The sequence below is a fragment of the Sceloporus occidentalis genome, unplaced genomic scaffold, assembly GCF_023333645.1.
Source record: "Sceloporus occidentalis isolate IW3139 unplaced genomic scaffold, rSceOcc1.0.p SCAF_7, whole genome shotgun sequence".
Lineage (NCBI taxonomy): Eukaryota > Metazoa > Chordata > Lepidosauria > Squamata > Phrynosomatidae > Sceloporus > Sceloporus occidentalis.
Genome location: NW_028316987.1, coordinates 62,289,704 through 62,411,599, shown reverse-complemented (window position 1 = coordinate 62,411,599; position 121,896 = coordinate 62,289,704). Strand labels below are relative to the sequence as shown.

General features: G+C 39.0%; 1 protein-coding gene across 1 annotated transcript; it reads right to left on the bottom strand.

The window, feature by feature from the left end:
- Window positions 1-3,907: 3,907 nt before the first annotated feature.
- Window positions 3,908-87,935, bottom strand: MEOX2 (mesenchyme homeobox 2). The gene is made up of 3 exons (XM_089531368.1): window positions 87,314-87,935; window positions 29,721-29,893; window positions 3,908-5,126 (listed from the first exon to the last, which is right to left on the bottom strand). The coding sequence occupies exons 1-3, from the start codon at window positions 87,933-87,935 to the stop codon at window positions 4,902-4,904; spliced, it is 1,020 nt and encodes a 339-aa protein (XP_089387494.1). The 3' UTR covers window positions 3,908-4,901.
- Window positions 87,936-121,896: the final 33,961 nt, after the last annotated feature.

The following is a 121,896-nucleotide window of genomic DNA, read 5'->3' as shown; positions in this document are numbered from 1 at the left end:
AGAAAAGCCTTGAAATCACTATGAATTGCAAACATATTGAAGTTTTATTGCAGTAACAGTAAAAGTAACGTTGCAGTAACGTTATAGAAATAACATTGTAATGTATAAACAGTCCTCTAAAAATGTAAAAAATCACTGATCAACATTGTGATGTACAATATGCACTGTATAAACAGTTCAGTCCTCTGAAAATGTAAAGAAATCACTGAGCAGCGATGTTGGATAATCCAGAATGTTGGATAATCGAAGGTTGGATAATTGAGACTCTACTGTATAACTAAATAGCTGGTGTAGAATACTGGCTATTATTTCCTGGTCTGGTCTCAGTTTTGCTTTCATTGGGGCAATAAGTGAGAAAAGCAGATACAGTGTCTGCATCCTGTTGTTTAGTCCCACCTAGAGCAGACTCACTAAATCATTTGTTGAATGGAGAATCAACATGTAGGGTAACTCAGTTGATTCAATGGCTCCACTCTGGTTGAAATTAACTATATAGGTAGATGAATGGTAAACAATAAATTGACAATTAAATTATCATAGTTTTTAAATAAATAAATAGCAGCTATGGGTTCTATTCAGATAGAGACATTGAGGTGGGGTGGAAGAACATGTGAACCACTGCTGTGATCCTGGCAGTTGCTATTTGTACCAGGAGAGATATGCATCCAGTAGAAGCTGGTAGTTCTGAGGTAAGTGGGGTGAATCCACTCCAAGTTTCACTATGAACTTTAAAGGAATTATGATGGTGCTGAAACTATTTATGAAGCACTATTATGTAAAGTTCAGATGGAAACCCAGAATGGATTCACCATCACTTTGATACTGAAGCTCTAAGCTAAGAAATGACTTTCAGCTGTATTTCTTACTATGCGGTACACTATTGTTTCACAGGAGAGATGGAGAACATGTGCTTTTCTAGATGCTGATGCTAATTCTGCAGTGTGGCACAGGCTGAGTCTGTCTTATTACAGTGGCTTTGCTTCCAGTACTGGTTTGGTGTCTCCAGTAGCATACTATGGAGTGAAAAAAAGTACATTCTATGAGCTTTAATGGAGATACAGTCCCAAAAAGAGATTTCTCCACCTGTAAAACAAACTGTATGCCTATTTAAATCCTCTATTTTACATCCTCAAGACATCCAGTTGTTTTTGTTGTTGTGTTATGCTTCCAAGTCATTTCCAGTTTGTGGTGTCCTGAAGGCAACTCTATCATAATATTTTATTGTCATGATTTGTTCAATTTGCACTTGTTCCCCTCTGAGACTGAGAGAGTAAGCCTTGTAGATTTATAAGTTCACCCAGTAGATTTCTATGGCTGGGGAGGATTTGAACTCTAGTCTCCCAGAGTCCTATTCCAATACTCAAACTGTTAGGCCACACTGGCTTTCATCTAGTTGATTTATTCTATTTTATTTTAAAATGGAAACATACTTTTGGGGCACACAGTTAAATATTCTCCTTTTGGCATCCCTAAGAACAGTTTGTCTCAGTTACCCTCTGTATACCATGTTGTTGTTCTGTGTCTTCAAATCATTTCTGACTTATGGCAACCCAAAGGCAAACCTATCATGGGATTATTTTGGCAAGACTTTTTTGGAAGGGGTTTGCTACTGCCATCCTCTGAAGCTGAGAGAGTGCAACTTGCCCAAGGTCACTCAGTGGGTTTCCATGGCCGAGCAAGGATTTGAACCCTGATTTCCAGGGTCATAGTCCAATGCTAAAAGCAGTATGGCACACTGTATACTACAGACAGTGAATATTTCATTTTTGACAGTAATATTTATAATAGACTTAAAGCTAAGTATATCCTTCTGTGTTTTACTGATTGATCTTAACAAATATATTACAGCTGACACAGCCAAGTTTCTTGTCTTAGCTCTGTAAGCCTTTGCAGAGGCTTACTGGGTTCAAAGTGGAATGTGTGAAAGTAAATTTGAGGTTTAAAAAGTATTATCTAAAGCAACATTATGGCTCATTTTTTAAATAAGATAAATTATTTTGTTAGACTTATTACTGGATGTCAAATAATTTGACTGTGGGTGCATCTACACTGTAGAAATAATGCAGTTTGACAGTGTTTTAAGTGCTTTAGCTCCAGCCTATGGAATTCTGTGATTTTCAGTTTTACCGGGTCTTTAGCCTTCTCTACCAAAGATTACAAAACTATAAATCTTAGGATTCTGTAAGATGGAGCTTCATCATTTAAAGTAGAGTCAAATTACATTATTATTTCTACGGTGTAGATGCACCTTGTTTGAACAATACCTTCAGTTCCTAAAAATAGTTAAGTCTATGTCAGTCTTGCTTATTGTTGTTGTGTGTCTTGCTTATTGTTGTTGTTTCCAACTTGTGGAGACCCTAAAGCAACTCTATTATGGGATTTTCTTGGCAAGATTTTTTCAGAGGGGGTTCACCTTTGTCTTCCTCTGAAGCTGAGAGAATGTGACTTGCTGAAAGCTTGGTCTCCAGAGTCACTGATGTTTATCACACTATACTCTTAACGAGCTATGATTCCAGTGTGACTCCTCTAGCTGCCTCCTGCTGCATTCTGGGATTGGAAGTTTTAAGGAGGGGTATTGAGAATTCTCAGGCACAATACCCCTCCTTAAAACTGCCAATCCCAGAATGCAGCAGGAGGCAGCTAGACGAGTCACACTGGAATCATAGCTCGTTAAGAGTATAGTGTGATAAACCTCACTGTCACTACATCACACTGTCTCTTTCTTATTTTCAATCATAAATCCATTTTATACAGCTTCTAAAACAGTCTATACATTTTAATACCTTGTAAATTCCCACTTAATGCCATATTGGCATATAGTTTCCCTAAATATACATATTGTGTAGGCAATTTTCCCAAAAAATATCATTTTCTATGTAAATTTTCCTCCTTTTTTTACAGAATTCTTGAGCCTTAACATTTTCACACATTTTGTGTAAAAATGTGGACCAAGCATCTCTACATGGTGTAAAGGTAGAACATACATTTTATATAAGTATCCCTTATCTAGAATTCTGGAATCCAAAATACTCCAACATTCAAAATTGTCCATGTGGGAGGCTGAGATAATGACAGTTTTGCATTGTGATGGTTCAGTGTACACTAACTTTGTTTCATGCATAAAATTATTAAAACTTTTGTCTATAAAAGTACCTTCAGGCTACCTGTATAAGGTATGTAAGAAACATGAATGAATTTAGTGTTTAGACTTGGATCCCATCTCCAATATATCTCTTAAGTATATGCAAATATTTTTTAAAAATCAAAAATACTGCTGGTCCCAGCCATTGTGGCTAAGGGAGATTTAGCCTGTGCAATGTTTACAGTGTGATATTACCAAAGTTAATAAATGATAATAAATGATGGGGTTGTTTATTAAAATGTCTTTGTCTTGTATGGGTTGGATTGTTTTTCTATCTTAAATATCACTGAGTTGCAATGTACAATTACCTAGCCATTTTCTCTCCATTTCCACCAGTATGGTGCAACAAAAATATCCATTTAATATTTGCTTGCAATCTGGGGAAATGGTTTAGTGTGGTTCTTGTTGTTCTTGGCTGAAGATTTCTTTAGCTGTGGAATGCTTTTTCCTGCTAGAGGAAAGAATTTCCCCAATGTACCAGAGTAGAAGCCTCATCCAGCATGGAAAGCTCAATTTGTAATATCTAAATCAAAGACGGGTTCAGTTTTAGAACAAGTTACAGTTCTAATATTTTGAGTCGCCTATGAAAACTACAAAGGAGAACAAGGATTATTTCAAAAGGATCATTTATTAAACATTTCCTTTACAAAGTACAATCACCGTTTTGTGTAACTTTTGGTTTTATTATCTCACTGTATGTACACAAAAGCTTGGAAAAACATGGAGAAATGCCTTGACCTTTGCATGATGTATACAGAGCTATCTTTAATAAATTTAACCACTAACAGAGGCAATAAACATAGCCTTATATTTTAAAAATGTGGCATTAATTCCTGAATATTAAATTAATTTGTTGAAAGCAGAAACATCTTCCAAATGATAACACAAACTGCTACCCACAGCCCAGTGGCTTCAAGAGCATGGATACTCTAAAGTAAATGGATTGTGACTAGCAGCTACAGTCATATGCATCTAGGTCTTGTTAATAAATTCTAAATATGAATGGACGGTTGGCTTTTTATTTTCCTGACAGGTATGATCCTATTTTTTAAAAAGTTGTTATAAGGTAAGAAAAATTGAGGAGCAAGTTTTAATAATTTCCTATTAGCAGCAGTTGATAGTAAATGCAACATAAGATTTGTTTTGTCTGTGGTATAAGGTTTTTCCCTAGCAGACTCTCTTTGGATCATTGATACTCTGAACACCATGGTCTGCTTTATCATATATCTCTGGGACACAAAACAAAATTAGAGAGACAAAAAAATGCCATTTATTCTCATGAGTGAGTATTGCCGTTAGCTAATATGAATGCATTGCTAAAAACGAGTGAAAAGTAAAAAGGCTGTAAAGTAGATATATACAGAGTTAAAATACATTTCATATCCACGACACAGTGTTTCTGTTGGCACTGTGCTATTTCCCCTTTCAGTATATTAAATTTGTTGAGAGCGTCTTTCAGTGCAAGCTAAAGCAAAAAATACCTGCCTGTTGTCATTGAAATGACAGAGAACTCTGGAATGTTCAAAACGAAGCTTGTCTTCTGCTCCTGCTCACAAGGCACATTTAAGGTGTGACACTTACAGAATTTGTGTTTTTCAAAAAAAGAATCTGAGAGTAGCAGAACCGATAAAGTCCAAGAATATAGATATATATGTTTAATTGCCTGATAGTCACTTGCATATGTCAACAATGTCCGTGTAAGGCTTGCTGCATTAGCATGTCTTTCCTGAGAACAGAGTTGTGATTCCATCGTATTTTATCATAAGTGTGCATGCTCAGAGCTGTGGTCACTGTCGTGGCTGTCGTCATTTGCTAATGAGTCCCCCGTGTGCTGAAGGCCAGCTGCGCCAATTCCGGAAAGCTCCGAGGGGAGCAATGTGCCCTTTTTCACATTCACCAGTTCCTTTTCTCTGGCAGCAGCTCCTTGCTGCCCTCCTTTTACCCGCTTCCATTTCATCCGTCTGTTCTGGAACCAAACTTTTACCTTTGAATCAAAACAAAACAGAGTCACTGGAAGTGCGTGGAACATCGATAAGCAGTCACACCACTCCTAATAAATCCCACAGGAGTGCCCTCACTCATAGAGGAAAAAAATAAAGGCTGGTGTTCATTTCTCCCATGTTGTTGTTGTTGTTGTTGTTGTTGTGTGCCTTCAAGTCATTTCTGACTTAGAGTGACCCAAAGGTGACCCTCTCATGAGGTTTTCTTGACAAGATTTGTTCAAAGGAGGCTTGCTATTGCGTTCCCCTGTGGCTGAGAGCATGTGACATGTGAGTTTCATGGCTGAGCTGAGAATTGAACCCTGGTCTCCAGAGATGTAGCTGAACACTCAACAACTACTCTGGCTCTCATTACCACTCCCCCATTTTAAACTCATTTAAATATATGCCATTTTATTAATATCATGGCACATGGTTTGCCAGCACAATTGACAGAAAGAAAAGAAGTTACAGCCAGATTGGTGGTAAAATGTAGTCCTGCGCAGACCCATCTAATATTAGTTGGCCTTTGACCTCTGTCTTACTAGAGGGTGATGGTGAGCAATTTAATTTATTGCAATAATGACAATAATGTCATAATCTCAGAAATTGTGGGGAATTGGAATGGCTATATGCTATTGCCACAACCATGTCCAGGGCCAGCTGTCCGGGGCTATTGTATGCTGATGCTAACTCTGACCATTGAGGTGTGTTAGAAGTACAGAGATGCAGATGGCATAACACATACACCCCAACCTCTGATGAGACTTTAACCTCCCTAAATTTGCAATCATGTCTTTTAAAAAAAAAAAAAAGCTAATCTCTAATTTTATTACTTGTAAAGTTATAACCAACTGCTAAAGGTTGCAATTACTGTAGTATCGCCGTTGTTTGGTCTGACCAATACCTGCAATCCAATTGGTGAGAAACAAGAAAGGGTACAAATAACTAACTAGAGAAACTATTCGGAAAATTTATGTGTTTTTTTAAATTCTGACATTGGAAAATAAAGAAAAGATGTTATTATGAACTAGGTTAAATAAAGGGAAGTGCCAATGTAAAATTGAGAAAATGAGTGTATACTAAAAGAATGTATAAGAAACAATGGAATGGGTTTTATATGTCAACTCCAACAATACCTATATAGACAGAGGAGGCAAACAAATCGTCTGTGTCAGATTCTCCCAGACTATGGCAATATGTATGCTTTAAAAAAAGTTAACCTTAAAAGGGCATCTACTAATCTCTCTTTTAATATAAAAAAGCACCTACTAATATACACATATTTTATGCAAATCTCTGCCCTCATTCTTGTGATATGTTTCCTTTTATCCATTTATTACATTATTTATCCTCTGTCTTTCCCTGCAAACCAGGACTTGTGTGTTTGTTTCCTCTTTTGAGAAAGGGGAGATGTATAAATAGCCAACCTAGGTCAAGGCAAAAGAAATAATTTGCTGAGGCCCAGCATTCCAGGAGCCATTTTCAATTTGCACATAATATTTCAGATGTGAAACACTGAGAATAAATTTGCAACCTACATGTCCCACCTCTTCCATATTTCTGAGGTTCTCTTGCCCAGAAGCATAGCTGTGTCATAGGAAGACTGAATTTAAAAGAAACCAATCTGAAGAAAGCTTTATGTGAATTTTTGTGGGTTTCTTCTTGTACCTTTATAACTTCTACGTGGTCAGCAGACATTCCTTTCTCGTAACAGCCCTATATATTAGCAAGTACTTATAAAATGTATGTGACTCATTTTTAGCACTGAATGAAAAAAAAAATCTAACAGGCTATATAGGGTCTTCTGCCAGTGTTAAACAATGTACCATTATTAATATTAGTTTTACCAGCATTCAACATGTGACATATTGGCTCACCACTGCTATAAAATATTGGACCATTTCAGCACTATTTTTCTATAATGCATATTATGCTTATTGCAGACTTAGAACATTCAAAATGTGGCATTCTGAAATGAAAGCTGGATAAAGCCATCAACATCATGGAAAACTGGGGAAAGGAGAAGTTTCAGAACTATAAAAACAGACACCAAAGAATTTCCACAACAGATCCATTGTAATATATTATTAGTATAATAAGTATTGAAGTATTAGAAGCAAAATGTTTCTGCATCATCAATATTCATATGCCTTTACACAGCAAAAAAAAAAAAAAAAAAAAAGGGGGGGGGTTGGAAATAAACTGTGATAGATTTCTTTTTATCTTATTTTTCAAAGTCTATTCTTGTTCTGAAAAATAGTGGAAAGTTCAGAATGATACCTTGTTTTGTTTTTATGTTGCTATTGTTCCAAAACTAAATTTGAGTATCTAGAAATAGTGTTAAGGTGATTCTGCATTAGTTATAACTTCCAAACCTTACCCAGCACATCCTTTCTTTGAGACAATTCATCAGAGCCAAAACGCAAGCTAGTAAAATAAACTTAATACAAGGAGGAAAGTATTTATTGCGAGCTGCTCTGATGTTAGGAAATACTGTTATGCCATCTGTCAAAAGCTTTCACAAAAACAATGTCAAAGGGCTCATAATGTTTGTACTCTACATGCAGTTCTTTGTGGTAAATTATATGTGTCACTTTTCACAATGAATTTCCCCTAGTAAAATCATGGCATGTTGCTAATGCCAAATACTATATTAAGCTATAATGCTTGGGAAGATTATTCTGATACAAATCCATTGAGTTCAGCAATGAGTTCAGCTATGGATTGGTCTATTTCTCTATAAAATATTATCATATTTTTTTTCAAATAAGGATTATCTTAGACCATACATATGCATAAAAATAATATATGCCGTTTATATCTTAGATATTTATCAGAAGTAATGATGGGAGAGTATAGAGCAATGTAACATTGGAAACATTACTGAGGGAAGATGGAGTAGAGAACTTCTGAGAGTGCCCATAAGAACCTTCTAAATATCTTTGACCAAAATACGACTGCACACACCGGTACACAATGGTTCAAACTATGTGCTACACAAATGATATACAAATGACACGATTAAAGACGTTAATTGAGGACATTTTGTCAAACGTTGCTTGGGGGAATGTGTGCATGAATGTACATTTTATCTTCAAGAAATGGCAAAACAAGTAATGATTAAAACATTCATGTATGATACCTCACATAGATGTTTATCACACTATACTCTTAACGAGCCATGATTCCAGTGTGACTCCTCTAGCTGCCTCCTGCTGCATTCTGGGATTGGAAGTTTTAAGGCGGGGTATTCAGAATTCTCAGGCAGAGAACTTCTGTGCCTGAGAATTCCAAATACCCCTCCTTAAAACTTCCAATCCCAGAATGCAGCAGGAGGCAGCTAGAGGAGTCACACTGGAATCATGGCTCGTTAAGAGTATAGTGTGATAAACCTCACCGTAATAATATCATACTGGCAATATTTTTTTTGGGGGGGGGGGGGAGTTATTACTTTATTCAAGCATGTATTGGGAAAAACAGTGAACAACAGCAGAGAATGACAGCACACTTATCCAAAATGAACACAGAAGAACCAAATATGAAGGGTCAGCTATTGTCATAGCTGCATTCAGACGTCCCACCTGTTACTGTTCTGGTAGTGTTCATTGAATCTAATAGAGACTATAATGTGTTTTTAACTGAACCTGCATGACTTTGTAGCCAGCAAGAGGAGAAAGGAATGCCAAGTGTACCTGGTTCCTTTTGTTACACAAAGGGTGCATCTACACTGTAGAAATAATGCAATTTGATGCCATCTGACAGAATCCTGGGAATTGTTTTTCTGTGAGGTACCAGCACTCTTTGGCAGGGAAGGTGAAATACCTTGTTAAACTACAAATCCTAGGATTGCATAGGAAGGAGCAACAGTGTCAAATTGCATTATTTCTACAGTGTCGAGGCACCCAAAATGAGGACCAAAGTCAGTATATTTGGGCTTCTTGGTGACCACTTTGGTGCATCCAGTGATGACGTATTTGTCCACCTGGGGGGATCCGCACAGCTGTCAAGTACTAGAAGGTTTCTGTTGAAAGTGTGGCCTTGAGCATCTGAAAAGCAGCTCACAAGAAGGGCTAGTCAACCTCATTATGACCCACCAGCCAGGACCTTTCCCAAGTACCTTGACTGGGAATTTGTTCATGCCAGGAAAAAATAGGGGTTTGCCTGATGTTTACCTAAGAGTAGAAATATTCAAATTAAAATTGATCAAAAGGAATGACCTCAAGGCCTGCCCTGTTTGCTTTGCTAGCTGTTTTTCATGCTACAGATTGTTTCAACATAATTACAATACTTATCTTTAAGCCCATCTCTTGCCTTCATTTCACAGTTTGGCAATGTACCTCTTTCAAATGGCAATAGATACATAAACAGTGATATATTTATTTTATCCTGACAAAATCCTTAGGCAAATCACAATTAATTTTTTATTTAATGACATACCTCACTATCATCATTATATTCCCTTGTTCTGTCAAGAATTGCAAAAAACAACAAATCAGAACAAAGAATAACAGTAAGGCTATCCAATGTTTTCATGCAAGAAGAAGTACAAGGGGTCAGTTATTATGTCAAAATATGGTGGTAGTGAACAGCTCTATAGAGTTTGTGAACAATGTCTAATAAATCTAAGGGGGAAACGGGTCCTATACACAAGGACCATAAAACCTTAATACTCCTGAGTAGAAAGAAATCTAGGAGTGGCACAGACCAGCAAAGTTTAAGTTTGATGCACAGAAACTTATATGCACAATAATTAGAATCAACCTATATTTGATGTGGGGATGCTTGACTCCATGCATACAAATAGAATAGCCTGATGCCTATTTAACTCCAGGTAATTCAGGTCTGTGGATAGTAGCCAAGTAGTGAACCCATTTATGAAGGCTCATTTATGATGGCTCTTTTATGAAGGAGGCACATGTATTCAGTTTAGGAAGTTAAAAAAATGACAAGGTAAGAAGGAACACATATATATTTGTGATTTTTTTCCTTTGGTAGGTGCCTGAATAGAGCAGTAAGGTTTTCATACATATACGTGTGTATATGTATGTGTGTGAGACAGAAAGAAAGAGAGAGAGAGAAATGTATTCACAGGATAAGGGAAGAAAAGAAATTTAGGACAGCAAGCTAGTAAAAGCAAGGTAAAAATAAAGCAAAGAATAAAAATTAATCTAAACATGTAAAATACTCACTTTTACTACAGCATAGCCTGGTACTACAATGCCTGAGCTGATCTGTATTTGCTGGCAAGTGCAGGGTGGCTAAAGATAGGATAGCTGAATTCACTTTTATGAGGGAAAAAAAGTAGTAACACAAAAAAACCTCTAAGGACATAAGGATATGGAAATGGATAGCAGTCTAGACAACCCTTTAGGAAAGACACTTTATGGCAATATCCTACTGAAGGAAAAAAAAATTGGGCTGATCAAGTCTAATAATGCTCTTGTTTTCTTTCTGCCTATAAGAGTACAAGCGTGTTTGAGTAATTGTATTTTTATTTTAGATTGCAGAGGAATGGCAAGGAGAATGGAAAAATAGATAAAACTGCTTGAAACATAATAGGCCCAAATTGCAAAGGTCATATGTAAAGAGAGGTGTAAATTGGCAAGTGCCTGTGAGTCTAAGGAAGTGAGTAAGCCTAAGGGAGTCTAAGTCAATCTAGGGGAATCTAGGTTGGCTAGCACATACATGCAAGGCCTGGAAGAAAGCATAAGTTAAACCATCTGAGCCTCCCTCTAAATTTAGACGCCTCCTGGCAAAATTAAGAACTGGTTTGTGTAAGACGAGACATCCTCTTTCTCTGAAAGTGCTTGTCTTCATTTTTATTTCTATGAGACTTAGGCTGTGAAAAAGAAATGTTAGTTACTCATGGATGTGACTTTCAGTAGGACAAAGCTAAAGGGCACTGGTGGAAAGAGCTTCACTGGTCTGTTTCATTCATTTGATTAATTATGAAATGCCTACAATGTAGTAAGAGTAAGGGAAAAGCCATAGCTCAACAGCTGAGGACACAAGTTTCATGTGTACAATAGCAAGGTTCAACCTCTAAATCGTAGGCAATTGGGCCTAGAGAGTTTCTGCTGATAAGCACACATAACACTGTTCTAGATAGACATACTCTCCAGCCTGGTGTAGTGGTATGAGCATTGGACTATGACTGGAGATCAGGTTCGATTCCACAGCTAAGCACAAAAACCAACTGGGTGACCTTAGGCAGGTCACACTCTAACAGCCTCAAATGACGGAAATGGCAAAACCCCTCTGAAGAAACCTACCAGCAACACCCTACAATAGGTTTGCCTTAGGGTTGCCATGTGAAAAATGACTTGAAGGTACACAACAACAACAGTCCCAGTTAATCCCCTGTTATCCCACTTTTTCTAACAGCTCTTAAGATGTCCTCAGTTTCTTTCTCCTTCTCCCACTTCTTCCTCTTTCTTTAACCTTCTTCAATTGGTGCACATTGAATTCAATATGTGGAAGTAGTTTGCACTCAGTTCAGTTAGCAGTGGTACTGGATAGAGAGGGCAGAATACAGCTCTTCTCAGTAAGTTCAAGGAAAAGTAAACTGCTCCAGCCTCCCCTAGCTTGTGCGTTTTTCTATACTAATAACTTTTAGCTTCTTGACCACACCCTGATGTTGCTTGGCCACATATGTCCCAGTTTTCATCTGTGAAATGTTGGAGAGTATGAATGGACTAGTGGTCTGATTCAACAAATTCTTGTGTATTTTCCAGGAGCAGAATAATAAGTACAGGCTACTAAAAGGGAGAAATTTATACCAAGTTTTTTTATCTACATTGTCTGAAATACAAATATGCAGAATTCATCACTGAAAAATCTCAATTGTGTTTCTTCAACAGGAAGAAATAATATATGAAGACTATAAGAATATATGAAGTAAAGACCATCTTACAACACACCATGGGTGGACAACTTTTCTACCTCTACCTCATTTGGGGGTGGTTTAAGGACTTCAATGCCAGCAATGGAGAGGACAAACAGTGTATGTGGCTGTGAGTGCCTCCTTTCACTTCAGCTCACAAAGATATATACCCACAAATAAAGAGAGAAAACTGCTTCCTACTGACTATACATATACACATATCTCCATTTTTTGTCTCTTATGCAGTCACATGGAGAGAGAAGAGGGAAAGAAGCATATCATGTACACAAAGACTCTTTCACTTCCCTGCCCCCAACAGCAGGAAGAATCTTCATAAGGATCTTAGATGACCTTCTCTTCCTGGGAAAAGAAAACTTTTCTCTTCCTCTGATCCTCTCTTCGTCTAAGGGGCTGTACATATGACTGGGGAAAGAGGCCGCCCCTCTTTGCTGCATATCATTCCCGGAGCAGCCAAACCAGGTGGGAAGAATACGCAGCCAGGAAGAAGCTGCCTAGAGCAGCGTCATAAGGGCTGCGATGCATCCCTATGATGCCACTTCCTGTGCATGACGTGCAGACGCTGTGCATCGTGTACATCATCATGGTGGCCTTCGTATGGATGGGAGGCTGGCGTGATGGCAGCAGCGGCACATCCTAGGGTTCCAAAGCGTGCGGTTGCTGCACACTCTGTAACCCTAGAATTGGCGGCGCCACACTGCTTCCTGCCCATGTATACTGGACCCTAAGAGAGGAAGAAAGCACCTGAAGAAAGGTCTAGAAACCATGCCTTACAAGGAGTGACTTAGGGAGCTGCATCTATTTAGCCTGGAGAAGAAAGGGGTAGGGGGTAAGGGTGACATGATAGCCATGTTTAAATATTTGAAGCGATGTCATATTGAGAATGGAGAAAGCTTATTTTCTGCTGCTCCAGAGACTAGGAGAAGAAGTAATGGAATCAAGCTACAGGAAAAGAGATTTCATATTAGGAAGAACTTCCTGACAATAAGAGCTATACAACAGTGGAACAAACTGCCTTGGAGAGTGGTGGAGTATTCTTCTTTGGAGGTTTTTAAACAGAGGCTGGATGGTCATCTGTTGGGAGTGCTTTAACTGTATCTTCCTGTATGGCACTTTTGTCCATCTTTACGTAACTGAAGAACTGCACTGTAAAATTAACAAACATGAACATTTCAAAAATAAGAGAATTTTAATTTGTAGAGTGATTGAAAAGTGCAAAGTAGGAAGTTCAACTCAAAGCATGAACTGTTTTGAAAATTTTCAAGGGCGGATAAACAATGGAGTACATTGAGACAATGAGAGAAATCCAGTTGTCAGTGTCAACTACAATAGATTCATTGATTTACCAAGTTCCATTGATTCATTGGATCTAATCTGGTTAGGACTAATGATCCAAATGGAAAATTCTGGTTCCACCCCAGCCCCATGTTGCTGAACATTAAGTCCCAGCATTCCTCATCAATGACTATTTACTACTGTCAGGAATTGCAGTCCAACAACATGGAAATCCAGATAATTCCCATCCCTTTTCTAAACCATCTCTGTTCTAAATATGTCTAAATGCATATTTCTAGAAGAACCTACAGCAAAGGAAACTATTGTTAAGTGTCTTCAGAACGGCTCTGACATATGGTGATTTTTCTTGACAAGATTTGTTCAGTGGCAGTTTGCCATTGCCTTCCTCTAAGGCTGAGACTCATGGTCACCAGGGACCTAGCCAAGGGGGGATTTCTTGGGGTCCGGACCCCCCCTTTCGTTAGATAAAATGAATGGTGTGTGCTGCAGCACCGCTGCACCCAAGCCCCATTATAATAGTGGCACTTAGTCTGGACCCCCCCTTCCCAAAATCCTGGCTACGTCCCTGCGGTCACCCAGTGGGTTTCCATGACAGAGCAGGAATTCGAATGCTAGTCTCCAGAGTATAGCCCAAAACTCAAAACACTAAATCACACTGGCTTCTAAAACAATCCATACAAATACAAATTGCTTCTACCAGTTTCATGACAGAATGTATTGTGTAATCATGTGTATGTGTGTATCTTTCAAGTTAAGCACCATCCATGTTATTGCTTAATATAAATCAAAATGAATCCAAAATATGAATTTTAAAATGTTGTCTGCTTAAGCCAGTCTTTCTTTTGAAACTCTCTCCTTTTGTAACTTTCTTGGATGCTTTATTTTTCTGTTATGTAGATAGCTTGGATTTTTGCTTCATTCCTTGCACCTCTCACTTCAAACAATCTGGTTACCAGTCACTTCCACACAAAAAGGAATGCTTCAAGCCTTCATGGCCCTTTGGATGTTGTTGGACTGCAACTCCCATCATCCCTAACTTGCATAGTCAATGGTTGAGAATGCTGGCAGCTGCAATTCATCATCTGGAGCCTATTTTGCTCACCACAATCTTAGAGAAAAGAAGTACCCAGAGAATCTGATTTAGTCACCATAACTTCCTAGAGGGTGGAAATTGCTTCCCTAGCTTAGGCGCATTACAGACGGGCACTGCCATTTTGTACGGACTCAGTCCGTACTAGGGTTGAGGGGCGTCCGGAAGGGACGCCCCTTCTCAATCCTAATACGCCCCTTTCTAACCCTAATACGCCCCTTCGGCACGTGTATAACGCGCCTTAGTGTCCTTTTTTTAAAAAAAAAGTCATACTTCATAGGCTGTCATTTAGTTTTCTCTCATTATTCTGAGCCATTTATATTATCCTATATAGTATAAACTCATCTGTCCATATAATTAAAAGAAGCATAAGGCTAATGCAATAAAAAGCAAATTCAATACAGAGTGAAAAAAACTATATTTTCTTTTGCATTTTAAATGTGTCACTTTTAAAGTCCTAGTTAACAGGTTTTAAAATACAAGTTTTATTATCAGGTTTAAGCTACTTATTTAAAATCCAGCCTCCTATGTATTTCATTTAATACCATTAGACTGTCAAATTCTTGCCTCTAAATTTATAATTAAGAGCAACCTATCATACTCTGAAATAGAAATAGTATTGAGCTCCTTTTATCACATGTGCTAAATATAACAACCTTGTGAAGGATGTTTCATGTGCTATTTCCTCCAGAGATCCAATTCAGGGAGATGAAATCTGAACTTCCTTTGGATTTCGTGACGAGTCAATAATGGAACTGATACATGATCCTGCTACATTTTAGAAATAGGAAGGAGGTGTGAATTCTGAAAACCAATTCTCTTAAATTCCTGTTAATGCTACACTTAACAGAGTTCCTGTATATCCCAAACAGTTAAGCAGTTTGCATAAAAGACAGAATACATACTGAGAAGAAAAGTAAGTGTTAGAATCTGAAAAAGAAATGGTAGTATTTTAAAAAAGGCTCTTTGTTAAAGTCTTTGAGGCCTAAGCTTATTATTTTTTAAACTGTACATGTATATGTTTTTAACTGTTTTAGTCTTTACTGCTGCTTTAACCTGCAATTTATTTAATATAGTTTTATCCTATTTAAATATGGTTTTATCCTATTTAAATTCCTATTTAAATTATAGGTATACCTCAATAAATAAAGTAGATATGTTCCGGGCATCACTTCTTTAACAGAAATGTTGGTACCAGGGGCAGAAATAACATGGAAAGAATAGAGATTGTTCCTGCACCAAAATAATAATAATAATAATAATAATAATAGAGCAGGTCAACATGTTTCAAGAAATTTTTATTCAAAACTAACAATATGCCTGTGTGAAATGAAACAACCAAACCAAGAAAGCTTTGTAAAAGTAGAAACATTTTCAACCTTTTAGAGACTACTTGAAAGCTTCTTTCAAATTGCATCCAGAGACAAATTTTCTTTCACTAGCCTTCATCTTTCTTATGATTTCCATTTTGGTGGTCAAACGTCTAGATCTGTGCTCTTTTCCCTTATTTTTTAACCTACTGGAGTAAGTTGGTAAGGCAGGTTTATCTGTACTCCCCCCTTTGCATTTCATGCTTGCTCAACAAAAAAATTTCTGAAGGGAATTTTTTTATTTTGCTTATTGCAGGTAGGCACACACACAAGTCTAGTAGGATTGGTTAGAGTAGAATACGATTTTTCCCACATCAAGCTTCACTACATGGTTTACTGCAGACGCACTGCTGCACCTTAATGCTGAAAATCTGTTTCTCCAGTCATCCTTTAGCATGCTCCCAATGCTGATGCTGCTAAAAAACCTTCCAGCTAGACAGTGTATGAGGAAAAGGGGGGGCTGGGCAGGTATAAAATGGCCCTGAAGGGTCAGCTTCAAGCTGCTCCAGAGAAAGCTGGATCGGGGTCAAGGCAACCACATGCCGCGGCCCCAATGCCGCTCCTTTTTGAGCTGGCAAAAAGCTGGCTTTTCCACCGCCACCATGGCTTTGCAACACTCCTGCGTTGTGCAGTGTATAAACTCCATGCTGCTGGAGCTCCACAAAGCTGCCTGTCACGTGGTCAGACGAGCGGCTTCACGGCGGCTTGGAGACAGTGTCAGAATGTGTGTCATCTAAATGACATGTCCTCAAGCCACCAGGAAGCCACTGCAAAGAGACCATCTGTTTCATCCCTTTGTCAAAAGGCGATTGTCAAAGGCTTTATTCACAGGTATGTCTGTATTCTATCTTTTTAATCTATAATTGTTTGAAGATGCTTATAATGTTTGACTTGTAAGCCACTCTGAAAACTCACAATCATAGATGGGATATAAATATCTTAATGCATGCATACATGTATACATATTTAAACAAACTATACTAAATTTTCTTTCAAAATGTTGTATGTCAAGTAAGTTCAGCAATGTGTAATTATACAGAATTAAAAATATTTATAGGAGTTGCTGGGTTGGAATGGTGGTGCTAGGTTGTCCTTTGTAAATTCTGTGCTGCAGGGATGACATTAGACACAATAATCACCAGTCAGAGGGGACCTTGGACCAGCAAAAAAGTGCCCCCTTGATAAAGGGAGACTCAAGGATTAACTAAACTGATCAAATATCTCTGATCTTGGCATCTTAGCCACCATGGGATCATGGCGAGTGGACACAGAAGCCTGAGTCAGTAGCCTTTCCCCACTGGGTCATTAGCCTGCTCAAAGAACTGCTATTAATCGAAGAAGATAGCAATTTCAATGTAAGAGGACTGGAGAATAAAATTGTTCATAAGGAGGAGTTATCTAACTTATTAAGAGGAAAAAATCCTTTCCTTTTTCTTCTCTTTGGGGAAGTTTTAATGAAGGATTGGGAATCTGTAATGGTTTTTCTATCTGTTTTGCAAGAACAGAAAGTTAAAATATAAATGGGGATCTGAAAGACAAAATATTAATTGTGGGTTTTGAAAATTAGTAGGAATAACTAAAATGTAGAAGTATTTGTTGTTATGTGAGGACAATAAGATTGTATATCATTTATAACCATTGGTAAGGAAGTTGGAAACAAATGTTTTATTTTTTTCTTCTTTCTCCTTTTTTTTTGCATTATTTCCTATTTTTTCTCCACCCCACCCCACCCCACCTCAATTTTTGTCTATACTGTGTTAATGTAGTTAAAAATCTTCAATTATAGACATCAGGCCCTTAGAATCTGCTGTGGTTCGGTTCCAGGACCCAACATGGATACCAAAACCCATAGATGCTCAAGTCCCAATATATGCAATGACATTGTAAAATGGTGTATCTTATATAAAATGACAAAATCGAGGTTTGATTTTTGGAACTTTATTTTTATATTTTCAAGCCATGAATAGTTGACACTACAGATGCCAAATCCCTGGATAGGGAGGATTGACTGCATTAATAATATAAAATATCAAAAACTTTATTTTAACATAAGTGTCACATGAATAAAGTTAGACTGACACTTCATTTATATTTCCAGACCAGACCACCTGTGCTGAATCTGCAACTGTCACATTGCAAGCTGCACAGGGCCTGTGCTGATGGCCCCACATTCAAATAGGCCTACATGATGAAAATGGGCTGAACAGTTGTGTCAAAGCAGACATTTAGTACTCTATGCTCATGATAGATGTCATTGAGATAATTTACTAAGGTTCCGCATTCTGGACTGACAAAGATTTAATAAATATCTCAACATCCAACAAGAGAATAGATTATAGATGCTTTGTGTCTAGATGATGGTGCTACCATGGATTAGAAAAGCTGCTGTCTGAAAGTGTTTCAAATCTAACACTTCATTTGGAAGTGTTATTGAATTCTTGGCAATCACTCTATTGCGTGGACCAGATGATTGGCTGTTTCACTATCTTGTAGGTATGCTATGTTAAATGATCCTTTCCCACAAAGTAGAAGAAATAATTTAATCCAGTTTCTCACCACTGCCAGATGTCTTTGAAAACTATGCAATGTTCGTAGAGGTCCTGCAGGGAGCATAAAATATGCTGTATCAGAAGGGGCTTCCCCAGCCCACCTTTGTGTGACATCAAGAGGAAAACCATCAAGGATCAGGGAGGCTTTTGGCATGTCCTCCCACTGATAATTCAGTTTCTGAGGATGAAGTGGACCCACCTGTAAGCACATACCCCCCTCCCAGAGAGTTCAGCTTCTGAGGGTGAAGCAGACTTACCACACCTGTGCTCTTCTCCCACAAACTCTGACAGCCACTTGAGGGCTCTGAAGGAGGAGGAGGTTGAAGAGATAATTCCAACATTGGTGAAGGCTGCAGTGTCTGGAACAGACTCAAGTGAGAGGCTATGTGCATGAGGCAGGGAAGTGCCCTCCTGAAATATGGTCTGCAAGTGGTGCGGGGTTGATTGATTTATAAGGCATGGGCTTTTCCCCTTTTGGTTCCTGGAAACAAACTGGATTTCTTTCTGAGGCCTGCTTCATCGTGACTCTGACTCTGTGTTTTATGACCCAGTACTGTTTCATGACCTTCTTATCTGTTACCCTGGACTGTGCAAATGATGTATAGCTCATGACCCTGGACTGTTTGATTTTGGGTCCTGCTTGCTCCTTTGACTTCTGAACTCCTGGCTCCCTGCACACTAGTGCAATGTGAGAATAGGACATCTATAGCCTTACCACCTGTGTTCTGATAGCTGGTTCATGACTATGGGCCTGTACACGCAGGCCAAAATAAAGCTGCTTCGGGTCACTTTAGAGGTATACTGTTTAAATGATGCATGTGTCCTAAGAGGCCAGAGGCCATGCCAAAGCCACGTTCCAGTCCTAAGGACTAGAGCACAGCTTTGGTGCAGCTTCTGGCCTTTTAAAACGTGTGTGTCATTTAATAAATAAATACAAAATTTACAAAATTTAAACAGCATACTTCCAAAGTGACCCAAAGCAGCTTTATTTGGGCCTGTCTGTACGAGTGCTATGTCATCATGGTATACACACTATCCAGAATGATGATCCTCCTCACTGCATTGCTCCCTGCCCTCCTGGCTTGGAAAAACAGGAAATTAGTGAGTTAGGGGTGGACCAGTCCTTGGCTCTAGTCACAGATGTGGGGGAGGTGACAGAGGGGCATGGGGATCATTCTCATTTCGGTTTTTGGACAACTGAACAGTCCCTTTCTTGTCCCCTCCCCTCGAATCTTCACATATGCTTTCCATACCAATTCTGTTATGTGTTATGGTCAGCATTGCTGCCCCATATTTGTCTTATCATTCTCTATACCTTGCTTTCTCCCTTACACAATCCCAAATAGCAGTATGCTATGATAAGCCAGTTATGAGAGTTCATAAAGGTCACAATCTGGCATGCTCTAACAAACTCTTCTAAAATTAGTTGGATGATGGTGTACTGAGATCAATGTGTGACAAATCATTCAGACCATCACTTCATTACCACAGCTGCAGAAGGAAGGAAGGAAGGAAGGAAAGAAAGAAGGAAGGGGCAGGCAGGTAGTACCAAAGCACTGGTCTTTCTCTCCAAGAAAGAGCCAAAGTTCTTTACATAGACAAGGATTATCAATTGAATGGTTGTCTTGTCTTAATATATATTAGACAGTCAGAGAAGTTTAGCTAAATTAGGCCAAGGAAAAGTGGCATAAATCATATTGTTAGACTTGACTACAGTAGACCCATTGATTCAATAAGATTTACTTACACATTTACTCACCCTTCAAACCTTCACCCTAAAACAATTTACTGAATAAATAAATGGGATGCCAGCTGATGAGTCCCACTTGGCTCTCAAAGCACTCCATAATCTCTAAAGCTCTCTCTCTCTTTGAAAAAGTGTTGTTTTCATCTCAAACCTTCACCTAAGTGACCTCCCACACCCCCAGAAATCCGATCTACCAAAGCACCTCTATTTAATTGCATATCACCCAAAATTACAACTGAAAGCAATATTACATTGTTTTTTGTGGGTTTTTTGGGCTATGTGGCCATGTTCTAGAAAATTTTCTTCCTGACGTTTCACCAGCAACTGTGGCTGGCATCTTCAGAGAATGCTTTGCCTGGAAAAAACATTCTCTGAAGATGCCAGCCACAGATGCTGGCAAAACGTCAGGAAGAAAATTTTCTAGAACATGGCCACATAGCCCGAAAAACCCAAAAAAAACATGGATGCCGACCTTGAAAGCCTTCGACTTCACAATATTACATTGTCATTTGGGCTGATATGCAGCTAAATACTGAAGTACTTGCTTATCAGATTTGCAGATGACATCAAGTTAGGAGGAGTAGTTAATACCCCAGAGGAGAGGATCAAAATTCAAAATGACCATAATACATTAGAAAGCTGGGCCACAATTAACAGCATGCATTCCAACAGGGAGAAATGTAAGGTACTGCACTTAGGCAGAAAAAATGAAATGCATAGATATGGGGGACACCTGGCTTAACAAGACTACATGTGAAAGGGATCTAGGAGTCCAAGTAGACCACAAGTTGAATATGAGTCAACAGTGTGATGCAGTAGCTAAAAAGTCCAATGCGGTTTTAGGCTGCATTAATAGAAGTATAGGGTCTAGAGGGAAGTAATAGTGCCACTCTATTCTGTTTTGGTCAGGCCTAACCTGGAATACTGTGTCCACTTCTGGGCACCACAATTCAAAAAGGATGTTGAGAAGCTGGAGCATGTTCAGGGGAGGGCAACTAAAATGGTGAAAGGGTCCCAAAATTAGGAGAAACTTCCTGACAGTAAGAGCTATTCATCAGTGGAACACATTCTCTCAGAGTATGGTGGAGTCTCCTTCTTTGGAGGTTTTAAAACAGAGGCTGGATAGCCACCTGTCAAGGGTGCTTTGATTGTGTGTTCCTGCATGGCAGGGGTTTGGATTGGATGGCCCTTGTGATCTGAACTCTATGATTCAAAGGCCCTTTCCAGAAGGGCCTTTTAGTACGAACTATGTATGTACTAGCGTTGCCCGGGGGCGTCTCTTTCAGACGCCCCGACCCTAGAACGTACACAGTATGTCCAAAATGGCAGCGCCCATTCTACATGGGTACCACCATTAGGACATCACGACCGCACCACCTCCAAATGGGGCGGTGCGGACGTGATGTCTTGGTGCTGCAGAAGGACGCCTCTGGCGCCCTTTCTGCGGTGCAGGAAGGAGCTCCAAAACGGAGCTCCTTCCTGGGTTTGTGGCACTGGCGCAGCCTTTACACTCTTTACAAAAGAGAAAGGGGCCGAGCGGCCCCTTTCTCCTTTCCTCGCCACTGTTGGGGTGTCCTTGGGGGCTTGAATCCCCAAGGACACCCCTTTCCAGGCTGCAGGAAGCGGCCTTTTGCTGCTTCCCGCGGCCTGGAAAAGCGGCGGATTGGGGCCTCAGGGCTGTCACTGTGGCAGCTGAGGCCCCAATCTGTCGGGGAAAGGGGCGGGTACAGGCCGCCCCAAAGGGGCGGTCTGTAACGCGCCAAAGATACTTTTGGGGCAGAATGGGTGAACGCAGCCTGTGGGGGATCTCAGGGGGTGGGGGAGGAACTGTCTCCTGCTCTCCATGCAGTTGTCCATCCCTTGTCTAAATCCAAGTACAGTCGCCCCTCTTAACTCGCGGATCTCAGATCCATGACCTTGATTATGCATGGAGGGGGTGACCTATATTTATTCTAATGGGGTGCGTGCCTGGCGAATGCACCCGGGCTGCACACATGGGGGCATGCCCTATTCAAGACTATGTGAGGGGGGGGGTCAGGAATGGATCCCCCACACAAATGGAGGGCCAACTGTATTTCTATGTACATGCTTCTTTTAAAACCAACAACAGCACACAATTAACACAGAAGCAGTTGTTGGTTAAACTTACACAGTTCTCAGCCCAACACTGCAATACTGTGTCTACTTAGAAATGTTGCACTACTCAATTTGGCTTGCTCCCAAATAAGTGTGAGTAGGTTTGTAACTTACATGCCATAGAGTAGTTTTATATTCTTGCAATAGTTCTTTACATGAGCAGCATTTTTCAAACAGATATATATGGTTGTGTGAGGGGAGCTTTTACAGCATCAGCAACTATTTCTAAATCAGCAATTATAGACTGATCTGCTAGGCACATCTATTCACTGGCATAAAAACACAGTTTGCTTTCCCTTAGTAGACAACTTGGTTTTAGTATTTAGCTCTCTCAGACTGATGATTAAGCTGTTGCTTAAATAGGTTGAGGAAAAAATGACCTCAGGTTGTACATCTCCTTGAGACCAGACACCAAGGAAAAATCTCTAGCCATGTATGTTTGATTCTGAGGAGGGTGTCAGACTATTCAAGGAGAAAATATGGTACGCTAGGAACAGAGGTGGGATTTCAGAGTGAGAAGGGCAACAGTAGAAAGGTAATTCCCTGATCAAAGTTCTTTCCTGTCAGGGTCAAACTTTGGGCTCACTTCAATGCAGGTGGCACCCCTTAAAATGTGTAAATTTGCACAAGACATCTGTCAATGGAGAATTCACCTCAGTGCTTTAAGATCAAGTCTGACATGTTTAAAAAAAAACAAGAAAAGAAACTATGGCTGTTCTCTTTTCCTCAGAATAATGACTTTCCTTTAAATTGAGAAAAATAACATGTTTGCGTGTGTGAATACACAGCTTAAACTGTATTTGACAGTCTCTCCTGCAAGTAGTTCCAACAGACATTTCCACTGGGACTGGATCTCACATTCCACGGCCAGAACTGCAGGAAACGGACACCATTTCAGAAACCAAATAAAACATAAAAAACATACCCCATATTTTTTGCAATCTTTCCTTCAAATATGGTGGTTTCCTGAGCCTCCCAGCAACACATTATAAAAACTTCCTGTACTGAAGAAGCAGGTGGAGTATCTGCTCATTTACTAATAGATATTCTTATAGTCTGAAAGTCACACAGAGCATCATATTAGGAAAAACAGATTAAGAAAAACACTGTATCACTAACAGTGCTATTAGTTTCTGAATGCTTTCATTATCCTAAGTGAGAAACCCCTCTTTGAAACTCTGAAAATGTGCACATTACCTGACAGAAAGCTGAACAAGCTGAACTGTTTAGCAGTGGGAAGTGTTAATTCTATTTTTCCTTACACAATTAAGATATTTTCATTTAAAAAGATATTCTCATTGACTCCCATGAGACAGTCGTCCTTTATATCATATCAGAGCCAGACTAAGTGCACTACATAAGACTTGTGAACAAGATCTTCAGCATTTTACATCCTTTTTAATACATATATTTCACACCAAACAACTCAAGATGGATGCACTGTTATTCAGAAATTGATCAGTGTACTTGTTGGGTATAGCAACCCTCGTATACTGAGACTCTCTAGGATTTTACATGTTTGTTGTAACTTCCTGTTTTTAGAACATACCCTCTCGCTTCCTGCAGCACACCTTCTTAAGTCTGCAGACTACATTTTGTTTAGTAGTCTCCATTTTTTGTCTTCAAGATTCTGTTTGTCTCCATGTTGTTAGAATGTTTGTTTAAGACTAAGTAGCTTATCACACAAGAAATAAGCCAGTTTACCTCTTCTGCATTCAATTCAGGATCTGGGACCCCCAGATATTATTAGACCCAAATCACCGCTGATGTAGCTGTGATGCCACCACTTGGATCCATTCCAGGTTGATGCCTTGTTCAGCCAGCACTTTTTTGAAGTGTCATAGTCTATGACAGAATGACATTAAATTGTTCTGTCCTGGCAAAAACTTCAGTCTGCTCTTCCTAGAATAGGAATGGCCAGATTTTAAGGCTTCTGGGTCTACTTTGTTTGCTTATTTGTTCTACTGATGTTGTTTTGTTCAGCTCTGAAGTCCACAAACCATAGTTTGGTGTAAAATAGTGGATTAAAAAGAATATACTGTACATTGCTAAGAATTAAGAACAGAATGCCTCTGAACACACACTTAGCCCAGCCATTTGTTATCACATCTAGAACCAAGCTCACAAAAATATTATTTTTAGTTTTCCTTCAGCATTATTTCTCTAAAACCTAATTGAGAGGGGTATACTTTCCATAGTGGTTATTATAAAGTGGGAGTAAATAATTCTCACTGAATGCCAGTGAGATGTAATGGTATCAATGTTGGACTAAGACTCCAGAGAGACCAAGGTTTAAATCCCAGCTCAGCCATATAAATCCACTGGGTGGCTTTGGACAGTCACACTTTTTTCAGCCTCAGAAGATGTCAATGACAAACTCACTCTGAAAAAACTTGCCAAGAAAACCCCATGATACTTCACCATCAGGTAGCTATAAAGTTGGAAATAACTTGAAAGCATACAACAATAACAGCAACAACAACTCTTACTGATGTTCTGCAAATACTCCCAAGAGCTAAGAGTAGATCTCCACCTATTTTCTGCCCATCCTTATCCCAGAATATCCCAATAAAATAGAGCATGAGAAAACTGCCTTCTACTGAACTGAGGGACAGAGGAAGGTTGATAGAGACCAGTTCATCATTAGCCATATTTGCTTGCAGAAGTCCTCTAGAATTTCAAACAAGTGTTTTCAAGGCCTATCTGATGATGCTGGGTATTGAAGCTGAGATTTTTGCATGCAGAACATGGGTGTAGCTAGTGGTGGCGGCAGCAGCAAGGGTATTGCAGACAGTGAGACATTGGGGACTTGTTCCCACTGTGAAATAGAGTGAATTGCCGATTGGTGTAAATGACCGTCATTCCCACTTGAAACTGGTTCCTGCTGCAATGTGATCGAATCCTGTTGTGATGAAGCTGGAAGCCACGTAAAATGGGTCCACACTAGGTGCGGGTGCACTGTACTTTAAAAAAAAACTATTGTCCCCCCTTCATCTTCCTGTCTCTTTCCCCAGCTTCTCCTTCCATTTCCCGGTTTCTTCCTTATATCCCCTGCTGGCTCCTTCTCCCTCTGTTCCCCAGCTTTTTCCTTCTCCCACCATCCCCCGGCTTCCTCCTCACCCAGAGCTGATTTGAAGTGGCACAACTAGTGGGGATAACAACCATGCCCCCCCAAAAGCGATTACACTGGGATAAGAAAAGATCTGCTTTATAGTGGGAACAAAGGACCTTTTGAAATCGATTTCCAACAAGGAGGGAGGGTAAATCGGGAACTGGTTTAAACTGCAAGTGGGAATGAGCCAGATCATTTACACCTGTAACTCTTCTCTTTGCTGTGTTCATTCCCATGGTGACTTTGCCTACCCCTTTTATTTCTCAGTGATAGCATGAAATCTACAATTCTTGTATTGCTAGAGTTTGGAGACTTAAATAAAATTTCATTCACTCATTGGGGGACAAAATTCTTATTTGGGGTCAGTGCTCCCCATCCCACAGATCACAGCAGCAGCTCATAGCCTGAGTGCTCAGAATGACTCCCCCACCCCTGCTCAGCTCAGAAGCTGCCTCTGGGTAAGTGATCTGAGAAGAAAATATGAGAGAAAGAACATATAATAGGGAAAAATAAATATACTACAGCTTAAAGTAATTTGACATAACATTTACCCCTTTTTTCAAAAAAGAAAAAAAGAAAGGAAAATGAAGGAAGACAAGACCAGACTTCCTGGTCTTTCCTTGAGAAAGATATTTCCTTGAGAAATAGCTTTGGGTCAGCAGTTTTGGAGGGTGGTTTTCCCCCCTTCCTTGAGATCTCCTATGTTTCTGACATACATCTCATCACTCAAACTCCCTATACAGCATATTGAATCAAAGCTTTTGAAGATCTGCCTTTGGGACACAGAAAACACCCCATCTTAGTGTGATTTCATCCCCCCTCCCTTTTTTAAAAACATATCTGAAACAATAGTAATGTTCTGCAGTCGATGCCAAATCACTCCAGAATGTTATTGCAATGATAACAACAGAGATGCTCCTTTTTCATGCCAGAAATAAAGCAACTTTGAGCAAGGTTTATTTTAGGCCATACTGAGGATATTAAGAGGAGCCAGTGTGGTGTGGTGGTTTGAGCATTAGACTACAACCCTGGAGACAAGCGTTCAAATCCCAATTGGTCATGGAAACCCACTGGGTGACTTTGGGCAAGTTACACACTCTCAGCCTCAGAAGACTCATTGATAAGTTTGACTTAGGGTATTCTTAAGTGGAAAATGACTTGAAGGCACACAACAACAACAGCAACAACCACTGAATTAAACCCTTTCTACTTTTTCTCCTTCTTCCATAGAGGCAGCTGAAAATTGTTTCCCATAGAAGGTAGTTTTTGTTCCCAAGTACATAAAGTGTAATATTGATCATTTTGGAAGTACAACAATGCTCAACATTTAAAGAACAAAAGATGCCTTACAAAGAGCAGCAGTAGAATTCAAAGACAACCATGTTAGTCTAGAAAATCAGTGTGCAAAGGGATCTTCCAGCATCTTTGACACTATGTGAAAACTTGTAGCATGAGCTTTCGTAAATTCAAATCTACTTCTTCAGATGCATGAAATGGAGGGTCCAGGGACAGACTTATATAACCATACTGTGTGAGAGAATAGCAATACAAATGCATAACCTGTATGTAAGGAGATGAGATAACAAGTTCAGTTTTCACTACAGAGGCTGAGTAATAAAGACAGGAGGAAGCATGTTGCCTAAAGACAAGGTGAGTAGATAACCATATGAATAGTGGTGATAGTGTGGGAATGTAGTGTGGGAATCAAAGAGGAGATGTGATGAACTGGGCAAGTGAGCCTTCATGAGCAGCAGTGACAGAGTTAAGTAGTTTTCAGTGTTAGCTCAGCATCTTTAGAGATCTTTCCTATCTTGAATGGAGTTCTTACAATGATTGGTTTGTTTCTTTAGCCACTGTTCTCATTACTGCTTTATAAAAATGGCTAGCCACTGCACATATGCACACATCATCTGACACATTTAAACTTTAATGGTGTTTTAATGTGAGAATTCTTTAATTACACTTTAACTTGTTTACTACCAGGATTTTAGTTTATCTTATTTCTAGTCTTTGTAAACTGTCTTGGTCCAATGCCAGGAGAATGATGGCATATAAAATAATCAATCTGGGAGCTGAAGTGCAACAAAATTTGGATGGTCAGAAGTTATACCAGCATTATGGGCTATTTCCTGGAAAGCTGTTTGATGTATCCACATTTTCAAAAAAGTACAAGAGCCTTACTCAGAAGTAAACATAATACAGTTGGCCCTTCTTAGACACGGATTTTTTATACACGGATTCAAGCATACACAGTTTGAAAATGTTCAAAAAAAAGTATAAATTTCAAATATCAAACCTTGATTTTCCATTTTTATAAGGGACATCATTTTGCTATGTCATTATATTTAATGTGACTTGAGCATCTACAGATTTTGTTATCCACAGGGGATCTTGGAACCAAACTCCAGCAGATAACAAGGGTCCACTGTAAGACTTGATGGGTCTTAGGTAAATGTGTATAAGAATGTAAGCTTAACATGTATAGACTGGCTTTTTGAGGCTGGGGTGGGAGCAGAATATCCTTATATCAATGAGAAAAAAGATAATTGGCAGGAGTGCTGAAACATTTATAGCAATATAGAATAGTTTAAGAATGACCTACTAGTATAACAGATTTACAGACCAAAGCTACATTTAATGCAGAATTAAGATGACCTAAACTCATCAGATTTAGGGAGGTTTACATCCATTTAAGTCAAATGGGGTTTTGAATTTCAAGAATATAAAGGACAGTAAAAGGGGAACAGAAAATCCAATGGCGAGGAATGCTGGGTGTTGTAATCCAACATGTGGAAAGCTATTCTCCACATATCCCTGTTCTCCTCACTTGCAGCAGATCTCCAGGCTTTCAAATAGAAGTCTTCTTCTTCCCTATCTGGAGATAATAGGAATGGCATCCCTCTCTGCCGAGCAGGATAATCTCTCTTTTCTTTTCCTTTTGCTCATTTGGATATCTCTGTCTCAGGGCCAAAACAGATCGGCCCAAATGTGTGGCTTGACATTGCCCCTGAAAGAGCTGGGTGGGCACCGTGGCAACTGCAACTGCTGCTCCATTTTGCAGTGGCTTTTCTGCCAGAGTTTTTCTGCCAGGGCTTGGCGGTGCATGGCATCTAAATTCCCAGCAGCATGGGGGCATGCACTGTCTGAACACTATGTCCCCACACCACCATGGAGCCTCCATATTGTGCCAGTCTGTACCAGCCCTTAGTTACACTATGGACCAGAGTCCTGGAGTGAAGTCTTGCTAGCATATAAAGTGGGCCCTTGGTATCGACTGGGGTTTGTTTCCAGAACCCCCTGTGGATAATAAAATCTGTGGATGCTCAATTCCCATTAAGCGCAATGACATAGTAAAATGGTGTCCCATATATGAAATGGCAAAATGAATGTTTGCATTTTGGGATATATACATTTTCAAAATATTTTCAAACTGTGGATGCTTGAATGAGTGCATAAAAAAAATCTGTGGACACATAGGGCTGCCTGTACCCATCTAAACAGATCTGATTCTCCTGATCTTGAGTTCCCATCCCTATGCCCACTGATCCATCTTGCCTTCAACAGAAAATACCTGCTATTTCTTTTCTCTTTTTGGATTTGAGCCTACCCTTTGATGTGATTTTTGTTAGGTGTACAACTGTACACATTTATCTTACATTCTCCCACCCCTCTCCATGACTCTATCACTTCATCACCCCTCATTTTCCTCTTGGATGCTGAAGCCATGGTTCAAAGCCATGGTTCCCTGCTGCTTTATCTTCCAAGACAAGACTTCAAAATTTATCTTGCAATTTCCAAGACGATTTCTAATGGAACCTCCATGAAAAAGTAGAGTTCAGATACATATGGAGGTATATCTTGAAGAAGCATGCTAACACTCCATCCAGTTGCTGCTGGCCAACATTATCTTCAGTTCTGTTCATATTTTGTTTGAAATGTTAAAATTAATACAGTGCCAGTATGGAGGGACAGTAGTTATAGTACACAGGACTAGGAAAAGTGACAAAATACTTACAAATATAAACACACAGAGAAAAAGAGGGTGGGAGGGAGGTGTAATATACAAAAAATAGAACACAAAGAAAGCTTAGTCTTATGGCTTTTAAAAAAGAAGGGAGGTTAGGATGACTCAAGGTATATATTTTGTGTATTCTGGCATAGATGCTGCTGAGCTGATCAATTTTCCATGGCTGTTACAATGTGCTGACTGATTTTATAAGTATCTATTTCAAAGATAACATTGATGGTATCCAGTAAGTATACACATCATATAAATGTCATGTTAGAATTTGGTTTTATTCCACACATTATCATGTCTAGCAGTAAATGAGATAGATCTGGCATTAAAGTAATAGCTTGCACTTAGAAACACATTAATTTATTCTCCATTCATACCTGTCGTTCAGTGAGATCCAGGTTTACTGCTATTTCGTATCTCCGCAGCCTGGTGAGGTAGTTGTGGTGGGCAAACTCTGCTTCTAACTCTCTTATTTGTTCTTTGGTGAAAGCTGTTCTTTCCTTCCTTGGTTTACTGTTGACTTCAGATTTATAATTTCCCTCTTGAGAATCTGAAATAAATATGCAATCAAGTCAGGAGTCATTATAAGCTTGTGATTTACTGTGAAGGAAACATTACAAATTGAGATATTGTTACAGATGAAAATATCGACGAAATAATCTGGAGTCATTCAGGCAGGAAACCTTATACAGAAGTTGTTCTGTCGAAACTATGGCTACTAACTATAAACTATTGAAGTCAATGGTGAAATGTCAGTTGATTTAATGAACTGGAAATTTGTTCCATGTTTTAATAAATATTAAAGAACTGGATATTAAAGGACCTCCTATTCCATATAGTATATCTGTGTTTATATAGTCATTCAACACATGCTCAGTATTTTGAACCTCAGTGTGGCCACCTTCTGACCCTCAAATGGTAAGAAAAGAACCTAGATTTTGCCAACAAAATTACTGGGGTTCTCAAAGGGGAAATTGTAGTAGCCATGAATTGTTGATAGACTTAGTCATGCTTAGAATGAACCAGCCAGACTTAGAATAGCCATAAATTGCCTGTCCCATTGATTTCAAAGAATCTTTGAAGAAGTATGTAAGTATAAAGTAAATATTGGTTATAATGCAACATGTTTGGTGATTAATGTAGGCTGCCTGAGCTGGTAACTCCAGACCAGCTCAGATTCACAGACCTATACCTGAGAAACATACCTGAGAACCATGTACACAGTTACCATTACAATAACTACCATAAAGCTATTATTTGTTGTTGTTTTATTTGAATGGAAGTTTTTTTTTCATGTTTTGCTATACAGTATAACCGGTTGTTATTAGTGCTGTGCTCTTTTATGTAAGGATTATGTGAATTCCAATTTTGAAGAAAGGGCACAGTATGAATAACAATAATAATTTTGTGGGGTATGCTTGTGAGGACTTTTTTATGCTCATGACACCCCTGATATTATGATGATGATGATGATGATGATGATGATGATGATGATGATGATGATGATGTATTGATTTACACACAGTGCTGCTGTGTAGGGATGGGATGATTCCCAATTGGTCAAACTGGAGGCCCTCCAAAATACATTTTTCAAGAAATTGCTCTTGCTTTCACCTGGCCCGCCTGCAGCTTTGGTTCGGGCTGAGGCCGGCCTCCCTTCCATAAGAGCATGTATTCATTTTACTTTATTTAACTACTGGAGATCTGTAATAGATTCTCCGGTTAAGGTTTTTCCTAAATTGTGTTTCCAACATTTACCAAGCTGCAAAGTCTGGAGTTTAAGATACCATAGGTTGCTTGAATCATATCCTGCTCTAACTGAAAATCCTTCTACCTGGAATTCAAGAGAGAAGCTTCATGAATACATTTTTAACCATGATGTGTATCTGGAAAGACTGGCTATTAACAATTTGAAATTTTCCAAATGGTTTAGATTATATAAATTGGACGATCAGATGGCTGTTTACTTAGGGAAGCTTACATTCCCAAAGCTTAGGCAGGCTTTTACAGCTCTTCGTTTTCAAACAATGCCTTCAGCCATGATCAACAGCAGATATTCACACACACCTAAGGATTCCCGTTTATGTATTTGTGGAGCTCCAGAAATCAAGGATTTGCCTCATCATCTGCTTTTTTGCACACTATATACTGATCCAAGAACTAAATTTATGGGATCTATTCTGTCCAATTTACAAACTAATACCACTTCTGAAAAGATTTTTATCTCCTGTCTGATATTGATTGTAAGGTAACATAAGGTTTCACTGTTTGCCTCAGCAGCAATCAAAAATTGGTCAAGGGTAATAGTGGACATTGCAGTTGATTGTCAAGGGGATGATCTTATCTAAACTTTGAAGTTGTCTTTAGTGTTGTTTTATTTAATTGTCTGGAATTTTATCATGTTTTATCATGTTTAATGTGTAAAATTTGGATGTTAGTTATTTGATGGAGCATTTTATAATTCTGAATTTTTGTCATTGGTTTTATATTTTAATCATGCAAATGGCCTTTGGCTTAAGCATTAATAAAAATTGAACTGAATTGAATTATTATTATGTATTCATTTAAAGAGGGCTATATGATTAAAATGATTGTGGATTGTAGCTCACTTTAGATTAAAATTATTTTTGATTTCTGTGTTATGTCAGCAGAGACCCTCTCTTCTCTACTCTGAAACACCTTTTCCAGTGATCCAATGATATCAGAACAAGTCATATCTAAGAGTGATTTTCCCTCATCAAAACCTAAAAGCCAGTTCACAGTTTCCTGATATTTAATTGGGCCCTCTTTCTGTCTGAATGCTGACTATTTCCCCCTACATTATGATTTCCCTTCATAGATGTGACCTCCATGTAAGAAAAAAGCCTGTACCCTATGATATGTGACAAACATACATACATACATACTATATTGTTGCATGTATGGAAGTAATATCAGTGTAGGAAAATCGTTATGTGCAAAGTGGTCCTAAATCAAACATGACTGCTATATCAGATTACCCTCTCCACCCAAATTTTATGGCCATTTGTTTCTAATCTTGGCATGCTGCATGCTGTAAATCCAAAATTAGCTGGTGTTCAGCATGAGAATCACTAGTCAACTCTTGGCTTCATCAACCATCTTAAAAATGTCACAGATAAATTCACACTTCAGCTGCTGGTTTAAATAGAAACCTGCCTCAACTTCCAGGAGACAAGCCCATAAGCAGTCTCTTTAAGCAGTCTCCTTTAGCTTTCGCTGAAGGATGAGTCATTGGAATGCCTGAGGTTACCTTCCTGACCACAGAAATCAATAATGACAGCAAGATATCTTCTTTCTTTCTTTCTTTCTTTCTTTCTTTTTAAAAGTATATAATGAGAATGATTTGGATCCAAGTTAGCCAGATGTCTCTGGGAGAACCGATTTTGTTGTTTTTTCCTTCTCTTTCTTTTAATCTTAACACTAACCATTAAAACCTTCCAGTCACTGTTGCTACTGGTGCTGAAGTTATTGGAAATGTCATGGGTTTCATCTACTTGTGTCATCACTTACATTTTAAAAATAAAGGAATATGTTAGAGCAACCAGTATAAAAATGAACTCTAGAAACACAAGATAAAGTGCTTAAGGTGAAAACCAACAAAAATAAAATGAGAGAGAGAGAGAGAGAGAGAGAGAGAGAGAGAGATTAACATCCAAAAGAAAAGTAATCTCTACCCAATGGCATATAGGAATAGAAAGCTCGCCATACTTCTAGGAAATGCTTGGCCATGGACTTTGGCAGGCCCTCAAGGCAAAACAGTTTCAGATAGTGTCACGCATCCCCCTAAAACTGCTGTCAATATGCCTTAGATGTATAAGTTTGCTTTGGGTAGCTGCAAGATCCTCTGTGGCATCCTGTGTGAAATGAGGAAGGAAGGGCTGGACAGCTCCACCCTACTTGCCTCTGTAAGAGCCAGTGCAAATCTGTGCCTACATGCTATGAGGTGGCAGATAGATTTTAGCAGGTAGCATTGCAGAACTGGGGGAAGAATGAAAAGGGGTATTACAGCCCCACCTCTTTCTTCAAATGTTTCTTCTGGGATCTTCAAATGCATTGGCTTATAATTCTAACCAGCCAGTGTAGCCAAGGATTAGGAGGAGGAAATGAGAACTGTAATCCAACAACATATGGAAGACCATAATTTTCCTGCCTTGATTTCTGTTTCACATGGTCAGAGGTGAAGTTGGCTAGGGGATTCTGGGAACTGTAGCACCCAAAATAACTTTTCCAATTTCTGCAATCACCACAATGCCATCCATGTCCCAGCCGCATAAAAGATCCTTAGGACCTTCAGTCTAAGGAACTTGCCTCAGTTCTCAGTTACTGTGAGACTGACACCCATTTTATCTGCTTGCCACACATCTAGCCTGCCTCCCTTAACTGCATCCATCCTATCAGCCCTGATACCTCTTAACAAAAATGTTAACCCCTTCCACATAACTGCTTGTTCAAAAGGTGAAGACCAATGAAAAGGGACCAGTAATAACTTCAGAAATCTTAAGCCTCATCCTTATCAGTGATAAGGAAGCTGCCATTGGACTATTTCTCCTTCAGGAAACTTGACTGATAGGAGGAAATGCATCCCCCCCATTAGGAGCTTAACTATTAAACTGAACGCATAGCAGGTTGCATTCTGTCAGCTTGCAAAGATCCCAAAAGAATCATGAACAGCAGGGCAAGACTCACTATATAGACATTCTTGTCATTAGTGGAGAATAACTATGTGAACATTGTGCTATAAAAGCTTTTTAGCAGCAGTACCCCTGTCAGCAGCAGTAGGTTTCATTGGCAGACTGGATCATGGGTAAAGTCTGGACTACAGTTTTATTGCATATCACTGAATATACGTGTGTCTTCAGGCATTTGCTCTTGGCAAAGACCTCTAGGCTGAACCATGCTGGGACTGTTCACCAGGCTACCCTCATCAGCACAACATTTGTTGACTTTTTGCTGTCTCACTTGTCTAATGTGGCTAGGCTGGGACACAAAGACATCTTTCTTACTAAGATGAAACACCTTTACATAAATTATTGATAGCCACTGAATATAGTGGTGGAATGAATCCAAACCTGCTTCAATTTCAGCATTATATTGGCATCTACTTGACATCTCTTTAAGCTAGAGAGAAACACACAGAGTGAGATATAGAGTATTATGGAAGTGCTAATACAAATAAACCAGTTTGTTCAAATTATCTTTAGTTAACCCCTAGAGGCTAGTATCCTGTTGGTTAGTCACAACTTCCATAAACCCACCTGACCAATGTTGAATGGGAAGTCAACACATAGATAAATCCCATTGATTCAATGGATCTACTTTAGTCAGGACTAACAACAGGATTTAAGATTTTTTTTTTCCATTGCTCACTTGTCTCAGAAGCGTATATGGGAAAAGGAAAGCATGCATGATACCGAGAAATGCTATTCTTTTTAAACGAGTAAGATACAGCATAGTTTTGTGATACAGAGGATCATTATACAGATTAGGAAAGTATGCATGAGAGATAACTTGTAAAAGGTTAACTAGTAAGCTCATGACTGGAACTGGGGCATATCTGCTGATCACACTATCAAGAATATTGCTTTGTCTGAAACATATTGCATTCACTGGATGGTCAGTTCATTAAAACACCACACATCACATATTTTAATCTATGACCTTACTGAAGTAAGTCATTCTTACAAATGTTTGGAGCTTTTAAAGTAATTAAAATATTATACTGTATTTACTTTAATTTAATTTGAAAATTTCTGCCTATTTTAGCACATTATAAAATTCAAGATGGCAAGAGAAGAAGGGTGTATATATAAGGCTAATACAAGCAAAATATATTCTAAAATTGGAAAGGCACATAGAAATGTTAGACACTAACCACAAAGTCTTGGTAACAAGACTTATGTAACAGTTATAAAACTTTTAGTAACTGTGTTTCCACAAATATCTGGCTTTTACTCAAGTTTCCGTTCCAAAGTTAATAACCTTTTCTATTGCTATGCTCAGAATTCCACAGACCTATAGTACTTGCAGTTGTCAGACTGACACTTACTTAAGAGAACACAAGAATAGAATGAATCCCAAAGCATAATATATTTTCTTCTCCACCCTCAGTCATTGAGAGGTTGCTATATCTTAAATGAGTCTTCCTTTGCTGCCCTTTATGGTACTCTGTTTCCATATGGCAACTTGAGACCAACATTCTCTAATAACTTCAGTTCCCTTCCCTCCAAGGTACCTATAATGAGAAGCCTTTAAAGTGGTGTCCGCATGGAGGAAAGGAAATGTTCAAACACTGACTTGTTCAGATGACACATGAGGCAAAAACTGCTGGAACATGGGCCAAATCCATGGTCCAGGGTGATTCTCAGGAATAAAAAGAGACCTTTTTGCTCTGGATCAGGGTCGAAACATCAGAGAGTCCTCTGGGTGTGTGGACTGTATACCAGTGCAGGGATGGGGAAGGAGCATTGGTAGGCAGAAGAGCTGCTGACCGCTTCCCTCCTGGAACTTCTAACTTCCCAGAGCACTTTCATTTTCAGGTTTGCATGGTTCCTCCAGCACCATTCCTTTCTGCAGACATGCAGGTTGATCACATAAGCACATTTTAGCATATTACCATCAGTACAGCACACCAATGCAAATTGATTCCACAAGTGTATGTTTGCACAACAATGTGTATGGATAGTGCTGCCAGTATCAGCCCACTGTGGCTACAATTGTGTGGACACCTTGTATCTGGAAGCCCAGATCGTGAACCAGGATTTCCCGTCAGTATGGACATGTTCTAGTTTAGTTCTTTTTTTATGAGGCCCAGCAGAAATGGAGGAAATGTTGTCCCATGTAAAAGCAACCTTCATGTCATCAAGACAGGTAAAAGACACCCATTCCAAATGAGAGCAATGTTTCACAGATTCTGGTGAGATCACATAGTCATATTTGATAGGCCACATCATAGAATCACAGAGCTGGAAGAGACTCAAGGGCCATCAAGTCCAACCTCCTCCCTTTCAGGAACATACAATCAAAATTTCCACAACAGATGGCCATCCAGGCTCTGTTTATAAATCACCAAAGAAGGAGCCTCTAGCACACTGTGAGGGAGTATGTTCCACTGTCAGACATCTTACTGTCCAGAAGTTCTTCCTAATGTTTTCTTTCTAAATAAATAATATTTACATTTTATTGTATATGATTAAAAACTAACCAAACAATGAGAAAAACTAACCTATGTTGAGGTGGAATCTCTTTTCCTGTAGTTTGCATCAACTGCTCCATGTTCTAATTTCTGGAGAAGCAGAAAACATGCTTGTTCCACCTTCAGTATGACTTCAAGCTATTATACCACCTCTTAGCCTTTTCTTCTTCAGGCTAAACATACCCAGATCCTCAAGTCGCTCCTCACGGGGAGCATGGCTACCAGACCCTCAACATTTTGGTTGCCCTCCTCTGGACACATTCCAGCTTGTCAGTATCTTTTGTGGTAGCCAGAACTGGACACATTATTCACTGGCAGGTGTGAATAATGAGGGAGTACGCAAATCATGGGTATAAATAAAGCACAAAAACAATAGAAAAGTAAACACAATTCTACTCTGGTCCTTCTTTACGAAGGTCAAATGCTTGACTGCAAATATTCAGTTCAACCCTACTTCATTCTTCATTCCTCAATGTAGCATTAGATATTAAAGTTGTTTTGGAGAATTTCACCATACTGTTATAGTTTCTACAAATGCTGTACTAGTGTTTTGTTTTTTTTTAAGTTCTTAGGTTTACACATTTTAGAAGCTAGAAGGGTACGTCATTCATTCATTCATTCATTCATTCATCCATTCAGTTTATACCCTGACTTTCTCCTGGCATGGAACCTAAAGTGGCTGGAATGCAGATGCTCAACCATCTAAAAGCTATTAGCACAGTCTGGATTATGGGATGGATACAATTAACCTGGGGCCCTTTCACACTAGACAATTATAGTGCTGTAGTTCCCCTTTAATTGCCATGGTTCCAACCAATACAATCCTGCGATTTGCAGTTTAGGGAAATGTATTTAGAATTTCCTGCCAGATCTAGTGTCTCTCCAAACTGCAAACCTCAGGATTCCACAGAATACAGCTACGTATGGCAACTAAAGTGAAATCATAGTGTCATAGTTATGTAGTGTGTTCCCTGTGACCAATCCAGCTGAACAGATCATGTGAGCAGCCTAAACTGACATTGGTAAAACAGCCAGGATCAAAGAAAATCACAATATGTCTCACATTCTTGACAGAGATAATGATTATGACAATATAATTTCACTTGGATTAATACATTTTGGTACCTAAGCACAAAGAATACTTTGAAGTTACAAGCTATGGAAAATATGTGGATTTAACAAATGCAAGACATTAAAGATTTAGATGTCTCCCTCTGTTCCCCTGCCTGTTGTTGTGCACAATTCTTTCCTTATTTGTTTTTTTTTTAAATTAAAAATGATATTTGGAATTGTTTTGAGATTTGTTGCCTATAAAAGTTGATTGATTTGATTTTCAAAGCATTAAATCCGTTGGAATTTTCTCATCCCTTTCCCCAAAGTTTCTAAAAGCCAGAACTGGGAGATTCCATCCCTTTTTGACCTTTGGATCTATATCCAGCATCACCTGAATTGTTTTCTCTTTGGTGGAAAATGGGTGGAAAAGCTGGAAGAGATTTCTGGCAGGTTTCATGTCAGCTTCCCATCTGTTTTGCAGCTGTTGTAACTGAGGCAAAGCCCTTCAGTATTCCTCCACTGCCTGTATCTTATGCCAAATGGTAGGTGTAGCTGTACAAGAAAAAAGCCTGAAAGGGCCCTATAACACACTCCCTTTCTCCACATAATACTTTAAGTATTAACATATGGTATATAACACCTGAGGTTAAAGGCAAGCATTATGTATAGCATGCATTGTTCTCCATCCTCACTCCAACTCATATATGTTTTCATAAAATGTAGGTGAGTGATCAGGTGATGGTTACTTTGATAGCCTTTGTTCTATAAAAACGTTTGTTCCTAATGATTAAAATAACCCAAGCAGACAACAAATATTGGGGAACATGCCAGCTTGCTTCCAAGTATTATTTCCTCTTTAGAAGGTAAAATGCTCAGAGGGAATCTTTAATGTAACTAGTATATGGAGAGAAAAGATTGTAATTCTTTACAGCAGGGTATAAAGCTCCTTTTAGTAAGGGACATAAAGTTTCTCAATTCCTAGAGAAATATTCAACATTTTTACAGATGACATATTGAGGACCAGAGAAGCAGTTTCCTAGATTTATATCTTGTTTTTCATCTGGAATAAGGCAAAATGCTCACAACAGCCCTATGAAGTAGGTCAAGATGAGAGAGAAGGACTAGGCCAAGGTCACTCAATGAGTGTCATGGTTTACTGAGAACTTGAAGTTGGATTTTGTAAGATCCAGTCCAATGCTCAAACTACTGCTGTCATATACAGCCGACCCTCCGTTTCCACAGATTCCATAATTCATGGCTTGAAAATATTCTAAAAATATAAAGAAACCTTGATTTTGCCATTTTTAAAAAATAAGGGATACCATTTTACTATCCATTGTACTTAATGGGACTTGAACGTCCACAGATTTTGGTATCCACAGGGGGTCTGGGAACCAAATCACAGCAAATACCAAGGGCCCACTGTATAGTAAGGTTCTGGATATTGTGTTTCATGAAATAAGATAACTTGCAAAACCAAACTAATGGACCATTTAGTCCAATATTTAGTATACAATTATGGCTAACAATCAGATGCTTCAAGGCAAGACATCTGCTGTCACCTATTCCCAGATGTTAGTGACATGAACATGTCATAGCAAATGAGCTTTACTATTAAACAGAGAGATAAGTCCTTCAAAAGACTGACTGACTGTGAAATCACAATTTTATATTCTTCAGGAAATGGATGTAGCCTACTTCCTCCCTAGAAGCAACTTCTAGGTCCTATAAGACTGTACTCCTGTAGAAGGTGGGGTGGACAAAAGCGAGGAAGTGCTTGCTGATCAGTAATGTTGAATTTTGTTTTTTACTTTTAGTTGCTTCTGTTGTTATTTCATGTTTGTTTCATTTTGTTTATGTAGTTTTCACTAAGAAGGCCACTCAACCCCACACTGAATTTGTGATTTCTGGATGACTTAAGTTCAGCATAACTTGGATTCCGAGGGAACTATGCTACCACTTGGAAGTATAAAAAGAACTGGGCATTATTAAGCTGTATTTCTGGCAAACAATACTCTATCTATCTATCTATCTATCTATCTATCTATCTATCTATCTATCTATCTCCTTCTGCATAATTTTGGCATTCTCTGCATTTTCTTTCAGCAATAAGTTCTAACAACTAGTCATTCAAGATGCAAAAAAGTATTTTCTTTAATCTCAGTGTTAGCCTACACATTCCACCTTATGAAGTGAACAAGAGTAAGATCTGTTCAACAGTAAGAACTGTTTGACAATGGAACACACTCTTTTGGAGTGTGGTGCAGTCTCCTTCTTTAGAGGAGGCCATCTGTCAGGGATGCTTAGATTCTGTGTTCCTGCATGGCAGGGGGTTGGACAAGATGATCCTTGAGGTCTCTTTCAATTCTATGATTCTAACTGGGAATGAGTAAATGTTTTCCCACTATCAACCAAAATTCTACAGTTTGCTAATGGTTGTAAAAGAAAATATGTTTTACTGTGAGCCATGAAACAATTAGATAAACACTTTTAATTTATCTTTTTTTGATGCTATATTAATGCAGTTATCCACATCATATCTGATCTTAACCTTTTCAAAAAGTCACACCTAAGTGTTAATACAGGGTTTACTTAGAATGCAGGATGGCATATATTCATATATATTCTTGATTCTGGTATACACTCACTCTCTCTCACACACAAAACTGCTCTTTTATTATAAAAACAATTCACTGAGGTAGTGCCTCCTGGATTTTTGTCTTACAGTATTTTGGAACAGTGTGACTGCTATAGTATTCAACAAATAGCTGGTAAAGGGCAAAACAACAATTAGCCCAACAGGTTTGGATTGGGGGCTGTGTTGTGGTGGGATGGAACAACTGAGAATGGGAAACTGTGGTGGTGGAGCTAAGCTACTTAGCTTTACCCCTTCCTGCCATTTCCATACCCTGGTTTACCTCCCTCAGATTTTCTCCCCATATAATTCCAAAACATAGTAAGTTGAGCAATAAACCACTTGGGGAAAATTATGGAGGGAGCAATTAATAGGTTAGAAAAGTGTAAGGGCTAAGGTCTCTATTTCCCCCTCATGCAGTGTTTTTTTTTTTAATAAACAACTTAAATAGGACTATCAGGCTATCGCCATTGCACAGGCTTGCTTGTAATGTATACTTTGGCTCTTTGCCACTATTGAATCAGCTTCTCTTCCATTTCCTATGAAGCTATGCCACACAAGAGATATTGCAATACTTTGGGGTTGGTAGCAGACCATAGGAAGCAAGGAAAACTTCCTATGACTAGGTCAAGGAGCTGCCAAGAAACATTGGTTGGCTTTCCCTGATTTCCAAGAAATATGTTGAGTTGGATTGGAGCATACCCTACTTCTACTGAAGCAACATACTGCTGTTCCATAAATCTCAGATGGTGTCTATATAACAATGAAGAATCTTAGATTTGTCACTGCCAATGAAATTAGTACAATCCTATGCATCCACAAGTGGGTAATAGACAGTACTTTTGGAAATTGTCCTTTTAAGAGGTGCAAGAGTGGTAAACCAACCAGCCTTCCTTCTGTCTGTCATAGTTTATGCTATGTTTGGTCATAGTGGATAGGAATTCTGAAACTATTCTAAATGAGAATTGTGTCATTTTATGCTTATGAGTTACTAGCTAAATGGCTACACCCCACAGAGTTTTATTGCTAAAAGGAAAGTACTTTTGAAGTGGAGGAACAACCTCAAAAATCCATGTAATATACATGAGCATGGGTTGAAAATATTCAGAAATTGTTCTGGACTTTATTTATTTCCACACATATACATCTAATCTTTATTTATTTTCATAAGTATGGCCCTGTTTTTATTAACATTTATTTTGTTAGGCTGTTATGGTGAGTGTCTCTTCCCCTCCTTCAATATGAGAGTGTAAGTTAACTCAGGTTTTGATAGCTTTCAGATTTCCATTTCCCCCTATTTCCCAAAATGCACAGGCTCCCATCTGACCAAAAATAATAAATAGCTTGCACATAAGCCAAGAAATGTAGGCTTTGCATTTTCCATACTTAGCAATAAAACTGAAACACTCACCAAGTTTAAGACAGGTTGAGTTTCTTTAGAGCTTCTTTATTACTTTGCTTCCACCCCCTTCTGAATGCTAGCTCTTGAAACAGCAGTACATGAAGGACAATGGCAGCTTGTATCAACAGTTCTGATATACTGAAACAGCAGCAGCAGTGTGATATAACAAAAGGATGGGAGTGAACATCATATAGGCCAGCTCCTCTCCTCAGAAGCTGAAATGCTCAGGAAGGAAAGCATAGGAGCTACACTGCAAAGAGTTGGGTACCAAAGGACAGATGGTTCTCTGGGTACCTGGAATGGTTCCCAGAACCACAAACAGTCACAATTTGGGTTGGCGTCTTTCTGTAAAGAATATAGAATTCTCCCCATCAACATTTGCTTAGCACCAGCACATAATAACTTTGCATAAGTTGTAAAAAGATATGCGAGTTCAAACAGATGAGTTCAAGTGAATTTTCCATTTACAATTCATTTGTCTTATTCAAAACTCATTCCTTTAAACTGGAGGCCTGCAACAACCTGTACATGTCACACAAAAAATGTTACCAAAAGGGATAAAAAGAGAGATCAAATGAATTGACAAATAGATAAATTGCCCAAACTGTCAAAACAGATTTAGTAACGTATCCAAGTAAGGGCTGAAACAGACTGCAGAAATAATCCAGTTTGAAACCACTTTAACTGCCCTGGCTCAGTGCTAGGGAATTTTGGGAAATGTTGTTTGTTGTGGCACCAGAGCTCTCTACCAGAGAAGGCTAAATGTCTTACAAAACTACAGTTCCCATAATTCCCTAGAACTGAACCAGGACAGTTAAAGCAGTTTCAAGGTGAATTATTTCTGCAGTCTGTTTCAACCCAAAGTCATCACCAGTCCAATGGAATGCCTGTCCACATCATCTAGCCAGGACTGTCATATCAGAATGGCAGAGTTTGCAAGCATTTGCCCATGCTTCATTTGGTCTGCACTAGATCCTTCTTTGACTTTTTACTATTTGCTGGGTAGAGGATGCTTCCACTTAAATGTAATCCACTGCTCAATTCCATTGTTATGCCACAGTTGTTTCTGCTTGATACCCATCTGTCTACATGGTCAGCCCTCTACTATGCCACTTCACCGTTCTGCTAAATTTTGCTGCCAGTTAGATTGCATCTATCTGCTTTTTCAAAATTGTGTATAAAATAAGTAAATTTTACTTTTTAACTGGATTTGAGTGAGATTGTCTTTCTGTAGGCTAGGCTGGCACTGTAAGCATAATTTTACTAGGAAGGAAATTACAAGCAGGAGGAGAGCATCTCTGTTCTTCACTAAAAATGTTTAGTATATATGTCTTTTAAAATGTCTGCATATGTAAGATAACCCAGGTATTGATATGCACATTTAATACATGCAAATCTCCAAATATTGGATTATTTGCCAACTGCAGCAAATGTGGAAGGAGAATTTAACTCTATCCTTTCCTGATGAAACCTATGGAAGAAGCTTATTAGTTTAGATCTGTTGAAATCAGTGGTACCCAAGTGGAGCTAGCTTTGTATCACTGGTCATTTTTCTCACTGGTTGAGACTGCATGAAATTTTTTAGGAAGAAATTATCACATACCTGTTGCAATCCTAATAATAATCAGTTCTCCCCAACAATTGATGCTGTTTGCATTACAAAAACAAACAAACAGACAAACAAAAGCCATGTACATTAAATTAGAGGTGGAAAGAATGTCTGAAAATGTTCTACAATTAATAGGAAAATATGTTTCTTGACTATGAGGAAACACTGATGAGGATAATCCTGGACCAACAAGAATATTTGCAGTTTGGAACATATTCTATGCAAGTTTGCATAGGGTATTTTTGCAAAGGACAGCATTTTCTGCTCAGGAAACAATGTTTTATGCACAGAAAATAATGTTTATGTTCAGAAATTTATTTTCTGTCTGTAAAATGCTGTTTCTTGTGCATAAAATGTTTTCTGTGCAAAAACACCACATGCAAATTTGGAACAGAATTAGTCACAATCTGGATAAAGTTTGAAAACTCTACAATTCTTCTTAGTTGTTGCTTCTTTTAAGAATGGGATTAGCAAAGAATTACATCCCTACATTAATTGTAAGCAAGCATTTAGTGATATGTCTACTTTGGCCCTAAATTTCAAAAATTTCAAGCATCAGAATACTATCAGTCTTCTGTTGAAAAACAACTATAAACATAGCAGTTAAAAAAAGCAAATGAACTAGGTTTGATTTTGTCAAAAGAAATATAATTCACAGAAAACAAGTGTAATTCATATTCATATTGAATATGCACGAAAGGTTTTAATAAAGAAAATCAAAGGAGTAACAAAGCAAAATAATGTTCTCCCCCAAGAGGGTTAACATATTTCCATAAAGTGGCCCTAAAAACAGAAAAGAGCATAAAAGGAGGATCATGTACGGAAATGAAGAGATGTTCTGCACGACAGAAGAGATGCATGGAGAAAGCTCCTTATTATGAGCAATTTTTTTAAAAAATACACTACAGGAGAACATTGTACCAGCGGACAATTATCTGACACTTCCACATTGTTATTTTTCCCACCCTTCTTGTAAGCAGTTGGCTTGATATCTATCTTTAAAGTGATATATTACCAGCATACAGAGTTATCTAACTTGATCTACAATCCTAGACACACCTTCTTGACACCGATTCTCAGTGGGGAATTTACTTCCATGTAAATATGCGTGGGATTGCCCTGCACATCCTGTATTCACAAATTATTTCCCACTTCATGGTCCTGGCACAAGATATTATTAACATTATTAACTAACGTATTAACGTTAGTCTTTTTCCCCCTGACCTCAGCTGTTGAATTCAAGGCTCAAACAAACACTTGCAAAGGAATCTGAAAATCGGAAAAGAATGCGTAGAATTAATTTATCATGTAGGCATCAGACCATGTCTGATCTTGAAAGATGAAGTAGGATCAGCCCTAGCTGGTACTTGGATGGGAGACCACCAATGAATACTAGGTGCTTTAGGCTGTATTTCAGGTTAATGAACTAGCAAAACTAGAAAACCCTATGAAATTCTTGGGGTCACCATAAGTCGACAGACAACTTGAAGATGCACACACACACACACACACACACATGTATATGTCACATATGTGTTCTATCCACACATTTTATGCTTCTTACTACCCCTCTGAAAGCATTAAAACCTAAAAGGGCCAGCTGTGCTCATAAATGTAGGTTAGTAAATACCCAGACGTTATCTTTCCCGCGCTTTTTTTTCCAGAATCCACAGGGTTGCCAGTGCATCTGCATTCTACTATTTCATTCACAGTTTACTTTTACAGCATTGTCTTGAAGTGTAACACTTAACCATAAAAGAAAAGGAACAGTGGAAAGTACTTTCCCACATGCAATTAAATGAAATTACCTGTCTTTTAGGAGAAGCCTGAATAAAAAGGGTTGTAAAATATTAATAGTTTAAACATCTGAAGAAGTTTTTATTGTCCACATTCATGTCAAAATGTAACACATTTCTTTCCCCCACCAAAGGCAGGTATCTGTAAGTATACTGCAGATAAAATCTAATCAACAGAATGAGAATCTAAGAACGCAATCCCTGCAACGTCTACTACGTGTTACTGAATCCCATGGAGATTTCTCTCAGGTAAGTCAGTACAGTGTTATAGCCATAAAATCTTTCCTTTAAAACTGATACTTCAAATTGATAGTTGCCACCTCTTTGGTGTATACTGGAAAATTTTAAACTTGTCCCTAGATTTAATGTGTAGGATCAAGACAGCCCGTTTTCCATGCTGAACCACAACATGGCATTCCCCCACCAAAACTACAAATACTTATCTTGATACAAAAGCCTGTAAAAAAAACCCCACATGACACATGTTCTAAATTTAAAAATAGAGAAATCAAGATCAGAACTGCCTTTGGGTTGAGGACATACTCAGTGGAGCCCAAGCTCATTGTACCATACAGTATAGTGTGATACTTCCTCCGTCTTCTTATTTGTACACAATTATGTTGCTATGTTCCCAATTTTCATAGGCATTATCCTAAGGAATCCTGGAATTTGCAGTTTAGGAAGGGATATTTAGAATACTCTGCCAGAGGGCGAAAAAAACACAGGATTCCCTAGAACACTGCCATGATACCATGGCGGGTAACAGACCGCCTGTTTGGGGCGGTCTGCACCCGCCCCTTTCCCCGGTGTATCGGGGCCTCAGTGGCTAGACCAGCAGCCGTTGAGGCCCTGATCAGCCGCTTTCCGGGCTGCGGGGAAGCGGCAAAAGGCCGCTTCCCTGCAGCCTGGAAAGGAGTGTTCTTGGGGCTTCAAGCCCCAAGGACACCCCGCGGCGGCGGGGAAGAGGAGAAAAGGGCTGCTTGGCCCCTTTCTCCTTTGCGCCACTGGGCGCAGCTGTGTGAAGGCTGTGCCCAGCGGCACAAACCAGGAAGGAGCTCCGAAACAGAGCTCCTTCCTGCTCCGCGCTAAGGGCACACTAAGCACCCTGGCACGGAGTGACAACGTCACGTCCGCGCCGCCCCGTATAGAGGCGGCGCGGTTGTGATGTCGTCATGGTGGCGGCCGTGTGGAACAGCTGCTGCCATTTTGTGCGCACAGAGCGCACACTAGGGTTAGGGGATGCAGACGAATTGCCCCTTCCTAACCCTAGTACGCGCTCCGTGCGTACTATATGGCCCATCTGTAACGGGCCTTAGAATGAAATCATAGTAGTAAAACTGAACTGTGAAAGTGTCTCTGGGTATACAATGTCCCCCACCCTGTTTTCTTCTCATACTTTCTTGGCAAGGAAAGAAATGGTAATTTGCAGTCTTTGGCTATGATAAATATCAAATATTAGACATTTAAAATATTAATGACTGATCAGCCTGAAACAAAACAATACTTTGACTGGAAAAAATATTATGTTAAGAACCTCATTTCTATTTATTTCCAGTGGTTTCTACAGCACTATTTCATCCAATGTTTATTTTTACATGATATAAAATGATCTACTACACCAGCATCCCTCATCTTCTGTTTTCTCAGTATGATAACTGAATAATTAATAGTACAGAATAGTGTTAAAATCCTTCTTCAGTAAGGAAAAACAAACCAAAATCCTCAAATTCCACAAATTCCACATTCCAATTCAACAAACCAAACAGATCAGAATTTAGGAAACCATATTTTAATGCATTTATGTTCTGTTAACAGTGAAATGTGTGCACATATGTAAATCACACTGAGTTTAGTGGGCTTACTCCCTGACAAGTGGATATAGGATTATTTTGTAATTAACAATCAATATAAAGGCCCATAACCATAACAAAAAACCAAATAAATAAAGAAAAATTGACTGGATTTAATCAAGCTATCCTTCCAGTTAAGTATTATAATTCATGCTTATATGTAAGCAAGAGCAACTTAAGACAATGGAACTTAATTCCAAGTAGACTTTTTTCATTTTAAGCAAGTAATTAAACTGAATCCTGACTTTCTACCTGACTTTGTACCAAAAGTCTGAGAATATGTGGTCTTCCAGCCAAGTTCTGAGTAATACCAGACTTGCTTAGTTTCAAAAACAAAGCAACCTTGGGTTCTTTTGTACCACTTTCAGGAGCCATTCTCACAAATATAGTTTAAGAAAACAAACTCAAAAGGAGGAGGAAGGGGTCAACTGTATTTCTTAGCACAGTATCTGTCCAGTATTTTATATTAGTGCATTATCTTGCATCTGATCAGGTATTTTTAATCCCTAAAATATTGCACCACAATCAGTCTGCTAGTCTTTAGAATGTCAAAAGGTTCTTTGTTGTTTTTCCAATATCTGCCTAAATTTCAACTGCACTGTTTCCTGTTTGGCTAATTGAGAATTCTGTAGCTTTAATCTGAGGACTATGTAGGTCTGGCATACCTTCAGGACACAACTACTCCTGCTCTTGACTGACTGCTTTCTCTTTCAGGCCAGATTGGGCCTTTTATGTGGCAAATAGCTCATCTGAATCACTCATCACAGGCATCAATCATGACTTGGCACAGAACCAACCTACCCACATTAGGGTCATTTGGCCTATATTTTTCTCTTTTTAAACTTACTCCAGCTTTTGATTAGGTATTAAAATATGTCAACAAATTAACAGTTGAGTGAATTTTTAAAAGGGCATTTCAGGATGACTGATCCTGTAAATAAGTCATCAAGGCTGCTGACCATCTTATGATATTTGCCAAAGGTTTGCTCCAGACATCACAGCTGCACATGCCTAAAGCCTAAAGCTGTATGGGATGTTCAGAAGAAGCACAGTCCTAACAAGAAAATTATTTGTCCCAGAGGTTAGACATGTTGCATCATGGACACTTGGAACTCCCAGCCAGCATAGTCACTGGGATTTTAGGAGTTTAGTTTTAAAAAGTTACTTTTCCTAGCTTTGCCCTGGTTAATCTTCAGTTGTATTGAAGACTTTGGGTTTTATAATCCAAGACTATACTTTGTGTCTGCACTGCACATTTATTTATGTACTACATTTAAATTGATTGTGAATGATCAGGAGCAATACTATCAGGCACTGGCTAGTAGAGGTGGTTTCTTCTGAATATTAATTTGTAATTTAGTATTTTCCTTGGATGCTGGATGGAGTTGTCGATAGAATCATAGAGTTGGAAGACACCACAAGGGCCATCCAGTCCAACTCCCTGCCATGCAGGAATACACAATCAAAGGACTCCTGACCTTGCCATCCAGCCTCTATTTAAAAACTGCCAAAGAATGAGAGTCCACCACTCTCCAAGGCAGTGTGTTCTACTGTGGAGCAGCTGTCACTGACAGGAAGGTCTTCCCCAAATTTAGGTGGAATCTCTATTCTTGTAATTTGAAACAACTGCTCCTTGTTCTAGTCTCTGGAGCAGCAGAAAATAAGCTTGCTGCATTCTCAATACAACATCCCTTCAGTGAAGGAGTCCTAAGTGTAGAGATTTCAATTTCCAAATATTTGATAAATGTCTCCCAGTTACTTAATTGAAAATGGAGTTGGAGTGTTATGCAGTGAGAGATGCAATATGCCCTAGATTTCTTCTGATAACTGAACTACTCATTTCTTACAGGCCACGGAATGGGCCAGATTAGAAAATTTCAATGGATTAAGTAACAAAAATAGTTTGATTTGGATCTTTATCCCCCAGTTGCTGGCTCCTCTGATCCAAGGATTATTTAGCCCAGAGGAGACCATATATGCCCATCAGAGACTCATTATTCTACCATAACACTGGAAACCTTTCACTCATTATTACCACATGGCCTGACTTATGCTCAGGTCTTCAGCACTTTGCTCTTACAGAGCCACTACACAACTGTGCTGCATTCATTTCATACAGCTTCACTCCAAATGACCATTCTGGCAAATGTGCTACTCATTTTCTAAGCCAAGCCATTCTCAGATCCAAATAACACTCACTGCATTATTTTCTGGATGAACTCATGCCACTGCTCTCCCAAATCCTCTCTTTGGAGTTTATCAGACAAGGGAAATTGGAAGTATAATCCAATGGCAATCCGAACACAATCTTGGGGTTTCACGTTATTGTGTGATAGACTACCACACACAATTTCAGGCAATGGCAAGCTATTTTTGGGCAATGGGAAGTCAGTTCAAACACAATTCGAATTCACATAAATTCGCTGAACTAGTGAATTCATGTGAATGCATTCTGGCCCCACTTTCTTTTCATTTGAAATTAAGAGAAATTCCTCCCATGTGATAAACTCCTTTCTGTTGCATCTCCATATATAAAATACATATAAACACCAATTTGGTAAATTGGCTTGTTTACAATGCAGTCATGACTGTTTCCCCTGAAATCTATGTAAAGTAAAGTGCTGGGATGCCAATGCATGAAGAAGACTATTATTATTATTATTATTATTATTATTATTATTATTATTATTAAGCTTTATTTATATAGTTATGGAATGAAAGAACAACTTATCATACACATCTCCATACACACTTGCCAGCATGTTCATGAATTACAAGAATTTTCTTTCTGTAGAAACATGCAGGTGGGATGTTTATTTCATCTTTCTTTCATGATGAAACTAGAACTCATCTAAAGGTTGGAAAGTTTATTCTTTGACTACAACTCACCGTGGAATCTGAGAGCTGTAGTACAAAAAATGAACTTCTTCAGGCTCTGTCCCAGCTTGCTTAGCTTCAGCAAGCTTGCTATATAATATTCATTCATCCCATGCCATCATGTCCATATACTGAACTTTTGCATTTTTGTATTTTACAGAATCGATCAAAGCAAGTCTTGGGCTAGTTTCGTCATAAAAAGGTGGGATATAAATATACTATATAAATAGCTACCTGATTATTTCTATCCAGTTTCTAATAACATCTGTTAGACTACTGTGTTAGTGAGGTCTATTGACTTGGACTAGTCAGATGGTAACATTTTTTAAAAACAAATTCAATATTGCCTCTTCTGTGTATATCATGGATCAAAATATTGGTTTTAATATTTTTAACGCTTCTTGGAACTTTAATCTCCGAAGAAATGGCTGATCCCAGGAGATCTTGGTTCAGAAGGCTCTTCTTTGAGCACACACACAACCCAAAGGCTTAACAGCAGTTTATAATGCTGCATGTGGACAAATTCTGAACAGTGAAAGGAAATTGTAAACTATGGAGCTGCTTCCCCTGTCATTATCCCTAGGCCTGGAATAATCTATTTCCAGAAGAACTGCAAGAGCTATTTTAATTGGCATTTAGTAATTAATCATCCTTCAGATAAAAAGATAAGGGATACCATTTCTTTCTTTCCTTTTACTTTCCCCCTCCATATCAATACATTTTACTCTGAGCAAGAAATAAGATGCAAGTTCAGGGGGGGAAACTGTTTTCCCCCCCCCCTGAAAAATAAATAAACTGATGCAAGTATTTGCCTCCAGCTCTAATACTACTGAACTCTAAATAAAACCTGGATGCATCTAGTGTTAGATGAGCCAGAATCAATACTGCCCCTATTAAACTATGCACACTGAAATGGACATGCAGCTTTATAATCAAGCAAAAGTATATTTTATCTTCTTTGATCCAGTTTTAGAAGTTCAAAGAATGCCATTCTGCAGTCTGCACAAATAGGCAAAGCTCACGGTGACTTTCCTTTCCTTTCTTTCTATTTTACACACCCTGTTCCCACTAAATGTTGCTTGTGGTTTTGTTTGGATTCTAATTCTGCTTCCATAAGGCTGATACTTACTGAGTGATTGTTCTAGGTTGTTTTCCGTTGTTACATAGTTTTGTACATGATTTATAGGTCTCTAGGGCAATGAAAATATGCAACCACTCTTTCTGCAGATGTAAACAAGATATGAGTAAACAGATAAATGTTCTGGTATTCCACCATTTATGAACAAAAGTGAGCCAAACTGACTTTCATAATCTATTTTTAACAAGTATATTACTTTTTCCCCATGCAACCTCTCATTTGTGGATGAAAAATAAATATAGATTCATTCAAAGGTATTCAAAAAGTAATGGAAAGGGAGAAAAGATCTTGAAAGGGGAGCAACTAGTAATAGCAATCTATATGTAGAAACCACCATTTTGTATCTATAGTATTAAATGTGGTGTTCTGACTCTGAAAGAAAACAACAACAACACTAAGTCCCAGCAGGAATACCCTATGTGAATGGAGGAACATGCTAGATAAATCTAAGTGTAACTATTCTTAGAGATACTTGGCTGCCAGCTTTGATAACCAATTATTCTCAGAACCTTCTGACCTGTTCTCTTTCCCTATGCATTAGTTAAAATAAACATTCATTTCTTTTAAGACATTTGTCACATTTGCAAAATAATCCAGGAATTCTGTTTGAATAAAACATAGTATGAATGAGCTGTACACTGGCACATGCAGCTTATTCACTCTCATTTTGCTCATCCTTTCATGTGACCATGCAAGCAAACTAGGCTAGAGAACACTTTGCATTATATCTAAACCCAGAATGATGGTGACCTTTGCTCAAAGAAGCCATATTTCACAATCAGCAACATATCCTGGTTTAAATCTAGCTTACATTCCTGGTTTGTATGCATCTAATTATCTATAATCCCTGGTTCAAGTCTAATACAGACCCTCTAGGTTTGTTTACCACTTGCACAAAGAGGGGAATGAAATGAAAAGTGGGAGTGAAGGGGTTGCGTGCACCAGCAAATCTCATTGTGGGTTTTTTTAAAGCCTGAACATCTGGGCTATTACTAGGTATGAACCTAACCACCGATACCAGGTCTATCCCCAGTTTTTAGTAGAACAAACATATCGCAATTGAAAGGGCATTGGGGTTTGCTGAAAACTGTGCTACTTCATGCTTCATTCATCTCTTTATTATGCAGTCCTTTGCAAATCTCCCATTTCTGCTGCTGTCTATCCATCTGGTCTGTGGTATTCCTTTCTTTCTACTGCCTTTCAACTTTCCTAGCATTATTGTCTTTTCTAATGGGCTATGCCTTCTCATGATGTGGACAAAGTATGACAGCCTCAATTTGATCATCTTGGCCTCCAGGGAGTGATCAGACCTGATCTGTTCAAGGACCCATTTGCTTGTCTTTTTGGCTGTCCATGGTATCCTCAGCACTTTTCTCCATCACCACATCTCAAATGAGTTAATTTTCTTCTTATCTGCTTTCTTCACTCACCAGCTCTCACATCCATCCATGGTGATGTGAAATAAAATGGCTTAGATGATTTTAACTTTAGTGTTTAGTTGAATATATTTGTACTTTAGGATCTTATCTAGTTCTTTCACAGCTGCCCCATGCATTTCTAGTCTTCTGATTTCTTCTGGTTCTGCAGAATGGCATTTTGCTGTGCTATTATATATAATGAGACTTGAGTGTCTATGGATTTTGGTATTGAGAGAATCTCCAACTTCTGCAGTTGCCCCCTTTCTACTTCTAGATGACTCTATCATCTCTCCCCTCTGTCCTAAAATTATTTTATTACTGAGGCTGGGCAGGGCCTGCTCTGCTTCACTCCCCAGTCATGGCAGCTGCACTTGCTACTGCTGTTGCTGCAAAAAGGGAGAGTCATGAAGGGTGATCCACTCCCTCCAACGTTGCTCTCTCACAGTCAGAAAATGGATGATACTTTGAATGAAGTGACAAGAAAATAACTTTGTAGAGATACTTTCTGTAACTTTGTGGGCTATGCTACAGTTTGAGTCACAAGGAGTAGCACGCTATAAGAGCAAAAGGCATGCTCAGAAGGTCTGAGTTTATTTTCAAATTCATGGTGAACAAAAGGAAGGACTGGAGCCTAGCAAATGGAGGAATCTCCAGATATAGTCAAAACATTGACAAAAAATTCATACTGCAGGATTTGTAACATGATCTTCCCATCCCCTGTGAAACCAAATCCCAGTGGATACAACCACTCACTGTAAGTGTATGAGGAATTTGATGACATGAGAACATCTAGTCAACCATTGAGAACATCTAGTCAACCATGAGGACAAATGAAGATGGAAGCAGAAATAGACTTTTCTCTGGTGTGGACAAGAGATATGCGACAGAAAGCATAGCCTAATGATGATATGATTGCAAGTTCCCAAACATTTACTGTTTTCATTGTCTTCTTCAGCACACTCTCTCTTCGTTGTTAGCTTTTGGTGGGGGTTCCCTGATTCTGAATTATTGCTAAGTGAAAGAGCAATCTGGAATAGTGTACTCACAGTTTTGCATGTGTTCAGTTTTTCTACATGAAGCAATGAGGGCCTGCTGATTTGAGGGCGGGGTGCTGAAGGAAGGAACAACTAAGAACCCTTTCAGCAGCTTATACTGCTGATAAGTAGGCCAACATTTTATCTCTCTGAAACTTGAATGTAGGCCAAACTACTTGGATTGCCTACTCCCTGAATTTCCATTGAGCATGAGAATTCTCTCTCTCTCTCTCTCTCTCTCTCTCTCTGCCTGCGTGTATGAGAGAGAGAGAGAGAGAGAGAGAGAGAGAGAGAGAGAGAGAGAGAGAGAGAGAGAGAATTCTCATTCACAATGGAAATCCAGGGAGCAATGAAAGTAAATTGAATGTAATACTTTCCGGTTTGAGAGAGATAAAATGTTTGCTTACTTATTTCAACAATCAGTTTTGTTTAAGCAGTTTATGCACCTAGAAGTAATCCCATGCACACTTAGCTAGAGGAAAGCTCCACAAAACCAGTAGATCTTCCTTTTTTATTATACATGGTAAAATGCACAGGATTATGACAGTCACAAGGCCTAGTATCAGAAGTGACATTCTAGTGTCTTCTCTTTAAACTGTGTAAGACATATAGTGGAATCTAAGAAAACTTGGGGGAAAAACTTGGTTTCCGCTTATTCATATTTGTTGAATAATTTCAATATTAAACACCGCAGTTAAATTTTACTTACATTTTAGTAAAAGACAAGGAGGTTGTAAGTATTTGTGTGTGTGTGTGTGTGTGTGTATAGAGAGATTATATTACTTTCTAGAGCTTATTAATATAACAATAACATATGGGCTAATGATCATCATTGTAGTCATTTTATTGTTTAGCATTATATACTATTTTCATATTTCTAGATGACACTTCTGCCTATAGGCCTTTAAACCACCAGGAGAATACTGAATGGTACAAACTCATTCACTTTAGCACACATGCATGCATGCACATGGATACACACATGCACACTTGCCTCTAGGACTCATCACAGGTGAAACTATTGCTGTTACCCTACCTCCAACTAGGCTGCTGAAGAAAGCTTTCAATTTGTTTGCTATTAGCAATGTTGAAACAGTCCCCTTGCCTGCAGGGACTGAAGAGGGAAGGAGTAAAGCCCTCCTTTTGGTCAGCAATGTTGATCAGGATTGTTGAAGGGAGGATATTTAAAACCCATCACCTCTTCAAGCACCATTCAGAGAGGGTTCAGGCCCCAGTGAAAAATAAGGGAGTGAGGCAAAATTTGTTCATTCCTCCAAGGTCACTTGAGTGTTTGTGAGGATGGGGAACATACAGTCAATGTCACCCACAACCAGCATCCTACTTTCTGACCACCTACTAACTTTAATCTTCAACCATAGGCTTTACCCCCAAGTCGCATGTCCCTCAGTACCACCTGAAAATTCAGGAGCTACTCTCAGAGGTGAACAGAAAGGTAATTATTAAGTTTCTTCACAAAGATAGCAACAGGTAATTTCAGCATTTTTCTTCCCACTACGAGAAAGTCTTCATGCAATTTTCAAAGGAGATTCATAATTTGGGGCTTATTCTGCATTTGCATGTGATTGTTTTGAGCAGGAAACAACATTTTCTAAACGGAACATAATATTTCAATGAGAGAAAAATTAATTCTTGTATAAACAATGTAGTTTTCTTCACAGAAAATGCTGTTTTCTATGCAAACCAACCACATGAGACTTTTACGCGGAATATTTTGAGAATAAATTAATGTGCTGGGATAATTTAGTTTCATGAATTTAATATCAAACCTAAACAAATGTCTCATCTCAGATTCCTTAACTTGCAGAAATTGAGGGTGGGAGAACAAGACAGAAACGTGAATGTGAAAGAAAAATATTGAACTTTCTCCCAGCTCTTAAAGCATTCTGGGGTTCAAGGGGAACTTAATAGCAAATTACTTGATAGCCTTGGCATGAAAGAAGGATTTTTCCCAAAGTTATTGAATGCCATGCGTGTGGACATATGCCCAACATCTGCAATTAGGATTTACTATAGGTTGGCTCCATTCTTCAAGCATACATATGGAAATGAAGCAACAAAGGTTGAAAAATGTTCCTGTGCATAAAAAGAACAGCAGAGGTCTCTTTGGCAACACATCCACCTCACAGTCTGTTCTCTTTCTTAGGCTTTATTGAAGAATGCAGGCTTCATTTGAAAGTGTATTCAGCGCTCAGTCTGACCCAAGGCTCAGCAGATCTTTGATCTCAAACATGGATGTTCAAATGTGGCTCTCCAAATGCTATGGCCTACATCTTCCAGAATCCCTCACCATTGGCTGTCCTGGCTATGGCTAATAGCAATTGTAGACTACAAACATCTGGAATGCCGCAGCCACTGAAGTATGATGGATAGTGTTTGTATATCTTTGATCACACGTAGTAAGTTTTCTAGATCACAAAAAAGTAACTTTTCCATGTACAGATTGAAGTTTTCTTCAACTTTTCTTTAGAGTATCTGTCTTTTGAAAATGTACATAAATATGCCTGCATTGACCTGTTATCTAAAATAAATAATAAAATAAATAAATAAAACTTTAATTTATATCCCGCTTTTTGTTTCCACAATCAAAGCTGCGTACAACCTTTAAAAAATACAATATATACAATCCCCCCCCCCCAAAAAAAAGGATTAAACAATTCCATCCATTAAAATTACAGATAAAAATCTAAAAACAATACTACAATAGTAAAAGTAATGGTGGGCAGAGTCTTCATTTGTATATGTCTGTGGGGGGAGCATTACATGGCCGGGATCTATTCCAGGAAAGATCTAAGTTTTGGCAATGACTCACAAAACACCAGTGCTTAATGTTAAGGTCCATGTTTTACAAGGGGCAGTTAAAAGGATCGGGTAGCAGCAGGTGATAGGGAAAAACTTCTTTCTGAGATCTAGGTGAGAGCTACACCAGCATGGTGTAGTTCAGACAGAATTACAAGTACACACATATAAAAAAGCTCTAGGGATCATCAGTTGCTTATCATGAGGACAGATAATAATGCAGTCATCCTACATGGTCAATATACAGGGGATGAGAGTGAGTAGGAATTAATGCTCCATCCTTTTACTGTACAGTTTTCTGAATATTCTTCTCTGCAGAATACAAAATTAACAATTTTGGACATAAAATATCATTTTATTGTTTAGCATTATATACTATTTCTAGATCACATTCTTCTAGGTTCTCCCCCAAACACCCCTCCATGCTGGTGTGGAGATGCTTGTTAAATGTAAGGGTTTTATACTTAGATATATTTAGAATAGACCAATTGTAAATTCATCATGTCCCATGGATTTGAGGAGGACTTTTCTTAGGCCCAATCTACCGGAAATTGCTTTATTTCATAAGCAAATGTTATAAAACTTCTCAGAAGAAATTGGAATTGTAAAAAAAGGTTTATTGGGAAGAAGTATGTAAATAAATATAGTATGAAAATAAATACAGTATAAATAGTAAGCAGAAATACGTTGGCTACAGGAGTTCACCAAAGAATTTCAGAAGAAAATTAATCTGTGCTGTATAGATTATGGCAAAACTTCTGACTGAAAAAAGTATGGATCTCTGAAAAAGAAATGGAAGTGCCACAACAACTGGTTGTTCTGACATGTAGCCACCTTGAATCTCATTTTGAGAAAAAAGTGGGATATAAAATAAACAAACAAATAAATACAAATATCCAATATCCTGAACAAGAGGCCACTACCAAGATAGAATATGGAGAAACCAAATATGGATAGAGGCAGGGAACAACAATACTACATTAGTTAAACACATCAATTAAAATACACATCAATTTAAAAGGACAAACATACAATTTAAAAGGAAATGATGTACACAGATTAAAATAATCCACATTTAACATTCATCATTTAATATTCACAATTTAAAAATCATATGGGCAACCTTGCCAGAAGAGAATGGTCTTTAATGCTGTTTTGAATTTGAATCTCTTCTGGCAGGTCATTCCACAGTCTAGGGCTTACTCTGACAGTTGCCAACATAGTCCTGGCTGACTGGAGTAAATGTCCACCAGAAGACCTGAGAGTACAGGGCAGATTATATGGGAGAAGATGATCCTGTAGGTAACCTGGATCGAAACAATGTAGCACTTTAAAGGTAATAACCAACACTTTGTACTTTGCCAATACTGGTGTAATGTGATCACTCCTGGATGTCCCAGTAATCAGTCTGGCTGCCATGTTTTGAACTAGCTGAAGATTCTTAGCTTGGTATAGAGGTAGCCCAATGTACAGCGTAGTGCAGAAATCTAACCTTGAGGTTAGCAGTGCATGCACTACCATCTTCAGTGTCCTCCAACTCTAGCTGGGGGTGCAGCTGGTGTATCAGCTGAAGCTGATAGTAAGCATCCTTGGCCGTAAAATCAGTCTGAGCTGTCATCCAGAAGCACCTCCACAGTCTTTCAGGAGGAATGTAATCCCATCTAGGACTGGTTGACACCCCTACAAACCCAGGTTAGGACTTTGACAGTAAGCACTTCTGTCTTGTCTAGATTCAGCTTCAATTTGTTTTTCCTCATCCAGCATTCAGGCAGACATTCAAAGGAGACATACTTTCCTTCACTGAAGCTGTTTTTGAAGGAATAGAGAAATATATTTAAGTGTCATCAGCATACTGATAGCATCTTGCCCCATGCCTCTGGATGATCTCTCCCAGCTTCAAATAGATATTGAATAGCATTTCTCTTATCAATCAGTCTGTCCTTTTATGCTTGCTCTGTGTGTGTGTGCTCATCTTCACAAAAGGAAAAGGCACTTGGTGGGGGGGTTTGTGTGTGTGTGAGAGAGAAAAGTTTGTACAAAATGTGAAAAATGCACAAATACAAAAACCCTCTGCTTGGTTTCTCGGCCTCCCACTGGAGGAGACATCTCTCATGTGAGGCTGAAGAAAACTTGACAGGCTGTCTAGCTGTGCCAAAATGGCTTGTCTCAGTCAGGATCTTGGCAATGATCAAGTCAAGTCATATCTCAACTTGAGTGTTATACTACAGTCTTGGAAAGAGCTGAATGATGTTAAAATAATTTTATGCTTTGTGACGTATTGGCACAGTTCTGCCCTACTCCAGATCCATTTTATAGATTACACAGAAGCAGACTTGGTGTGCCATTGAATGTGCATTCAGCTGTCCTGAAGTCTTTGAATGATATGTCATTGCCATTTGCAAACACATGTTTAGGCATTTACTGCTGACATGTTTAGTTTCACACTGAAAATGTATTCCATGATTGATTAAAAATCTAGTAAATATTCCTTAAATTGAGCAATCCTGGACTTGAATATCTTAAATATCTTTTTAAATCATTGCCCTTCTTAACATGTACTCTCACCATTTTTCTTCTTATTTCACATATCTTAAAATAAGCTTCCCTCACACTATTTAATTACTGTAATTCCAGATTTTACTGGGCATTGGGCTTTTCCTATATTACAGTATATATTTATTTTCAAATACTGGTTTTGTAAATATGACCAGCATTTTAAAAACTACCTTGTTTTAAAAAGATCTAGCTTCATCTCAGCAACAACAAACCCAAGAATCATGTTGAAAGTATGTTTTAAGAGCCAGACATTTTTTTCACAGCTGCCTAGCATGCAGTTTTAAAGATGCTCTGCTAAGTATATCAGTGGTAAAAGAAACCATTGTTTTTGTGCAAAGCTGAAACTGCAACTGTCCCTTTGTTGTGGTCATGTGGCCAATACCTTGTACAGTTCATAAAATGTGATGCTAAGTGTTTAATAGGCCTTAATTTTTTTTCTTCCTTCCTGCAATAAGGTGGTTTAGTTGTTACACAAATAAATCACCCCATGACATGGTTCAAAAACTTTTTCAGACTTGGTGGGGAGTGCACCTGTGCTTATTTAGATTTCTTTGTTCCCTTTTCTACATTTATTTTCAGACCATTTTAAAGAGGTCTGAAAATGTGCATTTAAATAATCTGATTTCTATTTGCAGATTCCCATACCAAACCCAGCAATGCTTACTGGAAATAAAAATAAATGTAAAGGAACAAAGAAATTAAAATGGGATGGTGAACACAGAGCACAGAAATCATGTGCATGAACCATTCAGCAGTATCCTTCACTAATGCAGAACGGGTATGAAAACCATTGTAATTTTCAGTGCTTACCTGCTGTTTAAAATCAGGTGAACTATCTGCACATATGAAATTATTTGCTCCCAATATCAAATAATGGTTTTGATCACTTTAATGAGGGGTATATGAAGGCTCTGAGGCCTTGTCTGCACTGGCCAGTGCAGGGAGATGTTGCAGTGCAGAAATGGAGGGCTCTGGATCCTAAGGACTGGAGCGCAGCTTTGGCGTGGCTTCTGGCCTCTTAAGATGCGTGTGTCATTTAAACATCATACCTCCAAAGTGACCTGAAGTGTTATTTTGGCCTGTCTGTTCTGGGCCTTAGTTAGATCCATAATTCACTTATATTAACCTCTTCTTACCCAACCTCCTACTTCATCCATTCCCAGACACAATCAGGTTGAACCAAATGGATGCCATGATTTCTAATCTGAGGTGGGTTATAGACCGCCGCTTTGCGGCGGTCTCCCGCCGGCACCATTTGCTCTGTGAAGGAGCCACAGCAGCCACACCGCGCGGCTCCCGCGTGGAGCAAAAAAGAAGCTCCATTTTGGAGCTTCTTTTTGCGGTGCCTCTATGATGTCGCGAGGCGCCTGGGGCGGACTCGCGACGTCATAGATGTCGTGCGACGTCCGGACGCACAGCGTCCGATACGTAAAGATGGCGGCGCCCGTATGAACAGGGCGCCGCCATCTTGTACGTATTCTATACGTACTAGGGTTAGGGGGGTGCGGAAGTGCGTACTAAATGGCGGTGTGTAACCCACCCGAGTATAATTAATTTTTGTACATATAGAACTAAATCCTATTACGAGACCCGACTATGGAGCTTATCCCATGGCTTACTAAATCAATTTATGTCTATCTGGCTCAAAGCTTAATTTGAGCAGCATCCTGATGCTATTTTCTTAAACCAGAAAATTCCCAGATCCAAAAAGAGCCATGAGGAGTGTTCCTGGAAGTGGGGATATGGGTGTCAAATTTGGTGGCAAAAACATTCTCATAACATCAAGATGCCACCCAAATTAAGCTTTAAGCCAGACAGAGGTAAATCGATTTAGTAAGCCATGGGATAAGCTCCTGTTAGAACCATTTAATCAATTGGATTTACCTATGTGTTGACTCACTATTCAAAAGTTGATGTGAAAGCTCTAATTTACCTGGGACTAACCAACAAGATTCCAGCCACATTTGAAGTATCTTCTGGTCCAATACATTCTAGTGTTTTTCTAACCTGGTTTAAAACATTTCTTATCAATCACCCCAGAACATCTAGTTTTCTTTTCTTTTCCAGAAAACAGTAAATCTGTATTCTTTTTCCTCTGGAGATTTGCCAATGCCTGGAAAAAGGTAGAAAACTTGTGGCCCTCTTGCTGTAGGTGGACTGCAACTCACATTATATCTGACTACTGGGCAGGTTACAGACCGCCCGTTTGGGGCGGCCTGTAACTGGCCCTTTCCCCGCTGGATCGGGGCCTCAGCTGCCACAACAGCAGCCTCTGAGGCCCCGATCCACCACTTTCCAGGCCAAGGGAAGTGGCAAAAGGCCGCCTCCCCGTGGCCTGGAAATGGGTGTCCTTGGGGCTTTGAGCCCCAAGAACACCTGGCAACAGCGGGGACCAAAATAAAGGGGCCACTTGGCCCCTTTCTCATTTGCATTGCTGGCACAGCCGTGTGGAGGCTGCGCCAGCGACGCAAATCCTGGAAGGAGCTCCGAAACGGAGCTCCTTCCTGCGCCGCCAAAAGAGCGCCCCAGGCGCTCTTGTGCGGCACAACTACGTCACTTCTGCACTGCCTTGTTTGGAGGTGGCGCAGTTGTGACGTAGTCATGGCGGTGCCCGTCTGCATAGGGCGCCACCATTTTCTACACGCTCCACGCGTATTAGGATTAGGGGCATCAAGAAATTATGCCCCTTTCTAACCCTAGTACGCACGGAGCACGTACTTTTTGCCCGTATGTAACGGGCCCTAGTAAAAATAGCTAGAGTTGATAGGAGTTGGAGACCAACCACACCTGGAAGCTCCCCTTTCCTTGGCATAGCCAATGGAACTAAGGAGAAGGGGTGAGATGTTTGGTAAACTCACTGCTTGGAGTCTTTAGGTGCCTATAGATTCAAGGACTAATACAAGAGGTAGTTTTGGCAACATTATCATAGGATTTTCTTGGCAAGCTTCATTCAGTTTTCCATTGTCTTTCTATAAAGGTGAGACAGTGTGACTAGATTTCCTTGAGTAGGGATTTGAGCCCTGGTCTCCTGGAGTCCAGAGTGCTGCTTCAACACTCAATCATGCTGGCTCTAAAGAAGTTACTTATAAAATAGAAGTGACAAAACCATATAAACAAAGGTAACTGTGCAATAAAAAAACAATTGAGAAGCAAAGGAACTTCAGTTTTGCTACAGCTTCCACAATATGCAAACATTTGCATGCATTTGTCTTGTTTTCTGAATGATTCTTATTAACTTTTTGAACTGCCCATAGACACTGGACCAAGGGCCATGTCGTGCATCGGTGAGTACAGGGCGGTACTGATGGTCTGTCAAAATATAGATTCTTGGACACTTGCTCATGTGTGTGTAATCCAGCACCTATTTTATACAAAAATAACCTAGCTAGATCCTATGCTTACTGGTGAAACTGTCAACAAGCAATTTTCAACATTCCCTGCTATTTACCCAATACAGCTGTGTAGATGTGGCATGTTACACTTCAGTAGGAAAAAAAAATCCTCCCTAATAACTTTCAGTTTTAACATTGCATATGATGTAATGCCTTTCATACTTGTGTCAATGGAGTTGGGTATCCTGAAATTTTGCATGGATCATTGCCACACATTTATGAGCATATTAGCAAGGATGTGTGTTCTCTAGATTGGAAAGATAAAATAAAAGCATGCACTAAAGTAATCATAATTCTCTGCCAAGAGCACTGATAGTCTACAATTTAAATAGACTAAGCCAAGGAAACACATTTGGGTATATTTGCTTATTTTGCAAAATTTATTCCTCTAAGCAGGAAACACTGAGCTACTGCTCCGTACAGACCACCTACTGTAATCAGAGGAAGTCATGGTTAATTCCATGGCAGCTCCAAGAGTTTTACCAAGCACTACTGTCCCAAGCTCTTTCCATTCTTATTTAGCAGTTGTAAGGAGTAAAGCACAAGTGAAAAACACATGGCCTGTGTGCCACGTGTGGTTTTCATATTTCAGTTTTTCCACACTTCATCAACCATGGCATTATCAAATTCCAGTGTAGTCGTAGCACCACCATCTCCTTTAAAAACAAGCCATTTAAAGAGAACATGCCTCGTTTGCAAACTGCATCATGCCCCTAAAAGTGTGATTTGATAGAATAGCAAATTGGTCAGAGTGGTGTGCCACCATGTTTTTGGAGCCAATGTGACAGGAAAAAAATGCCACCCCTTCCCTAAGACTTCCTCACTCAGTTTGTAAGGGCTGCACCCAATGAAATGAATTCTGATCAATTACTCATTTGAGATCCTAGGGTTCTATTTTAAGCTTACTGAACTGAGAATATGTCCTATTTAATTTACCTGGGATTAACTCTGATTAGACAATTTCACAATCAATAAATCTGTTGATGCAACTTCCATAAATTGGTAAATGGGTAATTTTTTTTTGGGGGGGGGGGCCAAACAAGTCTTCACATTGACATACATATTGCACATGTATGTTAGAGGTTTAAGCATCTTCTTAGAATAGACATTCTTTTCTAATCCTAATTCTAAAAGGAAATGACTCTGTAAAGGAAATATTAAGTACTCATTGTGGCTATTAACAATATTTCTGAGAAGACAAACCTACAGTCATACTGTACCTGCTGAATATTATTCACTTATATGTTTATTAAAATGTTTATATCTCACCTTGTATTTAAATAAAATCAGCCTGACTAATTTAGAACAATTTAAAATGGGTAGAACGTATTTTAAACAGATTATATTAAACTAAATGAGCGATAGCTTTCCATTCAAAACACTAGTCTAAAACATTACAGGATATAAAGAGAATACTTTGCAACCAGTTTTCATTGTGTAATGATAACATCATATAATCAAACCTAACACTATTGATTAACTAAACAGGAAACTGTGTACTGTATTCCCTTAATTGATGGAAATTGAGTGAAATGTAGTGTTTAGCTGTACAAAACACCTATAGAATGCAAAACATACTGATGATATTCTTTCCCAAATATTCAGACTCCTAGGAAATGTTAATCTGTCACGTTAACCACTATTGTTACTTCTGTCATTATTGCAGCTGTGGTTAATGTACAAGAACTATGGTAGATATTATTCTAATATGGCAACATGGAAACATTTTTATGATGTCCCAAATACAGCAGAAGGAGGAGAGCATCTTAATCAATGGAAGTGATGAGCTTAACTGGGTTTCCAATTGATTGCTTTTCATTTCCACATTTCCACTCACATTTCCTATGCTCCTGTGGAACTGGTCTTATTTAAGTCATTTTTGGAACTGGTTTTATTTAAGTCATTTTGAAAGCCCTGCAATTCATTCTCTTGGCTAGGCAACTTCACTTTCACCAAAGGCAATGATTTGAGGCTTGATTGAATTCCTGCTGTGTGGAAATCTACTGTACTTTCCAGCAGGTGTGAGAACATAGGGACTCCTTCAGCTGCAGCTCATTTCCACTTACTGACTATTTTATCTCAATAGATGAAGCAAAAGTGACTTTTGTATTTCCTGGCAGTCTGCAGCTTCAAAGGGTCTTATAGTGATTTGTTTATTTCAAAGGAAATGGAGACCAGTCAGTGATGACAGATTTATTGGTTATGTGAACATCACACACACACACACACACTTCTTGCTGTAGACTGGGTTCTAGCCTCAGTATCAGGAACTCATAGTAAAAGGTGATAGGCCCCATCTCTGAAATCCAGTCTCTCTCTCACTCTTTCCATTTAAGAAGGAATTTTTACACATTTTCTAGAAATGTATAGTTTTCTACAGAAGTATAGCATTGGAATATCCTGACTGCTGAAAATTCAGGCTAGAATATTTCAGCTATCTGGCCCTTGAAATGCCATCAGATATAATGTAACATTAGTGAGCAATGTGCTGGCAATAACAACAATAAAAACAATTTTATGGTCACTTCAGTTTGCCGCTGGGTGTTTGATAAGTCTCAGTATGCAGTAAAAGTTCTTAATTGCTGGCTTGAATCTTTTGAATATGGCACAAGCATCAATATTTCCTATGGTTAAAGAACTAGACGGTGGAGAATATTACATAGGAGCAATAAAACATTAAAATTAACATGAAGCCCTTTAGAGAGCCAAGATAAATTGTGCACCATGGCTGATCAAATTTAGACCACAAAAAGTATGGAGGAGAACTGTCAGCAGATTTTAAGAATCCAATTATCACATGTCTATTAACATATTCTATACATTCAAGTCTGACACTGAAAACAATCTATAGTCTAATAAACAGACATATTATTTGGTACTTGTTGTTACTGCACTCCAAGGTGAAGCACATGGCCATTCCTGTAGTTGAAAAAAGCCAGAGTTCATTGTAGCAACAGCCAGTTCTTCAGTATTTGGCAACTGCTGGTTTCCAGTATAGGTTAAATTGCTGATTGGACCAGGCAGTGAAATCCAATCAGTGAAACAATCTTTGATCCAAATTAATTTTATTTTAAGTCTGGCTTCTGGGCCAAACATCTGCAAAACTGGTCACTTGGAAAGTATATGCTATCTTGGCTGAAGCACAAAAATACTCTGCATCACTTTGAAAGATACTGATTCATTGATTAAGAGGATTGTAAGACAGACACAACATTTTTCAATTGTATTCCTCCCTGATCCTTGGTAATCTTTTTGGAATGAGAGCTGCTATGTTGGTATAATTCCTAACACAGCCAGGACAGAATGCTGCTGGAACACAAGCATCGATTTTCTGTCCTATTTCCAGCAAAGACAGACTGCTGAGTACACTGACGTCCAAACCCAGGACTATCAAGTTGGTAACATGACAGTCAGCATGGTGTAGTGGTTTGAGGGTTGGACTACAGTTCTGGAGACTAGGGTTCGAATACCAGCTTGGCCATGTAAAAACCTACAGGGTGACCTTGGGCAAATCACACACTCTCAGCCTCAGAAGATGGCAATGGGAAACTCCATCTCAAGAGATTTGCTGAGAAACCCCATGATAGATTTGCCTTAGGGTCTCAATAAGTTGGAAGTGACTTGAAGGCACACAACAACAACAGAATAAAAAATACAAATTCCAGGCTGAGTCAAATCAGTGTGTCATTTATGTGGAGTCAAGTCCAAGTGGAGTCATTTGAGACACATGAGTGTGACTTGAGTCTACATCACTGCCAACAACATCTGGAGGGCCAAACTTTGGCCAGCAATGTTCTACACTGTAAAAGTTTCCCAACAGCCTCTGTAGCAACTTACAATAGTAGCCCTGGGACTCTAGTGATCAATGCTAACTGCTGCTATAGTTGCAGAATTGAACAATGGCTTGGGTCTGAATTACTGCTTTCAGCACCAGTACATTTGCTTAACTGGTTTCTGAATCATAAGGTGAGTAACTGAACAAATGTCAGGAGTGAAGTACTTTGTAAACCTGGCAGAGATCCTTTCCATCTATAAGAACCTGAATATTTAGGCTGTTCACTCATTTTCCATGCCTTCTCCGTTTTTCTGCCAGCTCCTTCTAGTTTCTCAATTATTTAATATACCAAAATGAATAAAAACATTATTTCAACAGCATGTCCTTTCAGATATTTCTTTAGATTTACTACTTTATGCCTATTAGCAGACAGCAAGTTCAATAAGTACATAGGCACAGACAATTACAAGCTTTCCAAAATAAGTATTTAAAAGGTTCATAGACTGGTGTAAAAAGTGTAAACCCACCTTACTTGGCAAATTATGGGATAAGAAAGTAGGAGGCTAGGCAGACTGAAAATCAACAGACAAGGAAAATGCCAGTGAAAAGTCTGCCAAGACTGCCAAATCAGAATGTGAAAAATAAGGGACAGTACAGCTGAAATGTAAAGAATGGCAATATGGAGCAGTGATACTTTGGTAATTTATGTGATAAATGTCAAAAACAGGACTGGGCAACATGCAACCCTGAGGCCACATATGGCCTATAAGGCTCTCTTTGTGATTATGATCTCTATAGAACTGGACATCGGGTCACTTCCAGTTTGCTTTGTTTTTGTTGGTTGACATTTGGGGAAACATGTAATTGTCGTCGTCATCATCATCATCATCATCTCACCTGAACATGCTGCAAGGATAAATGAGCCATCATGAAAATGTGAAAATAAAAGATAAATGAATGCCTAGAATGCCAGAGTCATTTACACAAGAGTTTATGTACAGTACCTATGTATTTATGACACGGCAAGGAACTGATAACATTGACCTGGGACAGATCCCCTGAAACCATGCGGCTTCCCTCCAGAGGAAAAAGAACCCTGGGAAAAGTGGGTTCTTTTTCCGCTGCAGGGTGGACGTAATGAGTGCACCATAAACAATGTGCAGACGCTGTGCATCACTTATGTAACAATGGCAGCACGCATTTACACAGGGCACCGCAATCGTTATGCTGCCTGTACATAGTAGGGTTAGGGACCATGCGGCTGCTGCGTGGTCCCTAACCCTAAAATCAGCACCGGTACACCACTTGTTGGCGGTATGTCTTCATTTATGTCTTTAAGGGTTATTACCTGACATATCCCATCTTCAAAGTACAAATGTCATCATTAAACAAAATTACAGTAGCATTACAAACAGCTATGCTATTATAGCAACTACAACAGGAGATGTATAAAAAATGACATATCTGCCTCCAAATGCTATTTTTTAAAGATGAATTTTAAATAATTTTCTTCAGAGTAAGTAGGAATTCCTTTTAACAGGCTCCATAGTGAGTCTGTTCCAAAGTCTGAAAGCTACCACTCGAAAGTCCTTCCATAGCTGTCCACTGTGTAGGGTCACCATAAGTCAGTGCTGACTTAATGGTAATTGACACCAACCAATTGTTCCGTTAATAGCGAGTTCTCTTGCACAAAGGAGAAATCTATGATACTTTATTTATTAAAATACTTATATCCTGCCATTTATTGAGGGATCTCAGGGCAGTGTACAAGTAAAGCAATATAAACTGTTTAAAACATTTCAGATTTAAAATAAAACCATTTTAATGGATAAAAAACCTGTCAAACAAGTTAAGTTAAAACAGCTTAAAAGGTAAAAAGATAAAACATTTCAAACCATGTAGGCTTTAATTTTAAAAAATACTCATGTTTTGACATGGCACTGGAAAGAATAGTATGCTAGTGCCTATTTGACCTCCAAGGGAGGGCATTCCACTCACGGATAACCCCAAGAAAGAAGGCTCTCCCCTGTGTTCTCCTGCAATGTATTGCTGCCACAAAAGAGGGGCTAGCCAGCAAATCACAGTATTTGAGAAGACATATATAGGCAGAGGTGTGCCTACCTGTACTGCAAACTCAAGCCATTTATGGCTTTCAGCATCATCACCATCAACTTGAATTGAGACTGGAAGCAAAATGTCAGGCAGGGCAGCTCCTTTAATACTGGTGCTATGTGTCATCTATATAATGCTCTGATCATCAATCTTGCTCCTGCATTTCTCCACTAGTGTTAGCTTCCAAAGCAATAGCTTTCAAGGTCAGACATACTAATAATTAATAATTTGTTTTATTTATATACCGCTATTCCAAGGATCATAGCGGTGAACAGCAAGTAAGCTAATTAGCAAGTAAGCTAATTTGCCCCCAACAGTCTGGGTACTCATTTTAGCGACCTCGGAAGGATGCAAGCCTGAGTCGAGCTTATGTAAAGTACATTATAGTAGTGTACTTGGGAAGTCACCATTGCTATAATATGGGTTCCACATGGGAGAGATATAAATAAAATAAAATAAAATGGCTAAATTATCCTTTTGCAGGAAAAGCCATAGCTCATGAACCAATCAAAGCTGGTAGCAAGCATTCTGACACACAGAGTCTACTTGAGCCTACAGAGAAAGACTTAGGGTTACTCCCAAGCTATGCATATGAAACTGCCCATCAACCACATACTCAGGCACCCTGCCACTAAAAGTGAACACTGCCAATGGGGTGGTACTCCTCACATACCTGTGAGCTCAGGGAGATCCTTTTTTCAAGAAATAATGCACTGCTGTCTCCCTCAAGGCAATAGGTACCTCCGCCTCACATCGTGGAGTATGTACCACCTCCTGTATATGTTTAATGATTCCACCTGTGCTTCATCTTATCAGCCAAGATGGCACAATCAAGCTTACATGTAGCTGAAATAAATGAATCAAGCATCTTGAAACAGAAATCCTGCTGCCCTTACGGCTGCACCCAAGGCAGGCAGGCTGAATGCACACAGCTCAACTGCACTGTTCAGGGTAAAGCTGCTCCACTGGGTAATTTTTTTGTTACCTCCTCACCATACATGCACACCATCACAAGAACACACTGCCAGCGATGCCCAAGTACCTCCACGTCCACCTAGATGCCATCCATTTGCATGGCTGCCCCTTTGATTGGCTACACAGTCACACATGCGATGGTCCACTAGTACAGGTGTGAAAGTGATACATTGGCAAAGCACAATCATGGAGGCCCCCAATACACGCCCCTTCACCCCATGCCCCTTGCTGGACTGTCTTAGTTGTGTATATTGTAATTACATACATTAGAGTTATCGCACTTTCATTTCATTGCTTTGCTGCAGCCCCCCACTCACACCAGAGCATTTATATGCAGCAGCAAAGATACACATCTTCGATGCTAAGTCAGACTATCCCATGTTCTGTTTGCTCAAGTTTTTAGACCTGGAGTGTGGCTTCAGTCTGGTTTCCATTATATAAATGTCCTGCCTTCAAAGTTGTTGGAAACCACTTTATTTTGCCTGTCTGTTCCACCCCTATGTTAACAGAGAACCTTCCTAACCACCGTTATCATTCTAAAGCACTTTTCTTTTCTGACCAATTGAGGCTAATATCTCCAATTATAAATAGCATGGCCTGATTATTTTTTTACTTCAGCATTCTTTTTTTCGTGTGAGTTTGGACAAAGTCAGTCATCACATCACATTCCAGTAGCTGTACAATGAAATTGTTCTTGTTTTTAGCACTTATTTTATATTTTCATGTAAAGTCATGCTTGGAGAGCCAGCATGGAATATTGGTCTGAGCATTGGCCGGTGATTCTGGAGACCAGGTTTCGATTCCCAGCTCAGCCTTGAAACCTACTGTGTGACCTTGGGCAAGTCACATGCTCTCAGCCTCAGAGGAAGGCAATGGCAAACCTCTTCTGAACAAATCTTGCAAGAAAACCCCATGATAGGTCAATCTTAGGGTTGCCATAAGTCAGGAATGCTTGAAGACATAACAACAACAACAACAACAACAACAACAACAACAACGTTGTACTGATTGCAAAGTTTTCATTGTTGCTTGATTATCTTTTAAATTGTTGCTATGCAATAGCTAGTTTTAATCTGATAGTATGGAAGAGTCTAGTAAGGGGAAACCACAATGTGTTCAAGCAGCGTACTAGTTTTAGGGATTGGTTAGATATGACTTTCATAATATGGAAACATATGCCTCTCTGTGTGTTGCATTTACACAGGCAATTTCCCAATGCCAATTTTCATTCTGTAAAAAAGGAACTCGCATAAAGGAGGAAAATGGCACACAAAGGAGAAGATTGCAGACAAAGTTTACCCTGTCTTTCTTCCCCATTTTCTTTCTCAGAAATGGGAATGACTAGAGATATAATTTTTCACCAAGTTTCTTCTCAGATGAAACAAGTAATTTTAGCAATTTTCTTCCCACTGTGAGTCATCAAAAATCATGCAGTATTTTGAAGCCTATTCACAACTTTGGAACTTATTCTGTGCAAAATTCATATGTTGAGGGGGTTTTTAATACACAGAAAACTATTTTTCTGCAGTTTTTTCTGACCAGAAAAAAAGTCCTGCATAGAACCATAATTTTCTGTGCTGAACAATCTGTTTTCTGCACAGAATGTTTTTTCTGTACAAATCAACAATTGCAGGAAACAGACATTTTTTAAAAGGCAATTGAATTTCATTCCTCTAGTAGCAGCTGCCTTTGCTTAGTCTGAGCAAAATGGCCATTGGAAGCTCCCCCGCCTTTCTTTTTTTTAATGTACAGCTTTTTAAATTTACAGAGTCAAGATAATAGGCTTGAGATAAGAGTACTGATAAGATTCATAAGTGATCTGGCATTGTATCAACTATCCCCCAAGATGAATCTATCTGAATGAGATTATGCTTCCTTTCTTTTTTCATTCATCCTCTCTTACATGGACAAGGTGTCTACAAGAAATCAGCACAGACCTTAAACATCTGTGAATTTTTTTTATTGTCTTTGGATAATGTCTTGATTTACTATCTTAGGCTGATCCCCATAAGATTATTATTTTACTTCATAAAACTACCCTGAAGTTTGGCTTTTTATAAGTAAGATTAATTTAGCATTCATAAAAATTAGGTGATTTATTCCTGGCTAGAGCCAGGTGTAACTCAGACAAAAAGCTGTAAAAATGTCTCCAGAAGAACTGTGCAAATGTATCTCAATTCTGACACTCAGTTTTCCCTGCTATTTCTGTCCTGGAACAGAAGCCTCTTGAGTTGAGCCTTTACTTTGTGCCAAATTGTGTGGCGGGTTTGTGAAATGGAAAAAAAGTCCTCAGGGGACTAGCAATAGACTTTCCCATTTATAACTTGTATGATCTAATACTCATTTCAGCTACAGTTTTTACAGTTGATACTCTAATACCCTGATTCTAAACAAATTTACCACCTATGTCCCATTGTCATCAACAGTATAAGCATGTGTCACTGTGCACTTGCATTTGCTGCTAGATGCAATCCAGAAAATGTAAATGGGAATTACAGCTTAATCCATCTTCTCCTTCATTCGGAAGAAGAAGTCCCATCAAACAATGGGACACAATTCTGAATTTTCTAAAAATGACAAGATCAGGCTATTAAACAAATAATGATTAAGGTCCATTACAATCTGACAGAAGTTAAGCAGCTTTATTTGCACTTTGATCACTGATAATGCATCCGTTACATAAATGTTAATATCCATTTAATTTCTGTTGCACGTATTTCTGAACATGAAATTACAGTTTCAGTCAGCACAAGTCCATTCCAAATTAGGTCCAAGACTCATAGACCTCTCTTCTGGCTTCAAATAGATTGTCCCAAGAGCCTGCAGGGTGACCAAATGTCCCCCTTTTCCAGGACATGTCCTCATTTCAACCTTCTGTCCAGGGGGAATTTCAAAATATTTTGAGCATAACCAAGAAGCATGAATTTATATTTGTATGAGTGTTTTTAGCTTTTAGTTCATTTAGTAACATTCTCCATTTTTCTTGAATGTCCTACATTTTGCAGTACCTTGTCCTCCTTTGTGGTTAGGACATCCGGTCACCTTGGGAGCATGGAACTCTTGCTTCTCTCTCTAGCAGTCACTTTTACCATTCACATTTAACTGTTAAGTGCTTTTACCTTAAAGTAAAAACATGGGGTACTGCAATTCCTAGGAAAATGTATATTCCTTATTAAGGAGTTTGTGAATCCTAAAAATGTCATTTTTCAAGAATCTTGGTATCAGAAACTTGCTAGTACATCATGGTTAAGAAACCTCTGTATTCCAAGCTCCCTCCTTGCAGGTTAATAGAACAGTTATTTGTGCTCTGCTAAACCTCCTGTTTGGGTTATTGCAGTATGTTGTATGAAGGCGTATCACTGAAAATAGTCAGGACACATCAGTTAGCCCCAAACTGGCCAGCTAAGCTAGATTGGTGAATACAATAACATGGGTTTTTTTTCATTTGTACTAGAGAACAGTCAATTTCTGAACTCAATTCAAAGTTGTAGTTTTAACTTTTAAAGTTCTAATGATCTATGGTGCTGTATTATCTGAAGCAGCATCTCCCCCTATATATACCTACCTGGATCATAATGTCATTCAGGCCTTTATACAGCCATCCCCTACCAAATGAGGTGAAACATGTGGCTGCAAGGAAAAGGGCACCTTGTTTTTGGCATGGTTGCCATTATGGTATCGGGTGGACATTTTTATTCTCTTGAGCATTTTAAGAACTTTTAGTTCCTCTGCTCCTCTGTGCTATCTTCTCTTTTGCTGTGTGATGCACTCTTTTATTGCTTTCTGCTGGTTTTATTTTGTGGCAATGAGAGGAGGGGGTGCTGTGATTTATTTTCTTTTTTAAAAAATGTACTTGTGAACTGCCCAGAGAACTTGGGTAACAGTGTAGTTTGGCAAGGTTTATAGGAAGGGTCATGGGGATCATGAGACTCACGATGGGAGATGCTCAGCCTCCTGCTGATGTCCTCGGTGGCCTGATGAGCCTAGGAAGTGAAATATTAATTTCTGGTGGTTTCATTTTGCCAAATAACTTTTTTAACTAGTTAAGGCTCTTATGAATCAAAATGTGGAAGCTTACTTGTCACTACACTTAAGTAACTACATTGCACCCAGATCAATTATTCATTCCTCGTGATATTTATAAAACAATTCTTTTAGCCAGATTTTGGAAGAATGTTAGGATAATGAAGCAGTTTACTTTGTGTTTTGTTGTTTTCAAAGCAATTAACAGTGTGTGTGTGTGTATATGTGTGTGTGTGTGTGTGTGTGCATGCGCATGCGCGCGCCTTTAAGTCCTTTTCAACTTAGGACAACCCTAAAGCAAAACTATCACAGGGTTTTCTTGGCAAGATTTGTTCAGAAGGACTTTGCCTTTGCCTTCTTTAGAGACTGAAATAATGTGCTTTGTCCAAAGTCACCCAATCAGTTTCCATGGCAGAGTGGGGATTCAAACCCTGGTCTTCAGAGTCATCGTTCAACATTCAAACCACTACACCACACTGGCTCTCATTTACTGTAGTAGGGATTTCTAAATCATATTTGCTCTTTACTGTTCCTAACATATTCAGCATATTATTTAAGTTGGATCAAAGACTTTATTATAATATAGTGGAATAGAAACTCATACAAATGACCCCCCCCCAATGAGAGCATTTATCTCCATTTAAACTGAAGTATCATTTTATCTCCATAACACACTCATCTTTCTATAAAGGAATTTCTCCCAATTAAATAAGTGTGAAAAGCTACAATATGCAGTTGAGTAATGTGAGGAGAGACACAGACTTTTTCTTCTGTTTCATGCAACACTATGAAAATTAATGATGCATCATTAAACTAAAATTATAATAAGTATTAGAGGATGGTATGTAATCCAGTCAGATTTAGACAGCCCAACTGAGTGCAGGTTGGCAGGCAATATTTCTTCCAGTGCTACTATTTTAATTGTTGCTATTTTTATGAAAAGCTATGCTGAACTTTCTATAGCTTATTTCTAGGAACCTTTCAAGAAAAGGGTTTCCCAGATTGTGAGCTGACAGAGCATCCTTCCAGAAACTTCTGGCCTCCAGATGTATTGGACTGTAATTCCATAGTGGCAGGGCTTATGGTCATTGTAGTCCATCTTTACTGGATAATTTCTGTACTAAACTGGATGGGAACTGCTGGTTATGAATTTCATTCAGCAAAGAAATGCAAAAGGTACCTTGCAATTAAAATATGTTGTGGTTTAACCTACCATCCACTCAAAGATTATGAAAATAAATTTGCACATCCTCCTATTATACTAAAAAATGACTCCACATATTATTATAGCTATATATAATTCCCAACGTTCAGTTAACCAATATCATTTGTCTCTATATTTTTTACACATACAGACTTCACCATAAAATATTTTAAATATTTTGATGGCTTAGTATGCAAAAAAACTTTACACAAATATTGCCTACTAAATATTCAACTCATGTGAATCAATGAACCACATCTTAATTTTTGCTGCATGTTCATTGCCTACCTAATACCATAAAACAACACTGTAAAAGTTGACACCTCTCTAATGATGGAAAGGTGAGCCTAAGGTGATTGAATTGATATGACTTCAGTACATCTTCCTACCTAATTCTGTGTGGGCACAACGATCAGTATTAGTTCTTAAAGGTAACGGATGTATTCATACTTTCCCCAGTTTTATACAATTTATAAGTTATTAAAATTCACTGTTAGTATAACCCCATAATTACTTATGTCAAACAAAGGAAAACAAATGGGACTTTAAATTAGTTTATATACTGTCAAATTGAATTTCTGTGGCTTATACTATGCTTATACTAGAGACAAGAATTGAAGAATCTTCTTAAAAGCCATAACAATATGGGGACAAGGCAGAGTGACATTAGGTGAATACAACAGAATAATTCTGCTGATGTCTGTTTAATTGACTGCTCCCTCCAACATCAGCTCACTCTAAAACACACAAAGCTGTTTTAGTAATATTTTATATATTTATTCCTATAATAATAGACTTCTAATGAAATCTCAAGCATGCTAAGAAATCAAACACATAAGATAACAATTGCATAAAAATAAAAGCAACAACAACAGTGCAGTCACATTATGTCTTGTATGAAAAGAATTTTTAATTGAATAGACAGTTTCCAACACAGGAACAGTTGTCAAATAATGAGGAAATCATGCTGGGGAACATAGTTTTCATGGGCCTTTGAAACATATATAGCAACGTTTACCCAAAATCACTCTGGAGAGACTACATTTTGACCACTCCAAGCAAAAAGTGGCTATTTCTCTCGTCACTCGCCATACGCTGAACGCCAGGGAGTTGAGATTCAAAAGTGAATTAAGTACACTGGTAGGTTCACAACAAGACTCTTGAGATTAAAATATGTTGAATCGGACAGAGAAAAATAGCAGCCAACGTAAATGGCTAATACTGTCCATTTTTCTGGTTCTAATCAAGTCTGATTGGCTACACTTTGATTCAGTTGAAATTCTTGAAGTGCCTTGAAAGGTGGCCCAGGGTAGAGAACATTGAACTAATCTTACCTGGAAATGAGTAGGACATGAACGACAGGAGTCTGGCAATGCATGCCTTACAGTAAAGGAAACAAGTGAAACCAAAGGTGGAAAAGCAGCAATAATTGGAGGGAAGGAGGAGGGAGAGCCGAAATTTCAAGAACGCACAAAAATAAAGATTTTATTAGCCCAACAAATTTTGCAATGCACTTTTTCTCTATGGGCACTTAAAATACATACCATTGTGTTCTTTCGTATGATCTGTTACCAAAATATTTGGACAAAGAACATGCTAGAGAATGGTAATATGTACTTCAAAATGTGTTGGGCCAATAAAATCTGTATTTTGTGCACCCTTAAGATATCATCTCCCTCTTTCTCATGCACTTTTATTACTGTAATGGCTCTACATGGGGCTGCCCTATAAGATCTTTCTGGTGTAATGAATGAAGATAAAACAGGCTGCACTGATATAATACCTTTTTCTTTCATTGAGATAACTGATGAGCTGAGAAAAAAGAGAGCTTGGAAAGTTGTTTTTAAGAAGACACTTTTTCTTTAGGTTTTTTATCGTAGTCTCTTTCTATAATATCGTTTGAAGTTGCAACATTCTAGGAATGAAGGGTTTATCATTAGCTTAAGAAACAAAAACATATTATATTGTTCAAAGATCATCTATTGATTTTGGAAGAACTTATTCTCTTTTGAAACATTTAGGACAAAAGCTTTAATTTGAAGCAAATTTAATTTTTATTGATGTGAATTTAATTGCAGAATGTCAGTGCACTAGAAAATGTCCTTAATTTGCTTTCTTCTAATGGGATGTAGGAAAGACAAACTCTTCTAAAATGAAACTATCAAACAAACTAGCCTGTTTTTTGTTCTCAGAAACAACTCAGGGCTGCAACCTTAGTTAAAAAAAATCAATAATGCCTTGCAGGCATATAATAATTTTTTCCAGAAAATGCATACAAAAGTCTGAGATAAAGCAATATTCACTTCAAAGCCTACCCAAGTACAAAAAGAAAAGATTCATAACTACCCAAATACTTTTTCACCCAAGAAAAATATACAATCATGATACATTGATTAATGATCCTATTTGAATTTTGTCATTTTATTCCTGATTTCAGTTTCCAAGGTTTCTCATCTGCTCACATTTCACAGCTTTTTTTGGAAAAATGGTAAGAAATATAGTCTAAATCTGAGACTGGCAACTTTTGAGTCTTCAGATGTTCTTGGACTCAACTACCATTAGGTCCAGCCAGTATGACCAGTAATCAAGAATGACACAAGTTGTAGTTCAGCAACATCTTAAGGAACTGTTTCCTCACCCCTGATATGAAAAGAATGTGTGTTACCAACCAGCTTTCCTTTCTACTCTATATTTATTCAAGGGATTCTTACTGTTTGGTTTCCAGTATCTGCTAATGCTGTTTCAGTGACTATTGTGCTACACTAAAACAGTTTATGGAGAATACAGAGTAAAGAACGAAAGACTAGCCAGCATCCTGTTAGTGGAATGTGCAGATGTAAGTCAACTTTATGCCTATATATGTCTTTCTTCAGTTTTTGCAGAGGTTGGGAGTCCCTCACTCCCTCCATACCAAACACAGTACCCCCCATGGGCTTACTATTGAACTGCTCCAGCCTCACCCCTAGGACCATTCCATGCTTGGTGGAGGCAGGAGATCAGAGAAGCACCTGGCTGTGTCCCCATAACCAGATGAAAAATGATTACATCAGCTCCTAAGACCTCTGAAGAATACTGGACCACAACACATGATGTAATCCTTCTGGGTCTGGCTATGGAGGCACATCCTGATATTTTTTTTCCCTACCTCCTCCTACTGTCCATCACAGTATGGCCATGTGGGGAGGAGAAGGCTGGATCAACTCTGTGGTAAGTCCAGGGCCATATTAATATCTACTAAATGGCCAATTGCAGTGTAATTCCAAAAAACTACTACACTGCCTTGAGCCATACAAGATACTGGCCATTGTGTTATCCCTTTGATTAGATTAGGGCTCAGATTTATTACCACTTGAATACACATTTAACTTAAGGGCCAGAACAAACTGGCATAAAAAGCCGGCTTCCAGCCAGCTTGGGAGCATGGTATACAGACGGCGCACACCCCCAAACTGCCTGGAAACCAGGCTCTCTGGCCTGGAAGGAGGTCAATTGGGGGGGTGACACCATGACTTACCTCACTGGGTGACACCAACCATAGTGATGCCACTAACTAGGAAAGCTCTCTCCCATGTCCTTACCAGATTGGTCTGTGCAAATGGTTTGACTGTGAGAAAGCCATCCCCTGAGGATGTAAAAGCGGGACAGCCTGATATAGGGAAATATGACCTTTCAGACAGTCAGGACCTAAGCCTTATAGAGGATTACAACACTTTGAATTGTGTCTGGAAATGAGCCTGTAGAGAGTGAAGATATGAGATACTCTTGCATATGAGGTAGGCTCTTTTTGACAATGTTACATTAGTGCATCATTGAACATATTGGCCAAATTCCCATACACTTTGAAAGCAGCATAAATATATACCAGCAGAGTTATGCCAGATCCTACAGAAATCAGTGACAGTCTGTTTGCACGCCAGTGTGTTTGCTCAAGACAACCTCCTATTCATTACTACAAATAATATCTCTCTCTCATATATTTATACAGTTAAAAACAACATCATTTTAAAAATACTGAAAAATGTTTTCTCTCTCTCAGAGTGACATTTAGTAGTAGTAGACAGCTGTCGATGAGTAGACCCTTTGACAGCAATCAGATTTAAAATCTGGGTTATGTTGTAAGTATGGCTAATTCCAGATCTGATCCAATCCATTATATCAGAAACATGAAATACCTTTACAAAAGAATTGAGTGTTATAGTAGAATTTTTTCAGTATTTATTTTTTAAAAGAATTAAAAGACAATTTTAAAAAGAAGTAGTTTACTGTTGATTTGTCAATAAAATTGTCATTCCAATCATACAGGCAAATGAAAACTGCCCACTCATATGGAATCACCAGAATTGATCTTGATTTCTCAAGTCAAAACATAAATGTAGAAGGATAGATAATTAATTAAATAATTTTGTTGAGCAGTTAGAATTTGCTTTTGGACAAAATATTTAATGCTACCCAAGTAAGTATATGCAAAGGCTTTATTGTAGCACAGTTCCAGCATGCAAAGAAAGCTATGTCTGAAATGTATTATAGTACCGATATAATATTATTATTATTATTATTATTATTATTGGTCTAGTTTTACATTGGCTTGTTCTGAGTCAAGGAAAATTAACAATAAACTGACGTTTTTGAAATTTATTAACTACAACTACAATTTGGGATAAAACCCAAATTAATATTCAGATTCAATAACAGATAAAAACAGAGTACAATTTACAATATCAAAACAACAGGTAAATGCTGTATTGTCCTTACAATAAATACACCTATTGCCTCTTCACTATATAATACCTTAGTATCACATACAATTTGTATGAAACCAATGGTTGGAATTCTATTGATGTCACACATGTGTAATTTCTCTGAATTTAAAGAAATTATCTTTCTGCACTGCAGAAGCGATCCAGTTTGACACCACTTTAATTGCCATGGCTCAGTGCTATGGAATTCTTGGCACTGTAGTTTTAGCCTTCTCTGTCAGAAAGCTCTGGTGCCACAACAATCTACAAATCCCAGAATTCCATAGAGCTCCACAGCAATTGAGCTATGGCAGTTAAAGTGGTGTCAAACTGGATTATTTCTGTAATGTGGATGCAATGGATAAATTCAATTTATGGTTGCATAAGCAGAGTTCCACAGGTGTAAACATTTTGCAGTGGACTAAATTCTATTGTTTGTTTCAACTAGATGAGAACCATTGAACCTACTGGATTTATCTAGGTGTTGCCTGACCACTCAATACAATATTCTGTGGATCTACTGTATTTGGAACTATCCAACAGGACTCCAGCCATGGAGACATGTAACCACTGTGTAGATTTACACTATTCATACCTGGTGTAACATTTCAGCTGCTATTTTACACCCAGATAAGGAAAACATAATACACTTGCTATTCTTCTCAAGAAATCAATTTAGAATTGTGATCTTTCAGTGCATTCTTATGCATGTATATTCAGAAGTATGCCCCACATTCTGCGAGATTTATTTCCTTGGCTTATTTAGAATAAGCCAAGGAAAAACAATTAGCTTGAAGCTGCTTTAATACAGATTGATGGGAATTATCCACTCAAGCAAATTTATAACCAATCTTCTTAACTATGCTATCAACTGTGCTGTCAAATTTCTTTAATCAATCAATGGCTTTTAAAAACACACTCAACTGACATCAAGCATGGAAGGTCCACAACTCACGTTTTTACAAATCTTATGGGGTACATCCCTAAAGCTGCTCTTTAGATCCAAAAAGTTAGCATGATCCTTTGCATATACAGTGGACTCTTGTTATATGCTGGGGTTTGGTTCCAAGATCCCCTGTGGATAACAAAATCTGTGTGTGCTTAAGTCCCATTAAATATAATGACATAGCAAAATGGTGTCCCTTATAAAAAATGGAAAATCAAGGTTTGATATTTGAAATGTATACCTTTTTTGAACATTTTCAAACCATGGATGCTTGAATCCGTGTATAAAAAATCCATGTATAAGAAGGGCCAACTGTATAACTGGAAGTAAGTTCCACTGGGTTCAAGGTTGTAGTGCATTGGGCTGCTGTATGAATAGCACACTTGATTCTAAATGGTACACTGATCATTTGTGCTAAAATAATATTCTGTTGTGTAATCACAATCTTTATTAGGAGTCGGTACTGGAAAATATACTGTAAATAAGTTATCTTTATATACATGCAAATTAAAATATTTTTCTATATTTTTCATATTAAGAATACTAAAATCATCGCCAGATGTCTGCTATTTCTGTTATAAGCCCATTTTATTATTAGGAAATGTCACATACTTCAAGATGAAGCATGTCCAAATTATTATGCCTTGGATCATAGATTAACACACCCATTCTAAACAGATACTCATCTGTATGTATTGGGAGTCCTTGTGTATAATGGAGAACCCGCTCGTGAAGGGAGGCGCTAGAAATAAATTTTATCGGAACTAATGGGATTTACCTTCATCCTTTCATTGGGATTTGGTTTACAGGGCCACCTGACCACACAGCAAATTCTCCCACTCCCCCCGCACACTATCTAAGGTTGGCTGATTTATTCTCTCATCTGAGACAGAAAATTCCACAAGTCACTTCCCAGCTCCAAAAGCAGTGGAAAAAATGCAGTAACAATGCATCTTGACACCCCCAAATTAACTGCTTTAGGAGACCACTTTCTTCTGCTTGATGGAAGGAAGGGTCTGGTAGATTAGCTAGATTAATTTGAAATCACTTTGAAGTAAATTTGAAGTCATGAGTAATGTACTGATTAAAGCATAGGTTCTGTCCTAATGCAACATATACACAACTTACAATATTGTCACATCTATTTAGCATTAGTATTGTTTGATTGCACAACTTGACTCCAATGTTCAATAAAGCACAGGTCAGTCTTTTTGGAAAATCTGTGGGCCAGGATCCAAAGCATTGTACAACTAGGAAGTTTCAAATTGGCTTCTTTTGAAAACCAAGCCCCAAAGCCACATGGGATCATGCTTTTGAATCTAGAGAGTTTTTCAAAAGCAGCTTATAATATAATATGGGAGTCTGGTATTTAAAGGAAAAAAAAATACTCCTGGGCACATCTTTGGCTTGGAGCTACTTTAATGGATTCTTTAAGTGTGTCTTGATAGCTTAGATAATGTTGTGTGTGATTTTGAAATTGTTGGTGTTGTTTTCTTTGAACAGACTATCCCTCATATGCCATATCAAAAGTTTATTTCAAAAGTCCCCATAGTTTCAAATGTGTGAAGCTGCTCTTTCAGAAATATTCACTGAAAGTCTCCATAGATTTTAGCACTAGTTTCACTGTTCTTTGGGTTGTAGCTTTTGGATACACTTTAAATACCTACTTAGATCTTTACCTAGTATGTGGTTTGACATTTCTGTTCATGATAAATTATATTTTGATAACAAAACCCAAACTTAATTAACAAATTAGCTCTGGGCAGGAAAAAAAATCATAGCAAACGCATTCTTCTTTTCTTCTAGTAACAAGCTGAACGTTTTAAAAACTTTGATGAAACAGTTAGACCCTTTTGGATATATATAGATATATATACCAGTCATTTTTCTTATTGAAATGTTTTGGAGAGTAATCAGAAGTCATCAAAAGCAATAAATCAGTGTGATTAATGCAGATTTATCAAATCGTTTAACAAGTGATATTTTTGTTAAGTACACTGGTAAATGTATGTTTTCTCAAAAGGCATTTCTTGGAAAATACGCCAGATATTTATGACATAATACATCAAACACCACTTCTGGACAACCTCTGTTCATGGGAGTTACGTAAGTCCCCCAATCTGAGTTCCAGTTCAGTGAAGACTCCGACTTTACAACAACAGTACTCACGCTTCATTTACAAAACTATAACCCATTGATTCCAGTAGGTTTATGTGTGTGTGTGAGTGAGTGACTTTTCTTAGACTTAGTCTTGTAGGATCAGGATACCAATGTGTCGTTTATGCTGGAATTGAGGATTTCAAAAGAATTTCATCATGATTTTTTTTAAAATAAATAAATAAAGTCCCATCCTAACTGTATCCTCTGACAAACAAATCCCATTGATACCAGTGAAATGTGGGTCAAATTATTAGTCACTGAAAAATAATAATTTAGAAAAATCTAAAATCTAGGGAAGTTACAAATAAAACATCTGGATTTCACAAGCAGAGATACACAGAGATGGGGGGCGGGGGGAACTTTCCACAAATTTGAAATATGTAATCAAATTACTAAATGTTACAGAGTAGGCTTTCTGAAATAGGACTGAACATTTTTCAGTATCATGAAATTGGTTCAGTTTAACATTTCTCCCTCTAAGTGACATATGTCTGTGACATATGTAAAGGTCTAAGCTCTTACAATGCGATGCAAAAGATAATCCAAAATTATAAAATAATGTACATTTTAGGTTTCCTCTGGTATCCTGTTACTACAAGATCCATTGAACTTAACAGGCCTTGATCAAGTATTTAAGATGGAGTAGTAGGACTGATTAGTAAATCAATCTTGTATGTATATCCATTGTAAGAGCACAGTGGTAGTTTATTGTTTGCATTCCTCTCTAACAATAAGCTGCAGTTTCACCAAAAATGAAATGAAGTAGAAGAGAGCAGACAAGTGGATCAGGAATCTAATTAAATATAAGAATAATTACATGAAAGGGCAACAATTTGGGAATATGAAGACTAAAGAAAGAGGAAGACCACACAAAAGAAGTTTCTTTCTGGCTGCCATTGCCCAGATAGTACACTGACTATCTTAGCCACCGTTGAGTTTAAATTTACTTGCACCATAGAGGTGCATTACTATACAAACACTCATCAGGATTCAGGGCTTCTGACGTGATAGAATAAATGGTTCCTCATTTTAAAGGGACAATCTAAGAAAGTGTTTAAATTTCTGTTTTTCTCATGCTATGAAAGACGAGTACAATTTGTCAGTGAGAAATTGTCAAGAAATTGTTACAGCAAAAGATACACGGAAGAACTGTCAGCAGTTGTCTGCTAGTTTGATTACTGTATTCCTCCTCTTTGTGATATCATACACAGATTGTGTTGGAAACAAATGACAGTTTCCTTATGATTTTGCCACAGTCAGACACACACAGAAGAGACCTCTGAACCTGTTGAAAGGCGGCACAAGAGCAAAAGGTACGTTTGCTCATCTTTTTACAAAGCACTATTTCATCCACTGTTCATATTTCTCAAAACAGAAACATATTTCAATTTCTAACATTGGAATCCATCCTCTTTCTCATGTGAATATGCCTCCAGATTTGTACAATGATGATGCCAGATGAATAACGCTATTTACAGTTGTTCATTGTCAGCACTACTGTAAACATACACACATACATTTTGTGACATCGGCACTGATTTTTAGTGGGTAGAGAAGTTGTGACAACTGCAGTTGTCTAGTTCCTTTAAAAGAGCACACTTGCTAAAATTTATTTAGCAATTTCACACATGAGGGAAATACAAGTATAATAGCACACCTAGATGCATATCTGTGGTATATAACTTTCAGGAGAAATGAAAGAAAAGGGAATTTAAAACCTTAGCTTTCTTTTTGTAGGATATTGATCCTCCTGATGTATAAACCTCATTATTTAAATTACGTCCAAGAAGTTACTAAACTGAACCAGAGAATGAATAAATCTCTCTCTCTCTCTCTCTCTCTGTATATATAAATATACCAAATTAATAATAAGAGCATTTGGCCAAAAATTTAGATTTGTTAGAAACCATATTTCATGCAATGCACATTGAAAGTTTTAAAAATTGGATTTAAATGTATCTAGACCCATTTATGACAAGATTAGTAAATCAATCTTGTATATATTACAGGAAAGTCAGTTTTACTATACTGTTCCTTCTTTATGAGACATTAGAAGAAAGCTGTAATAAGTGCAATAATAGCCACATATTGGATTAGATGAAGGACTACATTGTATTTTGATTTAATTGTGTTTTGGATTATACTGTAACTCACTGTAATTTGGGTTTACATATTTGAGATTCTGAACTTCAATAAAAGCTAAGGATTAACAGTTAACTGAAATGAATATTTCCTTTGAATTTCTAGGTAGCATTTAAAATCCACCATTGTATTTAGTTGTTACACTTAATTTGTCTCCCAATTTAAAAAGATATGACCTAGAAATTATGGTTTTATTCACATATTTTTAAATTACTATAACCCACCTTGAATCATATTGTGGGAGAAAGGTGGGATATAAATCCTTTAAAATATATCAATCAAATATATGTCAAATCCAGGATTGTTCCATGAGAAATGGATAAACCTTTTAAAAACTCTAGGTTCCCTGATATGACTGGGAAAGGAAAGTGGTTCAAAATAGAAAGAGGTCTCTAAAATGTTTAGAAATGCAGAATGAAAACTAATTTTCCATTATTCAAACTTAAATTCACAAGAAACAAAGTCGTGGCATTCCTTGTAAATTTCTGATAATACATAGGAAACTCTGTTATTTTCCCTTTCTAACCACAGCTTCCTTTTCTTCCCTGTTACTCGTGCCTCTCTGTATGACTTACCTTTAGCTGTTTTATCGTAAGGGCCAACATCTGTCATACAGAACTGCTTGCCATGTCTGTAGCACATTTAATCTCACCCCAACAAATATATATATATATTTTGCAAAACAGCTGAAATTGACACCTCAGTTTTGCCTTCAAAATGAAGAGGCATATTACTGGAACAATAAATATTGAAGGGCGTGGATATGCTACGTAAAAGTGTGTAAAGAAAGAACGAAAATGGGTTGCAATTAGAGGCACCTTTTCCTTAGATTCTGCTAGTGACTAGATTGAAATAACTAATATCATGAATGAAAAGACAGAAAAAGGACATCTCACAGCTTTAGGGTGGATAGGAATCCCTGCCTGAAATGTCTTCAGCCTTTCTGCCTGAAGAGTATACATACAGTAAATAAATAAATAAAATACTCTGAAGGTGTCTCTGTGCTTTCAAGTCATTTCTGATTCATGGCCATCCTAACGCAGGGTTTTCTTGGCAAGTTTCTTCGGGGGGGGGGGGGTGCTATTGCCATCCTCTGAGGCTAAGAGGTGATGACTTGCCCCAATGTCACCCAGTTAGCCCCATTTGTTTCATTGGGACTCTATCCCAAACAAATGAGTATATGAATTCAAAGATATAGCTGTGTTAGTCTGTAGAATCAGTACATAGAGAGATCTTGTAACACCTTTGAGAGTGAAGGGAAGAAACTGGCAGCACGAGCTTTCCTAGACTTCAGTCTACTTCTATTTCTAAATGCATCTGAGGAAGCAGACTGAAGTCTGCAAAAGCTCATGCTGCCAATTTTTTCTTTCACATAGTCTCAAAGGTGCTACAAGATCACTCTATGCCATCATCATCATCATCATCATCATCATTATATCCAACTGCATCTGGGGGAGTCTACACAAGCTTATGCTGCCCACTTCTTGCAGTTCATCTCAAAGGAGCTCCAAGATCCCTCTATATTATTCTTATTCTTATTCCTATTCCTATTATATCTTGCTGCACTTGAGGAAGTAGACTGAAGTCTACGAAAGCTTATGCTGTCAACTTCTTTCTTGCAGTTACTCTCAAAGGTGCTACAAGATCCCTCTATATCATCATCATCATCATCATCATCATCACCACCACCATATTCAACTGCATCTGAAGAAGCAGACTTTAGCCTACAAAAGCTCAGGCTGCCCATTTCTTTCTTGGAGTTAGTCTCAAAGGTGCTCCAAGATCTCTCTATAAACGAGTAGATGATTGCAGCTATGAAACAAACCAAACGAAGACCGAGAGTTAGAGCTTCTCTCCGCTGAAACAAGGGCTGAAAAGGAAACTTCAGGTGCTCCTAAAGAGAGACTACATTGACTCAGTGATTGGGGAAAGGGTGTCTCTTCTCCAAAGGGGAATCCCGGAGTGGAAAAGGGAAGGGGAAGCGGCATCCACACCGGAGAAATAACCTGGTTTGGCACCGCTTTCACTGCCCTGGCTCAAGGCTCCGCTCTGGGCCCACAACAAACTTCAACTCCCAGAACTCCATAGCCTTGAGCTACAAAAGAGTTAAAGCGATGCCAAACCGGGTTATTTCTCCAGTGTGGGTGCATCCATGGAAACCCGTTGGATAACCTTGGTCAAGTCACACTCTCTCCGCCTCAGAAGACGGCCAGGGCCAACCCTTTCTTAAGAAGCCGGCCAAAAAAACCCCCACGATCTGGGCCGACATAAGTCGGAAACAATGTGAAGGCAACAGCAAAGTGAAACGGTGTGCCTTATATATAAAATGGCAACATCCAAGCTTTGCTTTGAGGAACCTGGTATCGTTTTTGGAATCTTTCTTTCAAGCCGCGGATGGTTGAATCTGTGGATTAGATGGATAGATGTATAGATAGATATCCGTGGATACCGAGCATACCGCCTGAATTGGACATTTTTCGTACAAAAGCTTTGGCACATTTTTAATTGTACGTAAACTGCTTTGGATGGTTGAATCCGTGACATACACACGCAAATATGCACACACACACACACACACACACACACACTCGTGGACACAGGAGATACGGCCTGTATTTGACATTTTTCTTACGAAACCTTTTTGTAAGGTTTTGCGCCTTTAGACTGTAAGCTCCTTTGGATGGTTGAATCCGTCATATATATATATATATGACACACACACACATATATATATGACGGATTCTTGCACACATACATATAGGATGCCGGCTGCATGTGACATTTTGCTTAGGAAAAGTTTTTCATTGAGATGTTCGACTGTCCGCTTGTTTTGAGTCCCAACGCTGGGAGAAAAGCGACTTGCAAATTAATCTTATTATTATTATTATTATTATATCTAATAATTATTATTAGATGAGTATATTTATTCAGATTTATTGAAGTGGAGTGGTGGCCTCCCCTTCACTTTGTCCCACTTTGGGAGAAAGGCGGCATAGAAGAAGTGAGAAGGCCCATCAGTCTGAAAGGGAGGAGGGAAGGGCTGCCCGTGGGGTGCCTTGCCCCCCTGGGACCCTGCCTTGCCCCTCCTGGACCCTGGGCTCTCTTACCGGAGCTGTCGCTCTTCCTCTTGCCGGCCCTCTTCTCGGTGTCGCCGGGGGAGAGCGCCTGCCTGCCATAGTCTCCCGGCATGGCTCCCGTCGGGGTGCTGCTCCCTAAAGCGGAGGCGTTGGAGGAGCAGAGTCCCGGGGGACTGGGGCCCAGCTCCGGGGGTCCCCCTCCTCCTCCTCCTCCCCCGGAGTCCGGCTGGAGGCAGAGGCTGTGCCTGGAGGCCGAGGGAGGCGGTGGCGGCGGCGGCGGCGGAGGAGGAGAAGCCATCTGCGGGAGGTGCCAGTTGGTTTGCTGCAGCGCTTGGTGCTGGTGCTGCTGGTGGTGGTGCTGGTGGTGATGGTGGTGGTGGTGGTGGCCCCGGGGATGATGGTGGTGGTGGTGATGGTGGTGGTGCTGGAACATGCCCTCCTCGCTGCTGGGGTAGCCGGCGATGATGCAGGAGGAGGAGGGCGAGGGCGAGGAGGAGGAGGAGGGCGAGAGCTCCGGGAAAGCCGAGGAGGAGAGGGGCTCGCTGGAGCGGCCTCCGTGCAAAGAGGCCAAGGCCGACTGGGAGAAGGGGTGCAAGCCCTGCCCGGGGACATGGTGGGGGCTGCGCAGGCAGCCGAAGAGGGTGTGATCCATGGCGGCGGCAGCAGCAGCAGGAGGACCAGGGGCCCTCTTCCCCCAGGAGCCCTCTTCCTCTGCCTCTTTACCAAGCACAGCTCCTGGGGAGGAATCCGACTAAGACTCCCACTAATAATCCCAAAGGTCCTGCTCCCAGGGCTGCCTTGCCTGGGGCTGGGAGGGGGCAGAGGGGAGGAGGAGGAGGAGCTGCTCCCGGCTTCTGCTCTTCTTCCTCTGCTCGGCGGCGGGGAAGCGGCGGCTGGACGAGGTTATAAATGCAGGAGGCTGTAACGTGAGCCGGGGGCTGGCTTTGCCTCCGGAGCCCCGCGCACTGACCACAGGCGAGGCGCCGCTCCCAGCCCCGGCCCAGCAGCCCCCCGACCGAGCTCCCCTGGCCCTGAAGCCGCCAGGAGCAGGCCCCGGATCAGGCCCCTCTCTCTGCCTGGCCGCAGCTGAGAGCAGCCCTGCCTGGGCACAAGGGGCCAGAGGTCCTCCTCCTCCTCCTCCTCCTCCTCTTCTGCCAAGGAGGACCAGGCACCGCAGGATGGAGGACCTGACCAAAAGAAAGCTTAAAAACTCTCACTTGTTGCTGCCTTCCAGTCAGTTCTGGCTCATGGAGACCCTAAGGCGAAGCTGTCAACCGTTGAGAGGCAGTTTGCCATATTTGCCATCCTCTGAGGCTGAGAGGGAGAATGGAGGGCCTTCCAGGAAAAGGCAGGACCTGGGCAAAGAAAGGTTTAAACACACACACACACTCATAGTAGGCTTCTTCTTCATACTTAGATTGGAAGAGACTTGGGGACACAAGGTGGAAGTGGAGGAGATGCCCTGGAAAAGGAGAAGCACCTCTAGTCCCTAGTGGACCCCCTCTTTTCCTTCTCACCCTCAGGAATTGAGAGAGGGCGAGTGAGCAGGTGCCTGTGGCTACTCTGGCTGCTCCATCCCTCTGGGTCTGAGAGGCAGCAATCCACTCCCTCTCTCTCTCTCTCTGGGTGGTATTAGGCCCAAGGGTCTCACTTCCTAGCTCTTTCCCAAGAAACCCAAGAAGCAATGAATGAAGGAGCCATTCTCTGGCTTCTGTGAAATTGGCCTCCATGGGCAAGGTGGGATTGGGCCTTCTCCAGACCATCAGCTGCTGTTGACATTCTAGACAGCAATGTTCAGTGGGAAGAAAGCTGAGCAAATCAATCTCTTGGTCCTGGTCTTTCTCCCCTATGCCACCATCAACTAAGCAACCAAGGCAAGGAGCTCAAGGTGTCACCAGCTGAGGAACCAAGCCTATCTTCATTGGTCTCTTGTTTCAAACCTTCCTGCTTTGCCCATTTGCACCACTCCCTTACAGAGTATGGGTCCAGCAGACCTTATTATCCTTGCTAAGACACCTAGATTTAGAAAAATGCAGTCAGAGGTGGCAGCAGCTTCTACAAGGATCCAGCTGCGTCTCCTGTTTCTCACTTCCTTCCATTCAGCTTCTGGGTGGCAGAATGGTTTGGCTCAAGCCCAGTAGTTCTACAGTGGCATCTAGTGAGTCTTTTATCAACAAGGGTGGTCACTGGTCAATCCACTTCAGGTTCTAGCCTGAGCTGTAGCCAAACCTATTTCAGAGTTAAGATTCAGCACCTCGGATAGCTCCTTTAAATTGAGACTACAGCCCAGAGCAGATCCATCAGCCTGCGGAAATGGGAGCCAGGACCTACCCCAGAAGCCACATTGCCTAGAAAGCCAGGACAAGTGAGTGGCAGTTTCTCCCCACTGCTCCCTGCACCATCTTTCTTCCACTCAACTGAAGCCCCCCAAATAGTGAGGAAAGAAACTCTATGGGGTTGAAAGCACTTCAGTGGGTAATGGTTTGGGGTTAGGTGTGAGGCATCAGCACAACCAACTCTGTACCACAAACTGTTTCTCCTGGTCCTGACATTATATAAGAGTTGTGAGGAAAGTCAGCGAGGTGGAAATTGTTATGGATGATGCCAACTTTTGGAATCCTTGTTCTTCTCTCCATTTCAGCACTGTCCTTAGTGAGTCAAACTTTTTATTCCTATATTGCTAAGGATGACATTCCTGTTGACTGAGTGCCCTTCGCATGTCACAGAAAGCAGTTTATTATTGGAAATGAAGTAGAAACACCCCCCCCATGTCCATTCATTGCAACATGCATACTGACAGAGGGGAGGCTTGGACAAATGGAGCTTCCCACCACAAATATGCACAGTTCTACAAAGAAACTACACTTGTAGTCATCATATTAGACAATCTACAAACGGTTTAAAATTTTACATGGTGGAACTGAATGTTTCCCCATGGACCCTCAGACATGCTTTTCAACTGAAATGGCAGAACCCCAACACACACACACACACACACACACACACAATTCTGTACCACAAGCTGTTTCAAAATAAAGCTACAGTTGGAGAAAAAAAAAGACTGCCTTCAAATCCATTGATTTTTATGGAAGCCCTGAAAGCCTATTTTGCCTGAAGAATATTTTTGAATATTAGTTTTCATTCCCTTGCCTTTCCATTTCCCCGTGTGTGACATGGCCTTGTGAACTATCTATGACTTCAAGCTGGGAGCAAGCCTAGGATGTCAGGGCCATATTAAATACTGGATCCAGGGGACCCAGCAGCTCCACATCCTCACATTTCTCTCCAAAATCCAGAGGGAGAATTTTACATGACTATGTCATATTGCAACTTTCTTTTGTTGGCAAGTATGAGCAAAACTGGTAAATTAAATCCTCTCTGCCTCAGTCCCTCAACAGGATTTTTTAAAAAGAAAAGTCGGCTAGTTTCCATGGTGTGATATATTGGTTAAGGATACAATCCTAAACATATTTACTAAGGAGTAAGTCTTACTATATTCAATGTGATTTACTTCTCAGTAAATCTGCATGGTATTGATTTGGAAGAGTATGACCTGTGAGATGGGAGCTGTGAGATGGGAAGTTCATCATGATTTGAAACTTCCTTTAGCCTTGAACTTCTAAAATGACCTCAGGGAAGCCACTATCCCTGGCCTAAGCATTCCTCCTGTTCCCAGTATGGGAATAATAACATCAGCAGAGTTTACTAGGTTAGAAGGATTACTGAGTTAACATATGTTGATGTGCTATAAAGACGTTAAAATATTTTCCCCCTGGCTAAGTATTGGGCTTCTCACTCCCCAGATTTTCATTTTGCTTTGTTTTTTGGTGGGTGGGTGTATTACAGGTATTGACTGCACAACATATGCAGAAAACGGATTTCAGTTAAATAGTTTGTGCTGAGGCTTTCCCAATGTGTGACATGGCCTTATGACATATGGGATGTCAGGGCCATATTAAATACTGGGTCCAGGGGATCCAGCAGCTACACATCCTCACATTTCTCTCCAAAATCCAAAAGCTAGTCCCAAATCTAAGACCGTTCTGGAGTCATTTTGATGTCAAAGAGGGGCATTCACTCTAACGCCAAAGACCCCACTCCATACATTTCAAGACGATCACCATTACAATTTCATTTACACTTCACCAGCCTTCTGATATGGATGTTAGTCAACAGCATGGTTTACTGAAAAGTGCTGAAAAGTCCTGTCCTGGATTGTCTGCTGGGTGGTTATTTAGAAGATGGGTAACTTGGACCAATGCTGTGATATGTAAAAGTAGCCTGTGGAGAGTTTCCTCCAATCAGGATGGCTTTTACACTGGAGTGTCTCTCAAGAAATGTAGTAACAAGGATACAAGGAAGAAATGTTATAAGAAGAAGCCCATGTGCACTAGATTCAAATCCAACTACTCTTGAAATGAAGTTTCTTGGAGAGTTTAAACTCCAAGATAAGGCCCCTGACCAGAGGTCTGTTTCAGTCAAGTGAATACATTTCAATATGGCAAACAGCTGTGGGCCAGCCTTTCCTTCGCAGGGCAATTACAAGTGTGGACAATTCGTTTTACTGCATTTACTGACCCACACCTGTCAGTTACTGGATTACCATCTCGACACATATTGGTTTGATGGTTTTCATATTTACAGGATGAAAGGATGCTACAGATGTACAAGTTTCCCTGAAACAAAAAGTCGGTGTGTGAGAGAAATATGCTAAATATTAAAAGTTAAGCCCCCCCCCCCCCATAGGTAGAAATTAATGAGATGAGATGAAATAAATAATAAAAGAGGTTTTCTGGTTGCTTAAACTAGTGACCCTTGAATAGGACCGGGAGCCTCAGACAAATCCATTATTTTGTCTTCCTTTCTAAAATTGCATGCCAGGTCTTGTTGGCACCCTGCCTGGCCACTAAAACCATAACACAAAGGCATATCTTGTCCCTGCCCCATCCTAATCTATCAAAATATATTCGGGGCTGTTGTTAGGGCGATCCCCTCAGAACTAAAGGATCTGCCTTCTCCTTAAGACTTTCAAGGAGGGCTGGGGCTTTTCGCAGATCTCTATTGGCTTTAATGCAAATGGCTCTCGAGACAAGATGCCTTTTCATATTGATATTCCAGACTAACACCGCCATGGGTGCACCCACACTGTGGAAACTCTCGACCCACAGCAAACTCCAACTCCCAGAATCCCATAGCCTTGAGCCAGGGTGGTTAAAGAGGTGCCAAACCGGGTTATTTCTCCAGTGTGGATGCAGCCTAATTTAGCTGGGAGCCGGAGAGACTGTGGTGGGATAGTAGCGTGTGTGTTGCAAGGGAGGACGAACTGCCTGGCAAACTTTCCCCAATCCTGGAGCAGAAGGAGAAGGAGAAGGAGAAGGAGAAGGAAGGGACGCCATGTAATTCAGGCTTATTTTGCCAGGTCCCTGAGGAAGGGAAGCTTTGGGTGTTTTTCAGGCTGGCTGGAAAGCATCGGGAATGAAGGCGACATCACCGTCCTGACAGAATTCCCTCACCTGACGGGGCTCAGGATAGGTGGATGGATAGATAGATAGATAGATAGATAGATAGATAGATAGATAGACGGCAGCCTTAGCTATTAAAATGGTGCCAAACTGTATTAATTCTGCAGACTAAATACACACCCTGAACTCTAGCCTAAGTAAGGCGCCCCGTATAAAATATAAGAATATTAGATAGACAGACAGACAGACAGACAGCTTCCTCGGCTATTAAAGTGGTGCCCAACCGCATTAATTCTATAGGCTAGATACACATCCTGAACTCTAGCCTAAGACACCTAGTATAGAATAGAGGAATAGATAGATAGATAGATAGATTAGATAGATAGATAGATAGATAGATTAGATAGATAGATAGATAGATAGATAGATAGATAGATAGATAGATAGATTAGATAGATAGATTAGATAGGATAGGATAGATAGATTAGATAGGATAGGATAGGATAGATAGATTAGATAGGATAGATAGATAGATAGATAGATAGATAGATAGATAGATAGATAGATGATAGATAGATAGATAGGATAGGATAGATAGGATAGATAGATAGTCCGGCGCTGAAGGCGGGAAGCGATTCTAGCGCCTTTTCTCGCTCTTTGCTTCCCGCCCTCCTCAACTTCCCTCCTGCCTGACGCCTTCCTTCCAGATATAACACCGCTTTGCAGCGCCACTTTTCCCTTCACTTCTTCGTGTTGCTTTATTTTATTTCATATGTATTAATGGGTGACCTCGGGCAGCTTCCCATCCTCCTCTCAGCCTCCTCAGGGGAAGAAGGCAATGGCAAACTTCTGAAAGAAAGCGTCTTGCCAAGAAAACCCCGTGATGCTCTATTAGCCTCAGAGGATGGCAATGTGTGGGAGAGACCCACACTCTCACAGCCTCAAAGAATGGCAATGGAAAACCTCCTCTGAACAAATCTTGTCAAACAAAACAAACACCATGATACTTCTCTCAGCCTCAGAGGATGGCAATGGCAAACCCCCTCTGAAGAAACTTGCTAAAAGAAAACCCCATGATAAGTTCGCCTTAAGGTCGGGAAAGACTTGAAGCCACACAGCAACAACAACAACAAGAAAGACCCTAACGTGTGCTTTATCATTTACAGTGTGTGTGTGTCGTGTGCCTTCCAGTCGTCTTCTGACTTATGGCGGCCCTAAAGGGAACCTATCACCCATTCTTGGCAAGTTTCTTCAGAGGGGGGTTAGCCATTGCCATCCTCTGAGGCTGAGAGAGTGTGACTTGCCTTTACGCACCCGGTGCATAAGGCCAGTGGATAGGATCCCATAATAGGGTCCTCTCCTACAGCACTTGAAGTGGTGCCAAACTGCATGCATTCTGCAAGGGAGATGCACCCTCAGAGGAAGGACCTGGCAAAAGCATTTGTGTGAGAGTCTTCCTTGCCTAAGAAAACCCTTTGGAATTCATAGGATTTTCTTAGGCAAGGGAGGCACACACACACACATACACACACACAGAGGAAAAACAAAGATTTGCACAACAGATCCTCGCCCTTTCAAAGCAGCACGCCTCCCCTTGCTCACTACACACTCACACCTCCATCCATCCATTAGCAAAGCTTGTTTTATTCCCCTTTGGTGGTTGTGTTTGTTGTGTTTGTCTCAGATGTCTGGAGAGACTTCGAAGAAGCATGGAAGCAACAAACGAACGGTGATAAGACCGACCCATGTGGACGTTACTTTCGAGTAACGTTGACAAACAAACGGTCGTTAGAGGAATTACTGTCCTTATGGAAATGCAGAGAGAGTTGTAAAAACCTCTTCTCTGTGTGAACACACACACAAACATACACACTGACACACACAAGTCGGTTTCATCTGCCATTGAGGGGGTTAAAAATAGCAAGGGGAGTGTATGACATTTGCAAGGGGTAGTAGTTTCTCAAACGGAAATTGAGTCCCATTTTTGTGGGAAAATTAGTTTTGCAGACTTCTTTTTTCATAAAAAAAATAATAATCTGTAAGTTTTGTTCAGCAGCTGCTTCAGTTTCCCTTCAGTTTTAGGCTGAGAGGGAACCTGCAGCGCTCTGTGGCTGGTAAGCTCCCTTCCCACATTTTTGAGAGGCACGGCGTTTCTTATGGCATATATGTAGTACTTTAATACATAGTATGTACTTTGTAGGCTTCTATTTCTAAGTGTTTTCTCTTTCTGGAAGGGCTAGTGGTGGCCACAGCTGTTGGGCAAAACACACACACACACACACCTTTCAGGAAGAAATATCTATGCTTACAACCCTGATGAAATATATTGTGCCTTGTGTTTATTATTTCAATATGTGCCTAACATACATGAATGCAAGGAAACTACCATGGCTGAATGTTTTCTCCCTCAGCTACTCAAAGCTGCTATTTCTAAGGAAGAAATTCTTGCCCTCCTTATAAGCATTTACTGATTATCTATCTATCTATCTATCTATCTATCTATCTATCTATCTATCTGTCTATCCATCTATATTCTTCTCTGTGTGAAGAGTTTCTCTACTTCATCATATCTATCTATCTATCTATCTATCTATCTATCATCTATCTATCATCTATCTATCTAATAATTATAGAGACAAATCTCTATAATCATTAAATAGAAAATGTAGTAAGCTTAAAGGTTCGACAAAGTCAGACTGCTACACTATATTTATTTACCCACTTAGAAACAACGAGGCTTTTAAAGTGGAATTTGTACTCTTAATAGGTGGCTAGTAATCTGAAATATTGGTATCACTTAAAAAGAAGTTAAATTTTCTGCACAGCCATTTGAGCTGCCCTTAAGAAGGTAGGAATAACAGATCCAAAGAAGAGAGTGGCATTTCAGGTAACTCCAAACAGTGGCTGTCTTTCATCTCTAATAGGTGCAGCTCCCCTTCAAGTACAAGTGACAGGGCTCTGTCTCCTCTTCCCAGTGTCAGTCGTTAATGTGCCCTGATTTTCTTTTCCTAACCTGTTGCTGTCAGTCAGGCCCTGTTGTCATGGGACAAGAAGACTTGAAAGGGGGGGAAATAGAAAGGCAAAGGGCCGTGTGTGTGTTTTTGTTGGGGGGCAGCAACTCCATTTCGTCCATAAAATGTCTCAGGCTGCAAAGACAAATCCGCAATGTTCCAGATTAAAGACATCATGAAATAGGGCTTTTAATTCTATAACTGGGAAGGATGCTGTCACGCTTTAGCCCTAATTTGTTCTGAAGCCAAAATGAAAAGGAGAAGTATATATGCATCAGAGAAACGCCAAACGTCTTTTTCTGTGTAGCAGGTGGGGAGGCATAAAAGACAGCAGGGAAGGAAATAATAAAAAGATCAATATGTGAATGCTGTACAGATTTCAACGTGCTGTAAGCAGTCTTAACATGCTCCAAGTGCAGAATTATCTGCCTCTGTCCTCTCTATGGATATTCCTTCTTTCAAGGAATATGATTTGCTTTGTTGAACAAAACCTACCACTACCACATATGGGAAGAATGGTTATTTTAATTCATCATATGGTAATTTGTGCTATTTTTGAAGTTATATCATTTAATAATTAGGTTAGATTGAAATAATTAGCCAAAAATGAGAAAATAAACAGTAACAGTATCGACTCTTCTTCCTCGAGTCTATAATCCTGAAAAATGCTAACTGTTTAGAAGGGGGAAAACCCTGATAAATTAAACCGTATTTCATACAATGGGTAATTTTTTTAAACGTCATACTAGTAAAATATCGTTTTACCTTTTCTAGGTTTGAAAGAAATAACAACGTATCTAACAAATAACACATGTTTTCACTGAAACAAAAGGAATGATTCCCAATAGCCATCTGAAAGATTTTAGACCTATTCCAAAATGTAGCCATATAGTTCATAGTTTCTTTTTAAACGGCAATATTATTTTCAGTTTAAAGTTTCTGCCTAAAGGACCAAAAGCATTCCAATCAAAATTACATGATTTTTATGTATGTTCCATATTTAACAATGCTTAGTGCCTAATGTTCATGGCTAGCTGGTGGCTGCTATTTCAATATCATTCCCAAGACTGTTGTTTAAAAACATTAATGGAAATAATAGATTTCCTAAAATCCGCCCATGGCTAGAAGTCTATTAATCTATCCTAATGTAATTAAGATATTTGTGATGCTGCGTTCTGAAATATGTGATTTTTTGGTCCTCCTCCAGGAAGCAGGCAATTTATATTATATCATTAACCTCTTTTTTGGGGGGGATATTTTTTTTTCTATACAGCATCCTGACGCTAAACATATATATTTGGAAATACAATTTCATGATTTTGTCCATGCTTAGCTGTCTTTTACCCTGATCCTGTGATCTGCCATCCGAGACAATACCATGAGGCCAAGTGAAATAAAGGCAACACTGTAAATGTAGTATTGCACAAAGCAATTTCAGCATTGCATAAACAAAGGGCACTGCAATGGATTGTGGAAGGTCATGTGAATCTCGTATGAATGAGATGCCAGCAAGAACGATTAATGATAATGTCTGTAGGGATGATATCATTATCCATATGGGATATTCCATTAAAGCAAGCACCATATTGTCTACAGCAGTGTGGAGAATCCTGTTCGACTGTAGTTCCCATTATCCCCAGCTGACTACCCAATTGGTAGTTACAGTTAAATAACATCTGGAAGGCCCATGATTTTTACTCTTGGTCTACGGTAATATGGCAAAAGACTTCTTTTGCTTAAAAAATGTATGTAATATTTACATTAATAGCTAAATATGCATGAGACTACGTACATGCATATTTAGCTATTAATGTAAATATTACATACCCAAAAAGTACAGAGTTATATGGCAAACTGTGTGCATAGAGTGCAGATAGTTTGTACTGGTGCAAATGCTGCAGCAATAGTTCTCTACAAACATTCATAACATGTGGCTACAATTTCATATTCCCAGCTTCTGCAAACTACATACAACTGAAATGGAGACTGCAAAAAATGAAGCACGTATTTCATATATATTTCAAAAGTTGCTTTCTTCTTGAACATACAGTTCATAGTATTTATTTATGCAATAAATATTCTATCTGAAATAGTAATGGCCTTTTATTTTAAAAATAGTTCTCTGGAGAAATGGAACTAGTAACAACACTTCCTAAAATCCTGGTAATTATGGGGCGGGGGAAGAATCTCACATTGTCTATTGATTTTGTTCTGATGTGTTGTAATGTACTTTGCCGATGAGCAATCAAACAGGATGCTTTTATTAGATCAATGGCTATAATGCTTCAGTACATAATATTGTGGCATTAATACCATGATTTGCTAATCAGCACCTGCAGGTATAAAATGGTTCAAGATCCATAATCCTGGAAGTGATTTGTGGAGTGCTTTTAGAACATAAGTTATAAAAGCTGGATATCTAATATAATTTATTTTATATAATAAAGTTTTATATTATAACTGGAATGTAAATTCAATAAAAGGCACACGGAGGTTATTCCCATTTGTTTCATTCAAGACAAAAGAAAAAACACATCTTGTCTAACTGTTTGTTTAGGAAGTTCCCTCTCGTTGAGGATAGCAATTTGATTTAGGTGAAGGATTTTATAGTGGCTTTGTGATTATATATCTATACTTTCTTTTGGATCAAGATAGATGACCTCCATATTATGAACTGGAATAAAAGAATTATAAAGAACTCTTCATAACCACCATCTCTACCTGAACTTCTTCTGTGTGCAACAGCATGCAGTTGGTCAAAACCTTCAAAATCCTATCTGAAAAGCTAAGACATTCAGTAGAGATGGTAATCAGAAGGGAACAAGGCTCTTCCTCTTCCTCCCTAAAAGATGAGTAGGGCCCTCCAATTGGATTGTAGATTGACCGAAGTATGTGCACATGTCACTTAAAAGAAGAAAAATGTGAGTTGCATAATTTATGTTTGGGATAATAGTGGAAATCAGAATATTTCCTAGATCAGTGCTTCTCAGGCTATCTGATGTGGAGGATTGGCAATTATTATTATTATTATTATTATTATTATTATTATTATTATTATTATTATTTCAGTGTGCCAGGAACCAGCACTAAATTAGTTCCTATTAGATTAATTTATTTAGATACAATTGATTATTCATTTCCTGGAAACTTGCCAGGGACCAAGCAGCCAATAGCCCAGGAATCAGCACTGGTTTGACAACCACCAGTTTGAGTAGCACTGTCCTAAGGAACAGAATTCCCCCCCTCAATAATTAGTTACACTGTATATTTTAGCTAATTTTTGAGGAATCTTTAAATACTATGAATTTGACTTTTTTATCACTCCCACCAATGTTTCACTGATAGTGTTTCATTGTATATTTTTGTATAATGATTTTGATTTAGCTATGCAAGTCTTGTGTTTATTTTGCTATTTGATGTAGGCAGTTAATCTAACAGCTGTCTGTACATTAACTAAGTATATAAACTAAGTCCGCTGTCTCAGGCATTTCTTTTACAGTTGACTGTAGTCTGGGAGAATAAAGAGTGAAAATTGTCACCATTGGTTATGCAACTCCTAATCATCTAGAGAGCAAACTTAAGTGACATTTGCTGAGAAATAAGTCCTCTTGGATTAAAGGGGCTATCTCTGCAGTGAGTCTGCTTATATTTGTATTTTTCCATTATAACCATCAACATGTTTATTCAGAAGTTAGGACCACTGTATCCAACAGGATTTACTTCCAGGCAAATGTACATGAGATTGCGCATATGTTTTAAGTGGGTCCCCCCCCCCCCCCCAGTTACATTTTAAAAACATTTGCATCTCATAGCTTTTTAAAATGTTTGCATCCCATCCTGTTCAATGCTTCCATTTAAATGTGCTAGAGCAGATGTGGATTATTATTCAACTTCTTGTTATATGAGTCCTATCTATTCAATGGCTTAGACTGTAAAGTTTTGGTTCATGTCTTTCTAATACATTCTTTGCATAAACTGAATCATTTGTTAAGCAATACTAAATAGATATTATAACTAAAAGGCTATATTACTGACTTTTTGTATAAATACTTTGAACCCATTCCAACTCCCATTAAAATCAAAAGAAAAATTCCTAGTAACTTTAACAATGCCAGAACGAGTCTTCATTCAAAATCCATCCTGGGATCTGCTACAGCAGACCCCAAAACAGACATTTGAAAATATTTATGGGCCTTTTTGACTTTAGAAAACAATAGTTATTGTACTACCAGCATCTTACCCTCCACATCTCTCTAAACGCATATTCACCTTTAGAATTAACAATGAGCCCAGTACTGAGTCTAATGGGACACTTGCTTGCCATATGGTTTACTGAGTTATCAAATGGATCTATGTTTTTATTTCTAAAACTGAATTTGGTAGACTTACTGAAATTAACTTTCTTCAAGGTGGTTACAGCTTTTAGATAGATAAGCTAGATATGATTTCCAGAGAAGATTTCAAGGGTAGTGTGTAAACACTGCACAACAACAGAATTTTAAAACACTTAAAAATTAAAAAAAATATATTCCCTGCTCATCAAAATAGCTTCTTTTTTGCATTGTACTGAACTGTAATCCTGAAACTGTTTGCTGTTAACTTGCTATGCAGTGCAGAAGGAGCTATTAGATGGTGGGGAGTGGGCTGGGCTTCTGAAGCCTCGGTATACATATAGCTTAAAAGAGGTCTTTTTGCTTTCATGCCAAAACAGGGTGGAGATGGAAGCCTGAAGTAAGGCCATATGTAAGCAGCACACAAATTCCTGAATATTGCACTAGTAGGAGGAATACATTGAGGCTGTCCATAGTATGAGTGGCTGACCTATCTTTTTCAGTACACAGAGGGGTTTGCCATGGATGTGTGCAAATATTCCAGAAAAAGGCAATGACACAGAAAACAGGAGATCTGTACGTGTTCTTACACTTGGAAGGTTGGCAGCAGGATATGTTGGCACCCAGGCAAAGAAGAAAAGAGAGATACACAGTGTTAAACAGAGTCACAGCAATCGGTAAATTAGGAGAGCTGTGTAGCTGTCTGAGAGAACCAGCTAAAGAAAGAGCTGTCCTGCTGTCCAGTTGAGGATAAAACAGAGGCCCCAAACTGATGGACCAAATGAAGCAGCTTCCAACTGCTTTGGAGGCATGCTGTTTACACAGTGCATGCTTCAAAAGTGGCTGGAAGCCACACTGAAGTTGTGCTCCAGTCTTTAGGATAGGAGGAAAATGGAGTTGGGAAAGCCCAACTTCTGGCTGGTGCTGTTTGGGCCCTGTGACTATGGCCTACCCTGGGAGCCAACCATGTGGACAGTGGGGTTCTGACCAACTTCCAAGTGGAGCAGACCCAGGCCGCTCCTTCACACCCATCTGCTCCACCCCTAACTTTGCCCTGAGACAAAAGCTATGCCTTGCTTTTTAAAAATCTTTCCTATCTAGCCATAGCTTCCTGGTGCTTTGAAATAAGGTATCTTCTTCTGTTAGGACAGGCAGTGTGGTATAATGGTTTGAGTGTTGGACTATGACTTTGGAGACCAAGGTTTCAATCTCCACTCAGCCATGGAAACCTATTAGGTGACTTTGGGTAGGTCACACCCTCACAGCCTCAGAATGAGGCAAAGGCAACCCCCCAGAACAAATCTTGCCAAGAAAACCTTCTAATAGGTTCTCTTAGGGTCACCATAAATTGGAAAGTAGAAGACACACAATAGCAATAATACCTTCTTCAGTTACTGCCATTACAAGCCACAGATCCTGGGTATGTGATGTAGGCAAGCCACAGTGGAATGGCTTTCCCTGTCCTAAGAACTCCTATTTCACCATCTTGGTGGCTCTGTGTGTTCACTAAGGACATTGCATGAAGCAACCTGCCATTGTGACCATATCTATGCTATTTGTGGCATCATAACTGCCATGCCCCAATGACAGTCATCTGCAACCAAGTATGCTCTGAAAGTGTTAATCTGGGACTCTTGTAAAATGTCACCAGTGTGGTCAATAGGTTGGGGAAGGCTGCCCTAAAGTAAACAATGTAAAATTGGTGTTATACTCATTGAAAATTTGGTCAACAGTTATACATGTGACACAAAAGGAATGGATATTTATGTATAAAGATAAGCTGTTCCTGCATTGTGACTACAGGGTGAGTGGAATGCACCAAAGCAATATAGTCACTGAAGTGAATGGCACTGATGCCCTTTTATGGGGCAACAACTGCCCTTTCCTTGTGTACACACTGAATATTTATCTTGAATTGGCAACTTTTAGGTATGTAACAAGAGACTAAAAAGTAACCCTCTTAAGGCCCACATGTGGCATGCAGTGCTTAAACATATTGCTAAAGGGTACTGTTCTTGGGTGTTACTGTTCCCATATTTTAATTGCAGTTATGTCTATACATCTGTGGATTTTTATACTTCATGTCATAGATAGAGAAATACTTCCATATGAGCAACTAGAATAATGCAAGCAAAGCAAAGAAAAGAACCCCCCCAAAAAAACTTTCCATTCCTCTAACTATTTCAAAATGGCAATTTTAAGAAAGCACAACCAAATGGAATAACTTGTCGCATGTGCCATTTTTGGTCAAGGAAGGTAGTATATATATATATATTTCTGTAAAGCAAACTAGTGGCAAGTGGTACACACCTAACCAACAGAGAACTATGATGATGATGATGATGTACAAACATTTTATCCCTTTAAACATTGTGCCAGCTACCAAATACTAATATTTCTGGCCAAAAGTACAATGTAATAAGTGAACAGTGGATCCTTTTTAAGGAAGGATTTTTGAATATTCTTATTCTTAAGAAACAATAGAAAATGTCCTTAAAGATCAAGTTGATATTTCCAGAAGAAATTACTCAATCAAGTTTATAATATGAAATTGTTGTGCTAAAAATTGTCTTACACTTATTATATAATCAATTTATCACATAGAATTCCATTGTAGTGTACATTTTCCTCTCCCTTTGGCATTCTTCAGATAGATTTGACTATGTAAAACTTTAAACATTACATTACACTTCTTAGGAAATTTGTACCTGCTATTCATGTCTGGAGTCAGTTGTGTTAAGTATTTATTTTTTTAAAGAGCTCCATACATTTGCCAGCCTGCTGATCTGAAGGTGTTGTTTGCAAGCCATATTTAATAATAAACATATACCTAAAATTTACAAATTATATTTATTCACCTAAGATTCTAAAGGATCACTCTTAAAACTCCATTTTAAAAAATCCACAAGAACAAGTTTTGGTCTATATTTTAAAATATCCCTGAATAATTTGAGCTGAAACACAAAATTATTACAACAAACCTTATAGAATTAAACCTTCTGGACATTGAAAGTCTGCAGTCCAATTCTATTAATGGAAAACTTTACAATTCAAAGAGTTATGTTTATATTTCTCCATACTGTGCTGGCCAAATGGCCGTAATAAAGTTATTATATTTATTTCTCCATACACAACTTAGTAAGATAAAGTACTTCAAATTTTTGTGGAATTGCCTACGTTATGTGGTCTGTGAATCAAACTGTGGAACATCTAATAAGGAAAATATAAAGCAGATATATATAAATATTTGTATATACACATAATGTGACCAATTTTTTAAATAAGAGAGGGCCTTTAAAAGTATAATTTTTCACATATAAAATACTATATTGCTTGTACAAACAGTGAAGTAAAGTGTAAATATTAATTATGTAACCTTCTTATAGGAAGGGGAATGCATATATATTACTTTTGTAAAATTAAAGAGCAGGTGACTGAATAAATCATTATTTTGGTAAATGAAATCATTCACTTAAACAACAAAGGGTTTTAAGAGGAAGCATTTTGTCTGTTCTTCATGATGGCACAACTGCAATCCAGCACAATATTTTCCTATGTTATCACAGTCATATAGATTATTATATAGAGTCCAACATCAAAAACTTGTGATTCTAAATTATCATAAAAAGCAAAATGAAAACTTCTTTGTTTTACCATATATATATATATATTTCCTGCTTCAATAATCTTTTTTATATTTTGTCATTTCAAATGTACGATCCGTTCTTTCATTAAGCATTATACTGCAGCTGTAGTAACTAGATTCTTTGTTTAAAATATACCTTGACTTGATGATGAGAATATTTTGGTCTAAAAATAGGACATACATTTGACTTTTAATATGGCATGGGTCCAGAGATGTGGGCAAAACATGTGTAGTTAACCAAACATTTCCAACTGGGTCCCATAAACACAGATAGGCATAGCTTGTTTGTTTAATAATAAAGCAAATGTTTCCTCTATTGATATTTGCTACACTTCATTTTAAATATAGGGATATAAAACTGTATCACTTTTAATGTAGGGACATGCTTTCGGGCATTTATTGTATATAGCTAGTAAACATTTCCTGGCAAACAATTCTGAGTGTCCATAAATTCCATCCTTACACTACTTCCGCAGTTACATGTATGCACCATAATACACAAGAGCATTAGTTCAGCTTCTCACATCCGGAATGGGTGGATTGGAATTGAAAATTCTTCACCACCTCATTTTTTTGTACCACATGCCTTGAAAACCTATCCTTTCTCAGGACAAACAACACCTTCTCAGATCCGCTTTGTACATCGCAAAGAATTCTGCTGCCCTTAAGAATCCAGTCTAGCAGAATTTCTAGGTATCTGCTAACATAGTGCAAAGCAGGCTGCATCCCAAAGGAATTAACACAGGCTGTGTAAATGTACATAGGGGGAGGCTGGAATGCCATAGTCAAGGCCAATTATGCCAGGCAAATTTTGTGGGGAAAATCTTGCTCTGAGGTCATGGGTGGGAAGGGAAGGAAGGAAAGGGTAAAGCTCTTACTGCATCCTGATTCCATGGATGGTTACTTGACCGTTAATGATTAATATTCAGCCAGCTCAAAAACATCTTCAGTCTAATTGTGTTGAAGACTCAACTGAATTGCATTGAAAATGTTTTAAATATTTTCCAAGCTTATTAAAAATATTGAAGCAGTGAATTCTGCATGCTTTTTTTTCCTTAAAAATACTTCCCCACCTTCTGCAATGAGTCAGTTAAAATGAAGAGATGTTTATAGCATCAAAGTTTATTAGCAACAAATATTTGGTTTTAATGATACTATTACATGAACACTTCCAAAGTGTTAGGAATAAATATTACAATTTAAACCCTTGGGATTTTTCAGCAACCCAGCAGATTGTTCCTTTTTCAGAAGTTAAGGTCTTTAAAAACAGAAAAAGCTTTCTTGCCATTACAAGCTTTCTTGCTATTTTACATCTCTGACATTTGACAGTCATCTAGATGCAGTACTTAGATTCTGGGTTTTTACCTGCCATCATTAGTTGCTTAATCCCCCTGGCTTCCTATTTCTTTTGCATCTTCAGCTTTCTCTTTTTCCCAGCATGTTTGAGAATATTTTCATAGTTTTTGTTAACTTTCAAAAGCTTGAGGTCTAGAACTTAACCCAAAATAGAAGGACTATTGTTTTAATTTTTCCAGGTCTTTATAAGGTACTCAAATGGGCTGTGCAGACAGCTCTGAAGGGGCGGCTTCCAGCCTCCCCTTTTATAGCCAGGCAGCCCCGATCTGGCCTTTGCAGGGTACAAAAAGGAGCTGCAAAAAGTGGCTCCTTTTTGCATCCTGCAAAGGGCGCAATAGCTGCAGCACTGTGGCTTTACAGAGCTCCTTCGGCGCTACATTCTGCGGGCACAGCGCCAGAGGAGTGCCATGATGCTGCGCACTGTGTCGAGCGGTGCGCAGCATCACACTGCCCTGGGGTGGAGTTGGGGCTATGCCCCGATTCCACCCCCAAGCTGGCCTTAATGGCTGGTCTGCACAGGGCCAAACATTACAGTACAGCATAAGAACCAATAGAACAATAACCATAGGATGTGATGTTATTCAGTGATCACTAGTTTGCACAGTGCTCCCTTTTAAAATGAATTGGCTAATCTCACCCCAGAAAAATCTATGTAGAAAAAAAAATTCAGATGTTACCTGTGAAATCACTAGATATCAGATATGAAAATATTGACTCCTATAGATAAACCATTAGTTTGTCTTTCTTTCTTTCTCAAAGTCCCTTCCACCTTGTAGGAAATCCACATGGATGGCATGGGTTGCCATTGTTTTTAAATGGGGTGCTAGCTTCTGGTTCATTGTAGATTCAGTTACATAGCTTATATGTACCTATTCCACAGAACAGACAAATGTTGATCTCAGAGTTAACATTCTGTCACCCATCCAGCTCAAAGGTAGTGGTGTACTAGGACTGAACACATCATAATGTATGATCAGTGGCACCTGGTTGCTTCCATGTCTACTTTGGTTTTTAGTCCAAACTTTAAAGGAAGTATTGCTGGTGTTGAAGGTTATTTGCAAAATAGGTTCAGCACCTCAGATAGCTCCTTAAAATTTAACTACTATTTGGAGCAGACTCATCAATACATGGAAAATTTCATTAACCAGTGAATACCATAACATACTATAGCCATATTGTTGAAAAATACTTTTAAATGTATGCTCATTAACAGCTTTAGTTTCACAGTATTTTTCTGTTTCAGTGTATACAGTGGGCCCTTGCTATCCACTAAGGCTTGGTTCCAGGATTCCCATGGATACCAGAATCCATGGACGCTTAGGTCCCATTAAATACAATGACACAGTAAAATGGTGTCCCTTTTATAAAATGGCAAAATCAAAGTTTGCTTTTTTGAATGTATAGTATAGGTGCTTGAATCTGTAGGTTCAAATTATATTTTGCCTAATTAGATTCTTCTGTTAAGTCACTATTTCTCATATTAAATTACCTTGCAAGAATGCTCTGAACCTTAAAGGCTGTTTTGAGCTTCTTGTCGGGATGGTAGGATCTCAGTGGCAAATGACACAAATACATAATGGTATTTTAGTGATATAGTCACTTAGCATATATTCACATCATTTACAACCACAAATTTTGATTATGCCAACTTGAACTCTGCTAAACTTTGGAGTGTTTCCAGCTTTCTTTTTAAAAAGAACTTAGGAAAATTTATTAACCATTATCCCTCCGGTACTGAAGGATATTGACTTTTAACTTTCATCATTTTCACTACCCCGATCCCAGAGTTCACTTGCAACATAAAGAGCCTTTTGATTTTTGTTAGGTAGAATATTTCCATCTTTTCCAACGTAATTTATCAAAATAATAGTTTTTTGTGGGTTTTTTGAGCTATGTGGCTATGTTCTAGAACATGGCCACATAGCCTGAAAAAACCACAAAAAACTATGGATGCTGGCCATGAAAGTCTTCGACTTCACATATCAAAATAATGTTTGTAGGAATGCCAGATCCTTTTTCTTGATTTATATGACAAAGGTGAGATTTGCACACAAAAGGATTTTCTTTTTAATCCAATACTTAAAAGTCTCACTTTTCATTAGCTATTTTTAAAATCTGTCCCACTTATCTGTTTCCGGAATAACCTCTGCATTATGCTACCTTTTACTTCTGTTCTCTAATTTCTCTTGTTTCTACACATTGGTTCCTGAACTGCAAATGTAATGGGTTTTCCTTCGAAAATGTGTCTGTGTGTGTGACTCCAAATTCACCTGTCAACTTATGACAAAGTCAGAGAGAAAATATACTAGATTTGTCAGGTCAGATTCACTATGTCAACCCCAAAAGAAGTGAATATTTAAAGGGCATATGGGGGGAGGTGTTACTTAGGCCACCCGCCCAATTGAAAAAACACAGATCAAATATGGATGCCATGACAGGCATGGGCCTATCTCAATTGGTTTCCGGGCCAACACACTATGCGGGTCATACCCTCGATTTGGTCTTCAGCACAGATCAGGAATATCTGTGGGCGGAGGTAATTAATACCACCGCACTGTCATGGATGGATCATTTCCTGATCAGGGTTGGACTGAGTGCCACTGTTCGTCCCACCGGGGATGGAGGACCCATTAGAATGGTCCTCCCTTGAAGACTAATGGAGCAAATAGGATTCCAGAAAGCCTTGGAGAGTTCCTTGGTTGGTAATGCTGGTGATTATGTCGAAGCCCTGGTCAACACCTGGAGCATCGACCTTAAAAGAGCTATTGACACGATTGCTCTCAAGCGTCCTTTTCAACCCGCTTCAAACCACCAAACATGGTATATGGAAGAACTTAGGAATATGAAGCAGATTGGACAACAACTAGAGTGCGCCTGGCAAAAATCTCTACTCTTATCTGACAGGACTCGGCAAAGAAAGTTTCTTTGTTCCTATAAACAGGCAATAAATGCAGCACAGAATTCTTTCTCCTCTGCACGTACTGTGTCTGCAGAGTCACATCTGGCGCAACTGTTTAGGGTGGTAAGGGAACTGACACAGACTCCACCTGTGCAGAACCCTTTACTTAACCTGACAACAACCTGCTGTGACACTTTTAACAACTACATTGCAGATAAAATCTCTCAGATAAAAGCCAACTTGGATGCCGAGATTACAGCAGAATTGACTGATGAGGTGTCCAGTAAACCTGTTTTTGAGATTAAACTGGATATGTTCAAGTCAGTGAGTACCGATGATGTGGACAAGATCCTTAGAAAAGTGAAGAAGATGACGTGCCCCCTCGATCCCTGCCCATCATGGCTGGCTGTCTAGAGGAGTGATGCCTTGATGGCATTTCTCAAAAATGTCATCAATGCATCCCTTAGGGAAGGCTCTGTTCCAACATGTTTAAAGGAAGCGGTCGTTAGGCCACTTCTGAAAAAGCCTTCCCTGGACCCCCTGGATTTGAAAAACTATAGGCCTGTATCACATCTGCCGTTTTTGAGCAAGGTGATTGAATGAGCCATTGCCCTTCAACTCCAAGTGATCTTGGATGAAACTGATTATCTAGATCCATTTCAAACTGGCTTTAGGACAGGATATGGGATGGAGACTGCCATGGTTGCACTGGCTGATGAGCTTTGTCTAGGCATCAACAGAGGAAGCCTGACCCTGTTAGTGCTTTTAGACCTCTCAGCAGCATTTGACACAATAGATCATGACATCCTCTTGGAACGCCTGAGAGAGTTAAGAATTGGAGGCACTGCATTACAGTGGTTCCGTTCCTTCCTCTCAGGCAGATTCCAGAGGGTGATACTCAGGGACTGTTGCTCCTCAAAAACGGAGCTAAACTGTGGCGTCCCTCAGGGCGCCATGCTGTCCCCGATGCTATTCAATATTTATATGAAGCCACTGGGAGAAATCATCCGTAAACATGGGGCAGGGTGTTATCAGTACACTGATGACACCCAAATATATTTCTCCATGTCTCGGTCAGCAGCCATGACGACAGATGGAATTTCTCCCCTCAATCAATGTCTTGATGCGGTAATAGACGGGATGAGGAAAAAACGACTCAAGCTGAATCCAGACAAAATGAAGGTACTTGCAGTAGGGACCCCCAAACCAGGTATTGGGTTGCAACCTCCAGTCCGGGACGGGGTCATGCTCTCCTTTAAGGACTGTGTTCGCAGTCTGGGGATGCTCCTAGACCCGTTGCTTCACATGATAAATCAAGTGAATGCGACAGTCGGGAGCGCCTGTTATCAGCTCCGGCAGATACGCCAGATGCACCCTTTCCTGGCAGTAAGGGACCTAGAAACTGTAGTTCATGCACTGGCAACCTCATGACTCGATTTCTGCAATGAACTCTACATAGGGCTACCCTTGTACTTAGTCCGGAAACTACAGTTAGTACAAAACATGGCAGCCAGGCTGATCACTGGTAAAACTAGAAGTTATCATATTACACCTATTCTGAAATCTCTTCATTGGCTGCCTATTGGTTTCCGGGTGCAGTACAAGGTGTTGATGATTACCTTTAAAGTCCTACATGGCTTGGGTCCAACCTATATAATGGATTGCCTACTTCCATACAATCCACCCTGCACCCTCAAGTCCTCTGGGAGGAATTTATTGCAACCCATGAAAACCAGACTAATGGCAACCTCCCAGAGGATGTTTTCCACTGCCGCTCCCAGACTATGGAACGCCTTGTTGGAGGAGATCCGTCAAATGACCAGCCTAGACAGCTTCAAAAACGCTGTCAAGATGGATCTCTTCTGGCAGGCCTTCCCAGAATAGTTCAATCTAATTTCTCTACTCTCCCTACTTTATGTAATCACTGCATCTACTAGAAAATTGCTGTCATTTGAACCAGTTTAATTTTTAAATTGTGTTGTATTTAATCCTGTTTCAAAGGGGGGGTGTGTGTGTCAGTTTATTTATTGAACGTATGTATTTTTCCAACATATTCTAGTCATGTAAGCCACCTTGCTTGCTGCAGCAGAAAGGCGGGTATAAGAATAAAGTTTATTATTATATTTATTAAATACCCCATCCTTGTTTTACAATGGTGTGCACTATCACTTATGAGTGGTTTATTAAGATTGTAAGCCTGAGGGCAGGGAACCATCCAGTTAAAAATAATAATTGTAAGCCACTCTGAGAGCCTTTAGGGCTGAAGGGGGGAGGGTGTATAAATACCATAAATAAATAAATATTCATTAATGCGACCAGAATCAGTGGATAACTTTGTAAGGCAAAGCTCAACATTCTGTTTTCTTTGTTGATGTGGCTTGAGTAAACTGTGGGAGCTGTGAAAACCAATCTTCCTTAAACTGTAATGGAAACACCTTCTCCTCCTTGTGTTTCTCTGATCCCTTTGGTTCTCAGAGATGGATCAAATAAGTACTTGGTCAAACTGGCCCTCCCCTTCCCTTGATTGTAGTAACATCTTGGTTCTTGCTAGGAGATGTTTGACAGGCTTGGCCATTGCATTACGACAGGAGACTCACTCATCATCTGATTATGGCAGGGCACATCCTGGCAACTAGATGTCGGATAGTTTTAAAAGACACCATTTCTCTTTGCCTCTACTTATGTTTCTCTCTTTGTTCAGCCTCTTTTCCTGCTCTCCTTTTCTGCATTACTTCTGGGTTTCTATTTGCTAGGAATGGGAAGATCTCATCAACTTCATTGAGTTTCTTTGAGTCTCCCTGCAATTTCTTTCTGTTCTTCTTTTGTATTAGGTTATGAAAAATCAAATGAAAATTCTAACCAAAAAAAATTATGCATTCCCCTAATTAACAAATTTATTTGCATAATCAACTTGATTGAATCAAATCCTGCCCCATGAATTAAGGTCTGTTTCTGAATGTTTTAACCAACCAAATGGAAAATATGCACAATGTTTTATATAGAACTTTATTTCATGTAATGCCCTGTTAGCCTGAAAATTTACAAATGTTTGAAGCAAAATACACATTTTCTTGCAACAAGTCTTTGAAGGTGTGAAAATGTGACTTTTCTTGTTACTTCTGGAATTTTTTTCCATTCACACTTTCTACTCCTCTACAGTTCTTTCTCTCTCTTTATTTCAGTTATCATATCATTATCAAGTACTAGTTGCTAAAATATTTATATTGTTGGTTTCAAGTACTTAAAAAACCCAAATCCTACTGAAAGCAATGATTATATGAGATCAGGGGGAAAGCACAAAGGCTACGGTAAAGGAAAGGAGAGCAGCCTCTTAATAGGAAACATTTAAATTGCTTCCATAGTAGTTGAGTTTAATCATATAGTACCAAGAGGCTGCTATAACCTCTGAGATCAAGGATAAGTTAGGCTGTGCCAAAATGTCTTTTAGCCTATTTTTAAAGCTCACTTCAGCTGCTGCTGGTCTGAGATATAAGCTTGAGAAAAGCTGTACAACTGAATTATTCATTCAATTTTTGATTCTGTGTTACCCATTTTATAATGAGTCTATTGGAACCTGTCTCCTGGAGAAAAATGTAGATAATCTTTCCCTCTTACACTGATTTACTTTTAATCCAATAATTGAAAATACAGGGAAACATTCCTAGTATCATAGGTAATGTTTTTTGTTTTCACTCTGAGAAAAATTGAGGATACGAATTAGAGAATGCTCCAAATAGTTCCAATAATTGCATTTTCCAATTCTGGTAAATTGTAGTAGTCCCAAATGTTGACTTCTTACAATAAATGGGGATCCCATTTGCCTTTTAATCAATGTGCCTTATAAATTATTGAAGAAAGTTGTATCAGGCCCTGATTGTAGCTGTCAGCTATCATTTTTAAAAGCAATAATTCCTTCCTTGGGGTTACTATATATAAAACCTTTTATTTCTTATTACAGGAGTTGAAAGAGTTCTTGACTTGAAAAACCTGGAGGAACTTGCTTTTCTTAGACACAGACACTGTGCCTTCCATAATCTGGAGAAGTTTGGAATAGCTTGGTTTTCAAATTCACTGACAAAAGAGAACAAGGTAATTGTCATCACTCTTACTGTTCCCTGAGAACTTAACTATCTCTAGCTTTACTATCTCCCTAAAGAGAAATGTGTTCTTGGAACAACAGTAGTAGCACCAGAAAATTGCTGGGCAACACAGAAGGAATAGGCAAAGGTAAGGCACCTGATTTTGCGAATAATATGATTTTGTGAATAATATCTTTCCTCTAAGTAGTGACAGACGTCCAGCACTGGATGAGAGCTGTTTGTTTAGCCAAGGTACAAAATCCCCCACTCCTTTCTGGCACTCTTTTCATGGGACAAACCCTGGAAGTGCACACAATTACTTTATAATAATGCATTTCCCACTAAGCTAAGTGGAAATGATTTCCAAAACCATAGGAAGACACTTTACTGAGGTAATTCATCCTAGTTCCATTAAAGTGACTTGGCCATTAATCTTATGCTTTGCCTACATTTCAGTTTAAGCCTTTAATTTTCTAAACCAGAGGGAGTTCCATACTTATTTGTCATGTGAACGAACCCTGATTTACACCAAAGTCCTATATTTCAATAGCTCTCAACAACTAGAAGCTTCATTGTATTGCTGGTTCTCAAAATTTTCTGAAGGCTTTTCCTTACAAAGAATACTGGGGAAAGAGGTAAAATAATTTCTGTGAGATATAGGGACAAAAAAAGTTGATTTGAGATCAAAAATAATAGAAAATTATTATTTTTATTCATTCTTGTTCATTCATTCATTCTCTTATATCTTGCCCTTTTCCCAATATTGGAACTCAAGGAAGCTTCCAAAAGTTAAAACAAATACAGCTAAAACCAGTTACAAAAAGGAGATAAAACATATTGGAAAGTTATTTTTAAAACACAGTTAAACTATGCAATGAATCAGAACCCTTCAAACAAATTCATTAAAAGGTGAAAGACAGAAATTAGCAGAACCACACAACATAAAATAACACACCCTTAAAAAATCTCACAATTAATTGCTTAAAATCCCATTGGAACACAAAAGGTTTTGCTTGCCAATTGAAAGACAATAAGAAGGAAACCATCCTAGCTTCCAGTTTAAGAGAAGCCGCCAGTATGACTCTGTCCTCTATCCCTACCCAAAAGACCTGAGCGAGTGATGTGACTGAGAGAAGGGACTCCCTTGAGACTGGCAGGTTCATAAAGGACAGCACAGTTCTTCAGATACCTTGGACTTGGAAAATGTTGATTTTAAATGTGCATTTCCAAGACTAATATGTGAACTGGTTCATGTGAATTCAGGGATGAGTATAAATTCATTGCATATTATCTTCCAGACTCTGCATTTTCCATTTTTTCTGGGGGACTTCTTGACCCATATATGCATACAAAATGCATGTTTTATGAAGATATTGCAAACAAAAATGATTTCTTTCTGGGGAAGCAAACCCAGAAGATAGGGCTGGGGAATTCCTGTTCACTTTCTTGGCCACAGGTCTTGTTATATATCTCAGCATTCTGTCTTGCCCCTAAGCTATTTATCACATACATGAAACTACTCTATTACTCTGGTCCTCCTACCCCCAAGGATGCTATTGCTGCTTTAAACCAGTGTCAGTCATCAATAATGGATTAGGTGATGGCAAAATTGAAACTTAGTACAGACAAGGCAGAGGATTGTGCCCTTGGTTATAATGAAAACACATATTCACAGTTCCATTTACTTCAGTCCCTTTAGTTCAGTAACTCATGGATTCAGCCTGAGCCTGGCTTTGGTGATGGCTTGTAGTGTATCTTCAAACTAGTGTCCCTATTGCACCTGTTCATGGTCATGTTTGATTTGGCCATAAAGACACAAGCCTTAGCAACATCTATTTAGATTACTGTCACAAATTCTACATCAGGATGCCTTTGAAGAATGTTCAGAAAGTTCAGCGGGTATAAAGAACTGTAGCCAGGTTGTTAACTGGCTGGTTATATGGAGCATATGACTCCTTTTTTACAACGCCACTGGCCACCAGTCAGTTTCTGAGAACACATCAAAGTACTGGTTGTGATTGACAAAGCCCTATAAGGCTGAGGTCCAGACTATCTGAAAGACTGTACCTTCTCACATAAACCTGTCTGAACTCTGAAATCTTTGCAGGATGCCCTTCTGTCAGCAATGTCAGCCTCATAGGCACATCTGGTGGAAACTCAGGGCCTTCTCAGTGGCTTTCTCCAGGTCCGGAACTCCCTTGCTGGCTTTCCTTTTGTTGGCAGGTGAAAAATGTATTGTACCAAGGCTGCAGAAATATTCCAGTTTGACACCACGTTAACTGTCATGGCTCATTGCTATAGAATTGAATTGTAGTTTGTTGTGGTACCAGAGCTCTCTGACAGAGGAAGCTAAATGTACCACAATGTACACACAAAACTTGAACCATGGCAATTAAAGTGGTGTAAAACTGGATTATTCTGCAGTGTGGATGCAGTCCAACAGGCTTTGGGGAACTTACTGCAAGGGGCAATAGCATGCTGTACAGATTTTATTATTTTTAAAGGTTACAGTTTAAATGTTTAATGATATAGATGGTTTGATTATATTTTAACAATACATTTTCTATGTCTTTAACTATGTGGGTTTTTTTTAATTTGTGTCATTATCATCATATTTTTGGTGGGAAATGCATACTATTTAAAAGTTGGTTTCAGAAAATGGGACAGAATGGATTTATGACCAAACGTAGATTAAATGTATGGAGACAAGACTGTCCTGACTATGTGGAGTACTGCATTTTAAACATGAATGGACTTTGGGCCAGTTATGAGATCACCTTGCCTTGAGATATTACAAAGGAGTCTCCCCCCACCCCCCACAACACACATTTGTACCCCATACTTTTCTGGTGTGGGATCCTTGACAATGGCACAGCACCATGAAAAGGTGATGGACTCCTCTTATATGCTTTTGAAACAGAAGGTGACTGACAATCAGAGGTGGCATGACTGTGAATTCCTTGTTTTGGCAGGGATATGGACATTGAAGTCACTTCCAGTATCCCTTGGCTGGATACATACTAATTTAAGTCTCTAAGACTTCATGTTCCATCATAGACTTCCAAATCCCTTTAAATGGGATTAAGCCTTCTCATGGAATGGGTAATTGAGAGAAATTCTGTGTGTAGTATCTTTAAGCCCTTTACATTTTTTTTCTCTTTTAAAACTGGGAAACAGTATACACTAAAAAAAAAATCAAAAAAAAAAATCTGGCAACTTCACAACATGCCTGCTTAAATAATACCCAAACGTAATATCCAGAAAATAACTCTGCACATTCAATTTGCCAGAAATAGCTTCCATAACAAGAAGAACACACAAGACTGTCAATAGTCTATTGTTACGCTCACAGAAAAGCTGTGAGAGTTTTTAAAGGAAATATCCTAGTGTTTTGGTTATTGTTGTTATCCACCCTTGAGTCGATCTCAATCCATGGCGATCCTGTAGATGAGACACTTCCAAGACTCCCTGCCCTGCCCTGCCCTGCCCTGCTCTGCTCTGGTTCTGCAAATTCATAGCTGTGACATCTTTTTATAGAGTCCATCCATCTAGCATGTGACCTTCCTCTCTTTCTGCTTCCCTCCACTTTTCCTAGCATGTTTTTCCCTTCTTAGTCATGCCTTCTCATTATGTGCATTGGAGGCACCTGCTATGCCTAGGTGGCAATAAAACCAAATGTCGTAGAAACTTTTAAAAAGGATATTCCAGAGGTAGAAAATCACCAGGTTTAGATCCACTGGATCTGAAGTCCCATCAATATTTTCAGAATCCTCATTCTCTGGTTCTTACCTATACCAGCTTAGAGCTGGCATTTGTGAAACAGGTCATCCACCAACATTTTCCATGGCTGATGTAGGACAACAGGTCTTGGAATGCACTGGTGGATCCTCTGCTCTGCTCCTCTAATGTCTTATGTTTGTTTTGTAATTGGTGGCAGTAGATCCCATTGAAACCAATATAAAGTAGATCCCATGGAATCCAATAGAAAGTAATGAGTAACTTTAGTCATATGAATTTAGGTGAGGACTAATATTGAAGCCACAAATAGGCATTTTAAATGAGTAAGTAACAAATAAATAATGAAGAAGCCATATGGGTATCTTCTGGAGGTCCACTACATAATCTGGAGGCAATTATAAGTGAACCCATGGTTCTTATCACAAGGCAGCAGCAGAACATAAGCAGGATCCTAGATATTGATAGTAATTCTCAAGTACTGCCAGTGTGCAAATTACTTCCAGTTTGTATCCCTTTAAAAGTTAATTTTCCAAGTACAATTCAAGAAGATGGTTTTGATCTTTGAGGTTCAGTAAGTCTACAGAGTACAAGTACATTCTCCCATGTGATCCTCAAATGGGATCATTAACTTCTTCCTAAGGCTGTTGCCCAACACCATAAACCTAAGTACATTTACAGTTGGCCCTCTGTGGCTACAGATTCTTTATCCACAGATTCAACTATCCATGGATTGAAAATATTTTAAAAATATATAAATTCCAAAGAAATTGTCATTGATTTTGTCATTTTATGTAAGGGACACCATTATACTATGCCATTGCATTTACTGGTACTTGAGCAGCCATGGATTTTGGTATCCGGGGGGTGGAGTGGGGGTTCTGGGACCAAACTCCAGTGGATACCAAGGGCCCACTGTATATGGATGCTTGTCAAGATGATAACCTATCACATTTTTGTGGGCTTTTTCACTTTGTGATGACATGAGTATCCTAATGTATTAATAAATATAAATGGCCCCATTTAAACCTTCTGAAACAACGTGCAAAGTGGCACATACATTTATTGGCATGTGTCTGCAATTGAGGAAATCATTCATTTTTAAAGTACAGTCAGCCCTTCTTATACATGGAGTTTTTATACACAGATTCAAGCATCCACAGTTTGAAAATGTTCAAAAAAAGTATAAATTTTCCATTTTTTAAATAAAGGACACCATTTTGCTATGTCATTATATTTAATGGGACTTGAGATCCACGGATTTTGTTATCCACAGGGGGGAATCTTGTAACCAAACCCCAGTGTATATCAAGGGTCCACTGTAATATCCATACTATTCACACTCAAATGAATATTGCTGCATTAAATGTGAGCTAATATGTTAAAAGAAAATCAAAATCCCACAATGTACTGCTTAGAATTTTCATAAACATGGAGGAGGACTTATTATAGTCCATTTTGGAAATTCCACAAGGTGTTGGCCTCTACATCATTTACATTTTACAGAACAGGATGATAGAGAAGAAGAAAACAACACACTGTTACAATTATATTAACACTCACTACTTGCAAAAAGTATTTGTACAGTTATCCAAGTCTCTAGTGGGCATTTTAGCCAAAGTCTGATGTAGAAATACACCGGAAAGGAGCAACTAGTTGATTGGGCTTCATGCCAATCTGTGCAGCAACTGCATGATATCATAAAACACCTTGGCCTATTCCACTAGTCACAATGATAATGTATTACAGAGAAATGGATTTTTTCCAGATACTTCAGATTTTTTAATCATTAGTTTGCTTTAGTCTTACACATCTTACACATGTATATGATGTTCGTGTCACATCAATTTTAATAAAATGCCTTGGAAACTAAATTTAAAGTGCAATTACTAGTGTCAAATGGAAAAAGCAGTTGCACTGTATGTGCAGCCTCAATTTGTTAACAACATCAGTTTTTGTGAGGGTTTGTGTGTCTCTGTGTGAGTATAAATTTTTTTTAAAAAAGCCTCTGTGGCTTTCTGAGAATTCTCTTCTGAATCAAAATATTGATAGATGGTCATGGCTGACCCTATCATTAGAGGTGGTGAGGTAAATGCCTCTGGTAACTGGTATCAAGAGGGTAGCAGTAGTTGCTGCCTCCTGGTCTTCTGGAGTATAGCTACAGGGAGGTAAAATCAGAGCATCCCCCCCCCCCCCCCCCAATATGACTGCTACCTCTCAAATGAAAATTTCTTTTAGTCCCCAAACCTCTAGGACTAAAGATAGTAAGACATTGAAAATCATCCACACCTAAAACTCTTGCTGTGATTTCATCCCCATGGTAATTCTGCACCCACAGGTGCATACTTTCACCTATGTATGTAAAAAGTAAGAATTCAAATGCTAGTCCTGTTAGGTATTGTACATGGAATAGAGAAGTGACATTGCCATGTTTTTGCTCTTAAGCAAAATGTCTTGGGCTGGCCTAATGTATGCACAGTGGATAAACATGCAGAGAATTACAGTTCTTCTCTCCAGGATCGTAGTTTGGTTTTACCTTCCTCACTCCACATCAAATTCCAAATGGAAGTTAACTGGCATGTTTTTGCTCACACTTCAGTATGAGAAGTTTTGAGATCTGGAAGGGATAGAATTGCCATAAAACATTTTGATGAAATATGGAAGAAAACTGACCAACATAGAGTATCTTTTCACAAAACATAATAAACTATATTAGATCTAAGAAATTAATAGATTAGAAAGTTGGGCCAAAACTAACAAAGTGAACTTCAACAGGGAGAAATGTAAGAAATTGCACCTAGGTAGAAAAAATGAAATGCATAGATATAGGATGGGGGACACCTGGCTTAATGACACTATGTGTGAACAGGACTCTACTAGGAGTCCTAGTAGACCACAAGTTAAACATGAGTCAGCAGTGTGATGCAGCTGCTAAAAAGGCCAATACAATTTTAGGCTGAATGCTTTTTCCAACAATGATTATCTCCTTCTTGGAATCATAGAATCATAGAATTGGAAGAGTCCAATAGAAGTACAGTGTGCCCTCCCCTATGTGGGGATCCACTCCAGATCCCTCTGATTAAGGGGAAATCAGTGTATGCTGAAGCCTCATAGGAAGTAATAGGGCTTGTGTCCATAGTGTGCCACGGTGCAGCGGCGTGCACGCCCCATGGGCATGCACCCCATTAGTTCTTCCAGGGCATATGCTGAAAGCTGCATATGGCGCGTCCGCATAAAATGCGGGCACACTGTATAGTGTGTAAATCAAGGGAAGTAATAGTGCCACTCTATTCTGCCTTGGTTAGGTCTCACCTGGAATATTGTGTCCAGTTCTGGGCACCACAATTCAAAAAGGATGTTGACAAATTGGAGGGTGTCCAAAGAAGCACCACCGAATTGGTGAAGGGCATGGAAACCATGCCTTATGAGGAAAGACATAGGGAGCTGGGTATGTTTAGCCTGAAAAAGAGATGGTTAAGATGTGATATGATAGCCCTGTTTAAGTATTTGAAGGGGTGTCACATTGAGGATGGAGCAAGCTTGTTTTCTGCTGCTCCAGAGACTAGAACATGGAAGAATGGATGCAAGCTACAAGAAAAGAGATTCCACCTTAACATTAGCAGGAGCTTCCTGACAGTAAGAGCCTCACAGTGTGGTGGAGTATTTTTCTTTGGGGGTCTTTAGGCAGAGGCTGGATGGCCATCTGTCAGGGATGCTTTGATTGTGAGTTCCTGCATGGCAGGGGTTGATGACTGGATAGCCCTTGTGGTCTCTTCCAACTCTATGATTCTAAGGTGGTTTACAGACTGCCCAAAAAGGGCGGCCTGCCGCCGCCTCCATTTCCAGCGCCAAGGAAGCCTCAGCCTCCAAACAGGGAGGCTCCCTGGTGGTGGGAAAAGAAGCTGCAAAAAGCGGCTTCTTTTTCTGGCGCCTTTGTGACACCGCGAGGCGCCAATGGCGCACTTGCAGCATCACAAGTGTGGCAGGACGTGTGGATCCTAGGCATCTGTCACATCAAAATGGCGGTGCCCGTATGTACAGGGTGCCGCCATTTTCCGCCCCCAGTACATACTAGGGTTAGCCTAGTACGTACTAGGGTTAGAGAGCGTGTAAATGGTGCGTGCTCCCTAACCCTTTTGCAGCAGCCGCCACGCTACGAAGTGCAGGTATGTAACATGCCTAAGATTCCAAGGGAGCTTGATACTGGTGATCTATTCACAGCCAGTGGTTCATTTCTGGAAAAAAGGTTAATATTGAATAGTTATGCCTTCTATGTCTCTTTTGTGTACCTATTGAAAAGGAGATAATCATTATGGGAAAAGGCATTCAGTTCACAATACAAGGAGAAGTTGGCAATCATCATAACCATTAATAGTAGCATCACTACCACTACCACTATCACTACCATGTAATACAGTTCCATATTCCTTCTCACATTTAGTGGTATGTGGTTGTGTACAAGAGAAAATACAAACAAATATATTCAAAAACACAAGCATGAACATATAAAGCTTTAAATAAATATTATGAGTGTGGCAATCATCTATTAGAAGAAATGTTCACAACACAGCTCTCAAGCTGAGCAGCACAGTCAATCTGGAAAGGTGTCTGCTAAAAGGTGGGATTTAACAGGCATCTAAAACATGCCACAGTTGATGCCTCCCAGGTTACAAGAGAAAGGGCATTGCAAAACTGGGGCCACTCTGGAGAAATACTTCTTCCAGGTCACCACCAGATGGCAATCAGCAGATTACAGAGCAAATAGCAGGACCTCCTTTCCTGACTGCATGAGTCTATGGGATGAGTAAAACAATGTACACAGCAGCTTGGTCACAAGTTATTCTAGATTTTATATATCAAGAACAAGACCTTGAACTTGGCTTGATAGCAAAATGCTAGCTAGTGCAGTTGTTTCAGAAGCAGAGTAAAATAAGTATGCTCAGCATCTCTCTCAACATTCTTGGCACTGCATTCTGCATCTGCTGAAGATTCTGAATGAAATGCAAAAGTAATCCCACCCCCCAAGCCAAACCCAATGTTTGAGAAAATTACAATTTAGATTTACAAACCACAGAATCCCCAACAAACATGTCAGTAGTTATGCTGGATCAGGGATTTGGTGAGCTGTAGCCCAAAAAAGTAATTTTCCCAGGCTCTGGCTAGACCTAAGATATGAACTTTGGAGCTGTTTAATCAGATGATATTTGATTAACTATTGTGACTGCAGAAGCCTTTGGGAGACATGCATTTTCCATGGTCACCTGCAGTACGCTGTTATACAGCACATTAGGTACTTACTTCTTGTGGCCACTAGGGATGTAAATCTTCAACTATTTCAACCTTGATGTGAGGATGAATAATTTCTGTAGTTTTTTCCTCACCTCCAGATAAGACAAATATTTCTGTGCAGGTTTCACCTTGTATTCACACTTTTCCTGGCTCACGTGAACTTTACTATCATCTCTATAAGCTACCAGTCTTTCTTGAAGCTAGATTTCAAAGGCTTGTCAGGGCATTGTGCTACTGATGAGTATAGTCATTATAGTCCGTAGTGTTAAATGCACGAACCTGAATTTTTCTTTTAAAATCAACTGCCAAGATCTTAGTAATTTCAGCTGCTGTGATTGGCTCTCTGTGTGAATTCTGGTTCGAAAAACATCATCTTATTGTAACTAGATTCCTTTTGAACGGTTTTATTTTAAAGCAGTGTTATGCTTTTCAGTGCAAAGGATAGATAATTTGATAACTCTCTAGGGTTTCCTAGGTACATTTTAAGGACACCAAACTACTCAACTGCCATTGCATACTATTTTTTAAAAAAAAAAACAACCAAAAACACCATGTTAACTCTATAGAGGAGATACAAATAAGATATGAGGAAAAACTCCTGTTGAACCAGAGTGCCAACGGCTTCATATCTTTAATATGAAGTACCTGTAGGTTAACAGTGATACATTTCATATAGTTGAAAATAATTAGTTAGTTTTTTACACTTTCCACACAAAAGTAAAATATATTATAGCACTTTAGAAGATCATTTACAGCATTCTTTCCCAGCTTTGGTACCATTCACTGACTTTGATCAGTAACTGCT

What these genes read in the sequence shown, in the direction of transcription:
- MEOX2 (XM_089531368.1), bottom strand. Translation starts at nt 87,935, where the DNA reads ATGGATCACACCCTCTTCGGCTGCCTGCGCAGCCCCCACCATGTCCCC. An exon ending in GAGGAAGAGCGACAGCTCCG is followed by an intron (nt 29,894 to 87,313) that starts GTAAGAGAGCCC and finishes TATTTATTTCAG; the next exon opens with ATTCTCAAGAGGGAAATTAT. An exon ending in TGGATCTCACTGAACGACAG is followed by an intron (nt 5,127 to 29,720) that starts GTATGAATGGAG and finishes TTTGATTCAAAG; the next exon opens with GTAAAAGTTTGGTTCCAGAA.